This window comes from Bufo bufo, chromosome 1, assembly GCF_905171765.1.
Source record: "Bufo bufo chromosome 1, aBufBuf1.1, whole genome shotgun sequence".
Taxonomy (NCBI): domain Eukaryota; kingdom Metazoa; phylum Chordata; class Amphibia; order Anura; family Bufonidae; genus Bufo; species Bufo bufo.
The window spans coordinates 387930712-388074890 of record NC_053389.1 but is presented as its reverse complement, the minus strand read 5'-3'; positions in this window follow the sequence as shown (position 1 = coordinate 388074890).

Sequence of the window (144179 nt, the reverse complement as noted above, 5' to 3'; positions counted from 1 at the left end):
AACTGTGTGGTAAATATATGCAACGTGGCATTGTAAATCCTACATTTTAGCCTATAGTAGTAAAAAATATTATACATACAAAATATTGCACATACTTACATATTCTTAGGTCATTTTAGGTCACACTGCATGAAGATAATATGGACATTCTACTTATTTCTCTGAATAAAGCCTCATTCAAATTCACATGTCAGTGTTTGGTCAGTGATTTCCATCAGTGATTGTGTGCCAAAACCAGGTGCGGCTCTAAACACAGGACAGGTGCAGATCTTTACATTATACTGTTCCTAATCTATGTGTAGGTTCCCCTCCAGGTTTTTTGGCTCACAATTGTAATACCCCGGAGTGGTATTACCATTTCAGCGGAAAAAAAAGGAGACAATGCAGCAGCACTCTGCAAATCAGACAAAGTACAACAATGCTTACAAAAATTATGGTGCTAATACTACGCTTATTTATAAAAGCGAGATGATTACCATTTCAGCACTCTGCTACTGTCTCTAATGGTTAACATAAATGTCATCTGTGTATTTATTTCCTTAACATTGTGCATTCATACCACTGTTATGAAACCAGTATGTTCATGTAATGTGCATGGTTCACCAACAGATGGCAGCGTGTATGGCAGAGCTATTCATTCTCCCCCCTTTGGACAGAGGTGGGCGAATCCTGCTTCCTACCAGAAGGAGGGGTGGCAGTTCTAGTTGATTCCAGTTTAGACTCGATATTAGACCTGAGAAGCCCTGAAAGAAGTAGCAGCAAGGGGGAAGTGTTCTCCGCCTGCATCAGAAGTCTCTCCAAAGAGAAGTAACTCATAGAGCCCCCTGATTCCTTGCTAATTTACTTACTGAGTATCAGGAGGCGGACAACAGCCAAAGGCACCCCAATACAAGAATACCAGACCCAAGCAGAGTTTCGCACAGCAGAGAGAAAGAGAGCAAAGTTATTAAGCGTGCCTGTCAGCCCAGCAGAGAAAGAGAGAAAGCACAGTTACCAAGTTTGCCTTCCAGTTTATGCCAAAACCTGCTGGAACCAATAGAAAGCCTCAATGTAAGAAAAGCCTGAATATTGTCTGTAATCAAGGTTACCCAAGTAAAGCTGCTGTTAAACTTTATCAAGGTCTGGACTCAAGTTATTCTTCATCTATTTAACTCAACTATTTCCCTTTATGTGCTTCGGAGCCTAATCCTAGGGTCCCACTGTATCCAGGTAGGAGCACCGTGACACATACAGTATAGGCTCAGCATACCACTCGGCATTCCACTAAACCTGGGATGCGATAGGTCCCTGGGGGGCGGCTCATTGCACAATCACTGACCAAAACACTGACATGTCACTATGGCCTTGTTCACATTTCCAGTTTTCACTGACTTGTGCATTAATTTAATGGTCCATTCATATGTCTGTAGTGTATTGCGGATCCGCAATACACCCGGCCGGCACCCCATAGAACTGCCTATTCTTGTCCGAACAATTGCGGAATGGGTGCGGACACAATCTACGGACGTGTGAATGGACTCTTAGGCTGCGTTCACACGGGCGAGATTTCCGCACGGGTGCAATGCGGTAGGTGAACGTATTGCACCCGCACTGAATCCCGACCCATTCATTTCAATGGGGCTGTTCAGATGAGTGGTGATTTTCACGCATAACTTGTGCGTTGCGTGAAAATCGCAGCATGCTCTATATTCTGCGTTTTTCACGCAACGCAGGCCCCATAGAAGTGAAAGGGGTTGCGTGAAAATCGCAAGCATCCGCAAGCAAGTGCGGATGCGGTGCGATTTTCATGCACGGTTGCTAGGAGACGATCGGGATGGAGACCCGATCATTATTATTTCCCCTTATAACATGGTTATAAGGGAAAATAATAGCATTCTGAATACAGAATGCATAGTAAGCTAGCGCTGGAGGGGTTAAAAAAATAAATAAAGAATTTAACTCACCTTAATCCACTTGATCGCGTAGCCCGGCATCTCCTTCTGTCTCCTTTGCTGAACAGGACCTGTGGTGAGCATTAATTACAGGTAAAGGACCTTTGGTGACGTCACTCCGGTCATCGCATGATCCATCACATGATTTTTTACCATGGTGATAGATCATGTGATGACCGGAATGACGTCACCAAAGGTCCTTTACCTGTAATGAATGCTCACCACAGGTCCTGTTCAGCAAAGGAGACAGAAAGAGATGCCGGGCTACGCGATCAAGTGGACTAAGGTGAGTTAAATTATTTTATTAATTTTTTTTAACCCCTCCAGCGCTAGTTTACTATGCATTCTGTATTCAGAATGCTATTATTTTCCCTTATAACTATGTTATAAGGGGAAATAATACAATCTGCAGAACACCGATCCCAAGCCCGAACTTCTGTGAAGAAGTTCGGGTTTGGGTACCAAAGATGCGCGATTTTTCTCACGCGAGTGCAAAACGCATTACAATGTTTTGCACTCGCGCAGAAAAATCGCGGGTGTTCCTGCAACACACAAGCACATTTTCCCGCAACGCCCGTGTGAACCCAGCCTTAATGTGTCTGTGCACATATCAGTATTTTTTACTGACAGTGAAACAGTAAAAACATCACGGAGACGTGTACTACTTTGGTATGTGATGCGGACCAAACATGCCCATTGAAGTCTATGGGTCCCTGAATATCAGGATACAACACGAATGGAATCCATGTTGCATCAGTGTTGCGTCTGTTTTTCACTGAAAACTTATAGTAGATGCTTTGAAAATTAATTTTCAGCTGAGCAGCACGGATGTGAAACTGACTCGGAAATGTAAATGAGGCCAAAGGCTCAACTTAACATTGCGATTAATTCACGTTCTCTCCAGGAAAAAAAATTCCTAATGACATAGATTATGCTCCATCATCAAATCACCTCAAGATAGGATTCCATGGATTATCAATGTTGTTGAGGTCCCAGAATGCTCCACTTAAGAAAGGAGGGTATAAAAGGGAAAATGTCTATGGTAGCTGTCATCACCGCTGAGGAAGGGGCTTGATCCCCGAAACGCGTCCGGTTTGGTTCATGACAGCAAAGGACTTTTCACTGGAATTTTTAGGTGCCATTACTAAAAGACACCGCACCCCTCGGACCCCCAGCGAGTGACTTCTAGTGCGGATACAAGTATAGGGTCCGGATCTTAGACCCAACGCACTCACCAGTCTCGCAACAGCTGCGTGCATCACGTGGGACGCAGTCAGGTCACGTGGGACGCCGCGTCTTAGACCTGAGACCACACGGGACGCCGTGTGAGTCCAAGTGGCTGGAGCAAGATCACGGGGACGCAGGAGGGGTAATGTACTTTGCCCTATGGGGCTTATGTGAAGTTTTCTGACAAGACTATATGGACATTTATATTTGATCTGTACGCTATATTGGTCGAACATATGCGGTCACAGACTTGACCTATACTGTGTGCTGACATCGCAGCCTTATGCAAATTGAATCTGCATATCTGGTGGATTTATGCGGTCATAGACCTGACCTGAATTGCTTGCGGACACTGCAGCCATATACGAATTTTGTCCTATATTAGACTGTGTGGACATTTCATTGTGTGGACATTTCATTACTAATATCCTGCCTTTTGATGTTCTCTGATAATTGAGTGCCCTCCAGTTATTATATTATAGGATTCTATGTTAGTTTAAAGAATCTTCAGAAAAAAACATAATATACCTCCATTTCACCAATGAAGGGGTTCTCTCATCTCAGCCATTCATGGAAAGAGAACTTTGTTTTTACCGTAGCCTCAATTGATTTCTGTGGTGCCCTGGAGCAAGGGGTACTTTGAAGTTTGGACATTTATGGACATTTGCCTGTTTCCCCTATGCAAAGTATAAATTATTACTTTATTTCACTTGAAAAGGTTGCACTGTTTGGGGGCGTGGCCAACTGCCGGCATGAGCGCATGCACTTGAAGGCTGCTCTGTTCCCCGCACAGAATCCTGCAATATGCTGGCATACTGGCCACCCCCAACATCGAGTGGCAAGTGCACAAAAGGAGGAAAAGACCTGGTTGGCGATGGGCCCCAGCAAGGCACAGTCAGCGGCTGAAAAGATAAAAGAATATGTGAGGCAAGAGGCTCAAAATGGCGCCGCCGCTCCTGCCACACCGCGGGCGGCAATCACGCGAGGTCAAGCAGCGCAAGGTACGGGGGAGCCTGACATAACCTTAAAAACTGTTTCTGACCAGCAGGGCCGTTTCTTGGACCGGGCGGGCCAGGCGGCCGCCCAGGGCGCTGTCAGAAGGGGGGTGCCGGCAGGGCACAGCAGGAGATGAGCGCTGCGCTTCCATTGTGGAAGCGCTCACTCATCTCAAAAGTCATCTCATCTGTATCGCCGTCCTCAGGACGGCGAAACAAATGTCTGTGCTGCGGCAGGGCAGGGAGAGGTGTGTCCCCTCCCTGTTCCTCTGATAGGCTGCCGGCCTAGTGCTGGCAGCCTATCAGAGGCCGGTGCAGGCGGCGCAATGACGTCATCGTGCCGCCTGAGCCAGCGAGGGACACAGGCCGGAAGAGGCCTGCATCGCATCCTGGGGGAGGTAAGTATAAGTTAATTTTTTTTTATATGTAAAAATTACAATACTGGCACATAAAGGGGGCTGCTGGCACAGACATAAGGGGGGCTTCTGGGACATAAGGGGGACTGCTGGCACATAAGGGGGGCTACTGGCACATAAGGGGGGCTACTGGCACATAAGGGGGGCTGCTGGCACATAAGGGGGGCTGCTGGCACATAAGGGGGGCTACTGGCACATAAGGGGGGCTACTGGCACATAAGGGGGCTACTTGCACATAAAGGGGGCTGCTGGCACAGATATAAGGGGGCTGCTGGCACATAAGGGGGGCTGCTGGAAGAAAGACGAGACAGAAGGGATATGATAGAAACTTTTAAATACATAAAGGGAATCAATAAGGTAAAAGAGGAGAGAATATTTAAAAGAAGAAAAACTGCTACAAGAGGACATAGTTTTAAATTAGAGGGGCAAAGGTTTAAAAGTAATATCAGGAAGTATTACTTTACTGAGAGAGTAGTGGATGCATGGAATAGCCTTCCTGCAGAAGTGGTAGCTGCAAATACAGTGAAGGAGTTTAAGCATGCATGGGATAGGCATAAGGCCATCCTTCATATAAGATAGGGCCAGGGGCTATTCATAGTATTCAGTATATTGGGCAGACTAGATCAGCCAAATGGTTCTTATCTGCCGACACATTCTATGTTTCTATGTTTCTATGCTGGCACATAAAGGGGGCTACTGGCACATAAGGGGGGCTACTGGCACATAAGGGGGGCTGCTGGCACATAAGGGGGGCTGCTTGCACATAAGGGGGGCTACTGGCACATAAGGGGGGGCTACTGGCACATAAGGGGGGCTACTTGCACATAACGGGGGCTGCTGGCACAGACGTAAGGGGGGCTGCTGGCACAGACATAAGGGGGGCTGCTGGCACAGACATAAGGGGGGATGCTGGCACAGACATAAGGGGGGCTGCTGGCACATAAGGGGGGCTGCTGGCACATAAGGGGGGCTACTGGCACATAAGGGGGCTACTGGCACATAAGGGGGGCTACTGGCACATAAGGGATAAGGGGGCTACTGGCACATAAGGGGGGCCACTGGCACATGATAGGAGGCTACTGGCACATAAGGGGGGCTACTGGCACTTGATAGGGGGGCTACTGGCACTTTATAGAGGGGCTACTGGCACATGATAGGGCGGCTACTGGCACATGATAGGGGGGCACTCTGGCTACTGGCACATGATGGTGGGGGGGCTCTTATTACTGGCACATGATTGGGGGGCATCTATGGGGGCTCTTATTACTGGCACATGATTGGGGGCACATCTTACTGGCACATGACTAGGGGCATCTATGGGGACACATCTTACTGGCACATGATTGGGGGGCATCTATTGGGGCACTTATTTCTGGCACATTATTGGGTGGCACTATAGGGGCATCTACTGAGGATAAAAAGAAGGGGTATTTTATATGGGGGGCTCTGTATAGGGGAATTTTATACTGGGACACATTATGGTGGGTACTATGGGGAAGGGGGAGAGGAGCACTATGGGGTCATCTACGGGGGCACTGAGAAGGGGTATTTTATATTGGCACATTATGGGAACATTAGCTCAACTGGGGGCATTACAAGGGGGTATGTTTTGCACATTATAAGGAGAATTATTTCTACTGGGGGGCATTATGGTGGGCTTTATTACTCCCCCATGATATGACCCCCTAGTAGCAGCACCAGCCTCTCCCTGCTCTGCTATCCCTCTGCCCTTTCTCCAAATCCTTATTATGAAATATTTCTCATTAGGATAAAGCACAACATCAGCTCCACCGAGCCCCCCAGCCAAAGTGTTGAAGTGGTGTCCGAGATCCCCATGGCCAAGCCAAGTAATTGTAAGTTTTCATGTGGAGTATGTTTATATTATACACATATAGCCTACACTGTGCCACACAATATACAGTATACCTCTACACTGTGTAGGGGTTATGCTGTTTATTGTACAGCATGGCACAGAGGTTATATTGTCCGGCATGGTGTAACCTCCATACATTTTATGTTCAGTATACAGTAATCCGCCTTGCCATCTATGCTTTGAATCTGGTTTTATATGCTACTTGGTTTTTGTACATTTACTTGGGCGTGCTAGTGGAGACCTGCTGTGATTGGGTTTTAGTTAGTTATTAAATGCTAACATGACAGTTTTTTGGTTTTGCACATTATTGATGATTGTATTTCATGACTACTCTTCTAAGGGTATTGCCTTCCTTTATACTGCAGTTCTCCTGTACCACTCTGCCTGCGACTTTTAGCAGTTTAAGCAGTAATTCATGATTTTCTTTTACTCTCAATAAATCTTGTGTTAAAGGGAATCTGTCACCGGGATTTTGTGTATAGAGCTGAGGACATGGGTTGCTAGATGGCCGCTAGCACATCCGCAATACCCAGTCCCCAAAGCTCGGTGCGCTTTTATTGTGTAAAATAAAACTATTTGATACATATGCAAATTAACCTGAGATGAGTCCTGTCCCTGAGATGAGTCAGGGACAGCTCTATACACAAAATCCCAGTGACAGGTTCCCTTTAAGCATAAAAAATATATATATATATGGTGAGACGGTTGCAAGTACTCTTCTGATATGATTTCATCGAGCAGTTTTGACTGGGAAGGGGGGGGGGGGTTTGACACTCGCCCTGAGAGAAATTTTACCTAGAAACTGCACTGCTGACCAGCTCCTGACAGCAATTTCCACTTGTCAGACCTCACTCACCTGCAAAATCTAGGAAGTGAAGGTGGATCTGGGCCTGCTGAGGCAAGATGTGCAGCAGCTCAGGGAGCGGGTGCGTCACACAGAAGACGGGGTCTCGGCCTTAGAAAACCTCACTAGACCACTTGTTGGCAGAGTGCATGATGTGGAAAGGTCTGTGAGCCTATGGCAACAAAAGTGTGATGACCTTGAGAACAGGGCCAGACGCAATAATGTCAGAATCCTTGGACTACCAGAGAGAGTGGAGGGCTCGGATCCGTCCACATTCCTGGAACTTTGGTTTAAGGCGCAGTTTCCTGAAGCGCCATTTTCTGTCGCCTACGCTGTTGAAAGAGCACATCGGGTTCCTGCCAGGCCTCACCCTCCAGGGGCTTCCCCAAGACCCCTTTTGGCGCGAATGCTTAATTGGAGCGATAGAGATCTTATCCTGAGTCAAGCAAGAAACAAGCGTGACATCAAGAATGAAAATACAAATATATCGCTATTTCCCGATTTTTCAGCTGAGCTGCAAAAGAAGAGGGCCACCTTAATTTCAGTCAAGTGACGACTACGCGATTTAAACTTACAATACTCCATGGCTTATCCGGCGCATCCTCGGGTGATAGATGGCGAAAAGACCGTCTTCTTCGTTGACCAAAAGGAAGCGGAGGAATGGATTTCCAAGAGACCAAGTCGCTCAAGACCTCATTGACGCTACCGCCTTCGCAGAGGTCGCAAGTATTATGTTCACACTGTTACAGTCACCTGCTAGGTGCGTTCCATTGACTCTGAACATCACTGTCCGGGACTCAGGGCAATCCCTCACCCTGCACCAGTGGAACGTATGAGATCATAGTACTCCACTCTGATGTATCAGAGGGGCAGCTACTTTCCCCTTTTTTCCTTTTTCTATTATGCCACGTTATTTTATTGTTACGGGGACCAAGCAGATACCTGCATCGGTTTAACATCATATTGCACTATGCAGGTCAGTAGTGAAGCTTCTATTTTATTCGTCAAAAAGTGACAGGTACCACGCCCCTTTTATTGCTTACCAAAACCCATCTCGCCCATTTCGTCCACCCCTACGCCTCCCCCCTCCCAAATCTGAATAATGCATGCCTGGACATGTCTAGAGACCGCGTTATATTATAATGGTAGATAGCGAACTCCACCCCAGACCAAATCTTTTATGATTATGTGTTTATTAAAACATTATGAATTTGTCAATTTCTCACCTACACCTCAATCTTTTATGAATTTATTAATATATTATGAATTTGTCAATCTCTCAGTTGTGCCCCATATGTATTTATTAAATTTCCCACCTACACCTCAATCTTTTATGAATGTATTAATATATTATGACTCTCATACCACGTACAGCCCCCCATACAGCAGCAAAGGGGGTGAAAACGTGTCTGGGCATGTCTAAAAATGTCTAAAAAGCACAATTTAGAATAGATACGTGCCTGGACATGTCTGGAGACCACATTATATTATTATGGTAGATGTGTGCCTGGGCATGTTTAGAGCCCCGCACAGCGAGCCCCTTATTGATAGTAAGCGAATTGAGCAAAAACAAAAAACGCAGAGTTTTAAAAACTTTATTGAGCAGATAAACAACGTGCAGAAAAGTTGCAATGTTACAACACATACATAAATAGAAAAATACAACGAGCAGAAAAGAGGCAATGTTACAACACATATATAAATACAAAAATGCGTCTAGCTGGGTTACAATATACATTACATTAATAATATCTACACATAATCCGTATTCACAAGCTTAACCAAGAAGATTGTAACATTGGCGATGTCCTTCTTTTAGGTAACAGACTACCCTGTCTTATACCCATAGGTCTGGAGGGGGTGGTCAGGAGAGCGCGATTAGGAGCAACACTTACAGACGACTCATTCAAGTTAGTTTTTAAACCGTCCAGAATCTCTCTAGTAGATGAATTACCCACAACAGTAGACGGCATATTTATGTCCGCCATGGCATGCATAAATGCAACCCAGCCTGGTGGGTTTTTGTTTTTTGGCAGTTTGTGGTTTTGCGTCGCATTGCGCATAAGATCTATCATGTTAGAACCAGGAATAACATCACCCTTATAAATAAATTCACCTTTATCATTCCACGTTGTAACACTGGCATTCTGCTTCAGCCTTCTTAACAAAAGTTCAGCATTTTTCTTAAAATGGGGATTGACATGTGTTACAATTTCAAGGACAGAATCGTATTTATCAGCGGGTGTATTTGGCAGATGTTGATGACCTGGATCAGATTGGTTAACAAGGTTTAAAGTCGCTAGCTCTTTAGTCTCCTGTTTGGCAAGAACGAAGTATCTTTGCATTATATCGGTGTATCTTTTAATTTTCACATCATCCGGCAGGCCAGAGCTGTGTAAAATACCGTTAATTTCATCATCCATGTGTTGTATCACGCTCTGCCTTACAGCGGTCGGTGTTGTAAAGACATGACTCAACCTCTTGAGCTCGTGTTTTGGAACCAAATACATTTTCTCCGCATGATCGATTATTTGTTAAAAAACAAACTCGTTATTAACTGAATTGCAAACCCCAATAGAAGTCCTATGAAACCACCTGTCTGATTCACTAAGCGCTTCTTTTTCTTTATGGGGATTGTTTTATCACACAGCCTCCTTATAGCCTTACGCCACTTCTTTAGTATCTTTTTCTGACGTTCCTTTAGCGGAATTCATCCTTTTAGGATGTTTAAGGCGATCTCACCTATTAAATCATTGCTCACATGGCGCAAAATAGATTTTCTGACAGATGGTGTCGCTTTTACAAGTGTTTTTAAGAGAGCCCAATTACGGCGTAATCTCTCCGACATCTTATCACTGCTGTGTAAATGGCCTAGAATGCGCGTAACCTTCTAAATCTCACTTTTTAAAACTATTTCTCTTCTGGATATACACAGCCGGCAATGCGGGCGGTAAGAACCCCGACCTTAAACGAAGTTGCTCTGGTGTAGTAGCCCTTAAATCTACTAGCAGGTGGCCATAAGGATCCTGCGTAGCGTCCTCAAAAGCATCCAAGAAGAAATGTGTTTTCCCAGGATACATTTGTCTCGCTAATGTTAGAATTTGCAATTGATCACGAGGATTATTAAAGAGAACCATGTACTTGGTGTTTAAATTTATCGTTCTACTCTTTTTACCCTGACAAAATATGTTCTGCACCAGATACAATATACTTAGATTTCTATGATGCACGTACTTGGTGAATGCCTTTTCAAGCTCGCTGTTTTCACTAGCGGAATCCATAAGATCATCAACAATAGTCAAATTTACCTTGTCGGGTGGGAATAACTCATCATCTACAAACGTATGCAGCATGCCTTCAATAAACCTGATGTGTGGAAAGCATAGAGAAAGTTCGTCATAAAGTTTTTGCCAACAAGCATAAAACCAAACAATATTATCGGGTTTGTGTGATATATGTGTGTCAGTATTTTCTAACAGTTTTCTTACAAAATAACTCTTTCCAGAGTTGGAGGGTCCTGCTAAAATGCATGAAAAATGGTGTTGTAGGCGTGTGTCCATGGCATTAAAATCCGAACGCTCTCGTTGTAAAATCGCGTGATGGCGGCCTTTCAAAAATAGGATCCAGGACCTTCTTAAAAACGAATTCACCTGAAAAAAGAATGGTGTAACAGTGTCATAACGTTATTAGAACCCGAGAGGTAGCGTGGTAAAATCATCTTGCAGACGCCTTTTTGTGTATACACACCTCTGCGTTTAGCGCAATGGCCTTGTTTCAATCTGCCACAACTGCTTATTTCTAACAAAACCTGGCTGCTCCACAGATAAAAATTTCTGACATTCAAGATCGCTGTTTAGGATGTAATCCAGAACTAAATTCTTTAGACTGTCAAAATTAATATCCCTAGCATTAGCAACATTTAGTGTGATCCCCTTAACCTTTAACTGTCTTACCAGTATTCAGTTTGTATCCGTAGGATTTTGGACCCGTAAATTCTGCTATGTGTGTGTTATCTGGTATTTCGCTGGTTAGCTCGCCCAAATAATCGCCTAAAGGGGGGAGCCAATCACCTTCACGATGAACAAAAATGACAGAATCCGTGTCGTGATAAAGACACCTTTCCTGCAGTTTTTGCTTATCAGAATATGTACACCAGCTCGGATAGCCCGATGCCTCCTGATTTTCCCTGAGATGAAGCTCAATGTATGGTGCAAACAGTTTGTCCGTCGTCTCGGGAAAATGCCACACCTCATAGACCTCTGCGAGCCTGTATCCATTTTCCAAAGCGAGCTCTAACTCTATAGTACACCATGTACCTCTCAGAGAACGTTGTTCATCGCTATGCGTACAGACACCCGTCAAGGAGTTTGCGGCGAATGTGCAGCAAAGGGGGAACATTAATTTATTGTTCATTTTCACCGGCAGGACCTGGAAAAACAAATCTCTCGATGGATAAACCGTAACCCTGGCAATGCCAAAGTAATTTTTTATGTAACCAAAATTGTCATAAATGATGTTGGGTTGTCCTACCGGATATGTTTTTGTTTTGTTGACAAAGGGATACAGACTCGTGAAATCGTAGTAGTGTATAGCTTCCCCTTCAGCCTGTTTGTGATAGAGCTTTATGGCGTTAGTCCTACCGCCATAAAGAGCATCACGAGGATCTAACGGTGTTGGGAACCGCATGTTAAGGAGGTATGCTTGAAGTCTAGAATCTTTCTTTACCATTTTATGCCACTCATGTTCCCAAAGCACACGCACTACATAGCCACAACTCTGTAGAAAACATTTTTTAATGAAGAATGCGTGGTACAACTGTCCATAGCTGGTGTTTGTAACACCATTGGTGTCATTTTCGTTATAGCAGACGGGGCAGCCGTCGTAAAAGCACCCCTGAAATTCATACGCTATGTGGTCCCCATTAACTCTGGCATATCCATCTAGAAAATATCTGCCTACTTGTTTTTCACCTCCTCTCAATGCATGCTGAATGTCAACGTTTTCAGTGTGTGCAACATACATGAGCCACTGAATAGCCGGTGATAAGTAACGCTTTTTAGTTTTGTGGTAGTTGTCGGCTGGAAAAATGGCTATGGTATTTTTGGGGAGGAACTTAAACCTGTACATAGCCATACATACAGATGGCAGGGTGATAAGCTGAAAAGGATCGATGCTCTGGATAGCTACAACATCTGTCTTTTGTCATTCACAGTATTTTGTCATCTTTTTTCTAGTCTTCTCCATCACGCGCTCTCTGTAATGCTCACAGTCCTGTCTCAAACATTGACGTCCTGCATACAGTATGATTTTAACTCAGCCTTAAAATCAAAAGTAGTGCATTTCTGCGTCTCATACCACTCCAAGAAATCCTTCTTATCACTAGGCATCATATATTCAACCCCGTAATACTCAACAGACGGTAAGGGCCCCACAAAGTTTTGATTTTCCTCAGTGTTGAAGAAATGGGGAAAATGACCCTTTGAACCCAAGAATCCTAACGCGGCTGGTAAGAGACTTAATCTCATTGGTAGGAAGTTAACGGAATCTATGAACCTTAATTTTAAGTCAGGCAGCGTCACACACAAGAGTCGCCCACCTTGAGTAATCATTTTTATGCGCAGCTTTTCCTTAATCAACTCCTTAACAATAAAGTACCCGTCGTACCTGCCGGCATTATGAGCTATCAAAGTGTACCCTGCAAATTTACCACTGGTAAAGAAGCTAACAAACTCCTGCGTACAAGTGTTACCCACAAACTCCCAGGAATTAGCACCGTACAACGACGTGGCATAAATGTAATTGGGCACGTGCATCCCCGTCTCCTGCATGCATTCAAAGTCATAGAAAACATATATATACGACTCTTTCTTTACTTTGTATGGTTGCATATAGCAAAGATAATCATCGAACTCATACATGAGACCCCCACAAATGCTGCATCGCAAACCGTTACACTTGTGCTCTTCCTCTCTATTGTACACAAAACGACAACAACGATCACAAAACGTTTTTTATGCCTACAAAACTCAGGCTTATCTCTAGCCAACAGGTTGTGGTGATCTAAACACGCGACCGAACGACAAAAAGCACGACAAGTGGGACATCGCGGTTGTTGGTCAACACACTCAACACAATCGTCTCTTTGACAAGCCCTACAGAAATATTGATACGAGTGGTTGTCTTTGTGGTGATACACTGAACTACACTTTTCACAGAAGTATGCCTCACCGATAAACCCCTTCACATTTTTGATACCATAGTAATGCCCGTCATGATACAGAATATACACAGTTTTTTTCCGTAGACTTTTTCCCAGTTTCAAAATAGCACCAATCACCACTGCTGTGGTACAAGACCTTAATGACAATGTCAAGGTGGCTCTCAAAATCCACAAAATACTAAAGAAGAGGCGTAAGGCTATAAGGAGGCTGTGTGATAAAACAATACCCATAAAGAAAAAGAAGCGCTTAGTGAATCAGACAGGTGGTTTCAAAGGACCGCTATTGGGGTTTGCAATTCCGTTAATAACGAGTTTGCTTTTTAACAAATAATGGATCATGGGGAGAAAATGTACTTGGTTCCAAAACACGAGCTCAAGAGGTTGAGTCATGTCTTTACAACACCGACCGGTGTAAGGCAGAGCGTGATACAACGCTTGGATGATGAAATTAACAGTATTTTACACAGCTCTGGCCTGCCGGATGATGTGAAAATTAAAAGATACACCGATATAATGCAAAGATACTTGGTTCTTGCCAAACAGGAGACTAAAGAGCTAGCAACTTTAAACCTTGTTAACCAATCTGATCCAGGTCATCAACAACTGCCAAATACAACCGCTAATAAATACGATTCTGTCCTTGAAATTGTAACACATGTCAATCCCCATTTTAAGAAAAATGCTGAACTTTTGTTAAGAAGGCTGAAGCAGAATGCCAGTGTTACAACGTGGAATGATAAAGGTGAATTTATTTATAAGGGTGATGTTATTCCTGGTTCTAACATGATAGATCTTATGCGCAATGCGACGCAAAACCACAGACTGCCAAAAAACAAAAACCCACCAGGCTGGGTTGCATTTATGCATGCTATGGCGGACATAAATATGCCGTCTACTGTTGTGGGTAAATCATCTACTAGAGAGATTCTGGACGGTTTAAAAACGAACTTGAATGAGTTGTCTGTGTCGCTCCTAATCGCGCTCTCCTGACCACCCCCTCCACACCTATGGGTATAAGACAGGATAGTCTGTTACCTAAAAGAAGGACATCGCCAATGTTACAATCTTCTTGGTTAAAGGGGTTCTGCACTTTCGTTTAACTGATGATTTATCCTCTGGATAGATCATCAGCACCTGACCGGTGGGGGTCCGACACCCGGGACCCCCGCCGATCAGCTGTTTGAGAAGGCAGCGGCGCTCCAGCAGCGCCGCGGCCTTCTCACTGTTTACCGCTGGCCCAGTGACGTCACGACTAGTATCAACTAGCGTGGGCGCGGCTAAGCTCTGTTCACTTGAATGGAGCTTAGCCGCGCCCACGCTAGTTGATACTAGTCGTGACGTCAGTGGGCCGACGGGCCGGCGGTAAACAGTGAGAAGGTTGTGGCGCTGCTGGAGCGCCGCTGCCTTCTCAAACAGCTGATCGGCGGGGGTCCCGGGTGTCGGACCCCCGCCGATCAGAAGCTGATGATCTATCCAGAGGATAGATCATCAGTTAAATGAAAGTGCAGAACCCCTTTAAGCTTGTGAATACTGATTATGTGTAGATATTATTAATGTAATGTATATTGTAACCCAGCTAGACGCATTTTTGTATTTATATATGTGTTGTAACATTGCCTCTTTTCTGCTCGTTGTATTTTTGTATTTATATATGTGTTGTAACATTCCCGCTTTTCTTCACGTTGTTTATCTGCTCAATAAAGTTTTTAAAACTCAGCGTTTTTTGTTTTTGCTCAATTCGCTTACTATCAATAAGGGGCTCGCTGTGCGGGGCTCTAGACATGCCAGGCACGCATCTACCATAATAATATAATGTGGTCTCCAGACATGTCCAGGCACGTATCTATTATAGGTTGTGCTTTTTAGACATTTTTAGACATGCCCAGACACGTTTTCACCCCCTATGCTGCTGTATGGGGGGCTGTACGTGGTATGAGAGTCATAATATATTAATACATTCTTAAAAGATTGAGGTGTAGGTGGGAAATTTAATAAATACATATGGGGCACAACTGAGAGATTGACAAATTCATAATATATTAATAAATTCATAAAAGATTGAGGTGTAGGTGAGAAATTGACAAATTCATAATGTTTTAATAAACACATAATTATAAAAGATTTGGTCTGGGGTGGAGTTCGCTATCTACCTTTATAATATAACGCGGTCTCTAGACATGTCCAGGCATGCATTATTCAGATTTGGGAGGGGGGAGGGGTAGGGGTGGAGGTGGGGGGACTTGTCAAGAGGACGAAAGGGGCGTGTTGACGAGAGGGGTTTTGGTAAACAATAAAAGGGGCGTGGTACCTGTCACTTTTTGACGAATAATATAGAAGCTTCACTACTCAGGTCTCCGGTAACTTAGCCACACTACAGGATAACAGTGATGTAATCATTTACAGGTTCACTCAATTGTCTGTTAAACTACAGTTAAGTTGTATACAGTTTATTCTGTTAAAGGCATGGTACACTGTTCATAGTATTCTAGTGCAGAGGGCATATGCGAGAAGGTTCAAGAGAGAGGGTTTTTATCCCTCTGAAGCTGGGGAGCTGATTCATTCGGAGAAGGAGTTGTTGGGTTATAGATGGCAGATTTGAATGTTGTGTCCTGGAATGTAAGCGGACTGGGCAGCCCAAGGAAAATAATTGCTGTATTCTCCCATTCACGCTAGTACAATCCCCATATCCTGGGACTGCAGGAGATCCACCTTACACCAGAGACAGGGAATAGAATTAGGAAGCCATTCTAGAGGAGTGGCTATACTTGTTCATAAGAACATTAGATGGGAGGTACAGCAATCAGTGATAGATCCAGAGGGGCAATATATTTTTGTGTATGCATTGATCAACTGCACTCCCTATGTAGTGGTCAATATATACAACCCCCCCCCCCCCCCCCCCACCCCCTGCTACTATGACCATATTCCAGGCGGTGATGGGCTTTGTTGCGCAGTATCTTAATGCTAAACTGCTCTGCATGGGAGACTTTAATTTAGTGATGCACGAAGATATGGATAGATTTCATTCGGTGGGGGGAGGAGACGGTCGTTCTCAACATGTCACTACCCTCTCTAGAGTGGTTGAGGAATTGGGATGGCTAGATATGTGGATACTTAAACATCCGCTTCAGAGGGAGTACTCCTGCTTTACTCCTGCCAGGGGTGCCTTGACCAGGATTGATTACCTCCTCTGCAACGCCGCAGTATACACAGATCTCGAAGATATAGTGTATGGATCGCAGGGACCCTCGAACCATGCTCCAGTCTTTGCTCAACTTAGACTTCATGACGTTGTCAAGCAGAGTATCAAAATGCGCATTCATCCATTCTGGTTGTCCCTTATGACCATGAATTACAGAATCCCTGACCAGCTTCAGTTATTTCTGGAGGTGCAGGATGAGATGACGGATGATTTGCTACTCTGGGAGACGATGAAGGCCTACTTGATGCGGTGTCTCAAATCATCTATCTCCTATATCAAGAGAGACTCAATGCGCAAAGAACTGGAATTACATACTAATTGTAAGGAGGAAGAGAGCTCATTTAGGTCTGATCCCTCTGAGGCGAATAGACAAGAATGGATGCTCAAAGGCAGGCTTTATATGATGTACCTCAGGGAAAAGAGCGAGCGCAAATTATTATTTTTAAAGCGGTAATTCTTTGAGAAGGGCAATCAGGCGGGTATATTGCTTGCTCATATTGTACGTAGTAACAGCATGTCCCCTCCTCCCCTTCCTCCCCGGTCATCCAAATAAAGAACTCTGAGGGCTCGGTGGTTGAATCAGTGGAGGGTATATTACAATGTTTCAAGGGGTTCTACCAAGACCTATATAAGTCCGCAGTTCAATACACAGCACAGGAGTTAGGGGACTATCTAATGGAGGTAGCGCATCCCCAGCTTAATGAAGAGGACAGGAACCTATTAGAAGCCGACATTTCACTAGAAGAAATACAAATGGCAATAAAGGAGCTGCATGCTGGTAAAGCCCAGACGGTATTCCAGTAGAAGTGTATTCTAAATATGTTGATGTACTAGGGCCCCAACTTCTCAAATTATATCTAGCTACTCAGCAACGACATCAGTTGTCAGAATCCATGTATGATGCTACTATAGTGGTGATCCTGAAGCCAGATAAAAACCCATTGGAGTGCGGGTCGTATCGACCAATCTCGCTTCTGAACTTAGATTATAAAATACTAACGAGGCTACTGGCTACCAGATTAAACCAGGTAATTGCCACTATAGTACATAAAGATCAGTCGGGATTTATACCGGGTAGATCGACATCTGATAATATTAGAAGAGCGCAGGCCATCGAGCAGATAGGAATGGCAGGGGATAAGCATTGGGCCCTGGCATCGCTGGATACAGCCAAGGCTTTTGACTCAGTGGAGTGGATGTATTTATTAGAGGTGTTGCAGGACTTTGGTTTTGGCCCTAAGTTTATCAAATGGATAGAGATACTATATCAACTTCCCAAGGCAAACATATTAGTAAATGGGTCTCAGTCAGATTCTTTCAGGCTCCACAGATGCACTAGGCAAGGGTGACCCCTTATTCGCAGTGGCGATAGAACATCTCTCCCTTAGGATAAGGCAGGATCAGCTTTTTATAGGTGTTAGCATGGGGGATAGAGTAGATAAAGTGGGATTATATGCAGACGATCTCCTTCTTTTTATGGATGAGCCTGAGACTACGCTTCATAGAGCGATTAAAATAATAGTAAAATTTGGGGAGTACTCGGGCTTGCACATAAACTGGACGAAATCTGCAATTGTGCCACTATGGGCATATACGTGGCCCTCACAATACTGTAATTTACCGGTTGTGGATCGCTTCAAATACTTAAGAATTGTGATCACCAAGGATCCCCAATTGTCGTACTCCCTAAATATAGCACCCCTTGAATCCCTGTTTATTGATAAATTCAGAACGTGGAGGTCTCTACCGTTATCAATCATGGGGAGACTGAAACTGGTCAAAAGGATTCTTTTGCCTAAGGGTCTATATCTACTGGCACATGCATGCACACCGGTACCGCAGGGATTCTTTGGTCGCATCCATGCATTGGTGGCTAGCTTTATCTGGGGAGGAGCTAGAAGGAAACTCTCCCTTAATGTTCTGCAGAGATCTAAGCTAGAGGGGGGCGCTGCCCTGCCCGATTTTTTCTTATACTATCTGGCTGGCCAGCTGAAATTCTTATCTTCTTGGATCTCAGCATTAGAATTACCAAATGCAGAATATTATCTTAGGGAATACTTACACATGTCCTCCCTGTGGCCATTACTGGAAGACTCACGGCTTGTCCCCACACGTCACTACATAAACTAGCTCATCGGGTGTGGAGTGCTGCTAAGATGCAATAATTTAGAGATCTCCCAGATGATATTCCAATATGGGATAATCCCATGTTTGCTCATCTCAGAGAACTGGAAGGAAGGAATTTGTGGAAATCTCATTGTGTCCTTATCCTGCGACACCTATATGTTGAGGGCACTTTGCGCTCCTTTTCTCAGATGCAGGAGAAATTCGAGCTACCTCGTAACTTTAGATATTTGCAACTGAGACACGTGTTAAAGGCCCAGTTTGGGGAGAGAGGGCAAAACATCTCAAAATACCCTTTAATAGGTATACTGAGGTCGCAGGGCCCGAGGGGTATAATTTGCTTTATACACACCTGCTCAGTAATCGCAGGATGTTGAATTCTCTAGCCATCGAGGGAAATTGAAAAATCTCAATACTGTCTCTGACGGCTGATGATTGGAATGAAGCCTTCATGGCTCAGTTGAAGGTCTCTCCATCAATTAACAATAGATTGATTCAGCTGTTTATTCTGCACAGAAGTTATCTTACGCCCACTAGCTTACACAAAATGGGTAGACTACCACACAATAGATGCCACAGATGTTTAGAGGATAATACTGATTTTTGGCATCTGATGTGGGATTGCACTTACTTGAGAGGCTTCTGGAGAGAAGTTATGGAGGTATTGACAACTATGGTTCCCTCTGTAGTATCGCTTTGCCCTAAAGTTTGTGTTCTGGGTAAATTAGATGAGGATATATGGGGGCATTATAACAGGGTGTTCCTGAGTGAGACTCTATTCTTTGCTAGAAAAGCCATTGCCTTGAGGTGGATGGCCAATAGAGCACCCACACTAAGTCAGTGGAAATCACTGGTCAATCATGCTGTGAGTATGGAAAAGATTGAATTTATCCACAGAAAATGCCCACAAAAGTTTCACAGGGTGTGGGGAGAGTGGTGCTCATCTTCTCTAACTTTGCATAATGCATGCATGTATTCTGTGGCCGATATTGCTCATACGTCTGCTGTATAATAATGTGCGGCTCTCGGGTTCTGGATTATTGCTTTATCATACCTGCTACTTCTATCTGATTAAGAATGGATTTTTCTTACACCTGCTATAAGATCCTCAGGATCTCTAATGCTATCAGTGTATCCCCTGCATGGGATGTATCCCTGCTATGCTCTATTGTAACATGCCTTATTTGTTAAACTTCAATAAAACGAGTTAAAAAAAAAAAAAAAAGGTTGCACTGTTTAACCCCTTCAGGACCCTGACATTTTTCACTTTAAGGACCAGGCAATTTTTTGCAAATCTGACAGGTGATAACTTTAAAACGCTTTTACTTATCTAAGCCATTCTGAGAATGTTTTCTCATCTCATATTGTACTTCATGGCAGTGGTAAAATTGAGTCAAAATATTTAATTTTTATTAAAAAAAAAAAATTTACTGAAATTTTTAAAAATTCTCAATTTTCAAGATTTCAATTTGTCTGCTTTTGAAACAGATAGTGATACCTCCTAAAATTGTTATTATTTTACATTTACATTTTGAAAATTACATTTTCTTTTTTGGGACATTAGAAGGTTTAGAATTTTAGAAGCAAATCTTAAAAATTTTCAGAAAATTTACAAAACCCAGGACCAGTTCAGGTCGGAAGTCATTTTGTGGGGCTTATATAATATAAACCACCCATAAATGGCCCCATTTTAAAAACTACACTCCTCAAGGTATTTAAAACTGATTTTACAAACTTTTTAAACCCTTTAGGTGTTACACAAGAATTAAAGGAAAATGGAGATGAAATCTCAGAATTTCACTTTTTTGGCAGATTTTCCATTTTAATCCATTTTTTCCAGTAACAAAGCAAGGGTTAATAGCCAAACAAAACTCAATATTTATTACCCTGATTCTGTAGTTTACAGAAATACCCTATATGTGGTTGTAAACTGCTGTATGGGCACATGGCAGGGCGCAGAAGGAAAGGAACGCCATATGGTATTTGGAAGGCAGATTTTCACTGGGATAATTTTAAGTTGCCATGTCACATTTGAAGAACTCTGATGCACCCCTAGAGTAGAAACTCCAAAAAAGTGACCCTATTTACAAAACTACACCCCTCAAGGTATTCAAAACTGATACTTATTTTACAAACTTTCTTAACCCTTTAGGTGTTTCACAAGAATTAATAGAAAATGTAGATGAAATTTCTGAATTTCACTTTTGTGGCAGATTTTCTATTTTAATAAAAAAATTTCCGCTAACAAAGCAAGGGTTAACAGCCAAACAAAACTCAATATTTATTACCCTGATTCTGTAGTTTACAGAAACATCCCATATGTGGTCATAAACTGCTGTACGGGCACACGGCAGTGCGCAGAAGGAAAGGAGCGCCATATGGTTTTTGGCAGGCAGATTTCACTGTGATAATTTTAAGTTGCCATGTCACATTTGAAGACACCCGGATGCACCCCTAGAGTAGAAACTCCAAAAAAGTTACCCCATTTTGGAAACTATGGGATAAGGTTGCAATTTTGTTGGTACTATTTTAGGGTAAATATGATTTTTGTTTGCTCTATATTACACTTTTTGTGAGGCAAGGTAACAAAAAATAGCTGTTTTGACACTGTTTTTATTTTTTGTTTTTTACAATGTTCATCTGACAGGTTAGATCATGTGCTATTAGGGCAGGTTGTTATGGATGCGACAATACCAAATATAGCTACTTTTTTTGTTTGTTTCAGTTTTATGTAATAAAGCATTTTTGAAAAAATATATTTTTTAGTGTCTCCATATTCTGAAAGCCATCGTTTATTTATATTTTTTGGGTGACTGTCTTGTGTAGGGGCTCATTTTTTTCCATTTGAGATAACGGTTTGATTGGTACTATTTTAGGGTGCATATGACTTTTTCATCGCTTGGCATTACACTTTTTGTGATGTAAGGTGACAAAAAAAAATGGCTATTTTGACACCGTTTTTTTTTTACCGTGTTCACCTGAAGGGTTAGTTCAAGTAATATTTTTATACAGCAGGTTGTTACAGATGCGGAAATACCTTATATGTATACTTTTTTATCTATTTAAGTTTTACACAATAAAAGCATTTTTGAAACAAAATAAAATCATGTTTTAGTGTCTCCATATTCTGAAAGTCATATTTTTTTTTGCCCAATTGTCTTAAGTAGGGTCTAATTTTTTTGCAGGATGAGATAACGATTTGATTGGTATGATTTTGGGGTGCTTATGACTTTTTGATCGCTTGGTATTACATTTTTTGTGGTGTAAGGTGTCAAAAAATGGCTTTTTTTACACAGGTTTTTTTTTATGGTGTTCACGGATGCGTCGATACCTAATATATATACTTTTTTTTATTTCTTTTTTGCACAATAACAGCATTTTTTAAACAAATAAAATCATGTTTTAGTGTCTTTTTATTCTGAGAGCGATAGTTTTTTTATTTTTTGCCCGATTGTTTTATGTAGGGGCTCATTTTTTGCGGAATGAGATGACTGTTTGTTACTATTTTGGGGGGCATACACCTTTTTGATCGCTTGGTGTTGCACTTTTTGTGATGTAAGGTGACAAAAAACTATTGTTTTAGCACAGTTTTTATTTTATTTTTTCGACAGCGTTTAGTTGAGGGTGTGGATCATATGATATTTTTGTAGAGCCGGTCATTATGGACACAGCAATACCCAATATGTCTGGTTTTCTTTTTTTCTATTTTTTTTTTACAATTTTATGTTTTACTTTGGGAATTTATTTTTTTTACTTGAATTTTTTTTTAAATTATTATGAAAAACACTTTTTTAACTTTTTATTTTTGTTTGACTCCGGGACTTCAACTTCTGGGGTCTGATCCCCTAAGCAATGCATTACAATACAACCTGTATTGTAATGCATTGGCTGTCAGCCCCAGCTAAAGGGCTGGATCTCACAGGCTTCCGTAGAAGCAAGCCCCGATGCCTATGGAAGGCATCGGGCTGCCTTTTCTGCCATTGGGTCACCTCCACTGCGACTGCAGGGTCCGTGCCGCTGAACGAGCGGGCGCAGCTCCTTCACCCGCCCGGTCAGCCCGCTGTACATGTACGACGCTGGTCCTTAAGTCACGTCCACCAGCGCCGTACATGTACGGCGCGGGTACTTAAGGGGTTAATACTGTGTAACTGCATTTTATATGTTGTGATATATATCATGTTCATTTATACTGTATTTGTTATGCTCTGTGGAAAGGGTTAATGAATACTGAGAGACTTTTAGGACTTTGAATGAGAAGCTGGTAATTTTGCACTACTACCATAAGATTTAACCGCCTCCGGACCGCCCAACGCAGGATCGCGTTCCGGAGGCGGCAGCCCTGCGCACAGTCACTCATATATGCGTCATCTCGCGAGACTCGAGATTTCCTGTGAACGCGCGCACACAGGCGCGCACGTTCACAGGATCAGAAGGTAAGCGAGTGGATCTCCAGCCTGCCAGCGGCGATCGTTCGCTGGCAGGCTGGAGATGCGATTTTTTAACCCCTAACAGGTATATTAGACGCTGTTTTGATAACAGCGTCTAATATACCTGCTACCTGGTCCTCTGGTGGTCCTTTTTGTTTGGATTGACCACCAGAGGACACAGGTAGCTCAGTAATATGTAGCACCAAACACCACTACACTACACCCCCCCTGTCACTTATTAACCCCTTATTAACCCCTGATCACCCCATATAGACCCTCTGATCACCCCCCTGTCATTGATCACCCCCCTTTCATTGATCACCCCCTTGTAAGGCTCCATTCAGACGTCCATATGATTTTTACGGATCCACTGATACATGGATCGGATCCGCAAAACACATACGGACGTCTGAATGGAGCCTTACAGGGGGGTGATCAATGACAGGGGGTGATCACCCCATATAGACTCCTTGATCACCCCCCTGTCATTGATCACCCCCCTGTCATTGATTACCCCCCTGTAAGGCTCCATTCAGACGTCTGTATGTTTTTTACGGATCCACGGATACATGGATCGGATCCGCAAAACACATACAGACGTCTGAATGGAGCCTTACAGGGGGGTGATCACCCCATATAGACTCCCTGATCACCCCCCTGTCATTGATCACCCCCCTGTCATTGATCACCCCCCTGTAAGGCTGCATTCAGATGTCCGTATGTTTTTTACGGATCCACGGATACATGGATCGGATCCGCAAAACACATACGGACATCTGAATGGAGCCTTACAGGGGGGTGATCACCCCATATAGACTCCCTGATCACCCCCCTGTCATTGATCACCCCCCTGTAAGGCTGCATTCAGATGTCCGTATGTTTTTTACGGATCCACGGATACATGAATCGGATCCGCAAAACACATACGGACATCTGAATGGAGCCTTATAGGGGTGTGATCAATGAAAGGGGGGTGATCACCCCATATAGACTCCCTGATCACCCCCCTGTCATTGATCACCCCCCTGTCCTTGATCACCCCCCTGTAAGGCTCCATTCAGATGTCCGTATGTTTTTTACGGATCCACGGATACATGGATCGGATCCGCAAAACACATACGGACATCTGAATGGAGCCTTATAGGGGGGTGATCAATGACAGGGGGGTGATCACCCCATATAGACTCCTTGATCACCCCCCTGTCATTGATCACCCCCCTGTAAGGCTCCATTGAGACATTTTTTTGGCCCAAGTTAGCGGAAATATTATTTTTTTTTCTTACAAAGTCTCATATTCCACTAACTTGTGTCAAAAAATAAAATCTCACATGAACTCACCATACCCCTCACGGAATCCAAATGCGTAAAAAATTTTCTTCTCACGCTTTAGGGCCCCTAGAATGCCAGGGCAGTATAAATACCCCACATGTGACCCCATTTCAGAAAGAAGACACCCCAAGGTATTCTGTGAGGGGCATATAGAGTCCATGAAAGATTGAAATTTTTGTCCCAAGTTAGCGGAAAGGGAGACTTTGTGAGAAAAAAATATATATATATCAATTTCCGCTAACTTGTGCCAAAAAAAAATAAAAAAATGAACTCGCCATGCCCCTCATTGAATACCTTGGGGTGTCTTCTTTCCAAAATGGGGTCACATGTGGGGTATTTATACTGCCCTGGCATTTTAGGGGCCCCAAAGCGTGAGAAGAAGTCTGGGATCCAAATGTCTAAAAATGCCCTCATAAAAGGAATGTGGGCCCCTTTGGGCATCTAGGCTGCAAAAAAGTGTCACACATCTGGTATCGCCGTACTCAGGAGAAGTTGGGCAATGTGTTTTGGGGTGTCATTTTACATATACCCATGCTGGGTGAGATAAATATCTTGGTCAAATGCCAACTTTGTATAAAAAATTGGAAAAGTTGTCTTTTGCCGAGATATTTCTCTCACCCAGCATGAGTATATGTAAAAATACATCCCAAAACACATTGCCCAACTTCTCCTGAATACGGCGATACCACATGTGTGACACTTTTTTGCAGCCTAGGTGCGCAAAGGGGCCCAAATTCCAAAGAGCACCTTTAGGATTTCACAGGTCATTTACCTACTTACCACACATTAGGGCCCCTAGAATGCCAGGGCAGTATAACTACCCCACAAGTGACCCCATTTTGGAAAGAAGACACCCCAAGGTATTCCGTGAGGGGCATGGCGAGTTCCTAGAATTTTTTATTTTTTGTCACAAGTTAGCGGAAAATGATGATTTATTTATTTTATTTTTTTCTTACAAAGTCTCATATTCCACTAACTTGTGACAAAAAATAAAAACTTCCATGAACTCACTATGCCCATCACGAAATACCTTGGGGTGTCTTCTTTCCAAAATGGGGTCACTTGTGGGGTAGTTATACTGCCCTGGCTTTTTAGGGGCCCGAATGCGTGAGAAGAGGTTTGAAATCAAAATCTGTAAAAAATGGCCGGTGAAATCCGAAAGGTGCTCTTTGGAATGTGGGCCCCTTTGCCCACCTAGGCTGCAAAAAAGTGTCACATATCTAGTATCACCGTACTCAGGAGAAGTTGGGCAATGTGTTTTGGGGTGTCTTTTTACATATACCCATGCTGGGTGAGAGAAATATCTTGGCAAAAGACAACTTTTCCCATTTTTTTATACAAAGTTGGCATTTGACCGAGATATTTATCTCACCCAGCATGGGTATATGTAAAATGACACCCCAAAACACATTGCCCAACTTCTCCTGAGTACGGAAATACCAGATGTGTGACACTTTTTTGCAGCCTAGGTGGGCAAAGGGGCCCACATTCCAAAGAGCACCTTTCGGATTTCACCTGCCATTTTTTACAGATTTTGATTTCAAACTACTTTGCACGCATTTGGGCCCCTAAAATGCCAGGGCAGTATAACTACCCCACAAGTGACCCCATTTTGGAAAGAAGACACCCCAAGGTATTTCGTGATGGGCATAGTGAGTTCATGGAAGTTTTTATTTTTTGTCACAAGTTAGTGGAATATGAGACTTTGTAAGAAAAAAAAAAATAATAAAGTCATCATTTTCCGCTAACTTGTGACAAAAAATAAAAAGTTCTATGAACTCACTATGCCCATCAGCGAATACCTTAGGGTGTCTACTTTCCGAAATGGGGTCATTTGTGGGGTGTTTGTACTGTCTGGGCATTGTAGAACCTCAGGAAACATGACAGGTGCTCAGAAAGTCAGAGCTGCTTCAAAAAGCGGAAATTCACATTTTTGTACCATAGTTTGTAAACGCTCTAACTTTTACCCAAACCATTATTTTTTTTACCCAAACATTATTTTTTTTTTATCAAAGACATGTAGAACAATAAATTTAGAGAAAAATTTATATATGGATGTCGTTTTTTTTTGCAAAATTTTACAACTGAAAGTGAAAAATGGCATTTTTTTTGCAAAAAAATTGTTAAATTTCGATTAATAACAAAAAAAGTAAAAATGTCAGCAGCAATGAAATACCACCAAATGAAAGCTCTATTAGTGAGAAGAAAAGGAGGTAAAATTAATTTGGGTGGTAAGTTGCATGACCGAGCAATAAACGGTGAAAGTAGTGTACAGGGAGTGCAGAATTATTAGGCAAGTTGTATTTTTGAGGATTAATTTTATTATTGAACGACAACCATGTTCTCAATGAACCCAAAAAACTCATTAATATCAAAGCTGAATATTTTTGGAAGTAGTTTTTAGTTTGTTTTTAGTTTTAGCTATTTTAGGGGGATATCTGTGTGTGCAGGTGACTATTACTGTGCATAATTATTAGGCAAATTAACAAAAAACAAATATATACCCATTTCAATTATTTCTTTTTACCAGTGAAACCAATATAACATCTCAACATTCACAAATATACATTTCTGACATTCAAAAACAAATCAGTGACCAATATAGCCACCTTTCTTTGCAAGGACACTCAAAAGCCTGCCATCCATGGATTCTGTTAGTGTTTTGATCTGTTCACCATCAACATTGCGTGCAGCAGCAACCACAGCCTCCCAGACACTGTTCATAGAGGTGTACTGTTTTCCCTCCTTGTAAATCTCACATTTGATGATGGACCACAGGTTCTCAATGGGGTTCAGATCAGGTGAACAAGGAGGCCATGTCATTAGATTTTCTTCTTTTATACCCTTTCTTGCCAGCCACGCTGTGGAGTACTTGGACGCGTGTGATGGAGCATTGTCCTGCATGAAAATCAGGTTTTTCTTGAAGGATGCAGACTTCTTCCTGTACCACTGCTTGAAGAAGGTGTCTTCCAGAAACTGGCAGTAGGACTGGGAGTTGAGCTTGACTCCATCCTCAACCCGAAAAGGCCCCACAAGCTCATCTTTGATGATACCAGCCCAAACCAGTACTCCACCTCCACCTTGCTGGCGTCTGAGTCGGACTGGAGCTCTCTGCCCTTTACCAATCCAGCCACGGGCCCATCCATCTGGCCCATCAAGACTCACTCTCATTTCATCAGTCCATAAAACCTTAGAAAAATCAGTCTTGAGATATTTCTTGGCCCAATCTTGACGTTTCAGCTTGTGTGTCTTGTTCAGTGGTGGTCGTCTTTCAGTCTTTCTTACCTTGGCCATGTCTCTGAGTATTGCACACCTTGTGCTTTTGGGCACTCCAGTGATGTTGCAGCTCTGAAATATGGCCAAACTGGTGGCAAGTGGCATCTTGGCAGCTGCACGCTTGACTTTTCTCAGTTCATGGGCAGTTATTTTGCGCCTTGGTTTTTCCACACGCTTCTTGCGACCCTGTTGACTATTTTGAATGAAACGCTTGATTGTTCGATGATCACGCTTCAGAAGCTTTGCAATTTTAAGAGTGCTGCATCCCTCTGCAAGATATCTCACTATTTTTGACTTTTCTGAGCCTGTCAAGTCCTTCTTTTGACCCATTTTGCCAAAGGAAAGGAAGTTGCCTAATAATTATGCACACCTAATATAGGGTGTTGATGTCATTAGACCACACCCCTTCTCATTACAGAGATGCACATCACCTAATATGCTTAATTGGTAGTAGGCTTTCGAGCCTATACAGCTTGGAGTAAGACAACATGCATAAAGAGGATGATGTGGTCAAAATACTCATTTGCCAAAAGTGGCCTGGTCATTAAGGGTGTTTAAGCTAGGGGGGCTGAGGTGGTTAAAGAAGAGCATGTTTTTGGAGCGAAAAAAGCCAGACTTGTTTACCACCAAAGCCAGACCGACTGTTTGGTTTTAGCTATGTTGTCTGGAAACTTGTTTTTGTCTGTGAAAAAAAAAATAGAGTGTTCCAACTCCCCTGCAGCCTGAGAATCATCCGTGAATGTCAGAGTGAGTGCAGTTGGGGAAAATTAACCTAAATAAGCACTCTTTGGGACCACAATCTGCCTTACAGAGCAACATACTTCTCTATGCTAAGCTGTCACAGCGACTCTTATAGGGCCAGACACCTATAAAGTAGCGGTTGCCCATTGCAACGCAATGCAAAAAGTGTGTAAAACCATATTTAATCTGCATTATATTGAAAGACTGTCATTGCCATGTCTGAACAAGGGGATAGTGAGCAGCCTGTTCTCAGCAGGTTCCCTGCAGCAGCTGTAGTATTTCCGGCACTGCACCAGCCGCCGTAGCACCAAGCATCATGCCCTTAATAATGCCTTATTTTCTAGGAGCCCCCTGGTTCCCACGATATGCTGGGGAAGCTCATGCTTTAAGGGAATTTAAAGAAAAAATGTTGCCGATATTCAGATTGTACCCTGTGTCAGCAGAACAGCAAATGCAAATCCTCATTGCACAATTGGAAGGAGCCACCCTCAGAGAAGTGAAATCCTGGCCAAGTTCAGAGAGAAGAATAGTGGAGCATATATTTGAACGACTCTACACCACTTTTGAACCCAGGACTGTGTAAGAGGTCAAGATGAGATTCTTCAGCAAGAGACAGCAGCCTGGTGAGTCACTCAGAGACTTTGCATTATCTTTACAGGAAGCCCTGTGAGCTGTTATACAGGTAGACCCCCATGAAGCAGAGGAGCAAGATAAACCACTGAGAGAACAATTCATTGAAGGTGTTAGGACAGAAACGTTAAAGAGCCAGTTAAAGATGTTAGCTGCCCAGCACCCAAGTTCTACCTTCCTAGAGTTCAAAGAGTTAGCTATCAGTATTCTGGGGAAAGACCCACAACCACAGCCTGCTAGGCCTGCTGAAATGTCTGTGAATAAGTCAGCTATACAGGGCTTTTTTTCTCAGAGAAAAGGTGGTGGAACTCACCCCCCCCCCCTCCCCTGACCACGCCCCTACCCACCCCTAGGACCGCCCCCTAAAACCGCCCTTTAGAGAACAGGGATGCAAGTAAAATTTGGGGGGGCTATAAAAGTCCAGCTCAGCAAAGAAACCCCCCAGATGGGGATGGCACTGTTAATGGGGGATCTGGGGATGGCACTGTTATGGGGTGGAGGATCTGTGGATGGCACTGTTATGGGGGATCTGTGGATGGCATCCACAGATCCCCCATCCTATAACAGTGCCATCCACAGACCCCCCCACCCCATAACAGTGCCATCCACAGACCCCCCCTTAACAGTGCCATCCACAGACCCCTCTCCATCCTATAACAGTGCCATCCACAGACCCCCCCCACCCCATAACAGTGCTATCCACAGACTCCCCCCCTTAACAGTGCCATCCACAGACCCCCCCACCCCATAACAGTGCCATCCACAGACCCCCCCACCCCATAACAGTGCCATCCACAGACCCCCCCCCTTAACAGTGCCATCCACAGACCCCCCTTAACAGTGCCATCCACAGACCCCCCCCACCCCATAACAGTGCCATCAGACCCCCCCCCACCCCATAACAGTTCCGCCAGAAAAAAGCCCTGCAGCTATATCTCCAAAATGTCACCCTATAGTCAGTCAGGAAGCCCAAGTTCCAGTTGCTGATGCAGTTGCTGCTCTTACAGATCAAGTCAACTTCCTAACCAAAAGTCTGGAGAAAGTATGCCGAAAACTGGAACAGTGAGAGAAACCCTTATTGCTGGAGGATGAGACACTGTTACCAAGGAAACATTTCCCTCCTAACGGTAAAGAGATGTATCCCAGAAACTCTGGTAGAATCCCCACAGACCGCTTTAACAAGCAAAAGCCACCCATTTGTAGATACTGTCACAAGCCAGGCCATACAGAAATAATTTTCTGGCAGTTATGTTGGATCCCGTCCAGAAGTGAATTTCCGAATCAATGGGGTTCCCTTTGTTGCTTTATTGGACATTGGGTCTGAAGTCGCAACTATCCAACAGACTGCATTTGAGAAATACTAGGACCACAACCAGATGACACAGCCACCAGAATCCTGGCTGAGCTTTATAGCCAGCAACGGCAAACCCGTGCTAGTGCATGGGTACTGGGAGCCAACTCTTCAAGTGGGAGGAACCACACTACACTAACAAGGTATCATTGTTGTGCAAAACAGGGAAGACAACAATCCTCCAGTACTCCTAGAAATGAATGTCCTTAGGAACTGTTATACTGAAATGCTTGAAGCTTTACACAAGTCCATGCTTACCGCTTCACCAGCCTCCAAAAAGGTGATACAACAGACCATCCGTGTATTAAGTGCACAACAGAAATTTGCTAACGAGAAAGGAAAGATTTGCTGTGCTCGCATCAAAGGTAACCAACCAGTGATCCTGAAACCCAATACTGAAACACTCCTATGGTGCCGAGACGCTCCCAGAATCCAAGGTCAAGACTACCAAGCCCTAGTAGAACCTATCAACCTAGAAGACCATCCTCTAGTCTGAGCTGAAAGAAGCCTAGTGACCGTTTCTCAAGGTAAAGTGCCAATTCGTCTCCTGAACTTAAGCAGTAGCAGTATAACCTTGACCAAGCACTACCTTGTTGCTCAGTTGTTACAAGTCACTTTTCAAGATTAGTTTAGTGCTCTCATTAAGAGAAACAAAATAAGAGTATTGCAGGTTTGATACCTTTTAATGGCTAACAAAACTAGAAGTAATGATGTTACATAGCGAGCTTTCGAGACATCACCAGTCCCTTCATCAGGCATACTACAAGAATACATGAAGAAACAGCAATATATATACAATAAGAACAGAGACATGGGGGAATGAATGGACATTTAAAAAAAAACAGAACAACATATATAAATGAGAGAATGAGTCCTTAATTATCTTACAGATAAGGGGTGTGAAAGTTTTATGGTCTCTAAATTGATGTTATCTCAGAGACCTGGTGCCCCGACTATGTCTATAGAAGACTCTTTAGATCTTGTAGTGTGTCATAAATCCTGGGGACAAATTCAGTCCAGTATTCAAAGTGTCAAGCAGTGTTATAAATTTGTATTCCCAAATTCTTCTAGCTCTTTGGGATTTGAAGTTACCTTTTAATATGAGAACTTTCATGTGTTCTTCATTGTGTCCTGGGCTACAGAAATGCTGAGCCACAGGAAAGTGTAGCTTCTTCTCTTTAATTGTGTGGCGGTGGGACCTCATCCTTGCATTGAGTCTCTGTCCTGTTTCTCCAATGTAGAAGCCTCCAACAGGACATTTAGTGCAGAGAATCAGATAAACAACATTAGATGTAGAACATGTGAATGTCCCAGGGATCTTATAGTCCTGCTGTGCGTTGGGGATCCGGATCTTATCTGTTGTCATTATATGGGAACAGGTTTAGCATCTTCTTATATTACAGGGATGGGTTCCTTTTTCTGTGGTACATGGCCTTGAACGTGATCTGATCAGAATGTTCCTTAGATTTGGAGGTTGTCGGTAAGCTAGTAAGGGGGGATCTGGGAAGATTGTTTTTAGTCGTTCATCCTTACGTAGGACATGATGTAATTTTTTGGCAGTTTTCCTCAGTACCTCTAGTTGTGGGTTGTAGGTCACAACCAGAGGTACGCGCTGGTTCTGTTTCTTTTCATAGTAGGATGTGTGTCCAGCCCACTTCTCCACAGAGGGGGACAGAATAGAACAGGAATGTTCCACTCTGAAGTGCCATAACATTAAGACTATCTCTGCCAATGAGGCTGCCACCTGCTGGTAACCAGGCTAATTACATGAACCATTACATTTAACATAGTTTTATAGTAGCTTTAGTGTACAAAAAACAGAAGCTACCATCCGCCGAAGATTTTATTGGGTTGGAATGAGATCAGATATTGAAAATTGGTTTTGAAAATGTTCTACTTGTGCCATTGGAAGAAATGAGAGACATGACCAAAGAGCACCATTGCATCCCATTGTAAGTCGAACACCTCTAGAAATAGTGGCCATTGGTCACGTAAAGCTAGTACCAAGTCACTCAGGATATATTTACGCCATGACAATAATTGATCACTACACTAAATTTGTAGTAGCTGTACCTGTTAAAGACTTGACAGCGAAAACCGCTGAAAACGTTTTCTGGAAGAATTTCCTGTTGCCCTATGGATGCCATGAAAAGATTCTTACAAATCAAGGATCTGCCTTTAAATCCCAACTCTTCCATGAACTATGTTCACTTCACAATTGTCAGAAGATGAGAACAACAGCTTACCATCCTCAAGGTAACGGACTTTGCGAGAAAATGAACCAAACCTTGTCTTAAATGTTGAGAGCTGTACCATCTGCTAAAAAAACTGATTGGCCAACTATACTACCTCAACTGATGTATCTTTACAACAATACCATCCATTGTTCTACTGGATACACCCCATATTAGCTTATGTTTGGCCGTCAAGGCAGATTACCTGCAGATCTTACCTTGGATGTACAAGTTCCAGATTCCATCAATCTTTTACCATAAACAGATTGGGTGTCAAAAACGCCTAGCTGATGCCCAAGATATTGTCCAGATCCACACCGAATGTACGCCAAAAGCAACAGAAAGACTATGATCAGTCTGCAAAAGCGGAACCTTTAAAAATTGATAACCATGTGTGGCTGAAAAATAATCATCGCACTAGTAAGCTGGATAGTAAATGGTAAAGAGAACCCTACATCATCACAGCTATTCCCGATCCTGAGACTGATATCTACGAAATCACTAAAGAAAACAGAGTACCACAAATAGCGCAACCGTCTCAAGTTGTGCTTGAAAGAAATTGTCCAAAAAGAAACTCCTTCCACAGAGCAATTGTCTGAAAAGTCACCTGATCCAGAGAAACCAACACAGTCTATTGGAAAATTACTATTAGACTCAGATCCCCTTCAGTGGTTCCTTACACCATGGCTTAACTTTGTTGTTCCCGCCAAGACTAATACCGCCCTACTTCAGCCAGAAGAACTACCTTGTGAAGGATCCTCAGAAGCTCAAGATGTACCAAGTTACCTTGAACCAAGGCCTATACAGCCACTTCAGAGATCCGATCAGACCACTAAATGTCAGCCACCTGCCCATTATAGGGAGTTCCAGCAGCTGCAGCCGAGGAGGAGACTTTCAGCTCTTCCAGTTCAACTGTGATTGCATTCGTACATCATTTTGAGCTACTTTCACGGTCCCTCCCATGACAGAGGTGAGAAGATCGTATAGACTTGCTGCACGTGAAGCTATTTGACAGGTCTCTCTGTTTTCCTCTTCGTATGTTGTTGTTTGGCAGGATCTCACCTCCCCTCAAGTTGTGCTTGTTATCAGTGATGAGGCCCTATTTAGATCCGCCTCACACTGCTGACCATTCGGTTGATATTTCCTCTGGGAATTGCTAGAGCTTGTTTGTCTTGGATCTCCTGCTTCTCCATTCATCTCAAAGCTAAGTACAAGTTGCCTGTTCTATTTGTTGTTCTCTGGTGTGTTTTGGATCTAGGCCTCAGGGAGACGTGGGTTTCTTCATCTGGGAAGGAACAAGCTGTCTCGTCTCCTGCTACCTATTCTAGGGCTCGTCAGTCTTAGCAGGGCATAGGTATACGGCGTATGAGCATTTCCACCATCAGGATCTGCTCAAACTAGCAGGAGTTAAGGAAAGGTCTAGGGATTACTAGGAGGTCACCATCCCTCTTCCTTAGCTTTTGAGGCATAGACTGTTGTCTATTTCTTTTGTGTGTATCTGGTGTTTTCCTCTTCCCCATTAACCGTGACAGCTACAGAGACAGAGTAAGAGACTCATTGTCTTGATTATTTGCCTTGCTCTAAGGACTCTCTAAAGACTCCTTTGCCCTTATATTTCAACGTTCAAGTCATGTGCCCGGAGATAGACTTTCACGTACTAAAGCATTCCGTGATGTTCTGCAACTATCATGGTTCATGTCCAGGGAACGGACTCATACCCTGTGACCCTCCTGAGAAGTTTTATTTTTGTTTACATTATGGACTAAAAACCGACCAAAAGGAGTGGGTCAATATAGTACAAAAAACACTAATGGTACCAAAGTAATCCAAAATAGCATAATTTTATTCGAAAATCACAAAAACGCACATGATTGACACAAGTCACACAAAGACATTTAACACAGGTCACAATACATATTAAAAACCAAGAGGACCGATGGTGAACTGCTGGTATATATTATAATAAAGTGCATGTGCAATAATCTTGATTGGTCGTCAGTAGAGAGGTATATTAGACCTGACCGCTATGGCTCCAAAATTGCATCAAACAACCCATATGCATATATTGTACAACAGATACCAATTTTGGGGGTGATAATACACACCACAAAGGCTAACTGAGGCAATATGGTGACTACAATTTGAATAGGCACATAGAAAATTCTGACCAAGCAACTAAGTATACCACGCAGCAACACCACCGGTCCGCTCCCCAACGCACGTTTCGCGTTCAGCTTTTTCAAGGGGTACTACTCTACATTATGGACTATCCTGGTCTTTACTGTTCGCTGTGCCATGTCAGTGCCCTCAGATCCCCAGTTACAAGAGAAACTACGGCCCTTGTCACTCATTCTATATTGTGATGCTTCTGATGTATATGCCCAACCCAATTCTCTTATAGCCAAAGAAGAGAGAACACAAGAATGGGGTACTGGTACTGTGTATATGCATGTATGTTCTTTTTATATTTTTCAGATGATGTATCATCGTGGCAAGAGTGCATCGAGGACGACTTACATTAAAGCAGGGGGGATGCAGTGTCCTGAAACACACTGCTTAATACTGTGTTTGTGTTTCATGTAATGAGTTCCAATAAAGTTGCATAGGGAGGGGGAGGTTCTAACAAGCCTCCCAGGCATGACTCTGCCCTGCACATGTAACACCCCAGAGTTGTGTTACTACATGCCTCTACCCTGCTACTATCTTCTAAGTGCCTCTTATAATGTCACCTGATGTCATTTATATTATATCCTCCAGAAATGTGCATAAAACTATGTTAAATGTAATGGTTCATGTAATTAGCCTGGTTACCAGCAGGTGGCAGCCTCATTGGCATGAGATAGTCTTAATGTTATGGCACTTCAGAGTGGAACATTCCTGTTCTATTCTCTCCCCCTCTGTGGAGAAGTGGGCTGGACACACATCCTGCAGCATGGGTGGAGAAGGAAGTTAGAGGCAGTGCCAGCCACCCCCTGCTAGGAAGATAGTCTTTAGGAGAACCCCTTCTTAGAGAAGACAGCAAGAACATAGGCTCGGCTGAGACATGTCCATATATATACCCAGTCTGAGCACCTTCAGCTCTGCTGGATGAAGAGAGCAGAAACTACAGCCAAACTCCAGAATTCCAGGAAGAAAGCATCCCCTGAGAATCCATCTGTGAGATAAGTCCAGAGTCCTAGGAGAAGCCTATTCCTCCTCAGCTAGTCTGTCCCCACACAGCAGAAGTTACAGATAAGTGCAGAAGCTAATCCTGCCACAGTTCCAGAGCTACCAAGCAGATGTTTATCCTGCAAGCTACACATTTAAAGCAGAAGTATTCATTCCTGCCAATCATTGCCAAAACCTGCTGGGACCAAGAGACCAAAGCTGTATACTGTTAAGATGCAAGTTATTTCAAGTTAAGCAAGATTTGAACTTCATCTAAAGGTCTGGACATCATTTATTCTGCAACGTTCCTCTATGACTCCTACCTTCACTACACTCAAATTTATTGCAAGTGAGCCAGGAGCTAGGAGTTCGGCCGTACCCAAGTAGGAGACACCGTGAGACAACTACCACAAAACTACAGAGACATTATAGGCCATTACGCCACTCTGGCATTCCTAATCTGGGACGTGCGTTATAACACCTTTGAAGGGCCCTGGGATAGTACCCTGCGCACGCTGCAATTGGCGCCATGACAAATACAGAATATTATCCACCCATACCTGGCCACTGCACACACAGTACAGAGGAGAAGGAGAAGAAGGTCAGTGTGTTTGATGTCTGACCTCAGCAGCCATTTTGGAGAGTTATCAAAACTCCATAGTTAGTTCCATGAACCAGCCCATAGAAGGGAAAGATTACAGAGGAACCAGGAAACTCAGAGAGGGAGTGAGAATATTGGCAAAGGAAGGTAACTGTTGTTTTTCAGGCTCTAGTCTCCTTTGCATTAGGTGGAAAGATTCTAAGCTAGCCACCATAATCAAGGACAGAAAGGCCATCTGTCAGCATATAGTATTCCTAGAGAGGATACAGAAGTATATCATTATACAGTACAGCAGACATAGTACATCACTCCAATCTGGAGAAATAACGGAGAAAGATTGATTGTCATAGAAAACTGCTCCTTATGCAACTTCTGGGAATTAATCCGAATCACCGTAAAAGTTGCCTTGCTGTAAATTACTTTTGCATACATTGATGACTTTTGGATCAACTTCAGTAAAGTACTGGAAGTTAGTTAAGAAACTTGGTCTCCTTATGCTACATCATCTCCTAATTGCACCTTACAGTTCTGGCCTCACGAACACAGGGGCACAGCCACCAAAGCACCCTAAGCATACCAATTACCATGAAGACTTATAAAGAAAAAGAAGGTGGTGGAGCGCCAAGAAAAAATACAGGAAAGCAGGCAGTTAGAAGCTAGAACAACCAAAAGTCTGGCTGTATATTATCAGGATAGGGACAATGAACTCCCGGGATGTGGGGTTAGCGGGTTGTTAAAAGCCCACTATAAGGTGATGGACACCCAATACCCAAGTAGTCCCAGAGGGTGGATACACAACTGAGTTTGTTTTAGGAAGTTATGCAGATAAATGAGAATAAAAATTAAAATCACTAACAGTGAAATCAAAAAGTATCCAGAGAATTTGATCACATTAGGATATATACACACACTGTGTGTTACTCACTTCTCCAGGTATGGTGGCACAAGATAAGCTCAAGACACTTGACGCCAAACCCTCCACCGCTGAGGTTGCATGTAGAATGGTAAACTCCTTGGTGTCCTCCAAAAAGATGACCCGGTGGACTCTCAGTACAAAGCGAGGTAGTTCTTTATTAGGATGAGCTCAACACGTTTCGGGGTATTAGTCACCCCTTCATCAGGAGCAAGACATAGCAATAAACAATTAAACATTACAAGGGTATATATACACTTACCCACATTAGAGGAGGAATGGTGCCACATGGTAGAACGCATACTTCCGGTCATGTGACTTCCGGAACCGGAAGTGCGTTTCCATTTTGGAACATATATAAGATGAAAGCTATATGTGGCAAGGTTCTGAATATGAGGAAGAAGAGAAATGGGACTAAACTGTGGACAAAAGATAAAATTGAAAGAAGGGGGGTTAGCCTGAAATTGGAATAGGATCCTTAAGGTGTGGGTGGCGTAATGAACGGTATCTTCCGGTCACGTGACCGGAAGTTCGGGTATGCGTTCCATCCCCTGATGATTGCTCCATAGACAAAATGAGCCATTATAACTAATAGTAGGTATTTGAGAATATATTTATAATAAAGTATGGTAATATTTAAGTATTTTTAGTAATTTTATTTTATCCATACACACTACAGTGGGGAATGATCAGGTGCATTGAATTTCAACTACCCCAGAATATAAGCTACTGCCAGACAAAAGCTTTCTCCTCTCTCCCCACTGAGAACATGTACACACTCGGCCAAGCAGTGTATGTCATAAAGATGTTCGTCATATGGAATGTCTATGTGTAGTAACTAGAGATGAGCGAATCGAAGCTGACATAGTGGAATTCGATCAGAATTTCAGGAAAAATTTGATTCAGCAACGAATCGCAATTTTATCTAAAATAGCCACACATGTGAGAACATGGGGCAAGGAACTCTCGGAAGGCGGGATCACCCAGATTGACATGCATGCAGCCAATCAGCAGCCAGCCAGCCCTGTGATGTCACAGCCCTATAAATACGGCAGCCATTTTAGATACTGCCATTTTCCAATCATTCTGAGTGCAGGGACAGACGTGAGAAGGCACTAGGAAAAACCCTATTGCGAACAAAGAAACGGAAAAAACGATTTATAAGTGGAGGGAAAGGATAGGGAGGAATTATTTCACAGCATCTTAGTGCAGGGAGAGACATCAGAAGGTGCTAGGGACAGTGCTAGAAAAGCGATACAAGTGACGGGATGCAGGGAAAGATTATTTGGGGATCCAAATATCCATTATACAGCTCTGTCATTCCGTCAATTTGTTCTTGGGGTGCAAGTGCTATGTTGAAAAGACTTTAGTGGCTTATATCTGTTGAAAAAGAAAAATATATTCTCATTTAACTTCTGCAGTTATATGTGTTGAAAATATACAGAAAGAAAAAATGCACACTTCACTGGTGCAGTTATTTGTGGCAAAAGCGTTTAGTGGTCTATTTCAGTACAGAAAGAAAAATATATATGCACTTCACTGGTGCACTAATTTGTGGCAAAAGGGTTTAGTGGCCTATTTCAGTACAGAAAGAAAAATATATATGCACTTCACTGGTGCATTTATTTCTGCTAGAAGCGTTTACTGGTCTATTTCAGTACAAAAAGAAAAAAATATTCTCAGTTCACTTCTGCAGTTATATGTGTTGAAAGCATTTAGTGCCCTATTTCAGTACAGAAAGAAAAATATATACGCACTTCACTGTTGCAGTTATTTGTGGCGAAAGCGTTTAGTGGCCTATTTCAGTACAAAAAGAAAAATATATTCTCAGTTCACGTCGGAGGTTATATGCTGCTGCTGCTGCTACTACTGCCATCTCCACACTATGTCACCTTGCCATTCTTTGGTATCCTGATGCTGCTGCTGCTACTGCTATCTCCACACTATGTCACCTTGCCACTCTGTGGTATCCTGATCCTGCTGCTGCTACTGCCATCTCCACACTATGTCACCTTGCCACTCTGTGGTATCCTGATGCTGCTGCTACTGCCATCTCCACACTATGTCACCTTGCCACTCTGTGGTATACTCCTGATGCTGTCGCCAACTGCAGCCTCGGTCATTGTCCCACTCTGTGGCCGCCTCCTGATGCTGCTGCTGCCGCCACCTCCACACTCTGTCATTGGGCCACTCTGTGGTCTCCTCATGCTGCCACCAACTCCAGACTGTGTCATTGTGCCACTCTGTGGCCTCCTTCTGATGATGATGCTGCTGCTGCCTCCACCTCCACACTCTGTCATTGGGCCACTCTGTGGTCTCCTCATGCTGCTGCCAACTCCAGACTCTGTCATTGTGCCACTCTGTGGCCTCCTCCGGATGCTGCTGCTACCGCTACCTCCACACTCTGTCATTGGGCCGCTCTGTGGTCTCCTCATGCTGCCGCCACCTCCACACTCTGTCATTGTGCCACTCTGTGGTCTCCTATTGCTGCTGCAATCTCCAGAGTCAGTCATTGTGCCACTCAGTGGCCTCCTCATACTGCTGCCACCTCCAGACTTGGTCATTGTGTCACTCGGTGGCCTCCTCCTGATGATGCTGCTGCTGCCACCTCCACACTCTATAATTGCGCCACTCTGTGGTCTCCTCATGCTGCTGCCAACTCCAGACTCTGTCATTGTACCACTCAGTGGACTCCTCATACTGTTGCTAACTCCAGACTCGGTCATTGTGCCACTCAGTGGCCTCATCATACTACTGCCAACTCCAGGCTCTGTCAGTGTGCCACTCAGTGGCCTCCTCATACTGCTGACACCTCAACACTTTGTCTTGGTGCCACTCTGTTGCCTCCCCATCTGCTGCCACCTCCACAATCTCTCGTCTGGCCTCCTCATGCTGCTGATACCTCCACACTTTGTCTTTGTGCCACTCTGTGGCCTCCTCATGCTGCTGCCACCTCCACAATCTTTTGTCATCGTGCCACTCTGTGGCCTCTTGATGCTGCCGCCACCTCGTGACTGTGTCATTGGGCCACTCTATAGTCTCCTAATGCTGCTTCCACCTCACCACTATGTCATAGGTCCACTCTGTGGACATCTCATGCTGTTACCACACTCCCCACTTCATGACTTGGCCACTATTTTGTCTTTCGGCCATGCTGACATCATCATTTATTTAGCCTTTCTTCTAACTTATCAGAAGGGGAAATGAGACACACAACGGATCCTGTCTGTGTAGCAGCTGTAAGGCCTGTATGGTCCCATCAGAATTGGCTTATGATTTGGTAGCCAAAAGCAGGAGTGAGTACAAAACACAGAAGACATGCAAATCATCTCTGTTTTAGATCCACTCCTGTTTTTTTTTGGCATTGGCAATACTGATGGATTTTTGAGCAAATGCTGACCGAGTGAAGGCATATGCTCCACAGAAAGGATCCGTTTTTTGTGGGTTATTATTCTGATGGATCAGAGGAAGGGCAAATTAATCAGTGACGTCAACACAAACTTACTGCTGACACCCTCTGCACTCTGTCCGGCTCTACTTGTATACGCGTTTAATAGAACATGTTCTGTAGACATCTATGTGGAATCATCTGGTAATGGTGTAAAAGGAGTGTGCTTCTTCTTGGCCCTAACATCGACCTGTAAGGCTGAGTTCATACTTGAGTTATTTGGTCAGTTTTGGCCCCGTGACTGCCCTAATAAGTGAAGTGTGCAGTGATTCTAAGAGTGACGCCTGCCATCTGCATGTCATACGGACTCGCAGTATTATTTCACTACCAAAGCAGAGTCCCTATGTGTGTTACTACAACGCACAGTGTTCTACAGCCAGGAGCCAGGAAATAGCCGTTTTTTTTTAACGTAATTCGCCCCGAATATATTCGGATCAAACCAAATTTTTCCCGAAAAATTCTGCAAACCGGCGAATCAGATTTTTTAAAAATTCGCTCATCTCTGGGGGTACTACAATATGTATATACCTTCCATTTGGTATGTATTTTATTGTTTTCTTCTGCACATAGTTCCCAGCAAAGTTTGGCAAGGAACATGGCTAACTACTCTGTTCCTCCCCTCTTGTTAGGAGTAGGCTGCTCTTGCTTCCTGCCAAGAGGGGGAGTTCCTGTCAAGAACTAGAAGGGAGAGGAAGCAAATTACAATTCTCCTGTTCGTGATACAGGTTCTCCAGAGAGAACTACTCCAGTTTTCCTCAAGTATATTAAGACTCTAAAAAACCATGAGACTCTAGACAGCACAGTGAATTGCTACCACCAGCAATGAAGACACTGCTGTAAGGTGAGGGATTACAGTCAAGACACCTATCACCAGACTACTACTAGGCCAGTATCACGTAAGTGATGAATTTCCAGCAACCAACTTTCCACCATATCCTTACTGGTGCCAACAAAAATTACACTTAAAGGGGTTCTGCACTTTCATTTAACTGATGATCTATCCTCTGGATAGATCATCAGCTTCTGATCGACGGGGGTCCGACACCCGGGACCCACACCGATCAGCTGTTTCAGAAGGCAGCGGCGCTACAGCAGCGCCGCGGCCTTCTCACTGTTTACCGCTGGCCCACTGACGTCACGACTAGTATCAACTAGCGTGGGCGCGGCTAGGCTCCATTCAAGTGAACAGAGCTTAGCCGCGCCCACGCTAGTTGATACTAGTCGTGATGTCACTGGGCCAGCGGTAAACAGTGAGAAGGCCGTGGCGCTGCTGGAGCGCCGCTGCCTTCTCAAACAGCTGATCAGCGGGGGTCCCAGGTGTCGGACCCCCGCCGGTCAGGTGCTGATGATCTATCCAGAGGATAGATCATCAGTTAAATGAAAGTGCAGAACCGCTTTAAAGTCTGCTGCTACTGAATGTATTTAAAGATTCTATGTTGCACTTAGTAAAAAAGACTTTGTTACATTTGCTTGTTGCCTCATTCTTCAGTTCTACATTTGAACTGCGCTGATCCCCAGGGAGCGATGACCTGAGGAAGTATACTATGGCACAACACTGCAACAAGGCCATTACCACTACCATGCTCTTCTACACCAGCTCCTCAGGGGTCATGGCATCTATATTGATAGAATCCATATAAATCAATTCTGAATTCTGGTTCCTTGTTCATATACATGTTTCTCTTGAATACATGCCAATAGTTATCTCTTGAAAAGTGATTGATAAAGACAAATATTCTACAGATCTATAAGGAATATAGAAAATCAATTAAATCTGAATTGTTAATGAAAGCAATATACTCTCAATCTTGGACAAAATCTCCATGAACCATTCAATTTCAGCAGTGCTTTACAGGATTCCATGGTCTATTTCATTTGTCAATACCATTATCTTGCAGGTTGTGGAGAGCACATATTTTGTTGGCCATGCCCTCTACGTGTGACCTTTATAAAAGCTCTTTGTTTAGCAGTTCTTGCAATTATCATTAGTCTTTGTGTTGATCCCATTAAGCCATGAATGGACAAACCTATTAGGCTATTTTACTTTTTTTTTTTAAGTTTTAAAAAGTGTAAAGATTGAAATTCACGGCTCAGCTCTCTCATTTTGCTGCAGCTGAAACGTACAATACTTACTAAGTGCTGTTCATATTGGGAAAAACAAGCTTTTATGATATTGACAGCTCTCGGCTATTGGTTTGAAGAATAAAACAATCAAGATGTTGCAATCAGGCAATATTATAGAGAGAAGAGGAGAAAACTCAATTGCAGATGGACATTTTTAAAATCTTTCCACCTTTAATGCTTTAGTTTAAGGGATCATTTTATAAATTACAGTAATTCTGTGTATTGACTCACAATCCACCTGTTTTGTTGATAATGTATTTTCAGTCATGTACTGCCACAGCACTTAGAGTTCTCATAGATACACATTGTCGCTTGTCCATTGAGAAAATGACCTAAATGACAGAATGTACTTTACTCCAGCAACAGGAAAGGGCAGGTTGTTTAAAGGAACCTAATGCAAGCTGATCATTGAGATAAGACAGGGAAAAAAGCTTCTGCAACACACAAAGGTATCCGAGGTTAGTGAAAAGTATACTGCTGAGTGCGCCAGTCAGTGACTTTAAGCAAACAGAGTGTTTAACCCAACACCTGGCACTTGCTTGCATGTCCGCAGCAGAGTTTTGCCTGCCACCAGAAGGTCTGTGCAGAACATCCATCTATCCTTAATTAGACAGCTGGCACTATGCCAGCATCATCCACACTCCACTGCGCAGAATGGCTATCTGCGTCTCAAAAGAGAAGAAAGCCAGGTTTCTGTACACCTGCCAGATCTCCCCACTCTGCCAACCCCCAGTTCATATGCCTAGGCCAGAAGCAGAATTAGCTTTCATGTGAATGAACCTAGGAAATACGCATTGCAAGGCAGTAATGTCCAATCATTTAACAGAGAAGTGGGGAGAGGACCACAGCATTTTACAATATGCAAAATATTACATTGATTTATGGTAGATATACCAGAAGGCTCCACAGCAATATTCATCCTGATCCCCTGCTTTATTCCACCCAGAGAGTTTGCTTTACTATGTGAGTACATATAAATAATATGAAGGAGTTGTTTCAGACAGGAGTGCTAGACACACTTTGCTTTCCAGATTACACTGGAACAAGTCATCAAGTCAGATGGCAGACATTAGGCACAGGTTTGTCAAACTCTAGGCATAATCTATTGTCATATTTACCCACCTAACATTTTCGTTTTTCATTTCCTGCCTTCCCAGAGCCTTAACTTTTATTTCCACAGCCGCATGAGGGCTCATTTTTTGCGGGACAATTTGTACTTTCTAATGGCAACATTCAATATTCCATCCGATGTAGTGGGAAGTTGGAAAATAATTCTAAATGTGGTAGTACTGGAAAAAAAAAGTGATTCTGTCACAGTGATTTATATTGTTTTTCTTGTGTTTTAATTCAGAAAAAATAAGAACTTTGGAAAAAAAATATTCTTTGCATTGTCATATTCTGATGCCGATTACTTTTTTTTTTGTTTAATCTATGGAGCTGTGAGACGGCTCATTTTTTGCAGGGCATTCTGTAATATTTATTGATCATATTTATTTTTTTATATTTTTTAAAACTTGGTTTTCCTTTTTTTAATTCACATAAAGTTCCCTTAGGGGTCTTCGGGGGATTATGTGACTAAATAACCCTACCACAGTTTTTTTCAGTTTTTGCAGATGACACTAAAGTAATTAACACGGAAGAGGTCAGTATACTGCTACAGATCGATTATGGATAGATTGGAGGCTTGGGCAGAGAAGTGGCAGATAAGGTTTAACACTGACAAATGTAAGGTTATGACATGGGAAGGAATAATGCAAGTCACCCGTACATACTAAATGGTAAAACCAGTGTCGAACTGGGGTACTTAGGGCCCACCAGTGTAACTGATTCTGGGGGCCCACCTAAGAGCCCCTGCACACTAACATTTTTTTTCCATGTCTGTACCGTTCACTTCACCTCAATGGGGCCTGAAAGAAAAAAAAGACTCCGTGTGCATTCCGTGTCTGTATGTCCACATGGCCATTCTACAAAATGATAGAACATGTCCTATTATTGTCAGCATTAGAGACAAGGATAGGACTGTTCAATTAGAGGCCGGCTGTTCTGTTCCACATAATGTGGAATGCACACACCCAGTATCCATGTTTTGCAGATCTGCAATTTGCAGACTGCAAAACATCCAACGGTCATGTTCATGAGCCCTTACAGTAATAACAGAAATATTAAAGATGAAGTATGATGGCAGACATTCACAGCAAAATTTACAAACATACATGTGGCAGAATTTACACATATATGGATATCTTGCACTTAAGTCAGTAAGAATCACTCATTGGACACATGTGGCACACAAGAAACTTATACATGGCTCACATGCCACTGATGCATATGTCACATACTGCACATACACCACTGATACATAGATCCTATATAGCACACACCAATCACCCATAGGAAACATGCAATGTACACACCAATATATGTATGCCTAACACTATTAAGTAGCACACTTAAAGGGGTTAAAGGGGTTGTCTCACTTCAGCAATTGACATTTATAATGTAGAGAAAGTTAATACAAGGCACTTACTAATGCACTGTGATTGTCCATATTGACTCTTTTCCATCACATTATACACAGCACATATCCATGGTTTTGACCACTCTGCAATCCAGCAGTGGTGGCCGTGCTTGCACACTATAGATAAACGTTTTGGCCTATGCGCACTTCCAGCCTTTCCCTATAGCGTGTAAGCACGGCCACCACTGCTGGATTACACTGTGGTAATAACCACAGATACGTGCTGTGTATAATGTGATGGAAAGGAGGCAATATGGAGTATCACAATACATTAGCAAGTGACTTGTATTAACTGCATGATACATTTACTGAAGTGTGACAAACCCTTTAACCCCTTTAAGCAAAAATGTCTGGCATTAAATTTACCAAATCTTAACCTCCTCATATTGTACATAATCTACATTATAATTAAAAGGGTTTGTAGCTGGCCAGCTAAGACCTGTCCTAGGTTGTCACTTTTCAGATGCCAGTAGTTATGGTTATGGTCAGTGCTCCTACATTAGAGTAATAAGAGAAGAAAAGATACACTGTGCCCTGTTTATGGGAAAGGCCAGAGTTGCTCCTACCAGTATTCAGACAATACCAAGACTTGAACTGACAGCAGCTGTTGTTTCAGCATCAGTAAGCAAGTTTCTGAAAGAAGAATTGGAATTAAAAAATGATGAAGACAAACTAGTAAGAAGAGTGCTGTTACAAATAGGAAACTCAAAACTTGACAAAAAAGGAAAACGTCTCACTACTCCACTCAAGTTGGAACGTCCTATACAGAAGTTAGTTGTTCTACTTGAGAGTGATAAAAGACACTTGAGAGTTGAGAACCTGATGGAAAATTCCCTAAATTTATTTTTAAGTCCTACCACTAAGAACATAGAATTATAGGTAATTTTGGTGGGAGTGTAGCTGGCCAGCTAAGACCTGTCCTAGGTTGCTAATATGGCTTCTATGTCTATATAGCTAGACCTGCCAATAACCTTAATACAGTTTACATGTTTATATGTTAAAGACAAAAGCAGAGTTATTTACTGTGACTTCATGTTTTGGATGTCATGTAATAGTTATATATTGTGTTCACAGAAGCAGAAAAGATAATATGCATTTAAGATTCATTATATGAATGTAAGGTAAGCTCAATGACACAGCAGACACAACAGAAAGCATAGAGTTAAACTGTTGTTACTGCCCAGGAGTCTTGACCAATCATAGCCAGCCTCACACTGAGCAGGATTCTTGACCAATCACAGCCAGCCACATATTCAGCCTGTGTGGGAAATCCCCTAACTAGAATCCTTATTCACCAGAGAGAGGAGCTGAACAGACACACAGTTCCAGTCAAAGTTCAGTTTTATGGGAACAAGAGGCCAAAATAGTTCCACCGAACTACAAACAAACTGCAAATTACGAACTGCTCCTGCCAGATTAAATTGCATAAAGCAATCTGCAAACTGCAAACCAAGTAGAGCAAGTAGAACTATATAGGTGATAAAGATCAGATTGCTGGGGTCTGACTGCTGGAACACCCACTGATGATGAAAAAAGGGGTCTTGAGACATTCAATTACATTATCTATGTACACAAGGGTCTTAAGTTCCCTTGATCATGGGGGTCCCAGCAGTCAGACCCCTATCAATCAGATACTTATCATCTGTTGTATCATAACTGTTGGACCTTTTCACATTCCTTATCCTTAAAGGTTTTCTTTGGGTGTAAAAAATAAAAATAAAATTAAAATAAAACATCTGGCCCAAAATATGTGTTAAACTAAAATAGAAATGCTTCCCTGTTAAAGGACCTATGTTCACTTTTCTAGTTATCCTCTATCCACACGATCAGGATAACTAAGTGATCTGTGGGGGTCTGAACCCCAACTGATCCCCCTTCTTGATTGAGTGGCAGGTCGAGCATATGCGCTGCCTCTCCATCCATTCTTTATGGGGTCGCTGGAGATGGCAGTACAGTACTGGCTATTTTCAGTGGTCCCAAAGAGAATAAATGGAGCAGCAGGGCATATGTATTCACTTTAGAAAAAAGACAACTGAGGTGAGATCTAATAACTATGTATAAATATATCAGGGGTCAGTACAGAGATCTATCCCATCATCTATTTATCCCCAGGACTGTGACGAGGGGACATCCTCTGCGTCTGGAGGAAAGAAGGTTTGTACACAAACATAGAAGAGGATTCTTTACAGTAAGAGCAGTGAGACTATGGAACTCTCTGCCTGAGGAGGTGGTGATGGTGAGTTCACTAAAAGAGTTCAAGAGGGGCCTGTATGTATTTCTGGAGTGTAATAATATTACAGGCTATAGCTACTAGAGATGTGTCGTTGATCCAGGGAGTTATTCTGATTGTCTGATTGGAGTTGGGAAGAAATGTTTTCCCCCAAAATGAAGAGAATTGGCTTCTACCTCCACATTAGCGCACAAGTATGCCATCCAACGCCCCCTGTCAATAACATTTGTATATAACTAGAAGAAAAGGAAAGACCCCCGGATATCCCAGAAACATAAGGAGGACAGTGCCTACACAGTATAAATGTGCTGGGATATCCGAAAAGAGGTAACTCGGTACAAGCTCCGAGTACAATAACAAAGGAAAGAGGAAAGAAGCTCAAAGTACCAAAATAGCAATTAAATTAATATTTTATTAAATAGAAGGCATGATTAAAAACACACATACAATTGATGCCAAGGACAGGGTAGGGGGAACAGGGAAGGAGAAAACAAGCGCCACCCTGGATGAACACACTGGTCACACAGTACATACAGCAATAATGGTAGGGTCATGAGAGAAATATGTATAAAAGGAAAGGTACAATGACCAACTCATGGATCTGGTATAACAAGGTATATGTTAGGTGGTGTAAGGTAAGTAAAGATCAGTGAGGAAACCAACCATGGCTGTAGTGCATAGTATGCTGACCAGAATGATAATGCAAAAATTGTATAGGATCAGCAAAACAATGAATAGAAGCCAAGTGAGAAATCTCAACATCGGCAGCACAAAGCCATGGGAGGGAGACAAAGATCAGAAGCTTACCTAAGGTGGACCAAGTGTGAACAAAAGAACCAGGATGGCGCTACCCCAACGCGCGTTTCGGCGTGCCTTCGTCAGTGGGTATAACTAGTTTCTGACTGACATGAAACAAGAAGTCAATTCTCTATGTATATCTTATATACAGGGTGGGCCATTTATATGGATACACCTTAATAAAATGGGAATGGTTGGTGATATTAACTTCCTGTTTGTGGCACATTAGTATATGTGAGGGGGGAAACTTTTCAAGATGGGTGGTGACCATGGCGGCCATTTTGAATTCGGCCATTTTGAATCCAACTTTTGTTTTTTCAATAGGAAGAGGGTCATGTGACACATCAAACTTATTGGGAATTTCACAAGAAAAACAATGGTGTGCTTGGTTTTAATGTAACTTTATTCTTTCATGAGTTATTTACAAATTTCTGACCACTTATAAAATGTGTTCAATGTGCTGCCCATTGTGTTGGATTGTCAATGCAACCCTCTTCTCCCACTCTTCACACACTGATAGTAACACCGCAGGAGAAATGCTAGCACACGCTTGCAGTATCCGTAGTTTCAGGTGCTGCACATCTCGTATCATCTGAAGGCAATCGTCTATGCTGTGAAGATACGAGATGTGCAGCACCTGAAACTACGGATACTGGAAGCCTGTGCTAGCATTTCTTCTGCGGTGTTGCTATCAGTGTGTGAAGAGTGGGAGAAGAGGGTTGCATTGACAATCCAACACAATGGGCAGCACATTGAACACTTTTATAAGTGGTCAGAAACTTGTAAATAACTCATGAAAGAATAAAGTTACGTTAAAACCAAGCACACCATTGTTTTTCTTGTGAAATTCCCAATAAGTTTGATGTGTCACATGACCCTCTTCCTATTGAAAAAACAAAAGTTGGATTCAAAATGTCCGACTTCAAAATGGCCGCCATGGTCACCACCCATCTTGAAAAGTTTCCCCCCTCACATATACTAATGTGCCACAAACAGGAAGTTAATATCACCAACCATTCCCATTTTATTAAGGTGTATCCATATAAATGGCCCACCCTGTATTTATATCTTATATATTTTTTATATTTTATATGGGAACCACATTTTGTGGATGGGTGCCTCTCGGTTGTTTTACGTACTCTAGGTCTCTCCTCACCATGAGGCCTCCCTCTACCTATCATATAAGGGATATATGGAGTCAATACCCTTTGATTCGCAGAATAGAGTTGATGTTTTAAGCTATAAATGGAGTTCCTTTGTGATGGTTGAAAAACTGTTCATAGAGAATCATATTGGGATCATTTAAGCAACATTGAGAGAAAAAACGCAATTTGCAAAAAAAAAAAATGCATCAGAAACGCATTGAAAACGCGTATGCGTTTTTTAATGTATTTTTGAAGAATTTTGTGACCCAATTCATGTTATGCATAAATACATATGGTTTCTTTTAATCTATCACTTTGCAGGTGGATTTGAATGTATAATGTAGTAATACAAGATGGTAGACATACTCCATTTCAGATTTTGAAACCAACATACATTTCGGGTTTTGAAAATAGCCCAAATTTAATATAAAAAGGAGGGATGATCATTATGGCAGGTTACCACTGAGGTAGGGGCCAGGAGTGGTTCCCGAAACGCGTATGGTCGAGACCTGCCTACCCAAGAAGGACTTTTATGAAATGTAATCCTTTACTGGACTGTTTCTCATTTCCCCTTTTTGGCTAGCCAAACGAATACTCTACTTGGAAGGATCCAATCTGTGCCGATCTCATTTGGAAGCATCCGCCCTCAAGCTTACGTCACATGACACAGCATATGATACACCACAGGTCCTACGATTGTTGAGCACACGGACACACTTTCTTACCTGCTCCGCTTGTTGGGAAAAGAAACGAGTACGACAATCGTCTGGAGAGGTAATCGTCGTATTGGCAGACCAGGCCTAGTGGGACGCCACAGAGAGCCGGACTCTACACGGTACCACGTTGTGTCATATAACTAACATTTATATCAGTATACTAACACATGCTGTGGCTGAGATTTCACAAGCTGGTCAAATCATATTTCTGGTCCTCTGAAGAAATTTCATTACTTTGCCTTTAAAGGGGATATATCCTTGACAGGGGGCCACATGTGTCACTGAGGACTATATTATGATTTTATGATATTAAGTATACAAAAGACAGTTCTACCTAAAGCAAGACATTATATCTGCCATCATATACTGTATATACCTGAATGTGCCTGCAGTAACATTATTTCCATTTTAAGTGTTTTGAAATTGCATTGATTGCCTCCGGTTTCTTTCGTTTTAATTGGTTTATGTGTTTTAGAATTTTTAAATAAATTGATACTTTACCTTGAAATCTAAATGTGAGTGCTCGGTCCATATTACTGGCTGTTTTGATACATGCAAATATTACCTGCTCACACAGCGGCAGGCAACAGCAAAATGCTACAAGATAACTGATTATAAGGGTCCCTGCAGCGACTTTGACAAGGTAGGTCCCAGTGAAAAGAGGATACTGGCTTTCCTGCCTCTGTATCTATAAGTCATCTCAGCCACCTGATGCTTCTATAATAATAAACTAGGTAGTCTAGGTAGGTAGTCTGTTAACCTACCCAATTTTTATATGAACGGGATGTATGCTGCCTATCTATATGAAGTGCAGTCAGTCTACTGTGTCATGTGTACTTGTGCAGTAGGGGTGGGGGCTAGGGGCCCACCTTGCTTCGGGGCCCACTGGGGGATTTACCTGTTGCCTGGCTGCTGGTTCTCGCTGCCTACAGGCACTGTGTTGCGGCAGTGGTGGTGGCTATGTGGCACTGCATAGAATTAGAGTAGTGAGCCACTCCAAAGAGGCCACCTTGACAAGGGAATTGGGCCTATGCATTATGATCAAAACATATACAATTTTCCTCATGTACAGTTTATAAATTATGCTGAGTGAGACACATTAGATGAATCTGTGATATGTGGATGTGCAATTCACAATTGTTATACAATACATGTTTTTTTTTTCTATAAGGAAAGGGTGCCAACATTTTCAAACACTTGAATTAATTTTATGTAAATTACACAGGGGGAGATTTATCACATATTTATGATCTCCCTTGCTCTGTCAGGAAGATGTGCCTAATTTATGATGCTCGGAGCTGGTGCATATTTTTGTCATCCTGTGCGCTAGAAAACTGGTGCAAATAAAGAAAAATGTATTAGGCCCTCTGGCCCGCAACCTCCCTGCCATTGCCATAGAGAAGCACACTTCCTTTCTATGGAGAAGCACACTTCCCTTCTATGGAGAAGCATACTTCTCTTCTATGGAGAAGCACACTTCCTTTCTATGGAGAAGCACACTTCCTTTCTATGGAGAAGCACACTTCCTTTCTATGGAGAAGCACACTTCCTTTCTATGGAGAAGCACACTTCCTTTCTAAGAAAAAGCACACTTCCTTTCTATGGAGAAGCACAGTTCCCTTGATGGTGGGTCAACATGCAGTTTTGTACGACATAATATTTTCCCTTTTGAGGTCTCTTTTATGGCCAGAATTCTCAGGACACTGACCATATATTTGCCCCTCTCAACATTATTGACACTAACGATATTTTATGGAGGCCTCTTATAGTTCTGTCTATACATGTTACATCATTACATCAGAAAACACTGGTGTCTTCTTGACTTCCACAGTTCAACCTCATTTATTACATTGGACATTTATTGTGCATCAGTTCATAAATTAAATTATACAAGTTAGCCTTATATAAATTGCTAAATCAACTGAAATGAAAAAAAATAATAACATTTGTAGTGATAACTTATAGTGTACAATACTAACAAGAATTTTAATGAGTATTAATATAAGGTTGACTTGCTGGTGGCATGAAATGAATGTATTCGCTCCCAATCACAATAAAATCCGCAAGCAGTTTATTGTAACTTGAAAGCACATGGCGTACCTCTAATATGTCTGAATTCATTTCCACCTTAAAAGGCATCATCTCACCAGCTTGTAGCAGTGATTCCCTCTTGTATTCATTGACTACAAGGTACATTTATCACTTGCCAAAAAAAGCTTTTTAGAGTCAAAATTGAGTTTTTCGTTTAAAGGCTGAGTATTGTAGCTGATGATGTAGCACCATCTAGTGGCCTCTATGAGGTTTTTATAAAGATATCTGAACAATTCTGGAGCTTTATAATTTATTTTCCGCTCAACATTTTGAAGATCTCAGCACATTATCTAGGAATGAAACTTTCTTCTTTACATACAGAGGCTGAACATGTCCTGTAAGGCTTGTAGAGTGAAAAAAAACATGCACAAAGTGCATACCAGTCAAACACAATCTCTGTGACAGTTGCAGTTGTTGTGTTAAAAGAAAAGTCATCAGTGTCTAACCCCAGGCAATCATTACCCAACTTCTCCATATGAGTGGAAATGATTCACTTCATGAACCTGTCATCAGTTTTGTGGCTCAGGCATGGCTCGATTTGTGAAATCATGGTTCAGGAAGCATGAAATAATGACAGGTTGACCATTACATAAAGTGTACCTCAGCAGATCAAGCCAAAATCTGCTGCTGTATAAACCACCTAAAATGGGCTGGTTTTTGAGGCATCTTTGCTGCCAGCATCTCAGTGGGCTGGCAAGGGTTGAAAGGTGAGGGTCACAAAAACTGATGGAAATAACTGACCAAATAACTGAATTGTGAACTCAGCCTTACAGGTCAATGTTAGCGTCAGGTCTAATTTATCTGCATTGGGCTGAACTGTGCAGTGGCCCAAAAAATCAAGTAGTGGCCCCATGAAAGTGGGGAGGGTGTCAGCAGTAAAGCTGTGTTCACATCACTGTTTATTTTTACGTTCTTCTGATCCGTTAGAAGAACAGCCCCCAAAAAAGCGGATTCTGTAGTTTGAGTATCCACCTTCACACTACAGTATTTAGTCAGCATTTGATCAGTATTTGTAAGGCAAAAACAAAAGTGGGTCCAAAACAGAGATAACTTGATGGAAATATTTGCATGCCTTCTTTGTTTTGGACCCACTCCTGCTTTTTTCTTCCAAATCATAATCAAATTCTGATGCAAAATTCTGACCATGTGATATAGCTCTTCTTGATGCTCAAACGACTGCACCAGACGGATCAGAAGAACGGAAGAATAAACAGTGATGTGAACACGGCCAAACAGGGAAACTAGTGTCCCTAGAATAGAGTGATGGGGGGTGGCAACAGCATGATGAGTCACAATAGTGACCCCAAAACAGAGTGGGGAGGGTGGCAACAGCATGAAGAGTCAGAATAGTGGCCCAGAAACAGAGTGGGAGGGTGGCAACAGCATGAATAGTCACAAAAGTGCCTCCAGGACACAGTAGCAGGGAGTGGGAGGGTGGCAACAGAATGTAGAGTCACAATATAGTGGCCCTGGAACAGAGTGAGGAGGCGGGACAACAGCAGTGGCAGTAACAGTACAAGATGGCGGCAGATCACAGTAGGAGCAGATGGCAGTAGGCATGTGGCAGCATCAGAATAGTGGCAGCAGCACATGGCCAAAAGTAACGGGCCATTTGTCATAATGCTATGGTGTGGCAGCACACCACAGTCAGAACATTACTGCCAGAATGATCTACAGTCATGGCCAAAAGTTTTGACAATTAGATAAATATTGGAAATTGGAAAAGTTGCTGCTTAAGTTTTTATAATAGCAATTTGCATATACTCCAGAATGTTATGAAGAGTGATCAGATGAATTGCATAGTCCTTCTTTGCCATGAAAATTAACTTAATCCCAAAAAAACCTTTCCACTGCATTTCATTGCTGTCATTAAAGGATCGGCTGAGATCATTTCAGTAATCGTCTTGTTAACTCAGGTGAGAATGTTGACGAGCACAAGGCTGGAGACCATTATGTCAGGCTGATTGGGTTAAAATGGCAGACTTGACATGTTAAAAGGAGGGTGATGCTTGAAATCATTGTTCTTCCATTGTTAACCATGGTGACCTGCAAAGAAACACATGTGCAGCACGCCAGACCTGCAGGGTATTGAGAAGTGAGGTCACGGTTATGGGCAATCGAGGGCTACTCATTGTATTGGAGAACCCTGGGCAGGCATGACGCAGTGAAGGAGAGGTAGACACAAGTTCCTCTGGGGCACACTCCGTATGTAGGGACCAGGCCTGATGGTGGATGAGGTGCCCTGGATGTTACAGGTATTTTGATTGCCTGAAGCAAGGTCCCTTTTGGAATCGTGACGCCAGTGCCTGTAACGGTGGCACACCGATTTATAGTAGTAATAAGCGAGGTACACAGGTGGTATAGTGAACCAAACGTTGCTTTACTTAAACAGTCCAACTTTGTACATCAAGATGGTAATGCAGTCCCTTTTATCAAGTGCTTCACAAGCAGGCTTCAATACAAATACTGGCAGGTATAATTCTGTGCAAGATACTCAGAGGGTAATCCACAACACACTCAGAATCAGGTTGTACCTTTCCTCAGAAATAGTGTACGCTGTTCTTTAGAACTCCTGTCTGGTTTCTATCCCAAGGCTCGGATGCCTAAATGCTGGCTTAAATCCTTGGTAAAATATATCTTCCTCCCGTATGGATTCTTGCTCTCACTCTATAGTTCCTCTGCCCATTAGCTTACTTATCTGAGCTGATGACACTGTCTCTGCTTGACTTGAGGGTAACTGCAGGTTTTCTCCCAGGAGGTTCTGTCCTACAACTGGGGTATCTCAACTGAGCTAATCCTAGCCTCAGGAGCTTCAGGTAGACGAAGTGACTCCTCTAGTCCCCTGGAATGCACTACCACTCCCCTGTCTGGGCCTACCTATATATATCCAGGGCTCTCTGGCTCCCTCTAACGTCTGGGAGGCTAAACTGCACCCTGACAGGCCTGACACCCAGTTAACACAGGGAAATGCATACACATGACATTAAATGCAATAAGGCACATTAACCCTTGTGTAGTGCCCACCTTTACCTAGTGGGACACTACATACCACCACGCTATAACGTTGCCCGTCCTCGGCGCAACATGGAGGGGCTCTGCCCGGCTGGATACTGCAGCCTGAAAGACAAAATAGAGAACAGGCATACACAGCAATTATCACAGTAACAATATAAAGATTAACAAACAGTGTCACTGAAAGGAATGGTGAAAAGGGGCGTCGTTCTCTTCTCTCAGGATAATGTAAGGGAACAGGGGCGCTGACCTGGTGCAGCGTATCAACAATACCAGGATAGTCCATTATAAACTTTGAATGCAAATTGTCCATAATAATGCGAACAACCATAAGTCCTTGGAGGCTCACAGGATCACATGAGTCCGTACCCAGGCTTGCAAAGGATTAAACAGGGGTTTCCCGTGAGGGGCTACCTGGGCCCATAATGTAGTCCCCAAACCTCACAAGTGGGTGTCCCCTGGTAGAACGGGTGGACCTCCTTAGTGGCAGGGATTCTTCCTGCCTGGACTCAGGAAGGTCAGGGGAGCTCACCGCCTCTGGAGCCACTTCAGGAGCTCTCTGGGGTAAGATGTCCTGATACGGAGGACTAACAGGAACAGGAGCAGGAACCAGTAAATTCAACCAAGGTGTGAGGGCCCAGTGGAGCGGCTCTTTATCATGGATCAAGTTCTCCACAGCCTGCATAGGGTCCATAGGTGGAGCCGGCAACTCTTCCTCAGAAGGCTCAGGCTCCATTTCCTCTGCCGCTGGTTCTCCTTCTATACAAGGCTTGAGGCGGTTCCTGTGAACGACTTGGGGACCTTTTCCTTCTCTGGAGACCTGGTAAATGTGGGCCGCAGCATTGGGTATGGCAGTAATAACGTAGGGAATCCTTTCCCATTTGCTGTCCAACTTGCTGGTCCGGTGGTTGTTTTTTAACCACACCTTGTCTCCAAGAGCCAGGGGTTCCGCATGGGTAGTCTGGTCCAGGGGCGTACCTAGAGTATTTGGCACCCGGGGCGAACCCTTTGTTTGGCAATCCCCCCCCCCCAAGAAAGTTAAGAAAACATGCACAAACTTTTTTCAATGTTTTCAATAATATTTATTACCTTAATTACACCCCATCCCTTAATTACACCCCCCCTTAATTACACACTCCCCCCCTTAATTACACCCCCTCCCTCGACACCTTAATTACAAACCCCTCCCTTAATTACACACACACATCCCTTAATTACACCTTAATTACACCCCCCCCCCTTAATTACAAACCCCCACTTAATTACACACACACACACCCCTTAATTACACAATTATTTACTCACATTTTGATGATGCCTCAGGCTCCGTCCGACCGCTGGTAATGGATCCTTCCGCTTCTTTAAAAGATCCGTGAAGGCGGCGCGGCGTCAGCGTCGTGACGTCATGTTGCGCGCCGCCGCAATAATCCTTCCACAGAAGCCGGCGCCTGGCGGAGTCGCGTCACGGTGCAGCAGTGGATGGAGGGGTGACTCCGTCATGGCACCCCCCTTGTGAGTGGCACCCGGGGCGGGCCGCCCCCCCCTTGGTACGCCACTGGTCTGGTCATAGTCTTTTTGCTGGCGTTCCCGGACATTTTCCATGCGTTCTTGCACGATCTCTTTGGCATTAAGAAGACGCCTTTGGTGCTCCACTACCCAATCAGTCCTGGGCAGTGGGTTGATCACATCCGGCACTTTTACCCCCAGGGAGTGATCCGCAGGTAATCTCCCTTGTCGCCCAAACATCAGATAGAACGGGGTGTAACCCGTGGAACAATGGATGGTGTTGTTATAGGTATACATAAGCTGTGGCAACAGAGTAGGCCAATCACCCCTCGTCTCAGGGGGTACTGCTCTCAGCATTTCAATGAGAGTCTTATTCATTTTTTCACAGAGTCCGTTACCTTGCGGATGATAGGCGGTGGTCCGGACTTTCTGGCAGTTGTGCAGCAGGCACATCTTATGGAACAGCTGCGACTCAAACGCGGACCCTTGGTCGGTGAGGATCCTTTCTGGGCAGCCGTAGGGCAGCAGGAAATGCTTCCAGAACGCCTCTGCTGTAGTCTTAGCTGTCAGGTCTTTCACAGGCACTGCTACGACAAACTTAGTGAAGTGATCAATTATAGTCATGGCATACGTATACCCAGAGCGACTCGGTTCCAACTTCACATGATCAATAGCGACTAGTTCTAAAGAAGCTGTACTTACAATAGGATGGAGAGGCGCCCTCTGGTCATGGCGCTCAGTTCGCCCCACAGCGCAGGCAGTGCATTCTCGGCACCATTTCTCGATATCTTCTCTCATCCCAATCCAATAGAACCTTCTACGTGGTGGCCTCAGTCTTTTGCACACCGAAGTGTCCGGACTGGTTGTGGTACATATCCAGTACCAGGCTGGCATCCCGACGTGGCAGGAGAATTTGGTAAACTCTATCACAGGACACTGGATCCAGACTCCTTCTGAGCAACAGGCCTCTTTGAAGGAATAGTTGGTGGCGATGTCTCCACAGTCTCACTAGTTCTGGGTCTGCACTCTTCCTGCGGATTCTCTCAGGGATTTTCCCACTGGTAAGGAAGTCGAGCAGTTCACCGAGGACTCTACTTTCGGACTGGAGCTTAATCCATCTTTCTTGATCGCCTCTGGACTCAGGATCATCTGATGAGGGAGGATCAGCAGCAGGGAGATTTTCAGTACGGATATTATCCTGCTGGGCAAATTTATTGTAGAACGCGGGCATTTCCACTTCTTCCCAGGCATCTTTCGGTTCATCTGGGGCCTCTGTAGTGGGAAGCCGCGACAGAGCATCGGCATTATCATTGGAGCGGCCTGCCCGGTATTTCACAGCAAAGTCATAGTTGGCAAGGCGGGAGGCCCATCTTTGCTCCAGTGCCCCTAATTTGGCTGTATTCAGATGTGCCAGGGGATTATTGTCCGTGAAGGCAACAAATGGTGTGGCAGCGAGATAGTCTTTAAACTTTTCAGTCACAGCCCACACTAAGGCAAGAAATTCCAGCTTGAAAGAACTGTAGTTCTGGTCGTTCTTTTCAGCTCCCTTCAGGGATCTGCTGGCATAGGCAATTACCCTTTCTTTGTTATCTTGCACTTGAGCCAACACGGCCCCCAGGCCTCTTTTACTGGCATCTGTGTAGAGGTGGAATTGCTTCTGATAATCTGGGTAACCCAGAACAGGGGGTTCAGTCAACTTCTTCTTCAGGAGTTTAAAGGCAATTTCTCGTTCTTGGTTCCATTCAACAGGAATAGGAGTTTTCGGGCTCTTCTTTGGATGCCCCCTCAGGAGTTCCTGGATGGGATCCGCAATTTGTGCGAAATGCGGGATGAAACGCCTGTAGTACCCTGCAAAACTGAGAAAGCTTCTCACCTCCTTCACGGTCGTAGGAGTAGGCCAGTTGCGGACAGCAGCAAGTTTATCAGGATCAGGCTGTACTCCTTCGGCACTGACAACGTGCCCAAGGTATTTGACCGCTGGTTTCAGCAGGTGGCACTTGGATGGCTTGATTTTGAGGCCATATTTAGCAAGAACTTGAAACACCTCACCCAGGTGCTTTAAATGGCCCTCATACGTCTTGGAGTATACAATGACGTCATCCAGATATAAGAGTACAGTCTCAAAATTCCTATGGCCTAAACAACGTTCCATCAGCCTCTGGAATGTTCCTGGAGCGTTACACAGTCCAAACGGCATATAATTGAATTCAAACAGGCCCATAGGTGTGGTGAAAGCAGTCTTTTCTCGATCTTCTGGGGCCATGGGTACATGCCAGTACCCACTGGTTAAGTCCAAGGTGGAGAAATAGGCTGATGACCCTAGGGCAGTCAAGGACTCTTCAATGCGTGGCAATGGATATGCATCTTTGTGGGTGATTTGATAAATTTTTCTGTAATCCACGCAGAACCTTATGCTGCCATCTTTTTTCCGGACAAGTACTAGGGGCGCAGCCCAGGGACTATGACTGTCCCGGATTATATTAGATTCCTTCATCTCTTTTATCATCTCTTTCACAGACTGATAGGTAGTAGGCAGTATGGGTCTGTGCCTCTCCTTAATGGGAGGATGAGAGCCAGTGGGTATGGTGTGTTTGATTACACTGACCTCTCCATAGTCCGTGGAGTGCTTGCTGAAAGCCTGGTGGTGCTCCTTCACCAGCTTCAGGACTCCCTCTATTTGCTCCTTTGGGGTGGATTCGTCCCCCACATGTAGTTCTTCCCACCAGGATGTTGTTGGGGTGCTGCTGCTCTTTGTGGTCTGGAACGCCTCCGTGGCAGGCAAACGGATCACATCCTGGAAAGACACCTGAAAAAGCTGAGCAACGGGGCAGTGTTTAAGGAGAGTGACGGGATGATCACCAAAGTTAATTAAACGGACAGGCACTTTACCTTGAGACACGGTCACCAGGCTCTTGGCTGTCCGTACGAAGGGATGATTTTCAAAGGGAATAGGTTCCACTAGGGCTTGATAGTCCTGGCCCTGGATCCCTAACACCACACGGCACCACAGGATGATCTGGGAATTTGGAGGCAGAATTACCGGCCGGTTATCCCGGATCCGGACAGTGCAAATTTCCCCTTTCTTGTTGGCGAACCTTTGTTGGGCACACAGCACACTGATAGTCTTTTGAATAACTCTCCTAGAAGCAGGTGAGGCTGAAGATATAGTTTGATTCAATGCTTCAAGTACTTCGGAGTAGCAACTTTTCAGGACGTTAGTCCCTAGGATCACAGGGTGTCCTCCTTTATCTCCTGCTTGCACCACAATCACACCTTGCTGTGGTAAGGTGGCTTCTCCCACCTGAAGGGTAGGTTCCCAATACCCATGCACTTTCACTGGCTTACCGTTGCTGGCAATGATATCCAGCCAGGACTCTGGTGGCAGGGTGAGAAGACTTGGATCCCAGAACTTGTCAAAGGCAGGCCGTTGAATGGTGGTGACCTGTGACCCAGTGTCCAAGAGGGCTTCAAAGGGTATCCCGTTGATACATATATTAATTTTTGGACGGGATCCTACATACTTAGGCATCCAGCTTGGATCCTTTGGACCTACTGTTCTACCTCCCGAGGGGGCGGTCCTCTGCCTCAGGGGTTGCCCGTTTAACTGCCAGCACATTGATTCAGTATGTCCATATTTCTTGCAGTGGTGGCAGACAGGCTGTTTTCTACTTCTGGGCCAGTACCTCGGTCGCCCATCAGGCTCTTTTGGGTATACGTCTCCATATGCAGGTGGGAGCCTTGGAGGAAAAGGACCTTTGTCTTCCAGTAACAATGGTCTCTCCCACTCCTCTATTTTCTTGTACACCTTCTCTAGACTTAGAGTAAGATGGTTCACTTGCTCCATGAGGGCTGCCACTACATCTGTGACTGGAGCTTGGGTGGCCTGACTGACCCCTGCAGACCCCACATTCACAGTCTTTGGCTGACAAGCCTGGGGTTCATAGGAGGCTGCTGGCCCGGGAGCAGGGTTCTGGCCTAATATACTGATTGCCAATTCCTTAAAGTCCAGAAATGCACAGTGGGGGTGTTGGGCTGACAACATGCGTAGCTGGCCCTTTAAGTGCTCAGTACCTATGCCCGCAATGAATTGCTCCCTAAGAGTCCGGTCCTGGTCAGCTTCTTTGGGATCCACTTGGACTACAGCTCTCAGTGTCTCTTGTAAGGACAGGGCAAAATCGCGGAGCGACTCTCCAGGCTGCTGTTTTCTGCTGAAGAAACGCATTTTAACTTCTGACACCGTTCTGGCCTCAAATGTGGTGCCCAAGCGATCAAAAATCTGTTCCAGGCTACGCTTCTCAGAGCGGGGCCACGACATGACTTCCCTGCGGGCGGCCCCTTCTAACTGAGCTAAAAGGATCTCCATTTGCTGTTCGGCAGTTATGGGATAAAGCCGGAACAAGGCCAGTATCTGTTCCCTAAAGTCCTTTAACTTGTGGGCTTCCCCTGAATAACGTGGGAACCAGGGGGCCCCAAAATAGTACGGCATAGTTAGCGGCATCAGGCTTGGCGGTGCCGCGGCGGCAGGGGCCCTAGGGTCGGCTGTTGGTACTTCAGAAGACACGACTGGGGCCACCTGTCCGATTTCCTCAGGTGTGGAGATAGCGTTGCTAGGGGGGTATGGCCCTTTAAATGTAGCAGAGCGGACCAGAGCGGCAATGAAATTTTTTTTTTAAGAAAAGTCTTTGGTTACTAACGGGGCTCCCTCCGGTGCCCTGGCAGGGGTCGGGAAGGTTTCGGTAAGGTGATCGGAGGAGCCGGCACAAGTTTTAAGTCCGTACTTACTCCGGTGATGCTCGCTCCAAGTCTCGCGAGATGCGTGGCTACGGGTGTTGAGCGTCCTGCGTACAGCGTCAGCAGGTGGGCGCGGCCTCTCGTAGCTCCGGGACTCAGGTAGGCGGCACTTTTTCCTCCAGACAGGGCGGCGTTCTTCCTCCTTGCTGGCTGGGTGATGACTCCGCCTGGTTCTTTTCGCGCCAAAGTCCTCTTTTTCGCGCCAAACGGTTCCACAAGGCGCACTTATAATCCACCTCAGGTTAAGTGGGCAAAATCGCTGTCTATTCACTGACAGCAAGAGGTGGCTCAAATAAGCAGGAAACAGTCCAGAAAATATTATCTTCACACCGCTAATTTTTACAGTTCTTTGGCCCAGCAATTTTTAATAAAGCAATAGGGCTTGGTCACTTTAAGGCAATAGTAGCACACAGTTCTTGTATCCGCAATGGCGCAGGAATGTTCGTTATCCTGTTCTTGACGCCAATTTATGCAGCACGCCAGACCTGCAGGGTATTGCGAAGTGAGGTCACGGTTATGGGCAATCGAGGGCTACTCATTGTATTGGAGAACCCTGGGCAGGCATGACGCAGTGAAGGAGAGGTAGACGCAAGTTCCTCTGGGGCACACTCCGTATGTAGGGACCAGGCCTGATGGTGGATGAGGTGCCCTGGATGTTACAGGTATTTTGAGTGCCTGAAGCAAGGTCCCTTTTGGAATCGTGACGCCAGTGCCTGTAACGGTGGCACACCGATTTATAGTAGTAATAAGCGAGGTACACAGGTGGTATAGTGAACCAAACGTTGCTTTACTTAAACAGTCCAACTTTGTACATCAAGATGGTAATGCAGTCCCTTTTATCAAGTGCTTCACAAGCAGGCTTCAATACAAATACTGGCAGGTATAATTCTGTGCAAGATACTCAGAGGGTAATCCACAACACACTCAGAATCAGGTTGTACCTTTCCTCAGAAATAGTGTACGCTGTTCTTTAGAACTCCTGTCTGGTTTCTATCCCAAGGCTCGGATGCCTAAATGCTGGCTTAAATCCTTGGTAAAATATATCTTCCTCCCGTATGGATTCTTGCTCTCACTCTATAGTTCCTCTGCCCATTAGCTTACTTATCTGAGCTGATGACACTGTCTCTGCTTGACTTGAGGGTAACTGCAGGTTTTCTCCCAGGAGGTTCTGTCCTACAACTGGGGTATCTCAACTGAGCTAATCCTAGCCTCAGGAGCTTCAGGTAGACGAAGTGACTCCTCTAGTCCCCTGGAATGCACTACCACTCCCCTGTCTGGGCCTACCTATATATATCCAGGGCTCTCTGGCTCCCTCTAACGTCTGGGAGGCTAAACTGCACCCTGACAGGCCTGACACCCAGTTAACACAGGGAAATGCATACACATGACATTAAATGCAATAAGGCACATTAACCCTTGTGTAGTGCCCACCTTTACCTAGTGCAGGGGTCTGCAACCTTTAAGACATAAAGAGCCACTTGGACCCGTTTCCGAAGGAAAAAAAAAACTGGGAGCCGCAAAACCATTGCGACATTTAAAACAAATATAACACTGCATATATTGTTTCTTACCTTAATGCTATATACAGGATCGTGCAGTCAGCTGTCAATCTGAAGAAAAAAAGGACTTTTTCACTTAACAATGTAAAATATATTTTTGCAAATTAATAGCTAATTAAAATATTTAATTTACCTTTACCAGACCACCCCCAATCATGTGCCAGTAATACCAGACCCCCCAATCATGTGCCAGTAATACCAGACCCCCTCCAATCATGTGCCAGTAATACCAGACCCCCCTCCAATCATGTGCCAGTAATACCAGACCCCCCTCCAATCATGTGCCAGTAATACCAGACCCCCCTCCAATCATGTGCCAGTAATACCAGACCCCCCAATCATGTGCCAGTAATACAAGACCCCCAATCATGTGCCAGTAATACCGGACCCCCCTCCAATCATGTTCCAGTAATACCAGACCCCCCCAATCATGTGCCAGTAATACCAGACCCCCCTCCAATCATGTGCCAGTAATACCAGACCCCCCTCCAATCATGTGCCAGTAATACCAGACCCCCCTCCAATCATGTGCCAGTAATACCAGACCCCCCAATCATGTGCCAGTAATACCAGACCCCCCTCCAATCATGTGCCAGTAATACCAGACCCCCTCCAATCATGTGCCAGTAATACCAGATCCCCCTCCAATCATGTGCCAGTAATACCAAACCCCCTCCAATCATGTGCCAGTAATACCAAACCCCCCTCCAATCATGTGCCAGTAATACCAGACCCCCCTCCAATCATGTGCCAGTAATACCAGACCCCCCTCCAATCATGTGCCAGTAATACCAGACCCCCCTCCAATCATGTGCCAGTAATACCAGACCCCCCTCCAATCATGTGCCAGTAATACCAGACCTCCCCAATCATGTGCCAGTAGTAATACCAGACCCCCCCCAATCATGTGCCAGTAGTAATACCAGACCCCCCCCCAATCATGTGCCAGTAGTAATACCAGACCCCCCCAATCATGTGCCAGTAATTCCAGGGGCCCCCCCAAATTCCCCAATCATGTGCCAGTATAATACCATTATGTGCCAGACTGCCAGTTAAAAAAATAAATAATTAACACTTATACTTACCTCTTTGGAGCGATGCGATGCAGGCCTCTTCCGGCCTGTGTCCCGACTCCAACGCTGTACGGCTCAGGTGGCGCGATGAAGTCATTGCGCCGCCTACGCCGACCTCTGATAGGCTGCCGCCCTAGTAGTGCCGGCAGCCTATCAGAGGAACAGGAAAGGGACACACCTCCCTGCCCTGCTCATCCGCACAGCCTTCTGTTTGTATCGCTGTCCTGAGGACGGCGATGCAAACAGATCACTATGGAGATGAGCGCTTCGCTTCCACAATGGAAGCGCTCATCTCAGTGCCTGCCCAGCCGCCGCCGCACACACACTGCTCATGCCGCACACACACTGCTCATGCCCATGCCGGAGCCGCGGCAAAGGTTCAAAAGAGCCGCATGCGGCTCCAGAGCCGCGGGTTGCTGACCACTGACCTAGTGGGACACTACACATGCAGCCATCATTGCGTTGTATAAAAATGGCTTCACAGGCAAGGATATTGTGGCTACTAAGATTGCACCTCAATCAACAATTTATAGGATCATCAAGAACTTCAAGGAAAGAGGTTCAATTTTTGTTAAGAAGGCTTCAGGGCGTCCAAGAAAGTCCAGCAAGCACCAAGATCGTCTCCTAAAGAGGATTCAGCTGCGGGATCGGAGTGCCACCAGTGCAGAGCTTGCTCAGGAATGGCAGCAGGCAGGTGTGAGCGCATCTGCACGCACAGTGAGGCGAAGATTTTTGGAAGATGGCCTGGTGTCAAGAAGGCCAGCAAAGAAGCCACTTCTCTCCAAAAAAACATCAGGGACAGATTGATCTTCGGCAGAAAGTATGGTGAATGGACTGCTGAGGACTGGGGCAAAGTCATATTCTCCGATTAAGCCTCTTTCCGATTTTTTGGGGCATCTGGAAAAAGGCTTGTCCGGAGAAGAAAAGGTGAGCGCTACCATCAGTCCTGTGTCATGCCAACAGTAAAGCATCCTGAAACCATTCATGTGTGGGGTTGCTTCTCATCCAAGGGAGTGGGCTCACTCACAATTTTGCCCAAAAACACAGCCATGAATAAAGAATGGTACTGTCGTCGCAAATTCTACGACACAACTTCTTCTTTTGTGTGGCTCCAAATCAGTTAGAATTATAAGTATGAGCTCATACAGCTTTCTCAATGAGACCAATGCAGGCTGGTATCATGGAAAATATCTCTCTTTATTACAGTTACATACACTTATATAGGCAACATGAGGTAGACAAAAGGGTGGTCCTAGATGAAAGTTTATTGGCTCTGTGACAAAAAGGGAGTAGTTTACTAACTTTATTCCTGAGTTGATTGGCACATTTGAAACTAGCAACTTAACTCCTCCTTTCTTTCACTAATGATCTTAGAACAAAGAAAATGTACATGAGGCTCCTAATTGAGTTTTTGCCATCTAGTGGAGACAAATGTGTACTACAGGAGAAATCAAATCTTGTCTCTCACAAATCCCTCCTTTTTGCGGTAAATAGATACAAGATGAATAAGCAATGTGAGGTACTCTCCCAAGGCCCTAAACGGCGAAGAGCTGGACTTTCCTTATTGCTTCACCAGGTCCCCCCAACTCCCTTTCGGGTTTGCCTTCATCTGGTTCTATTTATTCCGCAACTATCAACAAGATTTCATTTGTTTTAGGACGGAATCGCGTTCCTCAAAGAGGTTCTCCAAATAATCTTTAGGTTTGTCAGTTTCACAATGCATGTACATGGTTGTTGCAGGTGTGGTTGAATTGAACATTTTAAAAACAATTTTTCTAAAACAAGGAATCACACAACACCCTATTAATGCCAATACCACAAGTACTACCACCAGTGTCATTAACATATTGGCTAACACATTAGACCAGTTCCCAAACCACTGTTCTAGCCATGAATTAATTGGGTTGTTGATTCCAGAGTTTTCCTCTAGTTCATTCGATAAAGAAGTCAGTCCATTCAAAGCCTTTGTGATGCTTCCGTCAGGGGCAGTGTTGTTCGGAATGAAGGTGCAGCAGGAACTTCCGATCATCTTGCAGACGCCTCCTTTTTCCGCTAGGATCATGTCGAGGGCCAGTCGATTCTGTAACGCCATCACCGATGAAGAGCTCAGTTGTTCCGATATTCCTTTTACTGCATCTCGGGTATAATTTACGAATCTCTGTTGATTATAATACAAATAGTTAATCCATCCTACATTTTTATTTACGCCAATTATGGGAAGTATTGATTCGAAACCAGCAGCTATCTGGTTTCTAGCCTTGAATTCATCAGGAACTCCTCTAGGGACTCCTATAGCATCTATGTATACATGAGAATCAAAAGATGTAGGGAGTGACCTCTTTAGCCGTGACCGGACATTGGTTTGCTTACTGACTTGATCCCACTCAAGAGTCGAAAATAGAACAAATGGCATCAGCACCTTAATCAAGGTACATTGGCCAATCCATTCCATTCGTATCCTGGGTCGGAGCTTCAGGTCTCCACACAACCACCAGATATCCGCATGTTGATAACCTTGGTGGACAAACCATTTGTCAGGGTAAGCATCAGAGTCACCACTTGTCTCATTTAGATAGATGTTATAGGAACAATATCCTGGGGGGAAAACACCAATGTCTTTGCCTGTATGGTTACGATTGAAACAGGTATAATTTCCAGGGTATGGCGTTATACCAAAACCCATATGATCTTTATCATGAACAATAGGATAGAGTAATTCTAATGTCCTGCAGCGGGAGGTGTCATTACTGGGAATGGTTTCAGTGTACATCTTAAGGATGCACTTGAAACCCTCAGGATCGGTAACCTCACTCAAAGGGAAAGGTACCGTACCCAAATGAGGTCGAGCTGCAGCACATGCTATGCAATTGGATCGCTTCTGGGAAAGAACCGTATAGCGGATCCATTCTAGCCATACATTTGTGTCTGAAAACCCTGTCTCTAAGGCCATTTTGTCAATCATGGGTGAAGCTGTAGGAGATGTAATTGCATTCTGATTCCCTTGTATTAATATTGTTCTAAATATGGAATTTGGGACTTGATCTGACTGTGCATTTTCCCCTGTACAATATAAAATGAACAGTAAGACATGAAAAGATATTACGGCCCTTGCAGTCATTCCAGCACTTGAGGTTCTGGTACTTTTTTGCAGTGTGATGCGTGGACCCAATTAGGCTTTCCTTCCAACTTGACAGCAGTGGCGGTGGTTAACAGTACTTGATGTGGACCCTCAAATCGTGGTTCTAGAACTTTCCGCACGTGTCGTTTCACCACTACCCAATCTCCTGGTTGTAGAGAATGAGTTGCCTCTATGCTGTCTGGATCTGGAAGAGAAGCAAAAACTTGGGAATACACATTAGACAGTCTGTTTGTAAGACAGATAACGTACTTTGAAAGACTATTATGCTGCATCTGGAGTTGTTGTGGAAAATAGAGTCCTAGTCTAGGGGCATTCCCAAAGAGTACTTCATATGGACTCAGGCCTGTCTTCCGGTTAGGTGTATACCGGATGGAGAAAAGTGCCAAAGGGAGACACTCTGTCCATGGCTTATTCAGTTCAGCCAAGGCCTTCTGTATTTTTGATTTAATTGTGCCGTTGAGTCGCTCTACTCTACCGCTGCTTTGTGGGTGATACGCAGTATGGAAGGCTTGTTCAATACCCAGGGCTCCCATAATTTCACGCATGACCTCCCCTGTAAAGTGAGAACCTCGGTCACTCTCAATTGTCTCTGGGACCCCATACCGGCAAACTATCTCATTCAGAAGTTTCTTGGCTGTGTTTTGTGCAGTGGCTTTGGCCACAGGATAGGCCTCTGGCCACCCTGAAAACAGATCTACACATACCAAGACGTATTCTAGGGTCCCCACTTTGGGTAGTTGGATGTAATCTATTTGCAGTCTTTGGAAGGGGAAATCGGGCCTGGGAGTGTGCCTCAAAGGTGTTTTTACTGTCCTTCCTATGTTGTGATGTGCACAAATCATACAAGCCTGAGTGAATTTGGCTGCAGTTACACTGAATCCTGGGGCATACCAGTGACTATTAACAAGAGCAGTCATGGCAGTTTTGGACAGGTGAGTATTCCCATGAGTGGCCTGGGCTGTGACTGGGAACAAGGCACGGGGCAAACACAGCTTTCCTCTAAGTTGCCATGTTCCTTTTGGGGTCATCACAGCTCCCTTCTCTATCCATACTGCCTTTTTCCTCTTTGGTTGCTTGAGACTATAAGGTTTAAAATGTTTCATAGTTGACTGGCAGGGAAATTTGCTCTTGTACTGCTGCTATCCCTACAGGATCATCTCTGGGTTTCTGTGCAGCAGCTTTTGCTGCCAGATCAGCTCGATGATTTCCTCGAGCTTCAAGAGTTTTTCCTGACGAATGGCCTTTAATTTTCATAATGGCCACCCTCGTTGGCAACAGCAGAGCGTCCATTAGGGCTTTCACCCCTTTGCCATTTTTAATTGGCTTGCCATTTGCTGTAAGGAAGTCTCTAGCCTTCCAAATTGGACCATAATCATGGGTGATCCCAAAAGCATACCTGGAATCTGTATAGATGTTTGCAGTTTTTCCCTCCGCATACCTGCAGGCCTCTTCCAAAGCTTTAAGTTCAGCTTCTTGTGCAGACATGTGAGAGGGCAGTGATTCCGCTTTGATCGTATAGTGCTGAGTGACAACAGCATACCCAGTATAAAACTTCCCTTGGACACCATACCGCGATCCATCCACAAAGAGCTCTAAATCTGGGTTTTCTAAGGGAGTATCTACCACGTGATCAAACCCTACTGTCTCTTGGGACATTAATTGGAGACAGTCGTGTTTATCTTCAGGTCAGGAAGATATTCGGCTAGATGACTCATACTACTACTCCCTCCCTCCTCCAGAGGCAGCAGAGTAGCTGGATTCAAAGTTGTGCACCTTTTGATGGTGACATTTGGTGGCATAAGTAGTGCACATTCTAGTCTAAGGTGTCTGGCGGTGGACAGGTATTTAGGCTGTACTTGTGTGAGAATGGCCGAGATGTCATGAGGGACAAAAACAGTGATTGGATAATTGAGCACAATCTCAGAGCTTTTGTCAAGCATGAGTTGTACAGCCACTACCGCACGGACACAAGATGGTGCTCCTCTAGCCACTGGATCAAGTCTGGCAGAGTAATACGCCACTGGATGCTGTTGGCCAGCCCTAGCTTGTGTGAGAACAGCTGAAGCGTGGCCAAGACATTCAGTGCAATAAAGTCTGAAATCTTTATTGTAGTCCGGTAGACCCAATGCTGGTGTGGAACTGATGACTAACTTTAATGTATGAAAGTTCTCCACGGCCTTATCTGTCAATGAAAAAGGAAGAGAGGTGAGACAATCATACAAGGCTTGCAGAAGAGCAGAGGCATTTCTGATCCAAGGCCTACAGTACGAGACTAGACCCAAATAAATTCTCAGAGCCCCCACAGTAGTAGGCAAAGGAATTTGTTCAACTGCAGTTATACGGTCTGGGGTGAGATGTCTAATCCCAGCAGATATACAGTGCCCTAGAAAGGTGACAGTGGTACTACAAAATTGAAGCTTCTTGTTGGAAGCTTTACAGCCATTTGCAGCCAGGAAGGTGAGAAGAGACACTGAAGTTTGTTTACACACCTCCTCTCCCGGGCAGCAAAGAAGTAAGTCATCTATATATTGGAGTAAGACAACTCCTTCAGATGGAATGGGCCAATCTGCTGAAACCTGGGCTAAGGCAGTACTGTACATACTGGGGGAATTATGGGCACCTTGTGGTAAGACCCTCCAGGTGTATTGCTTCCTGTCATGTGTGAAAGCAAAAAGATATCTGCAATCTGGATGTAACGGAACTGAGAAAAATGCATTTGCAAGATCCACCACAGTGAAATGGGTAGCACTGTGGGGAATCTGTGCCAACAATGTATGTGGGTTTGGTACCACAGGGGTATTAAAAACTGTAGCCTCATTAACAGCCCTAAGATCATGTACCATTCTATACTGCACTGGCTGACCTTTTTCCCCCCTTTTCTTAATGGGGTACAAGGGAGTGTTACATGGAGAGGTGGTTTCAATTAGTACCCCATTACTGACAAAATCATGTACTATTTTGGTGATGGCATCCGTTTGTTGTATACTGAGGGGATACTGTGCCTTCCGAGGTAAAGGAGCATCAGGTTGACGTTCTATCATCATTGGAGGGACAGATAAACGGCCAACATCTGTAGGTCCGGAGGCCCACAGATGTGCAGGTAATTGTTGCAGCAGAAGGGACACGCCCTCTTCAGAGAGTGTAGACACGTACATGTGGAATGGATTATAATCACAGGCTGCTAGGAGACATATATCCTCTTCTCCTAGTTTGCCTTGTAACTTCACAGTACAATCAGGAAGATATGTTATCTGCGCATATAATCTCTGCAACAAATCTGCTCCTAGCAAATTAACAGGGGCGGTGTCACTGACTAAGAGGCGACTTAGCATTTGTTGGTTTGGGGCAAATGCAATTTGTATTGGCTTTGTGAGAGGAGTAGGAACCTCATTACCATCTACTCCTACACATGGAATACTATCCTTAGACATGAGGGATCTTTTTACGTGTTTGCTGTGAATAACAGTTTTGGCTGCTCCAGTGTCAATCAAAAAGGGGATGGGCTCCCCCCCATTGATTGCCAAGGAGACAACTGGGGCAGGCCCTAAGGTTTAAATTTTTAATAGGGGCACAGCATTTGACTCTGGATTGCCAACTCCCTATGGGCGTCGCATTTAAGGGGGCTGAACTCTCTCCTCCTCTTCCTCCTCCCATGGGTTAGGAGTTTGGCAATCCCGCATAAAGTGCCCCACCTTGCCACAGTTATAACATCTTAAGAGATACCATGGGTTCCTTCCCCCTTTTTGGGGAAAGTGCTGGTATGCGGCCTTTGCTACTTGTAACAAAATGGAGGGCTGTATAGTTCTCCATTCAGGCCTAGCTGATACCAGACCCTTGCGAATGCTTTCCCTAAGACCATCCACAAAAGCAGCACTCAAAATTCTCTCATGCATGTCTGAAGTATACTCAAAGCCCAAATCCACCCATCTTTGCTGGAGTCTAGTGTAAAATTTCTCCACACTTTCCGTTTTATCCTGATGCATATCAGACAATGTAACAGACTGATCACCTAATCGTTTTCTCCCCCATTCCGTGAGTTTTACTATGTATCGCTCACCGGACAACAAAGTAGTATCTTCTCCCTCATAACATCCCACTGCAGAGGCTATAATCTGAGAGAAGGAGTCACCAGCTTTACACTGGACTAAATCTTCTAAATCCCTCCAGCAACATGAGAAAGCTTTCCGTATCTTCGCTAACTCTCTACAGAACGGCATGGGTAAGTCCTCTGGATTGGGGATTCTACTCATCATGGCCAGCATCTCACTAGGGGACCAAGGGCGATACACAGGCTCATCAGGGATGTCATTTGGACCTCTGAGAGGGGCAGCTCCAGGGTTTAGATACCTGGGCGTACGATAGAATAGATTAGGTCGAGGTGGATTTGGCGTAGATGATATAACAGGGGAAACTGGGTGCATCAGATTTCGCATATCCAACAATGATGCTGGATACCCCATACTTTCCTGTGATAGATATCCACTCAAGTCTGAAGCCGGACTTAAAGTGGGTGCATTCCTAGATTGAGTAGACTGGTCTGGAATATTTCTAGTAGGCATCATAGGGGCAATCACTGCAGGTACATTTTTAACTGATGGGACATAAAATTGGGAAGGGTTATTGGCAGACATCACTGGATATAATCCAGTGTTGGGAACTATGATAGGAATTGTGTCCTGTCTTTGAGATCCACACATAACACACATGTTATTCGTCTCAGCATTCCTGTGCCTGCACACACACCCCCATCCCCCATAAGGAGGCGGTTGATGTTCTATGGAAAGAGTTTTGGGGGAGGGGGAAGGGATAGAGGGAGCAGAAGGCACAGTGGGTGGTGCTGATAAGCACATTCCAGCACATGGTGTAGAGGAGGGGCTGACACAAGAAGCAATAGTATTGTCTGTTGGACCACAAGACCCAGGATTACTTGCAACAGATGTGGTGGGGGAAGGGATGCCACATGGCAAACTGTCCTGTTCTTTGTTCCTTACCACACCCAAATCCTCCATTTTACTATACCAATATTGTCCATTCTTCTACAATCTCTCTTGGTGAAGACCCCTAGTCAATTCACCGGGATACAAAATCTTAATAACTTCCAATTGCCTATGACAATTGGTGTTAACCCTTTCCTCAAAATTCTCGTCAGAATCTTGGCTGGGATCCAATTCTACGTCACAGGATATCCGACTCAGCTGTCTAACAACTTCCGTTTAGTTTCAGCATGTTCCACCACACAAAGAAGGAATATTTCAACAGGTTCTTTCTAACGGACAGATCAGCTATAATTTGAACCTTTATATCGCGATAACACCAATTCAACTCTTGAGAAAACACTAGGGCAAAAGATTCAGAGGAGGTTGTAAGAATAAAAGCTTCTTACCTTGCTGCAGCTTATGCCTCGTCTGATGGTTTTACGCAAGTCCTCTCCTGGCGTTTGAATCGGAAGTTACGCAAGCTGTCCGCCCCACGGTGCGCGCCAATTTGTCGTCGCAAATTCTACGACACAACTTCTTCTTTTGTGTGGCTCCAAATCAGTTAGAATTATAAGTATGAGCTCATACAGCTTTCTCAATGAGACCAATGCAGGCTGGTATCATGGAAAATATCTCTCTTTATTACAGTTACATACACTTATATAGGCAACATGAGGTAGACAAAAGGGTGGTCCTAGATGAAAGTTTATTGGCTCTGTGACAAAAAGGGAGTAGTTTACTAACTTTATTCCTGAGTTGATTGGCACATTTGAAACTAGCAACTTAACTCCTCCTTTCTTTCACTAATGATCTTAGAACAAAGAAAATGTACATGAGGCTCCTAATTGAGTTTTTTGCCATCTAGTGGAGACAAATGTGTACTACAGGAGAAATCAAATCTTGTCTCTCACAGTACCAAAACACCCTCCAACAGCAACTTCTTCCAACAATCTAACAACAGTTTGGTGAAGAACAATGCATTTTCCAGCACGATGGAGCACCGTGCCATAAGGCAAAAGTGATAACTAAGTGGCTCGGGGACCAAAACGTTGACATTTTGGGTCCATGGCCTGGAAACTCCCCAGATCTTAATCCCATTGAGAACTTGTGGTCAATCCTCAAGAGGCGGGTGGACAAACAAAAACCTACTAATTCTGACAAACTCCAAGAAGTGATTATGAAAGAATGGGTTGCTATCAGTCAGGAATTGGCCCAGAAGTTGATTGAGAGCATGCCCAGTCGAATTGCAGAGGTCCTGAAAAAGAAGGGCCAACACTGCAAATACTGACTCTTTGCATAAATAAGATACTTTATCCAGCTCACCTTCCTGGTCACGTACATTCACCCGACTCTTGGAACCTGTGAGGTGTGTCCCCTTTGCAATCAGCAAAAAACTTAGAAAGAAAATGGTTCCGGATACAAATGAAGATCCTTTTTAAAACTCCTTCTTTATTCAATATTCATTTACAGCAGACAGCCACTTGGTACACATGACAAGTTGACGCGTTTCGGGTACTAGACCCTTAATCGTAACAGTACGAAAACATAAGAATTTAAATGGATATTAAGCCCATCCCTCCAGCCATCTGAGGAGGAGAGCACCTTTTCATTGGTTGTTTCACTGTGGTGAACACCCATCATCCACACTGCTAATCACAGAGTAGATGTCCTTCACATTGTGCTGAAGCTCTCAAACCCATTAGCCCCCTGTGGGTTGTGCCTAGTTGGAATTGACTAGATTATGGAAAGGAGAAAAACTGCACAATGTGAATAATATACTAAAATAAAAACAAATGATAACATTACTAGAATGACCGTATTCATACCGATGGATTCTCAACATAGGGATCTATTATTCGCCTCTAGGAAACTATATATGCGCATACAGATAATAATAAACATAAAAATGATAAAGAAATATTTTTTTTATTTTTCCTATTTCCTTTCAGCAATTTTGTTAATAGATGTACATTAGGTCCCTTTTTAAGTTTAGTACAGCCGGGACTCGAGTATTAAGTCTAAATATCCAGAATGCCTCCCGCAAAAGGAGTTTTTTACGATGGTCTCCACCTCTTAGGGGTGCAATTACTTTTTCAATTGCATATGCCTTGAAGCTTTTAACTTTGCGGGAGTGCATCTGCACAAAGTGCCTTGATGCATTGGAGATATTCAATGCGTTTGGATTACTGATATAATTCAGATGTTCCAACAGACGATTTTTTAATTTTCGCACTGTACTCCCCACATACAGCAGGTCACATTCAGTGCAGCAGATGATATAAACCACTCCTGTAGTGTTACAATTGATATAACTTTTAACTGGAAAAATACAGGAGTGATCAGAATTCTCAAAGGATTGTAAGGGAGTCACATAGCTGCAGGTTTTGCATGGATTGTCCCCGCACCTGGTGAAACCCTTATAACTGAGCCAGTTTTGCTTTTTGTTTGTATGTCGACTATTAGAAGTGAAGAGAGATGGGGACAGAGAGCAGGACAGGGTTGCAGCCCTCCTAGGAACTATTCTGCAGCCATATTTCAATGCATTATAGAGGATGTCATCATCATACAGTATCGGCAAGCATCCTTTGACCACAGAACAGATTTTATTAAATTCCTTACTGTATTTGATGGATAAAGTCGGAACTCCGTCCTGGTCTCCGTCCCCATGTACCCCCACCTTCCTTCCTGGATTTTAAATTTGCTCTCTTCCTTTCCAGGTACAAAGAGCATATCAAATCTGTTTTTCTGCAGCGCAATTTTCCTACCCCTCAACAACATCCAGTCAGGGTAGTTTCTCACTTTTAACCTCCTATCTACTATACTGAATTCCTCTTCTAGGTACATTGGTAAACTGCAATTTCTCGCAGCCCGGATATATTCTCCTACCGGGATCGCTTTTATAGTGTGTAAAGGATGGTGGCTTCTGGCGTTCAGAATAGAATACATCGCCTGCCCAAATCATGAGCAGGTCATCGATGTAACTGCCGTACCAGACCAATCCAGACAAAAATGGATTATTCACACTGTAGACATATTTGTCTTCCCAGTATGCCATGGTCATATTTGCCATTGAGGGCGAAAATTTCGCCCCCATTGACACTCCACATATTTGTAAGTAGTAGGTTTTATCAAACATAAAATAATTATGGGTTAACAAAAAATTCGCAACCTCACATGCATAGTCTATAAATCCAGAACTGAATCCCGTATGTCTATGGAGATTACACTCCATGGCTAGCAAGGCGAATCTGTGAGGAATAGAGGGGTATAAAGCTATTACATCCGCCGCAATCCATTTATAGTTAGATTCCCATTTGAGACTGTACATAGCTCTTAACACATCAGCTGTATCCTTTAAGAAGCCTGGTGTGCGCCTGACTAACGGCTGCAAAAGATTATCCAACCAGTTGCCCAGGCGCTCAGTAAGGGACCACATCCCCGATACTATGGGGCGCAAGGGGGGGAAGGGTGGACGCCCTTATGTATCTTGGGCAGGGCATGCATTATGGGAGTCACAGGCGCATCAACACACAAATACCTGAACTCGGTCTCATTGAATATACCCGAGTCCCGGCCTTTATCTATTAATATCATATACTCGATTTCATACTCCTTAAGTGGATTCCTGGTTAGTATTTTGTATATTGATGCGTCTGATAACATGTCCTGCATTTGATTGTTATATGTCCTGCTGTCCAGGACAACCACCGCCCCCCCCCCCCCCTTGTCGGCCATTTTTATTACAATTTCATCATTTTCTTGCAATACCGTGAAGGCCTGGATTTGAGAGCGGGTTAAATTGTCAGAACATCTAGCATCATTTCTCTCTGATTCTAATCTTCCCAGCTCCTTTTCCAGTACCTCTTGGAATGTATTCATGCTATCCGTACGTGACATGACTGGGTAAAATTGGGGGTTGCGGGTATGCAATTTCTTACCCGGTTTGGCTATTTCCATGATTCCCTGCTCCTGCTGGAGCCCCGCAAGACAACACAGTGACACCTGCTCATTGAACAGTAAATCTTTGTATATATTTTCATCCTGGGTAAATGGCTGTGTCAGCGGGGGATCAGCAGGGACGGGGATATCATGGAAGTGTCGGGAGACTGTTAAATTGCGCACAAACTTATTAATATCTAGTATTGTAGAAAACATATCAAAATGTGTAGATGGCGCAAAATTTAGCCCCAATGACAAAACATATTCCTGTTCCTTGCTTAGTACAATACTAGACAAATTCAAAACGTTTAAATAATCATGAGTTATTTGTGTTTTGTTTGAAGTCGGGTTGTTCTCAGATGTTGCTGCCTGGTGTTTCCGTCCGGCTCTGGTTCTGCGTTTTTTGTGACACACACCGGATTTCTTTTATCCTTATCTGATTTATGTTTCTTTTAATATGATGTTTTATTCTCTCCGGTGTCAAATGATGAGAGGGGGACGGACGCATCAGACTCAATGTCCAATGTCCTGGTTGTATTTGAATAGTCCGATATATCAGTGTCCGAAGAAAAGCTAACTCGGGATACTCTTTTTTGCAATTTTCCTTTTTTCTGATTTTTCAGGATCGATTTGGGCGTGGAATGTAAATTATCCCGTCTCCCCCATTCATAGACCTGATTAAACATGTAATCATGGAGATCCCGTTGGTATTTGTTATGCTTGTATTCCATGATGGAATTTTCTAGCTGATTTATGGATGCTTTCATCTGTTCTTCCATAGTAATAAAGTCTGCATTTGTGTTATATTCTGACAAGGATTCCTTACAGGATTGTATATCCACTTCCAAGCCCAATAACTTTTCATTTTCATATTTAATGATCAATTTCATTAGTTTTAATGAACAGTCCGACAAAATGACATTCCATTTAGAGACAAAATCCTCAGAAAAAATGTCGGTGGGAATTTTTTTAATTCTTAGCCCACGTGGGATCATGCACTTTTCTGTGTATTTTGTAAGAGTAGTACAGTCCCACCAGACACGGGTTTCCTGTGACAGGAGTTTTTCCAAGTCATTCAACTTGCTTTTTAAATCCAATTCTTTGGAACCAATCAAATCCTTTGCAGAGAAAACTGAATCTACTTTAGACTGTCGGTCAGGCATGGCAGACCCTCACGGTATTGCAAGAAAATTATGAAATTGTAATAAAAATGCCCGACAAGGGGGGGGCGGTGGTTGTCCTGGACAGCAGGACATATAACAATCAAATGCAGGACATGTTATCAGACGCATCAACATACAAAATACTAACCAGGAATCCACTTAAGGAGTATGAAATCGAGTATATGATATTAATAGATAAAGGCCGGGACTCGGGTATATTCAATGAGACCGAGTTCAGATATTTGTGTGTTGATGCGCCTGTGACTCCCATAATGCATGCCCTGCCCAAGATACATAAGGGCGTCCACCCCCCCCCCTTGCGCCCCATAGTATCGGGGATGTGGTCCCTTACTGAGCGCCTGGGCAACTGGTTGGATAATCTTTTGCAGCCGTTAGTCAGGCGCACACCAGGCTTTTTAAAGGATACAGCTGATGTATTAAGAGCTATGTACAGTCTCAAATGGGAATCTAACTATAAATGGATTGCGGCGGATGTAATAGCTTTATACCCCTCTATTCCTCACAGATTCGCCTTGCTAGCCATGGAGTGTCATCTCCATAGACATACGGGATTCAGTTCTGGATTTATAGACTATGCATATGAGGTTGCGAATTTTTTGCTAACCCATAATTATTTTATGTTTGATAATGCCTACTACTTACAAATATGTGGAGTGTCAATGGGGGCGAAATGGGCCCTCAATGGCAAATCTGACCATGGCATACTGGGAAGACAAATATGTCTACAGTGTGAACAATCCATTTTTGTCTGGATTGGTCTGGTACGGCAGATACATCGATGACCTGCTCATGATTTGGGCAGGCGATGTATCTGCCGTCCCGGACCTTCAAACTTATTTGAATGCCAATGATTATAATTTGCGTTTCACGTGCGTGGTAGGTGAATCCAGCATTGACTTCCTGGATTTGACACTCCATGGCTACCCAAATGAGACTGTGCATACTTGAACATATAGGAAAAAAGTGGCAGGGAATTCTATCCTGAACGCCAGAAGCCACCATCCTTTACATACCATAAAAGCGATCCCTGTAGGAGAATATATTCGGGCTGCGAGAAATTGCAGTTTACCAATGTACCTAGAAGAGGAATTCAGTATAGTGGACAGGAGGCTAAAAGTGAGAAATTACCCTGACTGGATGTTGATTAGGGGTAGGAAAATTGCGCTGCAGAAAAACAGATTTGATATGCTCTTTGCACCTGGAAAGGAAGGGAGCAAATTCAAAAATCCAGGAAGGAAGGTGGGGGTACATGGGGACGGAGACCAGGACGGAGTTCCGACTTTATCCATCAAATACAGTAAGGAATATAATAAAATCTGTTCTGTGGTCAAAGGATGCTTGCCGATACTGTATGATGATGACATCCTCTATAATGCATTGAAATATGGCTGCAGAATAGTTCCTAGGAGGGCTGCAACCCTGTCCTGCTCTCTGTCCCCATCTCTCTTCACTTCTAATAGTCGACATACAAACAAAAAGCAAAACTGGCTCAGTTATAAGGGTTTCACCAGGTGCGGGGGCAATCCATGCAAAACCTGCAGCTATGTGACTCCCCTACAATCCTTTGAGAATTCTGATCACTCCTGTAGTTTTCCAGTTAAAAGTTATATCAATTGTAACACTACAGGAGTGGTTTATATCATCTGCTGCACTGAATGTGACCTGCTGTATGTGGGGAGTACAGTGCGAAAATAAAAAAATCGGCTATTGGAACATCTGAATTATATCAGTAATCCAATAGCATTGAATGTCTTCAATGCCGCAAGACACTTTGTGCAGATGCACTCCCGCAAAGTTAAAAGATTCAAGGCATATGCAATTGAAAAAGTAATTGCACCCCTAAGAGGTGGAGACCATCATAAAAAACTCCTTTTGCGGGAGGCATTCTGGATATTTAGACTTAATACTCGAGTCCCGGCTGGACTAAACTTAAAAAGGGAGCTAATGTACATCTATTAACAAAATTGCTGAAAGGAAATAGGAAAAATAAAACTTATTTCTTTATCATTTTTATGTTTATTATTATCTGTATGCGCATATATAGTTTCCTAGAGGCGAATAATAGATCCCTATGTTGAGAATCCATCGGTATGAATACGGCCATTCTAGTAATGTTATCATTTGTTTTTATATTAGTATATCATTCACATTGTGCGGTTTTTCTCCTTTCCATAATCTAGTCAATTCCAACTAGGCACAACCCACAGGGGGTTAATGGGTTTGAGAGCTTCAGCACAATGTGAAGGACATCTACTCTGTGATTAGCAGTGTGGATGATGGGTGTTCACCACAGTGAAACAACCAATGAAAAGGTGCTCTCCTCCTCAGATGGCTGGAGGGATGGGCTTAATATCCAGTTAAATTCTTGTGTTTTACTGTGTTGTACTGTTACGACTAAGGGTCTAGTACCCGAAACGCGTCAACTTGTCATGTGTACCAAGTGGCTGTCTACTGTAAACGAATATTGAATAAAGAAGGAGTTTTAAAGAGGATCTTCTTTGCATAAATGTCATGTAATTGTCGAAAAAAGCCTTTCAAACGTATGAAGTGCGTGCAATTATATTTCACTACATCACAGAAACAACTGAAACAAAGATCTAAAAGCAGTTTAGCAGCAAGCTTTGTGAAAACTAATATTTGTGTCATTCTCAAAACTTTTGGCCACGACTGTAGTCTGTTGCATCAGGCACCGATGTCTGAAAATCCTGTTTAATCCAGGCCTGATTCATTTTTATAAAGGTTAGTCTATCAACATTTTGTACTGAAAGGCGCGTTCTCTTTGGAGTAATTATGCCACCCGCCGCACTAAACACTAAATCTGATGTCACACTACTGGCCGGGCATGGAAGTTTGCCCAGGGCAAACTCAGCCATTTGCGGCCACAATTGAAGTTTGGCTGCCAAGTAGTTCAGGGGATCTGGGGTGACAGCATACCTCCCAACTTTTGAAAATCGCAAAGAGAGACAATATGTGCAGCACGGATCTTGGCAGGTTTTTTCATACTAGGCCATGCCTCGAACTCCTCCCAAAGCATAATTACTGACTCTGTTACAACTGCAGCAGTTGGGGATTGGTTAGGTGAGTGTAAGTTCCTTTATTTTTTTACAGCATGTGGAGCCCCTGGGACACTTTTTTTTTTTCTTGCACTTCAATATCCATTTAAATATTAGCACAAAAATCATCGAATTATAGAGATCTTAAGGTCCAAATAATGAAGTTATGGTCAAATATACAGGTAGAAATCATACAGATAGTTTAGTAAGGAGCAATTTAGTGAATTTATTAATGCACATTTATGCATTCATTCCCCAAGTCAAAAAGAGGGACATTTAAGGATCAAAGAGGGACAGACGGACTTGGGCCAAACAGGGCCGGTTCTCTGTGAAATGGGGCCCTGGGGCGAAAAACAATAAGGCCCCCCCCCTCCCCATGACACTTGATGACTTTTACAGAAGAAACTGTATATTGTGTGGCACAGTGGATGCTATATGTGTAAAACATAAACATATTTCATATGAAAACTTACAGTTACTTGGCTTGACCCTTGGGGATCTCGGACACCACTTCAACGGTAGAGCTGATGTTGTGTTTTATCCTAATGAGAAAGATTCATAATAAGGATTTGGAGAATGGGCAGAGGGATAGCAGAGCAGGGAGAGGCTGGTGCTGCTACTAGGGGGTCATACCATGGGGGAGTAATAAAGCCCACCATAATGCCCCCCCCCCCAGTAGAAATAATTCTCCTTATAATCTGACAGTGTAAAAAATACCCCCTTGTAATGCCCCCAGTTGAGCTAATGTCCCAATAGTGCCCCCATAATGTGCCAGTATAAAATACCCCTATATAGTGCCCCCAGTAAATGCCCCATAGTGCTCCTCTCCCCCCTCCTTCCTAGTGCCCCCCATAATGTACCAGTATAAAATGCCCCATATATAGTGCCCCAGTAGATGCCCTCAGTGTCCCCCATAATTTGTAAGTATAAAATACCCCTCCTCAGTGCCCCTGTAGATGACCCCATAGTACTCCTCTCCCACCTTCCCCATAGTACCCACCATAATGTGTTCCAGTATAAAATGCCCCTATACAGAGCCCCCATATAAAATAGCTGTTCTTTGTGGCCTCAGTAGATGCCCCTATAGTGCCCACCAATAATGTGCCAGTAAGAAGTGCCCCCAATGTGCCAGTAATAAGTGCCCCCATAGATGTCCCCCCAATAATGTTCCAGTAAAATGTGCCCTCATAGATGCCCCCAATAATGTGCCAGTAATAAGAGCCCCCACCATGATGTGTCAGTAACAAGAGCCCCCCCATATTATGTGCCCGTAGCCAGAGGACCCCCCATCATGTGCCAGTAGCCAGAGAGCCCCCTATATCATGTGCCAGTAGCCAGAGCCCCCCCTATATCATGTACCAGTAACCAGAGCCTCCCCTATATCATGTGCCAGTAGCCAGAGCCCCCCCTATATCATGTGCCAGTAGCCAGAGCCCCCCCTATCATGTGCCAGTAGCCAGAGCCCCCCCTATCATGTGCCAGTAGCCAGAGCCCCCCTATCATGTGCCAGTAGCCAGAGCCCTCCCCCTATCATGTGCCAGTAGCCTGAGCCACCCCCCATCATGTGCCAGTAGCCATAGGCCCCCCTATCCTGTGCCAGTAGCCTGAGCCCCTCCATCAACATGTGCCAGTAGCCATAGCCCCCCTATCATGTTCCAGTAGCCATAGGGCCCCCCCTATAATGTGCCAGTAGCCATAGCCCCCCTATCATGTTCCAGTAGCCATAGGGCCCCCCTATAATGTGCCAGTAGCCATAGGGCCCCCCCGATCATGTCCTAGTAGCCATAGGCCCCCCCGATCATGCGCCAGTAGCCAGAGCCCCCCATCATGTGCCAGTAGCCACCAGTATTGAGAAAAAAAAAAAACACTTATACTTACCTCCTTGGCAGCGACGCGATGCAGGCCTCTTCCGGCCTGTGTCCCGCGCTGTACGGCTCAGGGCTCAGGCGGCGTGATGACGTCATCGCGCCGCCTGCTCCGGCCTCTGATAGGCTGCCGGCCTAGTGCCTGCAGCCTATCAGAGGAAGGGGAAGGGACACACCTCTCCCTCCCCTGCCCTGCTGCACTGCCATCTGTATCGCTGTCCTGAGGACGGCGATACAGATGACTGGAGATGAGCGCTTCCACAATGGAAACACTCATCTCCGTGTGACACTGACTGTCCTGCCTATAGTTAGTTGCGGGCCGGCGCGGGGGGGCCCCTAAGGACTCGGGGGCAATTGCCCCCCTTGCCTCTATGGAAGCGCTGGCCCTGGAGCCAAAAAGAGGGACTGTCCCTCCAAAAGAGGGACACTTAGGAGGCGTGTGACAGTGTGCAGTTCACCACCTGTTGGTTCAGGTTCTGCTACATGTCCTGCTGCTACTGGCAGTGTCGGACTAGGGGACCTCTCCAACCCTCTCCCCTCCCCTTTTATCTAAATCCCCCATACTTCCCCAAAGAACCACACATAACACCTTCATGTTGGGTGGTGATCGGACACTGTGTGGCAGGCGCAGCACTATGAAGTGTCTTTTGCGCTGTGGCATTAGAAGAATTTTGATATCTCTAACTTTTTAGTCCAACCAGACTGTTTGTTACTCTGTAATTCTTATAGCGCCTTTCTATGGAAACAGTAGGTTTAAAGAGAACACCAAATGCTTGAAATAACTTCTTTATTAACTTCAACTTTTCTTCATATATAACACTACCGCCTCCGCAGCAGATAGTCCATATACAAAACACATGTTGAATAAAGTATCACAAAATGGCGGTATGCATAAGATGGTGGTTCAACTGTTCAATCTTGTCATTCAACATAAAATGGTGGATATATTTCTCTCTTAAGTATCTGTACTCTCACTTTAAGTTATTTAAGCACTTTATGATCTCTCTGAGAGGTATATCTGAGGTTTAATCAATAGTTCTACTTGCTCTACTTGGTTTGCAGTTTTCTCTATACAATTGATTTGAGCAGTTTGCAATTTTGGTCGTAATTTGTAGTTCGTAATTTGCAATTTGTAGTTTGTTTGGTGGAACTGTAAAATACACATATAAGGGCTCTTTCACACTTGCGATTTTGTTTTCCGGCATAGAGTTCCGTCGTCGGGGCTCTATGCCGGAAAAATCCTGATCAGGATTATCCCCATGCATTCTGAATGGAGAGAAATCCGTTCAGGATGCATCAGGATGTCTTCAGTTCAGGACCGGAAAGTTTTTTGGCCAGAGAAAATACCGCAGCATGCTGCGCTTTTTGCTCCGGTCAAAAATCCTGAACACTTGCCGCATCGACGGATCCGGAATAATAGCCCATTGAAATGTATTATTCCGGATCCGTCCTAACATCTTCAGTTGTTACGACGCAACAACGGATCCGGAAGTTGCGTCTGCGTCAGGAAGTAGGAAGGACTTGGCTGGCGCGAAAAGAGAATGATCCGGAAATCCTGAAGCCAACATCAACGTTTTTTTTCCCGGATCCGTCGTACAGATCCGGCCCCATACCGGATCCGTGCGACGGATCCGTAAAAAAAACTTTGATGTTGGCTTCAGGATTTCCGGATCAGTCTCTTACCAAAAAAGCCGGAAAGACGCATCCGGAAAGAAAAAATTATGCGTTCTTTACGCGTTTTTCCGGATCCGGCGTGTAATTCCGGCAAATGGAGTACACGACGGATCCGGACAATGCAAGTGTGAAAGAGCCCTAACTAGTTCAGTATACAGTTCTAATCACAATACTAACGATAGGAACATTAGACAGTTGTTCTAAATACCTATTTTGGCCTCTTGTTCCCATAAAACTCAACTCTGACTGGAACTGTGTGTCTGTTCAGCTCCTCTCCTCTCGTGTAATGATTCTAGCAGGGGATTTCTGTAACAGATCCCCATGTTTAAAGTTAAAGATTTTTTTTAGCCAGGACCTTGGATACCTACTTTTAACAATGGAGCAGACATCTATGTGTATCAGGTACATAATTGTAGACATACTTCCAGACAGTCAGTCTACTCTAACCTCAAGACTGACCTACTTAATTACAATACACAAGATAAAACTCTGGTCTATTGTCTGGGTAAAGACACAGTGTCTACTTGTAAGCTATGTGACCAAGCCCCTGTTTGTGCGTGTGTTATCTGTTACTGTATATTGATTGGTTGCTGTAGTTTGTGTTCCTGCATAAAAGCCTGAGCTGTGGCCATCAATAAAGAGACTTCTTCACCCTCAATCTAGAGTCTTGTCTCTTATTGGGGGTAACAAATATACAGCTATCACACTAGCGCTTGGAAGAGCTTCTTCCCTTGGATCACTACTGGATGCTGAGCAGACTCCTCAACAATTGGGAAAAGGACACCCTCCAGCGGTGGCAACCCCTCTACGCTCCGTGGGTAACCGCTACAATTTCCCACACAGGCTGAGTGTGAGGCTGGCTGTAATTGGTCAAGACTCCTGCTCAGTGTGAGGCTGGCTATGATTGTTCAAGACTCCTGGGCAGTAACAACAGTTTAACTGTTTAACAGCTTTCTGTTGTGTCTGCTGTGTCATTGAGCTTACATACATTCATATAATGAATCTTAAAGGCATATTATCTTTTCTGTTTCTGTGAACACAATATATAGCTGTTACATGACATCCAAAACATGAAGTCATAGTAAATAACTCTGCTTTTGTCTTTAACATATAAACATGTGAACTGTATTAAGGTTATTGGCAGGTCTAGCTGTGTACACATATAAGCCATATTAGCAACATAGGATAGGTCTTAGCTGGCCAGCTACACACTGCTTTCTTTATTCGTTCATTCGTAACATCATAAACCACGAGCTTTAAAACTGCTCCAAACCACTGACACATGGCACGGTATGCTGTCCGCTGGTCTCCCAGTGGGCTTGTCCGCCCTTTAAACTTCACCATGTATTCTGACTGTCTCCAAACCGCCACGGAGGAGCCCGCTACCCTACACTGGACTCCGACCACCACCCAACAAAAACATTGCTTGTTCCACCCCGTCCTGCAACCCGGAGAGAAAAATATCTAGACCAATATCTGAGAGGTGTACTCTGTCTGGCCGCATCAATCCCCGATTGTCGCCTTCCAGTTGGCGATGGCAAACTACTATGCCGCCCCGTGATCTAATAAAATGAGAAATATGGGAATTGACAGTCCTGTGGCACTTTTCCATAGCCTCCGAATCCCTTGCACCATGCCAAACCACGCGGGGAATGATCTCGGACCATACCAGCACCATTTCAGGAAAAAAGGAGGACAACAACATAACGTCAGCTTCAGAAAGGCCCGCCCTGGCCACCTCGGTCGCCGCATCGATGCAGAACGAATGTGTTCCGAAATCTCGCGGGTCAAAACCGACGGCTGATAGACAATGCTTGAAAATAGCAGTGAATTAAAATTTCATGAGAGGGGAGCAGTCTTGGTGAACCAAAAAACTATTGCTGCCGGGACGCACAGCGTTATAGTCCTTCACTAATCAGACTGGGCAAGTAGGACCCGGGATCGGGGGAAGCGGAATCCACGCTCCCCTGCCGAACGTGTCCGTCTTGGAGCGCCGAATCCTGACTCGTACTGCCCCGTTGCCGGTCGATACATCATTGTAGAGGAGGACTCTTCGCTTATGGCGCGAAGGAGGAAGTAGCTCTCCTATGCGGAGGGCAACGAAAAAGGCGAGGCTGAAGCTGACTGATAAAAGGTGGGCCTCGAAAGGGGACCCGCAAACTGAAGGACATGACGCAACCACGCTGGAAAGCAACTGATACGAAATTGGGTGTCGGCATTCCAAGCGGACGACTTTTTTCCACCAACCCCACAACTCCTGTGTAATCAAAAAATGCTTCATGACTTTGCGCCAACCAAGAAGACAAAAATAAAAGGCAACCCCGGACATACACTGTTGAGCAACCGTTGCCGAGATCCCTAAAGCCTGCAAGCGCAGTAAGAGCTCTACCTTAATTTCTTGCATCATCCTGAGTCCCTTCCCGAGTCCCGGAAGCTACTAGCCATGCACCCCAGGCCTTACCATGCTCTCTCCAAGTTGGCAGGGTAAGTGAAGAAGAGATCAAGGACAGTAACTGATGTCCACCAGCCCCCAGAGGTGCGGTGGGCATGGATCGCCATCCTGATCTGCTCCAGGAAGGAGGGCCTGAAACTCCTGCCAATGGAAACGAGAAAGAGCATCAGCAATAAGGTTAGAAGAGCCGGGAACATGGCAAGACCTGAAGAAGATGTTAAATTTGAGACATCGCAACACTAAATGCCGCAAAAGGCTGAGGACTGGTAAGGACGATAAAGACAGGCTATTAATGCAGTGAACCACACTCAAATTATCTGTCCAGAAGCATATATGACGATTAGAAAACTGGGAACCCCAGACCTCCACAGCCACTATAATAGGAAAAAGTTCTAATAGCGTTAAATTCCTGCAAAGACCAGAAGATGACCAAGACTCAGGCCACCGAGATGCACACCAGGAGGTACCAAACACGGCACCAAAACCACAAGAACCCGAGGCGTCTGTGAACAAGAAAAGATCTGAATTGGTCGACACGAGGGACAACAAACACATGTGACCATTGTAGGAGGATAAAAATTCCTGCCATACTTGGAAATCCGCCTTCATTGATTTTGTCACACTGATATGGTGGCATGGGGACTTAACACCCCGGGTGGCAAGCGACAGACGACGAGAAAAAACCCTGCCCATTGGCATAACCCTGCAGGCGAAAACCAATAAACCCAACATTGACTGCATTTATGCAGCGTAACATTCGTAAATGCAAGGAAACTTTTGATCATGTCAAACAAATTCGATAATTTATCCCCAACTGAAAAACCATAATAACCATATCAATCTCAATACCCAAGAAATAAAGGCAAGTTACGGGACCCTCCGTCTTATCATGGGAGACCGGAATGCCGAAGCGTTCAATGAGATGGATAAAAGTATTCAGGATATAGCGACATGCGTCGCCTGAATTTGGAGCAACAAACAAAAAATTGTCCAAATAATGAATAACGGAACCAGTTTCATAACGGACAACCCACTCAAGGAAAGTACTAAACATTTCAAAATAATAGTAGGATATGGAGCAACCCATGGGGAGGCAAGTATCGTAGAAATAAAGGCCGTCAACATAGCAACGCAACAAGTGATAACAGTCCGGGTGAACCGGAAGAAGGCGAAAGGCAGACTCAATATTAGATTTTTTTGCCAAAAGGGCCCCCCGACCAGCCTTCCTGACCAGTGAAACTGCCCTATCGAAGGAAACATAGGACACCGAAGCGTCCTCCGCAGGGATGGCATCGTTCACCGAGGTCCCCTTCGGATGGGAGAGGTGATGGATCAAACAAAACTTACCCGGAGAAACCCGAAGGTTCAGAAATGGAGGGGAATTAAAGGGGCCCTCTATCCTACCCATGGAAACCTCTTTAAACATTTTATCCCGGAGAGCATCTGGATGCTCCCGGGCTGACTTAAGGTTATGTGAAAAAACTGGAAGCCTGCTCAAAACAAAGGGGATAAAAAACCCGAACGTGAAACCGAAACAAAGCTGGGCAGCGTCCGCTTTATTGGGGTAGAGGTCTAGCCAGGGGGACATCGTGATTACGGTCACTGGGGTCTTTGGGGTCACCGAGCGTGGGTGGCTTCTGGGCTTTGGTCAGGTGGCGGGTGCAATGGATGGATGTGTGGAGACCTCCACAAGCTGAGCACTCGTGCTTGTACTTGCAAAGGCCTGCGAACCGAACAACCAACAAGCTCCCGTGCACCGGACGGCCACTGGTCCCGGCGCCGAGGAGATCCCGGGACCAGAGGCCGCCCCGGGAAAGGGCGACCTCTGTGATAACATAAGACAGAGCCAAACGTCGGTGGCCTTAATCCCCCACCCAATACCAGGTTGAAAGGATAACCGACGCCGCGACTCGTCATCGTACCTCCACGATGTGGAGCCACCATGAGCCTTATAGGCACTGCATATAATGTCCTGATAAATGAATAGTACCTAACAATGCTCTGGATGCTGCTGACCCATTACACATCCTAATACTGAGAAAGCATGTAACCAATTATTCATGGACCTAGCGATACGGGGAAGACGTTCATACGTTTTTTCGGACAGCCGTCGTTTCTTGACTACTGTGTGTTTGTCTATCGTTACTAGGGACTAAATATCACCGTATAGAATCGCCAATATTTTTTCCTTGACTTCTTCTGCCAAATGAGCCCCCAGTGTGCTGACACCGCAGAAGAAAGATTCCTTGTGCAACCTGGCTAAAACTGGAGGGGGTTTCTGCAAAGGGGTGGGGAAGCGAGGTGGAGGAGGAGCAGACTGCAATTTTTCTAGAACAGCCTTAAGGGCCGTAACCACTTCAGAACCCTGGCCACCCACCTCCCACACCCCCGTATGCTGAAACTCACCAGACGATGCAGGTCCTGGCGTCACAGGAGGAATCGCGGCTGTGCTTGTCGATGGAATCGGCGCTGGTACCGAATACAGACATACCGAAGGAGAAACCAGGCTAGAGGCCCTCGAAGAGCGGGCAGGCTCTCGTCTCTTGTGTCTTGCTTGTGATACTGAACCAGACTCCACAGATACGCCAGATGAGACATCCGAGTACGTCTTCTCCTGGAATCCCCTGAACGGCGTCGGAACTGGCGTTTGCGAGAAACATGACATGCCCGACACCTGTACTCCACAGATAATGAGGAAGGCGATCGGCGTCTGCGAGGAACAGCGGCTGTTGGGGAGGGGGACCAGGATTTGAAGGGGCATCCTGAAGGGGAGCGCAGGGTTCTGCTGCAGAGAAGGGCTCTATGGTGCCTCCCCACCATTATTATCTGGAGGTAGGGGTGCAGTGCACCCCTACCCACCATTATTATCTAGTGGTAGGGGTGCAGGGGGCTCAGAAATGGTGTAGGACAATGGTGGTGGAGTGGGGGGCCGCTCAGCAGCCGAGGAGGAGCTGGCTTGAGCGCCCATGTTCAGTCCCGCTCCAAGTTCCCGCGCGCATAAGGGCTGTTGGGAAGTGTAACTTAAAACGAGAGGAAAGGGCGGGGCTACAAAAGAGAGCCGCACAGGCCGCTCCCTCCTACCACCAGGGCTATGTATGGGGCCGAGACCTGAATGGAGAAGAAGACCGAGAGCTACTCAGGTGGGGGGACGTGCGGCACGGCGACCACACACCCCTCACGCAGCTGGCAGTGCTGCCGCAACACTCCGTGCCGCCAGAGGCAGAAACGGAGTCAAGCTGGGAGGTGGGAGCTGAGAGGGGAGCAAAATGTCGGCAATTAAAGCCGACAACCAACCCACCCCCTCAGATGCAAGACGCGCCAGAAGATCTGCCCTGATGTAAGACCGTTAACCGGGGAGGGACCCTCAGGATACAGCAAAGTCACAGACGAGTAAAGCGACAACACACAGCTTTGTGCAAAAACAGAAACTGTAATAAAACAGTAATATAAACATAACAATATAAAGGTGCACAGAATATCTTATACCCCGGGCCCACAGTCACTGTCCCTCTCCGGTTGGACAGACCTATCGCGGTGGCGCGCACAGCAGAGCCTGCAAGTCAATACTGTGCCGCAGAACAATTCTGTAAAGCCTGCCAAACATGCAAGTCCTAACTAACTAAATAATCGCAGGCATAGACTTAGTCATCAGGTGCCACAAATATAATGCGATGAGTAAACGGATTTACTGACCTGCGTCCGTTCTGTGTCAGAGGATGCCTCTTAATCGAGATGGCCACCAGTCCCTTATCACACACACGGCCTTGCTTGGTAAATAGTCTTCTGTCCAAACGCTGTAGCAGTCCTCCTGGAACAATCCCTCTTCCTAAGGGCCGGAACTAGGTGAGGGACAATGACTAGCCCCCCACCACTGCGTCCCCGATTGTAACACCCCAGAGTTGTGTTATGAAACTCTTCTACCCTGCTACAATCTGTTAAGAGCTTTCACTTTGTCATCTGATGTAATTTTACATTATATCTTCACAGATGTGCATAAAACCTTGTTAAATCTAATAATTGCTGTAATTTCCATGTGTTAGTAAGGACTTATGTTCAGTTTAGTATTTCTAAGCTGGAATAGTTCATTCCAGCTTAGCTCCCCCTCTGTGAGCAGAGTGGGCTGTGTCCACATCCTGCAGCAAGGGAAGGGAAGGAAGTTAGAAGTAGTGTAGCCCACCCCCTGTTATGGGTAGGGTGTGCATGCAGGAGCTCCCTGAGATAGAGAGGAAAGCTAGGATCTTGTCTCGGCTGAGACATTGATCAAATCCCCAACCTGAGACCTGCAGCCTCAGCTGGATGAAGCAAGCAGACAAACTCCAGGTCTAGGAAGAAAGCATCCCTGAGAAGATAACTATGAGTCTAGTTCCAGAGACCCAGGAGAAGCCCTATTCCTCCTCAGCTAGTCAGTTCCCATACAAAGCAGAAGATAGAAAGTGCAGAAGCCAAATTCCTGCCACAGTATAGAGCTACAAAGCAGACGTCCTTTCCTGCAAGCTCCAGGTTGATAGAGCAGAAGATAAATTCCTGCCAACCATTGCCAATACCTGCTGGGACCTAAGACTAAAGCTGTACCTTGCTTGGATGAAAGTTACACTCAGTAAAGACAAGTATGAACTTTACCAGAGGTCTGGGTCTCAATTTCTGCTGCAAATTCCTCTATTACTCCTACTAGCACAACACTCAATTTATTGCTAGTGAGCCAGGATCCAGGAGTCCAGCCGTACCCAGGTAGGAGACACCGTTGACACAATTACCACTACCATACAGAGACATTACACCACTCTGGCATTCCTAAACTGGGACATGCGTTGTAACACCTTTAAAGGGCCCTGTGACAGTACCCTGTACATGCTGCAATTGGTGTCACAAACAAAACTATAGACTATTATACCCGTATCCTGACCCACTGCATAATTTGGCGTCAGTGTACCCGTACCACGTTCCTGCTCATTGCACGACTACTCCAGGACACTCGGACACCAGGATGGAACCGAATTCTGTCTCACACATCCGGTCCTTTCACCATGTCAGCTCTCACTTCCTGGTTCTTCTTTCAGCAACAGCAGCATAAGTCATCCTCTACTTTGCCTATTTAAATCCAGAAGTCACTTAGCTGTAACAGAGAAACAGCTGCCATCTGTATCCAAAATGCAAAATGACAATCTCAAAGTTTAACTATGCACCATGCACCAGCATTATACAGAAAGAGCTGTTCCACAGTCTCACACTGAGGGAGTCATCCGCGGACATCCTGGCCGAGAAGAGCTGCTGCTGCTGGTGAGTACAACCTGCCCACAACGTTTCTCCAGCCAAGAGACCAGCCGGAAGGAGAAAGGGGGTTAAATAACCTAAAGGGCGGAGCTAAATCACCCTGAAACCAGGAGGATGCAGAGGCAGCTAAATTTTACCCCTACCCTGCCAACTCCACAACACAAGTACAGGAAAGCATAAAGGGGGGGGGGGAGAAAGGTAAAATAGACCCCCTCCTGCCCCCCCTTCACATAACAGGAATTGGGGGGAGGGAAGAGGTTAAACTGAGAGGCAAAGGGAGCTATCCCATCCAATGAGGGTATAAGGAGGGGAGAGGCAAACCAAAACCCAGCAGGGGGGGCAAACGGAGGAATCCACCCTAGGGCTGCAGCTAACGATCATTTGAATAACAATAATTTTATCGATTAATCGGGGAATAAACACCAACATGTAAAAAAAAAGGAGTTTATATGATTTTACTTGAAAAATTATGTTCAAAGGCCATATTAATACAAATTGTGGATGGCACTGTTATGGGGGATCTGTGGATGACACTGTTATGGGGATCTGTGGATGACGCACTGTTATGGGGGATGTGTGAATGACACTGTTATGGGGGGATCTGTGGATGGCACTGTTATGGGGGATCTGTGGATGGCACTGTTATGGGGGATCTGTGGATGGCACTGTTATGGGGGATCTGTGGATGACACTGTTATGGGGGATCTGTGGATGACAGTGTTATGGGGGAATCTGTGGATGAAACTGTTATGGGGGATCTGTGGATAGCACTGTTATGGGGGTGGATCTGTGGATGACACTGTTATGGGGAGGGGGGTCTGTGCACTGCTATGGGGAGGGGGATCTGTGGATGGCACTGTTATGGAGGGGATCTGTGGGTGGCACTGTTATGGGGAGGGGGATCTGTGCACTGTTATGGGCAGGGGGATCTGTGGATGGCACTGTTATGGGGAGGGGGATCTGTGGATGGCACTGTTATGGGAGGGGGATCTGTGGACGGCACTGTTATGGGGAGGGGGATCTGTGGACGGCACGGTTATGGGGAGGGGGGATCTGTGCACTGTTATGGGGAGGGGGATCTGTGGATGGCACTGTTATGGGGAGGGGATCTGTGGATGGCACCATTATGGTAAGGGGGATCTGTGCACTGTTATGGGGAGGGGGATCGGTGGATGACACTGTTGTGGTTCTGGAGTGGCCTAGCCAGTCTCCAGACCTAAATCCAATAGAACATCTTTGGAGGGAGCTGAAACTCTGTTTCTCAGTGACAGCCCCGAAACCTGACAGATCTAGAGGAGATCTGTGTGGAGGAGTGGGCCAAAATCCCTGTTACAGTATGTGCAAACCTGGTAAACTACTGGAAACGTTTGACCTCTGTAATTGCAAACAAAGGCTTCTGTACCAAATATTAACACTGATTTTCACAGGTGTTCAAATACTTATGTTCAACAATGCAAGACAAATAAATTCTTTAAAAATCATACAATGTGATTTCCTGAATTTTTTTTATTTTATTCTGTCTGTCAGTATGGGAATGCACCTACAATGTGAATTTCAGACCTAAGTGGGAGAACTTGCAAAATCGCAGGGTGTTCAAATACTTCTGTTCCTCACTGTAGATAGGCAGCGTACAGCATCTCAACCACACTGTATGTATATAAAAAAATTGGTTAGATTATTTAACAGTTTATAATTATTATAGATGCATCTGGCGGCTGAGATGACTTTTAGGCACAGCAGCAGGCCAGCCAGTATCCTTCTTTTCTAGGAACCCACCTTCTTGAAGTCGCTGCAAGGACCCCTGTAATTAATCACCTTGTAACATCTTGCTGCTGTGTGAACAGGTAATATTTGCATGTATCTGTGTAGTGGGCCCCTAGAATTAATTTTACTGGTGGTCCCTACGCACCTCAGTCTGACACTGGAGAGGACTACAATAGACAGCATGTCCATTCTGTTGTCATAGGATATCGGCACACAATTTAGAGAGGGAGTATAAGAGGAGACTACAACTTCCAAGATTTCTCAGGCTCACCAATTCTCCACTGCTGAAAGGTGACGTAATCACAGGTCCTTCAGCTCTTGCACTATAACAGATTATAGTGCTCGCCCTGTGGCGCCCCCACCCCCTTCCCTCTTGAAAATCCCAGACATTTTTGGTTATTTATAAAGTCCGACTGGACAATTTTTTTTAGATCACAGAAAGAGGACATATTTGGAAAAAAGAGGACATATGGTCACTCTAAAGACTGTTCTGGAGGAGGCTATGGCACCTGTGGGGCACTGCAGCTGTCACTTATGGCACAAATAGTGGAAACTTATAAAGGGCTTTGGCTGTGCTTTATAGGACATTTATTTGCTATGGGCTAACTGTGACTAACATCTGTAGGGGGGTGGCTGGTGCTTGTGGAGGAATGATGAAACAATGGCAAGTTATGGAGGTAGTGGATGAAATGTTTTGGGGCTTTGACTGGCACTAATATAGCACTGTCAATGTCTGTCTCTAATGGTAGCACTGTGTTAATGTGTTAGACGGGTATTGTGGCTAGCACCTATGGGGGCACCATGGTTGTCACCTTTGGCATCAGTGTAAATAGCTCCTATGTTACCAATATTGCTGGGAGTTGTCATGGCAGCATGGATTTCAGTTGTGGAGACTCAGTAGCTGGCAGTTTGGGGGTACAGTGGTTTTCAATTATGGGGGTATAGTGGCTGGCCATTGTGGGGGCACAATAGCTGGCAGTTGCAGGCATTTGGGCTATCACCCTTGGCATCACTGTGGGGTGAAAGCAGTTTTGACCTATGGGGTCAAAACTGCTGGGATTTCTTGGGAAACTATTGATGCCAGTTACGGAGACAGCAGATGAAACTTATGGGGGCACTGACTGGCACTTATATGGTGTTGTCGGTCACTATCTCTAATGGGGACACTGTGGATAGCACAAGGGTCCAGAATTCTAGGATCTGTAGGGGTAGTGTGACTGGCAACAACTATGGTTGGCAGTTATGAGGGCAATCCCAGACTCTTGAGTAAATGTATGAGGGCTCAGTCTGGCACTTATGGTAAAGGGGCACAATTAGGGCACTGGGACTGCGACTTGTGGTTTTATTGGTGTACTGTGATGATACAGAAATGTGAAAAATCTGTTCCAACGTACATCTTAAGGCTTCATTTACCAAGGACTGTCCTTGTTGCCCCTAGCAACCAATCAGAGCTCAGCTTCCATTTCTTTAATTGCTCTGGAAAAATGAAAGATGCTCCTGATTGGTTGCTGTGGGCAATGAAGTCAGTCTTACTGGTAGATAGCGTTGATAAATAAGAACCCATTCCTTAAGGGGGAGGTGCGCCTATGTTATTATTTATTATATGTAATGCAAAAATATTATATATGATATGCATTTATATATTTAGGCCAGGCTGTGTTCCAATTTAGACACAAAATGGGACATACGTCTAAATTTGCAACTTTCCGACACCATAACCCTGGCGTAGAAGATTGATCCATTCGCCCCACAGCATTCACCTGAACAGTCGTTGACCCACCGCTTGGCAATTTTCAATGGTCCTATAGTGGTGAATGGAGAGGTGGCCGTGCTTCTGCTGCTTGTTCTCCATTCACTGCTATAGGACTTCCGAAAACAGCTCACTATTTTTGGAACTCCCATAGCAATGAATGGAGAGGATGCTGCACATGCGCAATGTGCTCTTCATTTACTTCAGACTCCTGTTCTGGAGATATGAGCGGGTCCCAGAGGTGGGACCGCCACCTATAGGACATTTATGGCACATCCTATCGATATGTACTGTATATGTCCCAGATGGGAATACCCCTTTAACCTTCTTCCTGAGAACATCAGGCATACACCCCTGAAACCAAAGAACGCAAATTAAAGAAACAAAATAAAGACACAGAACAGAATAATTGGGGGATAAATGGCCAAATTGTTTATTTAAAATATTAAAAATGGCAAACCCCTGACTCACGGAGAGTCACCCTCCAGCACTCAGGAGAGGAAAACCCCCTGTGGAGGAAACCTCTTGGGAACCATGGCTGGAGGGCTGCCCTTCCCTTGAACTTAGAGGGTAATGCCACTATGTGACTGCCACATAAATATTAGGGGAGGGGGTGCAGCAGCCGGGCTGATCTGGTTGGCTAGGCGGATGTCTCTCTTCTCCCATTGGGTGATGGGCTTCCTGCTAGAACCTCCAAATTTCTTTAAGGTGTGGTGGACTGCGGTACTAAAGCTCAAGGTCCTCAGGCCATCAAATACAGCACCAAATATGACCGCTCGCCTACTTTTTACAAGGGTTTTTTTCTTATGACACATGTGCTTATGATGTCACAGGTGTCTATGACTAATGTTTGTGGCAGTGTTCCATAGGGTTTACCCTTTAGTGACTGACAATGTGCTTTACTGCAGAGGCCATTAACCCCTTCCTGACCGCACTGTGTCAATATACTCCAGTTTGGATAACCGCCATATATTAATGGTCCCTGGACAATCACAGGGTTTCCTGCTTCTGTGGAGCAGGTTTGTTCTGTAACTGACAGCCACGGTTACAAATGCCGAAACATAGCACCTGGACCAGTAACTCTAAACCCTTCTCTTCCCTCCTCCCAATTGTCATCGTCCCCTCAACTGACTTTTGCTGTCTTCTCTCTTTGACTGATCCTAGACATCTGATTGGCTCCGTTCAAACCCCTTGTAGGAAGGAAAAAGGGGCCGTCATTGATGGTTGGTATGTGTCACCAAGGTTCCTGGCCTCGGTGAGGTAAGAGCTGGTTTTTCTCAAGTGTCAGTATTGCAGATTGCAGTCTGACACTTCAGCTGTTTAGTATTACTGTAAAGCTGATCTGGGATGGCTTTTACTGGGAGTAGCCAAAGTGCTGGGTGGGTGGCTACTCCCCATGTTCCAGGCCGGGTCTTGGCATGCTTAAAAAGCAGTCAGCACTATCAGGTGGTGTGGATTTTACCTCCATCTGACAGTAAAGCTGTGGAGCCTCTGTGCTGAAGGCTGAAGACTGCAAACAGGCATGCAGGCCGTCTGGAAGACTGCCAGTGAACTTTTCTGTTGCTGAGCATTCAGCCAGGTGTGAACTGACACCTAGGATTCCAGGTGAACACTGTTTTGTTTTGCTGTGTATGAACAAGCACCAAGACAGTTGAATGTTTTGCTATTGTTGAATGTTGAATGTTTTGCTGAGTGTGAATAAAACACAGAATTTTGATTTACAATCTGGTTACTTGCCTCTATACTGTATCCGCTAACCTGTCTACCAGAGCAAATCCCCAAACCCTTTACACATCGGACACAAGAAGACAGGTAACAGAGGACAGACATATTATGTCCTCTGATATCACATAATAACAGCCTGGACATTGCTGGGAGTTGAAGTCCTCTCCTCTTATACCCCCTCCCTGAAATATCCACTGATCAGGGGCGTAACTACCATAGCAGCAGACCAGGCAACTGCTATTGGGCCCAGGGCAAGAGGGGGCCCAGTCTTAGTTGGGATTATCTCCTCTTCTACCGGAGAAAACTTATTCAGTACTCTACCCTCTAAAGCAGGGGTACTCAACTAGTTTTATTAAAGGTCCACATACCTGGGTCTGCAGTCAGGTGAAGGTCCGAGCTGAACGCCAACAGTAAAGATGCCATGCGATCATGTGATCCATGCGCTTGGGGCGCTCTGAAGTTATAGTGGAGCTCCCCGGGTAAGTCCCAGAATTAGTAATGGCCACATTAGTGGCCAGTAAGAATAATGCCCCCAGTAAGAATAATGTCCCCATTAGTGCCCCCAGTAAGAGTAATGCCACCATTAGTGTCCCCCTTCTCTGCTTTTGCAAAAAAATAAATAATAATAATTAGCATTCACCTGGCTGCGGTGAACATTCGCTGCTGACTACAAGCTCAGGACCGGTGTTCCAACGTGATGACGTCTTGTAGGTCCTGTCCTGAGCTTCTAGTCAGCAGGGAGTGTTCTCCACAGCGTCAGCAAATGGAGGTGGAGGTACCGTATTTTTATTTATTTTTTTACTAGCACAAGTAGCGGTGGAGGTAAAGGCTGTACTAATGGGCGTTCCATGATGGAAGCGCTCATTAGTAAGAGTACTTTCACACTTGCAGCAGGACGGATCCGACAGGCTGCACACCCTGTCAGATCCATCTTGCCACTACTTCGCCGTGCCGCTGCTCTGTGCCCATCGACTATAATGGGGATGGGGGCAGAGCTACGGCGCAGCACGGTGAGAGGCCGCCAGACTAAAAGTACTACATGTCCGACTTTTTCGTCTGGCGGCCTCACGCCGTGCACTGCCATGCTGCGCTGTAGCTCCACTCCCGCTATAGTCAATGGGGAGTGGCAGTCCGGCGAAATAGTGGCAGGACGGATCTGACAGGGTGAACAGCCTGTAGGATCCGTCCTGCCGCAAGTGTGAAAGTCGCCTAACAGTCCTTACAGGAAAATTCTGGCACCGGCAAGGGAACTAAAATACCAGCCTTGCTGGTGAACTACTGGCCGGGTGGCAACCCAAGCCACAGAACAGACATATGATAGTTTTGTTCCGCATCCAATTCCCATTATTGGGGGATTAGATGCGGACCCCTTAATTACAATGGGGCCACAAGAGATGCAGACAGCACACTGTGTGCTGTCTGCATCTTTTTCCGCTCCATTGAAACTAAGGGGTCCGCATCCAATGCCCCAATAATGGGAATTGGATGCGGAACAAAACTATCATGGTTTGATGGGGCTTTATCACTTTATTTAATCAGGTTACCTTTAATTTTAAAGAAGATGGCCCAGGAGAGATGGGAACACGACACTGACTGGAGTCCTTTCCTGCAGTCAGTGACGTGTTCCCGCCTCTCTGTAGCCCTCTCCACGCCCCCCTTCCTCCCCAAATGTGACTTTATTTCATTGGTGGCAGTGGTTATGTCCCTCCTCTCTCCAGCAGCACGTAAGTGTCCTTTGGAGCTTGAAGCTCCCTTACGTGCTGCCTAGGGTGGCCACTGGCTTCACCCTAGAAAGCCGGATCGGCCCAAACCACACCCACAACGGCCCAAACCACTCCCACAATGACCCAAACCACAAAGCCACGCCCCCATGCCAGTGAAGCCAAGCCCCCACCATCAGCTGGGGAAAAAAACACGGGGGAGGAGAGGAAAGAACTTTCTGAATGGAAGGTAAGCTGGGGGCAGCCGGGGTGCTTCTCTTCCCCTCAGTCAGCCACAGGGAGGCCTAAAACTGGACGTCTGGCCACCAACTGCTGCCGCTGCTGCAGGGGAGGAGGGACCTGTGAGCGCACTGAGGGAGAAAGCTCCCTCCACGTGCAGGTGCCGGATAAAAGCGCTGGTGCCTGCATGTGGAGTGAGCCGTCTCTCTCACTGCGCCCCTGGGAAGGAGGAAGTGCGCCGGTAAACTCCTCCTCCTGCACGGTACAGTGTGCAGGAGGAGGAGCGCTCTGAAGGATGGCCGGGGTCCGGACAACTGGCGGCCGCGGTCCGTATTTGGACCGCGGTCCGCCAGTTGAGTACCCCTGCTCTAAAGGAACAACTTTTAGCAAATGAAGCAGTGGAAAAATGGCCCAAGGGTCTTTGAAAAGGGTTTAGGCGGAAACCCTTCTGTCCTATTGTCACGGATGGTGTTGCCGAAAGCTGGAACTTATAAATAAACATCCGACTGGCTTGATCCCAAACTAAAAAGCATATGGGTAAGCCCTATAAAACCCCTAGAGCTCTCTCTGACTGCTATGCCCATGCAAAGATCTTTATGGTAGACGATTGCATGCCCTCGTACCTTATACTATGTGACACCTGAAAACCCTATAATAGTGAGGGGACACGACCACCGGCTCCCTGCACTTAATACGGACGGAGTCAGGGTCAACTACAATCAAGCCAGCAAGAAACACAAATAAAGGAAACAGACTTATCTGAGGAATCAGGAGAAGCAGCCTCCAGCAGTGAACACAATCCAGGAAGAAGTATAAACCGCAAAGTGAGGCAGTATGGGAGGGAATATAAAGGGAGACAATCAGTGCAAATAGGTGACAGCTGGAAGAAGGAAAGGAGATGAGAAAGTGAAACCAAAACAAAGAACATCATACAACAGGTAGAGAAGAACGTCTGCCAGACCTTCTCACAGAGCTGGCGGTGACAGTACCCCTCCCTCTACGGGTGGACTCCGGACACTCAGAGCCCACCTTCTCAGGATGAGACCTATGGAAAGCCCTGATGAGACGAGTGGCCTTAATGTCCGCCATTGGGACCCACATCCTCTCCTCAGGACCATAACCCTCCCAATGAACGAGGTACTGGAGAGAACCGCGGATAATGCGAGAATCCACAATCCTAGAGACCTGAAATTCAAGATTACGATCAACAACAATCAGAGGAGGAGGCAAAGAGGAGGGTACAGTGGGTTGGACATAAGGTTTTAATAGGGACCTGTGAAAAACATTATGGATCTTCCAAGTCTGAGGAAGATCAAGACGGAAGGCAACGGTATTGATGACAGACAAGATCTTGTAAGGCCCAATAAACCTAGGACCCAACTTCCAGGAGGGAACCTTCAGTTTGATATTCTTTGTAGACAACCACAACAAATCCCCCACATTCAGGTCCAGGCCAGGCACTCGTCTCTTATCCGCCACACGCTTATATCTCTCACTCATCCTCTTCAGATTACCCTGAATCTTTTGCCAAATAAATGACAAAGACGAGGAAAATCTCTCCTCATCAGGTAAACCAGAAGACCCCTCTCCAGAGAATGTCCCAAACTGCGGATGAAACCCATATGCACCAAAAAATGGTGACTTATCAGAGGACTCCTGGCGACGGTTATTTAAAGCAAACTCAGCAAGGGACAAAAAAGAACACCAATCCTTCTGATTCTCCGCCACAAAACAGCGCAGATATGTCTCCAGATTCTGATTGACGCGTTCGGTCTGACCATTCGACTGCGGGTGAAAAGCAGAACAGAACGACAACCGAAGCGAGAACAGAAGGCCTTCCAGAATCTGGAAACAAATTGCGTGCTCCTATCAGAAACGATGTCTGAAGGAATGCCATGCAATTTAACAATGTGATCAACAAACGTTTGCGCCAGCGTCTTAGCATTGGGTAACCCAGGAAAGGGAATGAAATGCGCCATTTTTCTAAAACGGTCCACTACTACCAGAATCACAGTCTTCTCCGAGGAACGAGGCAGGTCCGTAATGAAGTCCATGCACAGATGCGTCCAAGGACGGGAAGGAATGGGTAACGGGAGGAGAGAACCCGATGGCCGTGAATGAGGGATCTTGGCACGAGCAGAGGTCTCGCAGGCTGCCACAAAACCCTCCACCGTCTTACGAAGAGCCGGCCACCAGAATCTCCGAGCAACGAGATCCACTGTGGCTCTGCTCCCCGGGTGCCCAGCAAGGACAGTATCGTAGTGCTCCTTTAATACCTTGTGTCGTAAAGCGAGAGGCACAAACAACCTCCCAGGGGGACGCAGATCAGGAGCCTCTCCCTGGGCTGCCTGAACCTCTGCCTCCAAATCAGGATAAAGAGCAGAGACGACCACCCCTTCAGCCAAAATGGGACCCGGGTCTTCAAAGTTCCCCCCTCCCGAAAAACAACGTGACAGGGCATCTGCCTTCACATTTTTAACCCCAGAGCGGAACATAACAACAAAATTAAATCTAGAAAAGAACAAAGACCATCTGGCCTGTCTCAGGTTCAGACGCTTGGCCGATTCCAAGTAGGCCAGATTCTTATGGTCTGTAAACACGGTAATAGGGTGTCTGGCTCCCTCTAACCAATGGCGCCATTCCTCAAAAGCTAATTTGATGGCCAACAACTCCCTATCTCCCACATCGTAATTTCTCTCTGCAGAGGAGAGTTTCCTTGAGAAAAAGGCACACGGTCGCCATTTGGCAGGAGAGGGACCTTGAGATAAGACCGCACCCACACCCACCTCAGAAGCGTCCACCTCAACAATAAAAGGTAGAGAGACATTATGTTGTACCAAAATGGGAGCGGAAGCAAAACTCTCCTTGATACTAGAAAAGGCTTTAAGCGCATCTACTGACCACAAAGAAAAATCTACCCCCTTTTTAGGCATATCAGTGAGTGGCTTAACAACAGAGGAATAATTCAAAATGAACTTTCTGTAATAATTGGCAAAACCCAAAAACTGCATCAGCGCCTTCTGATTCTCAGGAAGCTCCCAAACAAGCACAGCGCGGACCTTCTCAGGGTCCATGCGAAAACCAGTAGCGGAGAGAAGAAAACCAAGAAATTGAATCTTCGGAACCGCAAACACACATTTTTCCAGTTTAACGTACAATTTATTATCCCGCAGAATCAGCAAGACCTGACGTAGGTGGTCTCGATGAGTACTGAAATCAGGAGAAAAAATCAAAATGTCATCCAGATACACTAGTACAAATTTCCCCATTAAATGATGAAAAATGCTGTTCACAAAATGTTGGAAGACGGTCGGAGCATTCATCAAACCAAAGGGCATAACCAAATTCTCGAAATAACTCTCAGGGGTATTGAAGGCCTTCTTACATTCGTCCCCTTCCCTGACCCTGACTAGGTTGTATGCCCCTCTTAAATCCATCTTAGAAAAAACCTTAGCCCCAACAATCTGGTTAAACAGGTCCGGGATCAGAGGAAGCGGATAAGGGTCACGAATCGTGATACGGTTCAGCTCCCTGAAATCCAGACAAGGTCTTAAAGAACCATCTTTTTTCTTAACAAAAAAAAAACAGCGGCAACAGGTGACTTCGAGGGTCGGATGTGTCCCTTTCTCAGGCTCTCAGAGATATAAGTACGCATAGCGACTCTTTCAGGTTGGGAGAAATTGTATAAATGTGATTTTGGCAGTTTGGCGCCTGGGAGGAGATTAATAGGGCAGTTGTACTCCCGATGCGGGGGCAACTCATGGACACCACTCTCGGAAAACACATCCGAAAATTCAGAGAGAAAAGATGGCACAGTATTGGTAGAAATCTCTGAAAGAGACGCCGTGAGGCAATTCTCTCTGCAAAACTCACTCCAACCATTTATTTGCCTTGCTTGCCAATCAATGGTGGGGTTATGTTTAGTGAGCCAGGGTAGCCCCAACACTAGAGAAGTAGGTAATCCGCTTAAGACGAAACATGACATATCCTCAACATGAGCGTCACCCACAGTCAAACGGATATTGTGAACTATGCCCTTTAACGATCTTTGAGAAAGTGGAGCGGAATCGATAGCAAAAACAGGTATATCCTTTTCCTGGTGCATACCTGGAAACCATGCGTTATTGCAAATTGATTATCAATGAGATTGACAGCTGCTCCACTATCTACAAAAATCTCACAAACAATGTTCTTGCTGTCTAGCGCCACCCTGGCGCTAGACAGCAACGGGAACTACAAGTAAATGGCAAACGGGAACTACAAGTAAATGGCAAACCTTCAATTTCCGCATCAACCTTGCCAATAGTAGCAAATGGAAAGTTTTTAGAGGGTTTTTTCCTTTTGGTTTTTCTTTTATTACCCTCAGAAAACTCCATGAATCTCCTAGAGGAGCAAACATTAGCCAAATGATTTATACCCCCACAACAGAAACAAACCCTCCTCTGAGAGCTGAATCCTCTACTATCAGAGGCAAGCAAAGCCAGCTGCCTGGCGTCCTCCTCAGAGGGGATTGAGAGAGACTGAGACCCCTGCGCACTGAATGAGACAGCCCCACTGTCCTTGGACTGAATATGACAAGAAGGAGTAGTCTCCTCTCTCTCTCTAAGACGCCTGTCAATGCGAACAGCTAGAGACATGGCTGACTCTAACGATGCTGGTCTCTCATGAAAAGCAAATGCATCTTTCAATCTTTCCGAAAGACCATGGTAAAAATTGACTTCGGAGTGCAGCATCATTCCAACCAGTATCAGCTGCCCATCTCCAAAATTCTGAACAATATATCTCTGCGGACTCTTTACCCTGGCATAAAAGACGCAGTTTAGATTCAGCCAGAGCAATACGATCCGGGTCATCATATATCTGTCCCAGGGCTACAAAAAATTCATCCACCGATCGGAGGGGCCGTGCCCCGACCGGCAGCGAAAAGGCCCAAGACTGAGCGTTATCCCTGAGCAGCGAGATGATGATCTCCACCCTCTGCTCCTCATCACCAGAGGAATGGGGAAGTAGGCGAAAATGGAGTTTGCAAGACTCTCTAAAGCGAACAAAATTCTCACTAGCCCCGGAGAACGTATCCGGAAGCAAGATCTTAGGCTCGGAACAAACTCCATGAACGCAAGCAGAACCGGTCACCTGAAACTGAGACACAGTTTTACGGAGATCTGCTACCTCCAGTGAAAGACCTTGCATGCGGTCAATCAAGGCTGAAACCGGATCCATGCTTAAGACGGTTATGGCGGTTTCCAATGTCACGGATGGTGTTGCCAAAAGCTGGAACTTATAAATAAACATCCGACTGGCTTGATCCCAAACTAAAAAGCATATGGGTGAGCCCTATAAAACCCCTAGAGCTCTCCCTGACTGCTATGCCCATGCAAAGATCTTTATGTTAGACGATTGCATGCCCTCGTACCTTATACTATGTGACACCTGAAAACCCTATAATAGTGAGGGGACACGACCACCGGCTCCCTGCACTTAATACGGACGGAGTCAGAGTCACCTACAATCAAGCCAGCAAGAAACACAAATAAATGAAACAGACTTATCTGAGGAATCAGGAGAAGCAGCCTCCAGCAGTGAACACAATCCAGGAAGAAGTATAAACCGCAAAGTGAGGCAGTATGGGAGGGAATATAAAGGGAGACAATCAGTGCAAATAGGTGACAGCTGGGAGAAGGAAAGGAGATGAGAAAGTGAAACCAAAACAAAGAACATCATACAACAGGTAGAGAAGAACGTCTGCCAGAACTTCTCACAGAGCTGGCGGTGACACCTATGTGGGGGGGCCTGGTTTGATCCTTGCTTTGGATCCCTTACTTCTCTATGTACGCCACTGCCACTGATGTCCCAACAGTTTTTCCTTATTTTTTTTAATAGGTTTTCTTCAAGGCATCCGTTGGACGGTCGTCTAGATGATTCCTCAGGTCATACCATTTTATCTGAATCCAGGTAAGTAATAATTATTGTTCATATCATTGCAATATGAAAATAGGGGGGATATCACACCGTGGCTCCCCTATTTGCATATGCAAATTTGGTTCACCCCATTATATTAGCCTGAGGAAAAGACCGGCACTTCACTCCTTGTTCGTTATAATGTTGCTTCATTGAAAGCATAGAAGAGACACAGCGCGCAAGCGACACGTGTTTCGGCTCGAATGCGAGCCTTTGTCAAGCATTGACAAAGGCTCGCATTCGAGCCAAAACACATGTCGCTTGTGCGCTGTGTCTCTTCTATGCTTTCAATAAAGCAACATTAAAATGAACAAGGAGTGAAGTGCCGGTCTTTTCCTTTGAATATTGAAGCCCTGGACGCGAACACCACGATACATGAGGAGGAGTGCCGACTGTTTGCATTTTTGTATTATATTAGCCTGGATATACTTAGAGTTGTAGTCTTCTGATCATAGACCTCCTCCCTGAAACGTCCTCTTATATTCCATAATAATGACCTGGGTGTGCTGGGAGTTATAGTCCTCTCCTCTGTAATGTCTCCTGATGCTGGTATATAAATTATGCTTTTCTTTCTGTGTGTTTTATCGTCACCCACTGAAAGCAGTCACCCGAACCTATCATATAATGTACTCACTACATGTAGGGTTGCCACGTTAACCAGCAGATTACCGGTAATGCCGGCTAGGCCAGTGGTTTACCATTCAGGTGGCAACCCTAGTGGGGGTCCGTCATCCCATCGAATAGCTGTTTTCAGCAGCCTGAAATCAAAACAGACGGAAGCAAAAGGCTCCATCCACTGTCCAGTGGCCTTAAACTTGCTAGAATGCAGTAGCTTGTAGAGGGGTGGCCTGACAAGAGATCCACGTGCTCTGCCACAGCTTGGTACGGTGAGTTGTCAGAAACTGCAACCGAAATTTGTAACTATAGCGCCATGTACCTCAGTGAAAGACTGACACAATCAAGCTGTTTACCTGATAGACTGTTCAGTTGCCCATAGTAAACGCTAATCTTATAATAACAATATACCCATTAGGCTTTGTGCCCAATGGTGACTGTAACCACTAAACACTGCGCCTCCTGCTTGAGTAAAATCAGGATGCAAGTGTACGTCGCACGGCTGCGGCGTCCAAAAGTGGGGTCTCAGGATAGTGTCAAAGGTCACATAAAACTGAATGGTCCATGCTGTTTGTTCATTTACATGGTGCAGTCTGGAAGGGGTTAAATAAGAGCCACTGGTCCAGGTGCTACACAGAAGCAGGAAACCCTGTGATTGTCCGGGGACCATTAATATACGGCAGGTATACAAACTGAAGTATATTGTCATGCCCCGCTCTGACGATGTGCGGAGGTCGGCCAGGATAGCAGCACGAGTTTAGTGTTTGTTTTGGAGCCGTGCTGGATCCGCCTCTCATCAGGTGCACTGGGTGGGGTCGTTAGTTTAAATAGCACACCATCTCAGTGCTCTGAGCGGATTATAGGAATCACTTTGGTCTTGGAAGCTAGGAAGGACGGTTGTCTGTTCCAGCTCAGAAAGATAAGTGTGGTTTCAAGTTTGGTTGTTTTGTGTCATCTCTCCCATCCAGGTTCTGTGCGAGCAGGCTGCTCCTATTTCCCCTCTTCACCATCTCAGGGAATTTAGGGTGTTTCAGCCCAGACACGGGGACACATCATACCTACCACCAAGGTCTGCATGTGGGCTGAGCAGTGCAGGGAAAGAGGTCAGGGATTAGCTAGGAGGTGACCCTTCCCCTGTCTCTCACCCAGAGCCTGGTTAGTGGTTTACCTGTGAGTCTGAGTGCACGTCCGCCGTGACATTATAATCCGCCCTACTGTGACTGCCATTACTCAGCGGCTTTTTGATGGCGTCAATTGATGCACTGGTTGACCGCTTGCAGGGGCTATCCCTGGAGGTTGTGGAGCTGCGTGGTTCTGTCACACTGTGTCAGAATGCCCTGGCAGCTGGTGCAGGTCAAATTTGTGTGGAGCCTAAAGTGGCTCTTCCTGATCGATTTTCAGGGGGTACGGATGACTTTATCCGTTTTAGAGAATCCTGCAAATTGTACTTTCGGCTGTGTCCATCGTCGTCAGGTGATGAGAGTCAGAGGATAGGTATAGTTATTTCTCTGCTTAAAGGTGGACGCACAATCCTGGGCCTTTTCTCTGCCACCTGGTTCTCGGGCCCTCCGGTCGGTGGAGGAATTTTTTAAGGCTCTGGGATTAATCTACGATGACCCAGATAGGCTCTCGATGGCAGAGTCGAGATTACGTAATTTGTTTCAGGGGGAACATACTGCAGAGGCTTACTGTGTTGAGTTTAGGAGGTAAGCTACTGAATCAGAGTGGAATGATCCCGCGTTACGTAGTCAGTTTTGTCAGGGGTTATCTGAAAGATTGAAGGATGCCCTTGCTTTTCATGAATAGAAGACAGTGGGGTTGAGTGGAGACGCTAAAAAGGACCACAGAGAGGCGCCAAGATCCCTAGTATTTAGGGTTATGATGTATATAACCGAAGAAAATAGAAACTTGAGTTATTAGATGCACATAAATGGGGTGGCGATATTTTCACACTCACCGATTGTTATGATTCTCACGGTCAATTCGTGTATGGTATGCAGTTAAGCAGATATGGTATAAGGTAAATGTAAAGTATTATACAAATATAAAATCAAGATATGAAATCAAATCAAAATTTCAGTGACTCACTTCACCCAGGAGGGTAATGTGGGATAAAGCACAAGACACCCACATCACACCTCCTGCGCCTGGATCGCCAGTAGAGTCTCACGGATGAACAATGATCACTCAGGAATTCTTGTTCATTCTTTAAGTTCTTTTATTCCAAAGCCAGGGTGGGGGAGTGAGCAGCTCGACGCGTTTCGGGGCCTCTTAATGGGTCCCCTTCATCAGGAGCATGTACAATCATAATACAGTGTAATGGGGTTTAAATAACAAGTGAAAACACAAAAAGACCGCCAAAAACGGCTTACAATTTCGTCACTTCCGGTACTGCATGCGCTCCAGGGTGGAACGCACCGGAAGTGACGTCATATTTGTATCTAGAAAATCGGCTATACTAACAATAAATATTAAGCATTTACAAAAGCCTCACAGTACGGGGGTATGGTGAGGTACTGTAAGGTAGGTTGGGGGCACGTACCAGGCTTATTAGGGAACGATCGTGTCCCTGTCTCTGTTGCGCTCACAGTGGAACGCATCCTCCACTTCCGGTGCGTTCCACCGTGGAGCGCACCCGAAACCGGAAGTGCCTCTCTAGACGGGGGTAGCTATTCTGCTAGCCGAAGAGCATACAGAACAAGAAAAAGGGGGATGAAGGTGCCTAGATCGTAGGTTTACTCTAGTAGGGATCTGGATACTGTGGGAAAATATAAAAATATATGTCTAAAGATTTGTTACAACGGTATATTTAAACTAAAGGTGAAAAGAGGTCACATGACCGGCTCCTTAATCACATGATCGGAGGTTACATTTCTGCAGTCTTAATGTTATTAACAGAACTGATGTTGACAAGATAATAAAAGAAAATAATATTACAGTTATTAACAGAACTGATGTTGACAAGATAATAAAAGAGAATAATATTAGTAATACTGATATTTGACAGCATTGATCACAGTACCATATAATAATAATTTAGTAAAAGAGAAGATAATAATGCATAATAAATAGGAAATAAATAAAAAATAAAAAAAATGTTTTTATATAAAATATAAAAAAATAAAATAAAATAAGAAAAATATTGATAATCAGTTAATAGTATTGAATGGAGTAAAATTGGATAATAAATGTGGATAATAAATGTATAGATAGTAAAAGGTAAATTAAAAAATTACGATAATATATAATAAATATACTATAATATGATAAAAATGCATGAATGGATGTATATAAGATTTCCATATAATAGAAAAAATTAGAAAAAATTGTTCCCTGAACGGTAGATGCTACGTGGCAAAATATAAAGTATGGCAACGGTACATTTTTAGTAATTGGAATATTCTAAGCTTTCATTTAGGCCGAAAGGGGATAGGGTATTTAGTGTAAAGATCCAATACATCTTTTTTCGGCATAGCTGTTGATATGATGAAGTAATGGTTTCTAACGGAGTTCCAGTTCCAGTTATGGAACCCTCATGTCGTTCAGAAAAATGGCGTGATACGCTGTGTGTCGGGACTTTTTCGTTTAATATTCGATCTGTGTTCACACATTCTTTCCCTAAGTGTTTGGGTAGTTCTACCAACATATTTTAAACCGCAGGGACATCTAAGGAGATATATAACATTTCTTGTCCCACAGTTTAGATCTTGTTTTATTGTCCAGGGGCCCAAAGGACCTCCTGTTTCGATGGCCCTAGTATCATGTGTGATCATCGCACAGCATTTGCATTTTTTGGTGCCACATTTAAAACAACCTTTTCTTATTGGCTGTGGGAAAATGGTTCTCGTGGGGGCTTGAAGTTTGGGACAGGACGGGGCGATGATGTTTTTGATGGTTTGTGCCCTTCTAAATGTTATGGACGGTAATTGGGGTAGTATGTTTTTGAGGATAGGGTCTTTTAGCAGGATGTTCCAGTGCTTAATCACTACCTTTCTAATGTTCTGGTGGTCTCTATTATACCTAGTAATGAGGTTGTATTGGTATCCTTTTGGGTCAGTAGTTTTTTGGGGGGGTGGTTTCAATGCTTCTCTTTGGTCTATTTTTAGAACCCTCTGAGTGGATGCTTTAATTAAACTTTTCGGGTATCCCTTTTCCAAGAAGCGATCCTTTAGAATTCCCAGTTGAGTTTTGAGGGTCTTTTCATTGGAACAATTTCTCCGGATTCTTTTCATTTGCCCGTACGGTATGTTTCTTTTCCATTTCGTGTAGTGGCAGCTGGAGTATTCTAGATAGCTGTTGGAATCCACTTTCTTAAAATGGGTACTAGTGGTAATCTTGTTTGTGATGATTTCGATATGTAGATCTAAAAACGTTGATTTCTTGGAGTCAAAATCATGTGTGAATTGAAGACCCCAGTCATTATGGTTTAGCATTAGTAAAAAAGATGTGAGTTCTTCGGTACTGCCACCCCAGATGAAGATGATATCATCGATATATCGACGGTAGAGGTGTATATCTTTATGGTGTTGGAGACCTAGAGACTCTTCGAAAAGGCCTACGAACAAATTGGCATATGAGGGTGCAAATTTTGTACCCATAGCGGTACCCCTTGTTTGAATATAAAAGGTGTCATTAAAAGTGAAGAAATTATGTTCTAAAATAAATTGAGTTTAAAATGAAATCTTTCTGGGGGGGGGGGGGCATCTCTTGATCCAGCTCAAGGAAATGTTTAATTGCGTGTATTCCTAAGTCATGTCGGATATTACTGTAAAGGGATGCTACGTCAAGTGTGACCCAAATGTAGTGGTCCTTCCAAACTATATTGTTGAGGGTGTTTATGAGGTCTGCGGAGTCTCTTAGATAGGAGGGGAGTTTTTGTACGTATTTTTGTAGGAAAGTGTCGACATATGCTGAAAGGTTGGATGTAAGGGAGTTTATACCAGAAATGATCGGTCTGCCCGGTGGGTTGGTGAGGGTTTTATTTATTTTGGGCAGGAAGTAAAAACGAGCGGTGGTGGGGTGATTTGGGGTGAGGAATATTTTTTCTTTTTTGGTTAAAATGTTTTGATTAAAACCAGAATCTACAAGTTCAAATAGTGCTTTCTTAAAAATGGCCGTTGGATCATCTACAAGGACTTTATAGTAGGTTCGATCGGACAAAATACTATTTGATTCCTGTATGTAATTATTGAGGTCCATGATTACGACCCCCCCTCCCTTGTCAGCATTTTTTATTACAATGTCCTTGTTTTTCTTGAGTTCTGTCAATGCTCTTTTTTCTCGGGTGCTGAGATTATTTGGGATGGTGGAGGTTTGGGATTCTTGTGGGGTTTTTAGGTCATTTAAAACTATATTGAGAAAACTCTCTAGATGCGGGCCTCTACTGTGTAGGGGATAGAAAGAAGATTAATTTTTTAGGCCTGATGGAATGAAGGTGTTTATTGGATCTTCGTTATGGGTAGATGGTGACGAGTCTTCTATAGTAGGGGGGGGGCAGGGTGAGTGCACTGCTGTTATCGGTGATAGCTATTGGTGATGGGTTTTCCTGTGCTTTATCCCACATTACCCTCCTAGGTGAAGTGAGTCACTGAAATTTTGATTTGATTTCATATCTTGATTTTATATTTGTATAATACTTTACATTTACCTTATACCATATCTGCTTAACTGCATACCATACACGAATTGACCGTGAGAATCATAACAATCGGTGAGTGTGAAAATATCGCCACCCCATTTATGTGTATCTAATAACTCAAGTTTCTATTTTCTTCGGTTATATACATCATAACCCTAAATACTAGGGATCTTGGCGCCTCTCTGTGGTCCTTTTTAGCGTCTCCACGCAACCCCACTGTCTTCTTCCTAATCACCCACCTTGAGGGCATCAGGGTGGGTCGAGACCACTGGCAGCCTGCCCTTCTGTGTTCCACCATCGTTCTTAATAACTTTCCAATATATATATACGTATATCAGTTCCAAAAACTCAGGTACAAATATACCATACATATTTTTTGCCCTACCTTTGGCGCCCTGCGAAGTTATCCCTGGACCATCGTTTTGAAAGGCCCAGTGACTAACCCTCTTTTTTCTTCCCCTGTCTCTGACTTTTCATGAATACCCAGACTCTTTGGAGAATGCCATGTCTTTAGCAGTACGGCTAGATAGACGTATCAGAGAGAGGTATAGGACCCCCTCCGCACAAGGTATCCCTTCTGTGAGTGGTTTCGTCTCTACTGCCTCCCCGGGTGATGTTACAGGTAACTCTGGGGTAGCGGAGGAACCCATGCAGTTGGGTCAGGTTTCTTGCCATTCTGATAGTAGAGACTTTAGGAAAGTGCACAAACTATGTTACTATTGTGGAAAGAGGGGTCATTTTATTTTTGCTTGTCCTTATGTTAAACCACAGGTGGAAGAGAAAAAGAAAAAAGAAAAAAAAACTTCCCTGACACTTGGTAGTATGAATGGTGTGGTGGAGCAGGCAGGTATGCAAGCTCCCTGCAGTTCCCGTTTTCTCCTTCCAGCTATGGTGGCGCTTGAGTCAAAAAATGTTTTTGTTGAAGTATTCCTTGATTGTGGTGCTGGGGTAAACCTAATTGACTTACTTTTCCTTCAAAACCTAGGACTAAGTACTTGCACTTTAGAGAACGAGATTCGTGTTTTTGCAATTGATTCTTCCCCTCTTTCTCAAAGGAGCCTTACTCACATTGTTCATGGTATTCACTTAAGGGTGGGTGATTCACATGTTGAAATTATTTCTTGTTTTGTCATGAAGGATTTGCCAGCTCCTATAGTTTTGGGGTTGCCATGGTTGACTAGACATAACCCAATTATAGACTGGCAAGCGAGACAAATCATTGGTTGGAGTGAGTTTTGTTCGGATAATTGTCTTGGCACATCTATCTCTGGTGTGTCCATTACGGCTTTACCTCAGTATCTCTCAGATTTTGCGGATGTCTTTTCGGAGGGTGGGGCTCAGGAATTGCCCCCTCATCGAGACTATGATTGTCCAGTTAATCTCATTCCGGGGGCTAAGTTGCCAAAGTCTCGGCTTTACAACCTCTCTCAACCCGAAAGAGAGGTCATGCGAAAGTATGTCGCCGAGAGTTTGGCAAAGGGTCATATTAGACCATCTAAGCCTACAATCTGATCAGAATCAAGGAGGGGAATGAGTGGAAAATGGCCTTCAATATGCACGAGGGTCATTTTGAGAACCTGGTTATGCCTTTTGGGTTGACGAACGCGCCAGCAGTATTTCAGCGATTCGTCAATGACATTTTTCATCATTTGGTGGGGAGGTTCGTAGTAGTTTACCTGGATGACATTTTAATTTATTCTCCTGATCTGAAGACCCATCAGGATCATGTGAGACAGGTTTTGACGATCCTTCGGGAGAATAAATTATATGCCAAATTGGAGAAATGTTTGTTTGCGGTGCAAGAGCTTCCGTTCTTGGGATACCTGCTTTCTGATTCTGGTTTTCGTATGGACCCCGAAAAGGTCCGGGCAGTTCTGGAGTGGGACCGACCAGAGAATCAGAAAGCTTTGATGCGGTTCTTGGGGTTTACGAATTATTATAGAAAATTTATTTCGAATTATTCTACCATAGTAAAACCTCTCACTGATATGAACAAGAAGGGCGCCGACGTCTCTGTCTGGTCGGATGAGGCATTGCAGGCCTTTTCGGCTATTAAGGAGCGTTTTGCTTCTGCTCCCACTCTGGTGCAGCCGGATGTGTCTCAGCCATTCGTAGTGGAGGTTGATGCATCAGAGGTGGGGGTTGGAGCGGTGCTGTCACAGGGTTCATCTCCTGGCAAGTGGGTCCCGTGTGCCTTTTTCTCCAAGAAGCTCTCGGTCGCCGAGAGGAATTATGATGTTGGAGATAGAGAGTTGTTGGCTATCAAGTTGGCCTTTGAGGAATGGCGTCACTGGTTGGAGGGGGCGTCTCACCCCGTTACGGTATATACAGACCATAAGAATTTGGCTTACCTGCAATCTGCCAAGCGTCTGAACCCTAGGCAGGCCAGATGATCACTGTTTTTTACCAGGTTCAATTTTGTGGTTACCTTTCGCCCAGGGGTCAAGAACATCAAGGCAGATACCTTGTCTTGCAGCTTTCCTGGGGGAGGTGATTCAGAGGATCCTGCGCCGATTTTAGCGGATGGGGTGGTGGTCTCCGCTCTGTACCCTGAATTGGAGATGGAGGTGTTGGGGGCCCGGGAGGGGGCTCCTGGTTCTTGTCCCCCAGGGAGGTTGTGAGGTTCCTGAGGGCCTGCGATACAAGGTGTTCAAGGAACATCACGATACTGTCCTCGCTGGACATCCCGGTGGTAAGTCCACCTGTGATCTAGTATCCCGGAGGTTCTGGTGGCCAGGGTTATGTAAGAGCATTGAGAATTACGTGACAGGGGGGGGGCGGAGCCTGACCGCGATAGATGGTGGAAGCTTGAGAGCAGAGCTCCCGCCACCAAACCTCTACTAAGCCTCTTTATCTGCACACTAACACATCGGAATGGTGAAAATACAGCCGAAGAATTCTCTGGACTACGCGGCACCTACCTTGGAGGGCTCACATCAGAGCATGGAGAAGTTTGTGAGCCATCAGTCCCAGCAGCAGACCGGGCGAGCTTCTAAGATGGCGCCCCAGCTGAACGAAGCGTCGCTTCCTCGCCCTGACTCTCCGGTCTCAGGCGCCGTTGATGCAAGGGAACTCTTACACCCTGAGGTGAGCGATCCGGCAACCCTTACCAAGAGCTACCTGGATGAGGCTTTGTCTAGGGCTCTGGCCCCTATAGCTGCTGACCTGACGGTCATCAAGACGGAGGTCCGCCATATTGGTGACAGAGTGGAGACCCTGGAACAAAATCAGGATGCATTGCTAACTTTTAATGCTGCAGTTAGGGTCACTCTAGACTCCCACCGCACGGCAATAAATAACTCCCTTCTGCTCCTAGAAGATCAGGAGAACAGGAGTCGAAGGAAAAACCTGAGAATCAGGAACCTTTCAGAATCTGCAGACACAGAAGATTTATTTAAAGTCATGGGGTCCCTTTTTGAGCTTCTGCTCGGCTCTGACAGGGCTAACAATGTGGTAGTGGAGAGAGTCCATAGGGCCATGCGCGCGAAACCTTCACCCTCTGAAAACCCCAGAGACGTTATTTGTGGGCTGCTTAGCTTCAGAGATACTGAGGCTATCTTACAGAGAGCCAGATCGATGGGAGAAATACAGCTTATGGGCTCAAAAATCCAGATTTATCAGGACATTGCCTCCTCTACTTTGCAGAAAAGGCGGCAGTTGAAACCTCTCACTGACATTCTGCGCTCCTCTAAAATCGCTTACCGCTGGCTATTTCCCTTTGGCCTCCTCATCACTCATGGGAATAAGCGATTTACGATTCGCACACCAGAGGACCTCCGACAGATTTGGGAGCCACTTAACCTGGAGCCTATGGCCCTGTCCTCATGGTTGCCGATTCCACTAGAGGAAGATTTACCACCGCTGCTGATCCCGTCGAAATGGTCCACGGTTAAAAAGCAGAAGACCAGAAGAAATGGAGGCCCCTCAAGGATGGACGCTAATGATTGATTTAGCTCTGAATCATCTTTTGTTTTTTCACTTTATTGAATATGGCACTTTGCCCCCCCTTTTTCTCCCTCTCCTTACCTTTCCCCATACTCCTTTCCTCTTGGCACCCTGCAGCTTCGGTCTTTTTGTAATCCATCTGGATCTGCAATCTAAGTGTTCTGGTACTATGCTTGTTCACTGTTCCAATGATGTTGTTCGTTCATTTGCCTACCTTTATGTTACAGGCTTAGGTCACACGAGGCTTGGGCAGATCAGGCTATCATATATGGTCGTTCACCCCAACCCATATATTTGTGCGTATACTCGGGATGCGCATAAATGGAGCCTAAGTTCCAGTAGGCTCCTTTTGATTGTTGTTTGTATTTTTTGTTGGATCATAGAGCAAACATCAGACAGCCTGCTATTTAGTTTAAATGTCACAGATGGCTGACCTAAAACTTAATGTGACCACCTTCAATGTCAATGGGGGTAATAATCCTATCAAGAGAAGCCGCATCTTTCAGTTGCTGAGGGCGAATAAGACACAGATAGCTATGTTGCAGGAGACGCATTTTAAAAAGGGTCGGGTCCCCAATCTGGCACGCTCCTCTTTTCAGCATTGGTATCATGCATGTAATTCTTCTGTGGCTACTAGAGGGGTTAGCATTGGAATACATAAAAGTGTCCCCCTTTGTGTAGCAGCGGAGATAGCAGACCCAGAAGGCAGATTTCTACTCTTAAAAGGTACCTTGGGGGGCGTTGAGGTTACCCTATGTAACTTATATGCTCCTAATAACCATACTTCTAAATGGCTATCCAAGATTTTACATAAAATCTCCATTTTTGCCTCCGGTCTGTTAATAGTAGGCGGTGATTTGAATTTAACGTTGAACCCCCTTTTGGACACCTCTACTCGCAAATCTGCGGTCTCTGCTGGTGTGCTGAAGGGGATTCTCAATAAGCTTAGGAATATGGGTTTGTGTGATGTGTGGAGAACCATGAATGCCGATAAAAGAGATTATTCCTACTACTCACACCCCCATAAATCCTTTCAGCGCCTGGATTACTTATTTGTCTCTGACAGGTTACTGCCTCAGATCAGAGGTACTACAATTCATAATATCACAATTTCGGATCATGCTCCGGTCTCTTTTTCATTTATAGTCCCTTGGGTATCTGGCAGGGAGTGGGTTTGGTCCCTGAATCCTACACTTCTGAACTCTCAGGCGGACACTGACTCGTTTGAGGGGAAGCTGACAGACTATTTCTCTATTAATGCCCAAGCTGGGACGTCTCCAGCTTCCGTCTGGGAGGCCCATAAAGCCGTTGTGCGTGGAGAATTTATAGCATTAGGTTTTTTTCTAAAGAAGAAGCGTGACGGACGCCTAAATTCTCTACTTTCTGAGATCTCATCTCTTGAACAAGCACATAAAAGATCTATGTCAGAAATTGATTTAGACGCTCTGTCAGCTCTACGGAAGGAGCTGAAGGACCTTTTGAATGGTAAAGCTGCAAAGGCTTATCTCAAAATTCGACACCGGCAATATGCTCATGGGAATAGAGGTAATAGATTACTGTCAGCCCAAATCAAACAGAGAAGTGATGAATCCTACATTGCTAAAATGAGCAGTGACAAGAATAAGACAGTTTCAGACACCCCGGGTATAGCCAAAATTTTTACCTCCTACTACTCTGCCCTATATAATCTACGTGGGAAAGAATCCCCTGATGCTATCCAGGACAGGAACACCCTCACCAATTCTTTCCTTTCCTCGCTTAATTTACCAAGATTGTCAGCAGCAGACAGCGAAACCCTGACCTCCCCCACATCCCTTTCAGAGGTTCAAAAAATTCTCTCCTCCACTCCCTCGGGAAAAAGCCCCGGCCCTGACGGCCTTCCAATTACGTACTATAAGAAATTTTTCCGAGTACTTGGCCCCCACCTGGTGTCTTATTTTAACTCTATGTTAGATGGTGCTCCTCCTGCAAAGCAGGCTCTAGAGGCTCACATTGTGGTCCTACCAAAACCTAATAAAGACCCAGTAATCCCTTCTAGTTACAGGCCTATATCCCTCTTAAATGCCGACATAAAATTATGGGCCAAACTGTTGGCCTACAGAATAGCCCCCTTTTTAAAGACCCTTATTTCCTCTGACCAGTCTGGCTTCGTAGAGGGGCGTGAGTGCAGGGACAGCACATTTAGAGTTCAGATGCTAATCCAACATGCTCTGCGATCTAAGAGTAGTCTGACTTTATTAAGTACTGATGCCGAAAAGGCCTTTGATAGAGTGGACTGGGGTTTTATGGAGGCTACTCTTATCAGATTTGGTTTCCATCCTAAATTTGTGTGTGCTGTGCTGTCCTTGTACTCAGCTCCTCATGCCCGTGTAAGGGTCAATGGTGTTCTGTCCCCCTATTTCGACATTTCTAATGGCACTCGACAGGGGTGCCCATTGTCCCCATCCCTCTTCATTCTCTGCCTGGAAACCCTTATTCAGAAAATTAAGCAGAGTAACATCATCAAAGGGTTTAAAGTCGGCTCCACTTGTCATTCTGTGGCGGCCTTCGCAGATGACATGCTGCTAACTATGTCGGACCCGGTCACTGCTTTTCCTGAGGTTTTGAAATTGTTGGATGAATTTGGACATCTTTCTAATTTCAAAATCAATTTAGCCAAATGCTCAGCCTTAGGCATTAATCTCCCTCGGAAGACTATGTCTGGCCTATCTAACTCTTATCCCTTTCATTGGTATACATCTCACATTAAATATCTAGGTGTCAATTTAACGCCCTCCCCCAGTCAGCTGTTCCACTCAAACTATTTGCCCTTGTTGTCAGATATTAAGGCACAATTAGAGAACCTCAAAATTCCCTTCCTGTCCTGGATAGGTAGGAAAAACCTTTTGAAGACGTATGTCCTCCCTAAACTATTAAACCTCTTCCAAACCCTTCCAATCTCCCTCCCTACTTCCTACCTTTCTCAGGTCCAGAAACTTTTTTCTACCTTTGTGTGGAAGAAATCGAAGCCGAGACTGTCTTATAGCCGTCTGTCCCAACCTATTGCCAGAGGGGGGTTTGGCCTTCCAGACATTAGAAGTTATTACTTGGCCAACCTGATTAGACTTCATTCAGAAATTCTTAACCCTCATTCCCCCAAGCTAGGCTGTCAAATAGCCAATATATCATGGGACCCTGGGAGCTGGCTAGACTTTGGGAGACCTCGCCCTCAATAGTTGGGGACGACAACCTAATTAACCCCTCATTTACTGGGATTTGTAGGGAATGGAAGAAATTCGCATCTCTATTGTCGCTTCCAAAGGGCCTGCCCCCTTTCACACCTATCCGCCTACTCCCATACCACCTGAATCCGGGTTATGCTGATGTTTTTAACTTATGGTCTGGGTTTGGAAACGTTGCTGTAGGAGATGTGCTGAAAGGCGATAAAGTTCCGGACTTAGAGTCATTGAAAAAGTCTTACAAGACGTGCAACTGGTCTTATTTGCATTATCTCCATTTCAGGAAAATTTGCGCAGCCTATTTAAACATCGCCTTTAAGGAGTATATTCCCTCTTGGTATGATGTCATTCTTCAGTCCCCTAGCCCTAGAAGTAAACTGCTTTCTAGTATATATAACAAAACCCTGGATCTGAGGGACTTGGGAAGGCCTCATTACATTACCCAGTGGGAATCCGAACTTAATACGCAGTTCTCAGATGGCGATGTAGTGAGGATACTAAACCACTCTCATGGTTTCTCCCGCTGCATATCCATACAAGAGAATGCTTTTAAGATAGTTACAAGATGGTACCGCACACCAGATTTATTAAGCAGAATGTTCCCTGAGGTATCTGAGAATTGTTGGAGGTGCTTAGCAAGGAAAGGCACAGCTTTGCATGTTTAGTGGTCCTGCCCGGGCATCTGCCCTTTTTGGGATGGAGTGGCTAGTGAAATAAGGAAAATATGCCCGGCCAATACGACCCTAACACCTACAGCTGTTCTCCTAAATTTGCCAGATCTCCATTGCCCCCTTCGTAAACACTCCTTACTATCTCACCTTATTGCAGCAGCGAAACTACTAATTCCATTAAAATGGCTTTCGGTTCAGCCCCCTACTGTGCAGATGTGGAAGGAGAAAGTGCACAAGATTTGTAGATTTGAGGAATTGTCTAGTTGGGAGGCGCTGTCCCATGATAAATACTTGACAACATGGGCAAAATGGCTAGAAAAATCCTAGGGGTATTTGTTCAGAATCTTTCAGATTTTTTGGGAAGGCGTGGTCACCTTTTTCCCTTCTAGTTGTCTACATTAATGTCACGTTTTCATCTGTGGTATATTATGTAATGCATTTCATAAGGGCTTTGTAATGTTGAGTTTATTGGATATGCTATGCTTTATGATCCTGGGACATGTTGTCCCTTATTGTTTATGAGTGTATACTTTGATTTATTATGCTTAATAAACAGAAATTTGAAAGAAAGAAAATTACGTGACAGCTTGTGAAACCTGCGCTCGGTCAAAGGTTGCTCATACTCGACCGGCTGGTTCACTTCTTCCATTGTCTATTCCGTCTCGTCCTTGGACGCATTTGTCTATGGACTTTATTACGGATCTGCCGAGTTCCTCCGGGAGAACAGTGATTTTGGTGGTAGTTGACCGTTTCAGTAAAATGGCTCACTTTATACCACTAACTAGTCTGCCTAACGCTAAGACTCTTGCGCAGATTTTTGTGGATAATATTGTGAAATTGCATGGTATTCCTTCGGATGTGGTCTCTGATAGGGGCACGCAGTTTGTCTCCAGGTTTTGGAGGGCGTTCTGCTCTCGGCTTGGCATTCAATTTTCATTCTCTTCGGCTTTTCATCCGCAGTCGAATGGTCAGACGGAGCGTACTAACCAAAACCTGGAGACCTACTTGAGGTGTTTTGTGGCTGAGAATCAGGAGGACTGGTCCTCATTCTTGTCCTTAGCAGAATTTGCGTTGAATAACTGTAGGCAGGATTCCACGGGTAAGTCGCCATTTTTTGGCGCATACGGTTTCCATCCTCAGTTTGGTACCTTTTCTGGGACTAGTTCCTCTGGGATGCCAGAGGAGGAGAGATTCTCTTCTGCCTTATCCTCCATCTGGCGGAGGATTCAAGGGAATTTGGAGAAGATGGGTGAGAGGTATAAACAAATGGCTGACAAGAGACGTGTGACTGGTCCGGACCTGTGTGTGGGTGATCTGGTGTGGTTGTCCACTAAGAATATCAAATTGAGAGTGCCATCTTGGAAACTGGGTCCAAGATTTATTGGTCCGTATAAAATTTCTGCGATGATCAATCCTGTAGCGTTTCGGCTGGATCTTCCGCAGACTTGGAGGATCCATGATGTGTTCCACAGGTCTTTACTAAAAGAATACGTGAGACCGGTGGAACCATCCCCATTGCCTCCTCCTCCTGTTCTAGTCGAGGGAAACTTGGAGTTTGAGATCTCCAGGATTCTCGACTCTAGAGTTCTTCGGGGTTCCCTTCAGTACCTGGTGCACTGGAGGGGATACGGCCCTGAGGAGAGGATGTGGGTTCCGGCGCTGGATGTCAACGCCAGCCGACTGGTGAGGGCTTTTCATAGGTCCCATCCGGATAAGGTTGGTCCGGGGTGTCCGGAGGTAACCCGTAGAAGGGGGGGTACTGTCATGCCCCGCTCTGACGATGTGCGGAGGTCGGCCAGGATAGCAGCACGAGTTTAGTGTTTGTTTTGGAGCCGTGCTGGATCCGCCTCTCATCAGGTGCACTGGGTGGGGTCGTTAGTTTAAATAGCACACCATCCCAGTGCTCTGAGCGGATTATAGGAATCACTTTGGTCTTGGAAGCTAGGAAGGAAGGTTGTCTGTTCCAGCTCAGAAAGATAAGTGTGGTTTCAAGTTTGGTTGTTTTGTGTCATCTCTCCCATCCAGGTTCTGTGCGAGCAGGCTGCTCCTATTTCCCTTCTTCACCATCTCAGAGAATTTAGGGTGTTTCAGCCCAGGCAAGGGGACACATCATACCTACCACCAAGGTCTGCATGTGGGCTGAGCAGTGTCTCTCGCCCAGAGCCTGGTTGGTGGTTTACCTGTGAGTCTGAGTGCACGTCCGCCGTGACATATATTGACAAAGTGATGTCAGTAAAGGGTTAATGGTCTCTGCCGTAAGGCACATTGACAGTCACTAAAGCATAGGCGTCGCTACAGGGGGGCAAGGGGCAATTTCCCCCCTAGGTTATTCCTTCCTCCCCCACGTGCCCCCCCACCTCGCACTCTTGGCTACTGAGACTGTACTTTGTGGAAGACAGGGTGGTGCTTAACCGGCCACAAAGTCCAATCTCAGTAGCCAAGAGTCTGGTCAACAGAATCCTCACCCTGATCCTCCTTCCTCTGACCATGGAGAGTCTTGGGAAACAAGTGATACCACACTCGGATATTCCGAGGAGCTCTATTCATCGCCATTCCCTTATTTGGGCCAACTTGCCAACCTCGCTTGAAGAGGGACATGAGGAGATCTTGTGCGCTGATTCCCAAACTCTTGAGCATCCACAGTCACAAGAAGATGACGGTGGGGAATGGCAATTAGTGTCTCAAGAGGTTGATGATGAGGATGTTGTCAGTTGTCAATAAGTGAGGTTCTTGTTAGATCAACAAGTCAGGAGGATGACCAGAGTGAGGAAGTGGGAGAGGAGGTGGTGGACGATGAAATCACTGACCCAACCTGGGAAGGTGGCAAGCCGAGCGAGGACAGAAGTACAGAGGGGGAGGGATCCGAAGCACCACAACAGGCTGGAAGAGTCAGTGCAGTGGCAAAATGGAGAAGGCGGGCGACACCAAACAGGCCCGCAACTGTTCCCGGAGCACCCCCTTGCGGCAATCTCCCTTGCCAAGAGGTAGGTGTTCCGCAGTCTGGCGCTATTTTGAGGAAAGTGCGGATGATAAAAGAATTGTAATTTGCAACCTGTGCCGTACCAAAACGAGCAGGGGCGTGAACACTAGCAACCTCACCACCACCAGCATGATCCACCATATGGCATCAAACCACCCTAATAGGTGGGCTGAACGTCTGGGTCCACAATCGGTGTCTGCGGGTCACACCACTGCCTCCTCTTCCCCTGTGTTACGTGCTAGCCAATCCCCTGTCCAATCCCCTGTCCTCCCGCCCTGCACCTGGACCTTCGCAAGCACCATCAGCTAGCACATCCACTTCTGTGTCCCAGCACAGCGTACAGAGGTCCATACCCCAGGCCTTTGAACGAAAGAGCAAATACCCAGCCACCCACCTACAAGCCATAGCACTAAATGCGCACCTTTCCAAATTGCTGGCCCTGGAAATGTTGCCATTTAGGCTTGTGGGCACTGAGGCTTTCTGCAGCCTGATGGCAGCGGCCGTCCCTCGTTACCCAGTGCCCAGCCGCCACTATTTTTCCCGTTGTGCTGTCCCCGCCTTAGACCAGCATGTGTCCCGTAACATCACCTGTGCCCTGACCAACGCAGTTATTGGGAAGGTCCACTTAACGACTGACACATGGACAAGTGCTTATGGCCAGGGACGCTACATATCCCTGACGGCACACTGGGTGAACGTTGTGGAGGCCGGGAGCGAGTCATACCCTGGGATGGCACAGGTGCTACCGATGCAACGGATTTCGGGTCCTACTTTCATCAGGATTTCCGCCACCACCTACATTAGTGGCTGCAACCCCCCCTTCTCCTCCTCCTCCTACACTTCCACCTCTGAATTCTCATCTTGCAGCACCAGTCAGCCATCAGTCAATAGCTGGAAGAAGTTTAGCACTGCAGTGGGGAAGCGGCAACAGGCCGTGCTGAAACTAATTTGCTTAGGTGACAAACAGCACAGCGCCGCAGAGCTTTGGCAGGGTATAAGGGACAAGACTAAGCTGTGGCTCTCACCACTCAACCTACAACCAGGCATGGTTTTGTCTGATAAGCGGCTTTGGAGCTCGGCAAGCTCACACACATACCATGCCTAGCCCACGTGTTCAACTTAGTGGTTCAGCAGTTTCTCAAAACCTACCCCAATTTGCATGAGCTATTAGTGAAGGCGCGCCGTGTGTGTGTGCCCATTTCCAAAAGTCATCTACACCTGCCGCCGGTCTGGCAACGCTGCAGAAGCGCTTGCAATTGCCAGCTCACCAACTGTTGTGCGACATGAGCATGCACTGGAACTCCACATTCCATATGTTGAGCAGCAGAGGGCAGTAGTGGAATACCAGCTGCAACATGTTCGTCGCCTTTCCAGTCAGCTTCTGCTCTTCACAAGCAACGAGTGGGCATGGATGTCTTACCTCTGTGAGGTTTTACACAACTTTGAGGAATCAACACAGATGGTGAGTGGCGATGTCGCTATTTTCATCGTAACTTCTGTGTCTACTGAAACGCTCGCTGCTCACAATGAAGGCGGGCGCTTTGCATGTGGAAGAGGTGGAAATGGGGGTAGACAGTACACAGGGTGGTAGCCAGACCACCCTCAGTTCGTCTTCTCAGTGCGAATTGGATGATGATGAGGAGAAGGAGCAGGAGACGGTTGCCTCTGCTACAGAGGGTAGTACCCATAGCAGGTTTATTCCATCTGTTCAGCGTGGATGGGCCGAAGAGGATGAGGAGATTGAGTCATTCTCCTGATGAGGACAGTGAAGCTTTGTCTGTTGGGACTCTGCTGGCACACATGGCTGACTTTATGTTATGCTGCCTTTCCGGTGACCCTCGCGTTATACGCATTTTGGCCGTAGACGGGTTCCTCACCCGTACGCCGATCACGTGCCTAAACCCTGGCTTTCCCTAAGATGAGCCCTATGTAGTGAACGGGGCGGTGGGATCACTAGTCCGCACCACTGACACTAAGAGGAAAACACCAAGGAGAGGATAGACAATACAGACAAACATATAATCCCAGGTGGGCAACAACAGCAGACCACCAAGGCCCAACAGGGATCCGGAGGGTAACGTTCTGGAACAACAACCAGGGAACACAGCTACACAGCTCCAGTGGGTCAGTATAGAAGTCCAGGCAGGAAGCTCTATATCTGGCAACCAGAGAAGTGAGAGATGGGAACATAAGGAGGTTGGGATTGCTAGACAAGAAACAGCTGAGGAGGAGAAGCTACGGATCGCTGAGTGAGCCAAAAAGGATTGCAAGGCAAACCCAGAAAGCTACCATTAATAAACAGCACTGTCTTTAGACATAGAGCGCGCAGCCACCCGCTGCGACTTCCTGACCCCGGGTATAACGGAGTCAGGCGTGGCTCTTGACACCCTCGTGACACTGGTACAGCTTTTTTGTAATGATGGCTTGGTTGGGCAGAAACCATAATTTCCCTCAAATGTTCAGATATGGAAAGGGAGAGGTTATAGTACCGGCAACTTGGCCAGGTGCACATTCAGCTTCTGCGCTGTTGGATGACTGCACGCATACTGTTGTCTCTTTGCAATTACCTTGGTGATCGATTGCTGGTCAAACATGTGACGAGGAATAGGAGGAGCATCAGGAGCAAAAGACAAAGGGAAGGAACAACAGGTTCCTTTTGCTGAGGTTGAGGAACCCTGACTGCTGGAGATGGTATGCGAGCCACTGGGAGATGCAGCGGTTGGTACATTAGGCTGTACCACTATATTAGTGCTACAGTTTTCCCAGGCCACTTTATGGTCACACTCTAAGTGTTGACGCAAGGCCATGGTGCCAACATTAGTACCCTGACCGCGCTTTACCTTCAGCCCACATATTCTGCATACTTCCACGCTAATGTTCTCCAGTGACTTGATAAAAAATTTGTACACTGCCGAGTATGGCATTTTACCTCACACTCGGTACTGACTGCCTGCTGCTGTTTTTATGAACCCGTGCACTGCTAGTTTTTTCCTGACAGGTAGGCTCCTGAGTACCAGACAGTCTACCTTAGGCGCATTTGACTGCAGATTTCCCACGGATTCCACCCTGCTGGTTCATCGGCACGCTGCCACCCTCACCCCTGATGATAATGCCCCCTCTTCAACCATCTAGGGTTGTTTCGATACCAAAATTTTGATTCGATTTCGATGCCATAAAAAAGTATTGCGATACTCGATACCATTCGATACCACGCAGTTCTAGTTTTTAAATGCTGCGCTCCACTCCACTGCTAATTAGCAAATAGTAGTCCGGCCGGCCTACATTGCTATCCTTGGTTCTATAACCAATTAGACACAGTATCCATAACTGTGTGCATTATCCGTTTGTGGTACTGCCATCAAAGCATCTGTCAGTCTGAGGGCACATGTGATGCCCAATGCGCTAATCCTACAGTTGTTTGATACATCAAGTCTCCCGCTGTATCACATGGTTGGTTCGACAACCTAACTCAGCTGGCAATAACACTCCCTGTCATTGACCAACATACACGTTTACCAGTGGAGTGGTGACTGTGTTTTTAACACCCCTTTATTTTTGGTTTGTTTAAAGCGAACCTGTCACCATGATTTTGCGCATAGAGCTGGGGACATGGGCTGCTAGATGGCCACTAGCACATCTGCAGTACCCAGGTCCCACAGCTCTCCGCGCTTTTATTGTGTTAAAAAACAGTTTTGAGTGATATGCAAATTACGTGATATGAGTCCTGTAGCCGGAGATGAGTCAAGCCGGAAAGGAGCCCGCGTCCTCCGATTCTCCTCCTTGCCGGCTGACGTCACAGAGCTGGAGCGCCGAAATCTCGCGATGCGCGAGCTAGCGCATGCGTAGTTCGTTCCCTGTGCTGATGCCAGCACAGGGAATGAACATGATGCCGACACTGCGCATGCGCTAGCTCGCGCATCGCGAGATTTCAGCGCTCCAGCTCTGTGACGTCAGCCGGCAAGGAGGAGAATCGGAGGACGCGGGGCGGTGCTGGGCTCCTTTCCGGCTACAGGACTCATATCACGTAATTTGCATATCACTCAAAACTGTTTTTTAACACAATAAAAGCGCGGAGAGCTGTGGGACCTGGGTACTGCAGATGTGCTAGTGGCCATCTAGCAGCCAATGTCCCCAGCTCTATGCCAAAATCATGGTGGCAGGTTCGCTTTAAGAGTAATTCAAATATACACCAAGCACATCGTTAGTGTTTAGTTTTTAGTCTTTAATATTAAAAGTGAAGTATTAATTTTCACCTGGGTCAAGATAGGTTCTATTGCCTGTTCAGGCATTTGTAAATAAACTGGTTAAATAACCTTACCCAGGTTAGGTCCTAAACATGAAAGCGTTCACTGCATAGGAGATTTTTTAAATATTTTAATAGTTTGGACTTTTTGGACGTGGCGATATGTAATATGTTTATTTATTTATAGTTTATATATTTTATATGTAAAATTGGGAAAGGGGATGATTTATACTTAATATTTTGGTGTGTGTTTTTTTTTTACTTTTTTTTTTTTACTTTTTATTTAATCCACTATTTACCCCCTTGGGGGCTAGAACCTGGGATCTTTTAATCCCTTGTTCTATTCACCCTAATAGAGCTCTATTAGGGTGAATAGTATCTTACACTCTACCTGCTGCCCTGTGCATAGTGCACGCAGCAGCAGAGATGTTACCATGGCAGCCAGGGCTTCAGTAGCATCCTGGTTGCCATGGTAACAGTTTGGAGCCCCAGGATTACACTGCTGGGGCTCCGATCAGAAGCTGCCACTGCCACCAATGAGGAGGAGGGGAGGGGACCCTGTGGCCACTGCCACCAATGATTTTAATACTGTGATACTGTGATTTTAACCCCTTAAGGACTCAGCCCTATTTCACCTTAAGGACTTGGCCATTTTTTGCAAATCTGAACAGTGTCACTTTAAGTGCTGATAACTTTAAAACGCTTTGACTTATCCAGGCCATTCTGAGATAGTTTTTTTCGTCACATATTGTACTTCATGACACTGGTAAAATGAAGTAAAAATTTTTATTTTTTTTTGCATAAGAAAAACCTAATTTACCAAAAATTGGAAAAAATTTGCAAATTTGCAAGTTTCAGTTTCTCTACTTCTGTAATACATAGTAATACCCCCAAAAATTGTGATGACTTTACATTCCCCATATGTCTACTTCATGTTTGAATTATTTTGGGAATGATATTTTATTTTTTGGGGTTGTTACAAGGCTTAGACGTTTAGAAGCAAATCTTGAAATTTTTCAGAAATTTACAAAACCCAATTTTTAGGGACCACTACAGCTCTGAAGTCACTTTGCGAGGTTTACATAATAGAAACCACCCAAAAATGACCCCATTCTATAAACTACACCCCTCAAGGTATTCAAAACAGATTTTACAAACTTCGTTAACCCTTTAGGTGTTGCACAAGAGTTATTGGCAAATGGGGATGAAATTTGAGAATTTAATTTAATTTTTTTGCCTAATTTTCCATTTTAACCCATTTTTTCCACTAACAAAGCAAGGTTTAACAGCCAAACAAGACTGTGGGCCAGATTTATCATTAGCTCAAGTCAGAATAATGGAGTGAAAAAGTCGCAAAAAATGCGCAAACGCTAAAACTGCGCACAAATTTGCAACTTTTTTCTGCTGTTCACTATGCTCGCCAGTTTTCTGAAAGTGGGCGTGTTTTCTTATGTAAATTAATCTCTAGACAGATTTACTATTGGGACTATTTAAAAAGTCGCAAAAAAGTCGCAAAAAAATGCGCAATTTCACTCCAGTGAGGACCATGCTTTTAATACAACATGCAACTTTTTCGTAAAGATGTGCGACTTTTTCGTAAAGATGTGCGACTTTTGTAAAGCTGCATACTGACGGATAAACTACTACCGTCAAACCACATTTATTACAGTCTTAAAGGGCCGATCATAAATCTGACTTGGCTAAAACTGTATGTACTATATGTGAAAGTGGAGTGAGCTGTCAGAGCTGTCAGAGTAATGATAAATCTGGCCCCGTATCTTTATTTCCTTGACTCTGCCGTTCACAGAAACACCACATATATGTCCGTAAACTACTGTACGGCCACACAGCGGGGCGTAGAGTGAAAGGTGCGCCGTTTGGTTTTTAGAAGGCAGATTTTGCTGGACTGGTTTTTTGACACCATGTCCCATTTGAAGCCCCCCTGATGCACCCCTAGAGTAGAAACTCCATAAAAGTGACCCCATCTAAGAAACTACACCCCTCAAGGTATTCAAAACTGATTTTACAAACCTTGTTTAGGTGTTGCACAAGATTTAATGGAAAATAAAGATACAATTTCAAAATTTCACTTTTTTGGCAGATTTTCCATTTTAATATTTTTTTTTCAGTTACAAAGCAAAGGTTAACAGCCAAACAAAACTCATTATTTATGGCCCTGATTCTGTAGTTTACAGAAACACCCCATATGTGGTCGTAAACTGCTGTACGGGCACACCGCAGGGCGCAGAAGGAAAGGAATGCCATACGGTTTTTGGAAGGCAGATTTTGCTGGACTGTTTTTTTTGACACCATGTCCCATTTGAAGCCCCCCTGATGCACCCCTAGAGTAGAAACTCCCAAAAAGTGACCCCATTTTAGAAACTACGGGATAGGGTGGCAGTTTTGTTGGTACTAGTTTAGGGTACATATGATTTTTGGTTGCTCTATATTACACTTTTTGTGCGGCAAGGTAACAAGAAATAGATTTTTTGGCACCGTTTTTTTTGTTTGTTATTTACAACATTCATCTGACAGGTTAGATCATGTGGTAATTTTATAGAGCAGGTTGTCACGGACGCGGCGATACCTAATATGTATACAATTTTTTTTTATTTATGTAAGTTTTACACAATAATTTCATTTTTAAAACAAAAAAAAGTTTTTGTGTCTCCATAGTCTAAGAGCCATAGTTTTTTCAGTTTTTGGGCGATTATCTTAAGTAGGGTCTCATTTTTTGCGGGATGAGATGACGGTTTGATTGGCACTATTTTGGGGTGCATATGACTTTTTGATCGCTTTCTATTACACTTTTTGTGACGTAAGATGACAAAAAATTGCTTTTTTTACGATGGTCATCTGAGGGGTTAGCTCGTGTGATATCTTTATAGAGCCAGTCGATACGGATGCGGCAATACCTAATATGTATATAGTTTTTTATTTATGTAAGTTTTACACAATGATTTAAAAAAAAATCATGTTTTAGTGTTTCCATAGTCTAAGAGCCATAGTTTTTTCAGCTTTTGGGCGATTATCTTGGTAGGGTATGATTTTTGCAGGATGAGATGACGGTTTGATTGTTACAATTTTGGCATACATGCAACTTTTTTGATCATTTTTATTACCTTTTTTGGGAAGTAAGGTGGGCGAAATTTCAATTTCATCATAGTTTTTTATTTTTTATTTTTATGGCGTTCACCGTTCGGGTAAAGTAACATGACCGTTTTATAGATCAGGTCGTTACGGACGCGGCGATACCAAACATGTGTAGGGAATTTTATTTTTTTCATTTTTAATCAGTGATATATGTGTTTTTTGATTTTTACATTTTTTTCACTTTTTTTTAGACCCAGACCCACTTGGTTCTTGAAGATCCAGTGGGTCTGATGTCTGTATAATACAGTAGAGTACACTATATATTGTTTTGTACTGTATTTTACTTACACTTTGTCTAAACAGATCTATGCTTTTAGCACAGATCTGTTCAGCACCATGGACAGCAGGATGCCTGAGAAGGCGTCCTGTTGTCATGGGAACCTTTCCCGTCTGCTCAGTTGTGGCCACAACTGCGCAGACGGGGAAGGGTAAGGACTGGGGCTCCCTCCCTCTGTCACCCCATCCTGTCGGGGGGCTGCAAAGGCACAGCAGGCCCCCGATGGGAGAGGGAGGGAGCTCCCGAATGTTAACCTGTTAAACGGCTGACATCGCATCACAGATGTCAGCCGTTTATACCAGGGTGTCAGCAATGTGCTGACACCCTGGTATACCCACTAGACGCCAACGATTATTCAAGGGGAGGCGGGCGGGGGATCGCGATCCCGCCTGCCGCACCGCCCGCCTCCCGCACCGCCAGCACCGCCTTCAACACTCCCCCTGCACCTCCCGCCGCCATATCATCATTCAGGGGTGCAGGGGGGGTGACACATATATAATTTAGGCATATAAAAGTTTCTGATCCCCGCGGTCAGGGACCGCGGAGATCAGAAACTGCAGAAAGCGCAGAAAACCACAGGTCTGAATTGACCTGCGGTTTGTTGCGATCGCCGATATGGGGGGGTCACGGGACCCCCCCGCGCATTTAGCCGAGGTGCCTGCTCAATGATTTGAGCAGGCACCTTGTTCCGATCACCGCCGGCCGAGCGGCAGTGATCGGAACAACACATGACGTACCGGTACGTCATGGGTCCTTAAGGACTCTGGAAACATGCCGTACCGGTACGTCATGCGTCCCTAAGGGGTTAATACCGGGGTGGGAGGGGAGGGCGCACTGCACCACCAATGATTTTAATACTGGGGAGGGTGCGCCACCAATGATAATTAACGTTTAATACAAATACAGCCGGTGGCAGAAACACATTGCCGGCACCCGACCTCTGACAGGGAACTGCGATCAGCGGCAGTTAACCCCTCAGGTGCAGCACCTGAGGGGTTAATTTCCGCGGACGCAGCGCCCTGTCAGAGGTTGGGTGCCGGCAATGTGTTTCTGCCGCCGGCTGTATTTGTATTAAACGTGCAGTACGATCCATGTTCTCTGATACTGGGCTGTGCAGTAGCACAGCCTAGTATCGATGAAAGGCAAATCCCGGTATCATATCGATACCGGGACAAAAGTATCGAATGGGTATTGAAAATTCGATACCCGAAACAACCCTACTACCATCTATTCATCACTTATGTCACCCTCACCAGTCCCATGGCCGTGTCCCTGACCGTATGCAACATATGCTCCCACCCAACTGTCATCATTATTAGTTGCACGCCTAAGGGATGACGCAGCAGACCTCTCCTCCAAGTCTGCACTAGCCTGAAGCTGCTGACTTCCCTCAGTAAGCTCGTCCTTTCTGAAAAGCGAAGTAGAGATGGCAGCATGCATTACTTTCCAAGCAGAAGTAATGCATGCTGCCGTTGGATGGCACGACCGTTGGATGACAGTAGCAGCTCCAGCCAGTTAATGCGGCTGCTGCTACCACCATTGCTTCTTCTGCTACTACTTGTGCCAGCTACAGCAACATTTTTGCCACTGCCTGTTCCTTTTGAGGGCCCAAGCAACTGTCTGTTGCCCATAGTGTACAGTAACAATCAGTAATGTAACTATGTAACTAAGTATGAATGGCGCAGCAGATGAACTAGATAAATGTGCCTATATTAGACCACCTGTTGACAATGAGTCTGATGTACAGTAAGTCTTTGTATAACAGAACAGATTAAGTATTAATGGCGCAGTAAGTATAGTAGATGAGCATGCCTATATATTAGACTGCCAGTTGACAATGAGTCTGATGCACAGTAATTCTATGAATAACAGAACAGATTAAGTATGAATGGCGCAGCAGATGAACTATAAAAACGCGCCTATATATTAGACCACCTGTTAATAGTCTGATGCACAGTAAACAGAACAGTAAATAAACAAGAAAAAACAAATAGAAGAAGCACACATGGCACTCTAATCAGCAGAGTAGAATACACTGCTGTTGTGTTTACAATATACCCAGCTATGAATTACCCAGTACAAGCTCAAAAAGCCATAAATAACCTACATAGAAAAATAAGCCAATACTGTACCCATAAAATATAATAAATATAAGTCTTTATTATGACACATAATTCAAAATAAAATTACATGATGCAAGGATAGGTGACAGAAGAGATGCCATCCTTGGGCCACAAAATGTCTAGTGGGAATTATTCATAGAATGGCTGGACCACATCCTCTAAACAAACAAATTACATATGCAATAGCTAGGTAGGTAACATCAATAATCATAACCCACTCATTTTCATATGTGGCTAGAGATGGCGCCTACCCCGACACGCCTTTCGGCGTGCCTTTATAGTAAGATATCAAAGGTTTTGATCAGTGGGGGTCCAAGCACTGGGACCCATGATAATCATTAAAATAAGGAGTTAGAAGTGCTCAGTTAGGTGCTGTTTCTTCTTGATGCTGAAAATTAAAACGGCTTTTACAAACTTTCTATAGAGGCCATTTTCAGTAACAAGGAGATCTAGCTCTCAGCTGAGCGCATCTAACCCCTCGATTTAGTGATCGGCAGTGATCTGAGCACCCAGAACCCCACCAATGAAAACCTTTAATACGTCACTCTGACATAACAGAAGTTTTTACAAAGTGCAGTAACTCTTTAAGGCAACATGTAACTTGTTGATCTAAATCCCTGCTCTGTCTATGATCAGAAGTCCAGGGGGCCGCCCAGACAGGCTTGATTGACATCCTTAAAGGACAGGGAGCGTCCTCATAAGACTTTGTAGTACTAAATTAGAATTTCAATAGGTTATAAAAATGAATGGTCACATACTACCAAACATTGCCCCAGGCCCTGTGGGGAACCCAGCTGTGAATTTGCATTGAATTGTACATAATTAGTAAGAGTTATAAAACCACTGATCATAGCAGGATGTAAAAGTACTCATAAATTAATTAGATATGTATAATCTGCAGGGACTTCTCAATATTAAATCGCTGTTTAGGAGTTGGCCGGTTTATAAATCTGCTTGGGAAAAGGTACATGTGCAGAACAGTGTAAGTCCCCTTTCACACAGGCGAGTATTCCGCGCGGATGCGATGCGTGAGGTGAACGCATTGCACCCGCACTAAATACCAACCCATTCATTTCTATGGGGCTGTTCACATGAGCGGTGATTTTCACGCATCACTTGTGCATTGCGTGAAAATCGCAGCATGCTCTATATTCTGCGTTTTTCACACAACGCAGGCCCCATAGAAGTGAATGGGGTTGCGTGAAAATCGCAAGCATCCGCAAGCAAGTGTGGATGCGGTGCGATTTTCACGCACGGTTGCTAGGAGACGATCGGGATGGAGACCCGATCATTATTATTTTCCCTTATAACATGGTTATAAGGGAAAATAATAGCATTCTGAATACAGAATGCATAGTAAAACAGCGCTGGAGGGGTTAAAAAAAACAAAAAAACATTTAACTCACCTTAGTCCACTTGATCGCGTAGCCGGCATCTCCTTCTGTCTCCTTTGTTGAATAGGACCTGTGGTGAGCATTAATTACAGGAACAGGACCTTTGATGACGTCACTCCGGTCATCACATGGTACGTCACATGATCTTTTACCATGGTGATGGATCATGTGATGACCGGAGTGACGTCATCAAAGGTCCTGTTGCTGTAATTAATGCTCACCACAGGTCCTATTCAACAAAGGAGACAGAAGGAGATGCCGGGCCGCGATCAAGTGGAATAAGGTGAGTTAAATTTTTTTTACATTTTTTTTAACCCCTCCAGCGCTGTTTTACTATGCATTCTGTATTCAGAATGCTATTATTTTCCCTTATAACCATGTTATAAGGGAAAATAATACAATCTACAGAACACCGATCCCAAGCCCGAATTTCTGTGAAGAAGTTCGGGTTTGGGTACCAAACATGCGCGATTTTTCTCATGCGAGTGCAAAACGCATTACGATGTTTTGCACTCACGCTGAAAAATCGCGGGTGTTCCCGCAACGCACCCGCACATTTTCCCGCAACGCCCGTGTGAAAGAGGCCTTCGGATATGTTCAGATGCAGTGCATCTTACATGGGGACTTTTTGCAGATAGAAGGATCTGAAAACAAATTCAATTGCTGTAAAATCCTTATGTTTTTTTTTTGTTGTTGTTGTTTTTTTGCCGCATTTGAATCTTCCTGGTATGAAAGCATGCACAAAACCATGGATAATGTGGTAACATGGTCAAAATCTACAAAACCTTTACCAACCTATATGTGATCATCATGATGGTCATGTCAACATCAAGCGAATGATTCTGTGATGTGTATTTAAATGTACCAATCGAAAATCCAGCTCCAAAAAAACATCTTTGATCACCAGAGGAGTACATAGAGATGTAAGGGTCTCATAGCAAGGATCAAACCAGGCCCCCACACAGGACAGAAGGGTTCCTGCCTAAACCCTTTTCAATGACCCTTGGACCATTTTTCCACTGCCTCATTTGCTAAAAGTTGTTCCTTTAGAGCAGAGATGCCCAACCTGTGGCCCTCCAAGCTGTTGCAAAACTACTACTCACAGCATGCCTGGACAACCTACAGCTAATAGGGCAGAGTTGTAGTTTTGCAACAGCTGGAGGGCCGCAGGTTGAGCATCCCTGCTTTAGAGTCCTGAGCAAGTTTTTACCTCCAGTAGAAGAAGAGATAATCCCAAGTAAAACTGGGCCCCTCTTGCTCTGGGCCCCATAGTAGTCGCATGATCTGCCGCTATGGTAGTTATGCCCCTGGTGATCACACGAGAACTACCACACAATCGAATGTAGCCAATTGTGTGGTAGAATTAGCAGGAGCAAAATCTCAAATGTACATGAACATGAAGGTACCTATGGGATCACCATTAGGAGGGCAGATGGGATGAGATGAAGCTCATAAACTGGGTATTTAAACCATTAGGCACTGCAATAAATGTTGATCAAGAAGCTGGCAAAGGGAGGAGTCACCTCCTAATTAGAGCTGTCCAGTATTAAAGGGGTTGTCTCATTGTGACTGATGCCCTGTCGACAGGTTACAGGATAAATGATCACGGTTGGTTGACCACCAGAATGGTGGCCCATGCTCCCTATGTGAATGGAGTGGCAGACACATATGCATGTCTGCCACTCAATTCGACTCTATGGAACTACCAGAGATGTCCAAGCACTCAGCTGTCTCCGGCAGAGCACCTGCATGACCACCACTTTATTCAAATGAGGTAGTCCAAGCCCCATTCTCCTGTGGATAGGAGATAAGTTCTTGTAATGGTACAACCCTTTTAATTCCTGTTACGAATGAGCACCACCACACCATTCTCATAAGGGGTTCTATGACCTCCATTTTCATGATTGCTGGGAGGCCCAGCGGTTGGAAACCCGCCAATCAGACACTTCTCCCTTATCCTGTGGATCGGGAAAAGTAGTGTTGATGGGAAAACTCCTTTAAGGTCAAAATTGGCTTGATCCTTGAAGACTATGACTTTTTTTTATTATTTCACTCATTTTGGGATAAAATCATTTTTTTAAATGATCTTTATAGAGATGAGTGAATTATTCAAATATTCGATTTGGCTGCTTTGCTGAATTTTACAAAAAAAAATTCTCCATGACTAATTACTTATTGTAGTAGTGGGTGCCATGACAGCCACTCCCCGTCATTGTACCCCTCAGATGACGCATTCATACATGATGTGATATAAATGTGATATAAATAACAGAGTGTACAATTAAAAATAAAATCATAGTAGTGGATTGTAGTGGCTCACTCCTTAGTAGTTACAGGGTGGTGCTGCAAGCTCATATAGAGGGAATCACCCCACCCTCTGTTAAAAAGTAAATGTAACAATGGAAAATTGGGCGAGCACTCATACACTTGGCAACCAAATTGACATATGCAGAAAATATTTATTGTTAAATCCCCATAAAATTCAAGTAATAAAAATAATAAAAACTGTGTATTATAGCAATGACATACAAAAACTAAAATCACATAAACTATAGTAGATATAATAGTGCAGTGTACTCAAGTTGTGCGTAGTAGGTGTTTCTGGGTGTAGTAGTGCAATATACACTAACCTGGTACAGCCGACTCTCTGCAAGGGCAGGTATAGGATTAGAAATAGTTCGTGACGCCAGTGCCAAGTAAACGGTGGCACGCCGTTTGCGGAAAGCAGAAATAAATTGAGGAAGCGTGGAGTTAAAACAGAACTTCAACTTTAGTAGTTTCAAGCAGAGACAATTTTGGAAACGCAGTTCCTCAGCATACAGTCGATTTTGTAATTCGGTCGATGCAGGCAATTCAGTACAGCAGGGTAATTACAGAGTGTTGAACACAGGACTTGCAGCAAAGGAGCTTGCACTCTAACTCTGTCTGATCCTGGAATGTAGCAATTCTTCACCAAGGCCCATTAACCTAAGTCTGGCTTTATATCCTTGATTATGGCTTAAATAAGTACCTCCTCTGTTTCTCTCAGTACCTCTGGCTCCTCTGATCTTTGCCTCTGTCTCTCTTAGCTTCTGAATGGTTCCTCAGGCTCTTAGGCTAAGATATTCCTGCTTCTGCATGTGGGAATTCAGGAGGGAATCTTCTCCTGAACAGCAGGCTTCAGGCCTGGACTTGTCTCAGACATTGTCTAAACTCCAACTGTAGATTACAGACACTAGACTCCGTCTGCCTTGCACTTCCCTGACTGGCCTTATATAAACTAGGGCTCCCTAGCTCCCTCTATGGACTAGAAGTAGGAATGACACCCCTAGCAGGCCTGTACATGCAAGTTTCAATGACAGGGAAATACACACATTACATTACATTTTATAAAACTGACATACAACAACTCCCCATAATTAGGAGGGACGCCAGCACACCAAATGACACTTTGGTAGTGACGGGTATTACAACTCCCGTACACTACATACCCCACTGCTTTAAGCTGAGTACGACCTCGTACTCCATCATGGGTCGCCCAACTGGAATCTCTACCTGAAACAGAAAATAGAGACATGCAGGCATACATATATGCGATTCATCTGCATTTACATCAGGTCCAATTGACAAAGGTGCAGGGTAGTGACAAGGGGCGTCGTTCTCTTCTCTCAGGATAGTGAATGGAACGGGGGCGCTGACCTGGCGCAGCGTAACATTATAACCAGGATAGTCCATGACAATGAATAGTAGAAAACGGTATAAAAGTTCTTGGAGGCTCAAATAACAAACATGAGTCCGTACCCAGGTTATTTCTTATCAAATCACAGAGGCTCTCATGCGGTGGAGTCCATCTCTGGGCACAATACTTTTAAAAGAGTAAGAATCTCAGAGGCTCAGGTCCTTTTGAGTCTGTCTCCGGGCACGGTTCCTTAGTATCAGGTTGCACAATAAAATGACAGCAAGAAAAGTGCTGTAAAACCCCTGATCAACCTGAAAAGGGGGTGAAGGGTAAAAGGTGCAACAAAGGAACAGGCACAACTTGGTGTGGGGTACAAAAGCAGGCAGGGGGTCCTGGAAAACAAGCCTGGCCTTGCTGACTTTGTAATTTCAGTGGTCAACACCTACCACTGAGCCGTGGACAAACTGGCAGCCGCAACAAAGGACCAGCAACATAGGACTCCTGTCCTGGAAGGGTTAACATGAAACTTCAGAAGAAATAAATCAAAGGCCTAGCAGGCTGATTCACAGTGGCACATCATAACCACTTGGCTCTGCTGGCAAGTATCGTCTGTAGTATTCCTCTACAGGAGGGTGTGCCCACATAACTGTATCAGGGGGCAGCTGTAGGGTAAAGGGGCCCCTAATAGGTATTGGCCCCATAGGCCTAGGGGTGAACCCTCTGATGGACCGTGCCGGCCCTGGCATGATCACTGCAGGGTGTGACGTGCTTGGCACCGCCGCAGCAAGCGGTCCGGGGCTCTGGGTGCAGCAATTTACGGCAATCGCGGGTCCGGTCTGGGGCACTGACGGAACGGTGGCAACAGAAGGCGGTCGGCGGGTGGTGACAGGCACCCTTACCTCATCCCTCCTCGGCGGCGTCTGGATCCTGGCGGTGTATGTCTTGCGCAACTCCCGCAACTTCTCCTCCAGCCGGACGATCTGCTCACCGATGCTCTCTGTGTCGGAGTCGCTGTCCTCTGCTGGCGCCGCCGGCGCAGGTACAGTTACCGATGGTGCGGACTCGGCCTTTGCAGGTACTGGCGATGCGTCTGGTCTCTGTCCCATCCGGATGTTCTGAAAGGTAGCACTAAGTCCTTTTAACTGTTCCAGCTCAGATATTGTCTTCTCCCGACGAGGCAGCTCGGGGGAAGGATAGGGGCTCACCCATTTCTCCAACACGGTTGGCTGCCAGAAGACATTTGGCCCAATGAAGGAGCTCCGCTCCTGAAAGGCGTGATGGGCCGGCTCTGGAGAGCGTTCCGGTTCTCGCTCGCAGCCAGAGTAGTCTTCTCCTTCTTCTGCCTCCCAATCCTCAGGTCCTCGCTTCGGACGGGTCACAGCAGTCGCATAGGGGCCTCGCAGGCTCTCGGCAGGGGTGTACTCCACTTCCTCTCCCTCGCGGAGGCTGTGCTGGTACGAAGGGAGGTAGTCTCTTTTGACAGACCTTCGATTGACATAGAGGTCTCTGCCAGTTAGATAGTCCTGAATAAACCCGTAGCCACGGGATTTGTCAAACGACAGCACCACTCCCTTTCTCCTTTCCAGGCGGGGTTGGGTGTGCGTATGTTTCTCATGTATGGTCTTGGTCAGTTCCTCATAGACGATTTTAGTCTTTGTGTTCCGCTTGATAGCGGCCTCTCGGATCTCCGCCATCAGGGAAGACCATTTGAAAGATGGCTGGAAAAAGTCCCTCCACGAGCCATAGTAGGGCTCGGGTTCTTTCTCCCTTGTGCGGCAGGCGGGTTGCTCCGGTCCCGGAGCGTAGGCCGGTGGAGCCTCCTCTGGCTCTACACCGACGTCAGTCATCTTTTTAATTTCAGGTACGGACGCTGCAGCAACTCTCTGCTCACAATCCAACATGCTCGATCCTACTGAGGAGAGCGATAGGGTCGCGTCAATTAGAGTAGCCAGCTCCTCCCATTGCACTGGGGAGCCGCCCCCCAGGTATTCCAGTATATGGAGGGCGGTGTCCAGGCTGGCAGACATGCAAATGTCCAGATAAGCCGTGGCGCCTGCCCTTGACCTTCTTCCCGCTTTTTCCTCAGAAAGGCGCCAACTTTTCCCGCCTTTTCGGGATGAAGGTGACGCAGCAGTAAATTCAGCAAGCTCAGCGGCCATCTTTAGGTACAAACGCTGTCTATTCACTGACAGCAAGCAGGAATGTTTAAAGTCCACAAAACCACACTCCAATGCGGCGATTTTCTTCCTCTGGGTAGCGCAACACTGCACAGCGCTTTTTAGAGGTTTTTGGTACACTTTGGGTATAATTTTCAGTCCACAAAGTCCACGTGAATAAAACAGGAAAATTGTCACTTTGGTCACAGGGCAACGGTATAAGGCACAAAGTTCACGCTTCTTGCACTAGAAAGCGTGCGTATCCTGTTCGTGACAGCCAAAAGAGAGGTGCAGTGTACTCAAGTTGTGCGTAGTAGGTGTTTCTGGGTGTAGTAGTGCAATATACACTAACCTGGTACAGCTGACTCTCTGCAAGGGCAGGTATAGGATTAGAAATAGTTCGTGACGCCAGTGCCAAGTAAACGGTGGCACGCCGTTTGCGGAAAGCAGAAATAAATTGAGGAAGCGTGGAGTTAAAACAGAACTTCAACTTTAGTAGTTTCAAGCAGAGACAAGGCCCATTAACCTAAGTCTGGCTTTATATCCTTGATTATGGCTTAAATAAGTACCTCCTCTGTTTCTCTCAGTACCTCTGGCTCCTCTGATCTTTGCCTCTGTCTCTCTTAGCTTCTGAATGGTTCCTCAGGCTCTTAGGCTAAGATATTCCTGCTTCTGCATGTGGGAATTCAGGAGGGAATCTTCTCCTGAACAGCAGGCTTCAGGCCTGGACTTGTCTCAGACATTGTCTAATCTCCAACTGTAGATTACAGACACTAGACTCCGTCTGCCTTGTACTTCCCTGACTGGCCTTATATAAACTAGGGCTCCCTAGCTCCCTCTATGGACTAGAAGTAGGAATGACACCCCTAGCAGGCCTGTACATGCAAGTTTCAATGACAGGGAAATACACACATTACATTACATTTTATAAAACTGACATACAACAACTCCCCATAATTAGGAGGGACGCCAGCACACCAAATGACACTTTGGTAGTGACGGGTATTACAACTCCCGTACACTACAATAGTATAGTCGATATTGTATTGAATGCTAAAATATATGATAATAAAATATTCGATACTAGTCTATAGTCGATAAATTCACTGATATAAATCACACACCAAAAACTTCAAGTATTGTCCAGGTCTTATATATGCTGTTATTGTGAAGGGGGAGGTAATTCCTCTGTGAATCTATCTCAGATTGGGAAAATGAGTGTCACTTTAAATATTGTAGGCGTATTTCCCCTGGGAACGTAGTGTATTCATAAAATGTCCACAGGAATCCTGATAATGTTGGAATAAAAAGTCTCTTATGGTATTTCCTTTTAAAGTCGAGGTAAACTTTAAATCGGTATTTGGCTTACCGTCTGGTGTCTGCTGTCTCCCTGTTGCTTGAGTGGAGCTTTAAATATTTGCCGGCTTATTTGATCGCTCCTTCCAACAAGCTGGTTCAAATTTCGCGGGAGTTCCAAAGATCGCGGGAGTTGACACTCTGTTCTGCAATTTCCTTCGGTACAGCTTTTCGACGATAAAAGTAGTTGTTCCTTTACTGTAAAAAATTTTTCTTTCTCTGTATGGCCATACAGTTTTATCGGAGGCTTCTCAATACAGGTACATCACTTGTTTCACCATAGGCGTTTCGGGTAGATTCGCTCTCCCTTCCTCAGTGGTCAAGTGTCTGCCTGCCTGGCCTCCATTTTTATCCATTCCTTAATTACTTCCCAACTCTCAAACACCTGCTGTTCATGCTGTTCCCAATTGGTCAGGAAATCCTCCCACATAATCAGGGGATAATTCTATACAGCATTGAAATTTATTTATTTTTTTTAATTTTTTTTCTCTACTTGCAGTTTCCATGCGTTTTTTTGGGGACACATGCGTTTAAAAATAAAATCACTTACCTGATCCATCTTGCCTGAAGATCTGGCATAAAATCGTGCACGACCTGTGGTGACATCATAAATCGCCGCGCAAGAGATTTTGTGCGAGATCTTTAAGCAAGATGGTGGCTGGCGGCCTGTTGCGAGCAAATGGATCAGGTAAGTATGTTTTTGGTTTTTTTTTGCGCTATTTCAGGTTAAATTGATTCGCTACCATGAAGCATGAGGAAATTCGGCTTTGCAGAAAATCCAATTTACCGGTATCCTTGTACTTCGATTCACTCAACACTAGATCTTTCATTAAAATTTTTCAATAGTTTTGTTCTACAGCCTTCAGTTTGACTATATCTGTAGACTGCCTCACTTTGTTTTACAATTAGGCTACTTTCACACTTGCAGCAGAGTGATCCGGCAAGCAGTTCCGCCGCAAAACGTATGCCAACTGATGGCATTTGTAAGACTGATCAGGATCCTGATCAGTCTTAAAAATGCCTGATCAGTCAGAAAAATGCATTTATTTTTTTCACTTTTTTTTGCATTCAGTCAAGTCTTCCGTTTTTTTTGGCCCGAGATAAAACCGTAGCATGCTGCGGTTTTATCTTTTGCCTGATCAGTCAAAATGACTGAACTGAAGACATCCTGATTCATCCTGAACGGATTGCTCTCCATTCAGAATGCATGGGGATATACTTGATCAGTTCTTTTCCAGCATTGAGCCCTTTTGACGGAACTCAGTGCCGGAAAAGAAAAACGCTAGTGTGAAAGTACCCTTAATCCATTAGATAGCAGCTCATGTGTAGTCCTTACCTCTTAATTCCTGACAGCTCATAGACACTAATTATACTTAAATTGTTATCATTTTCACAGAGTAAATGTTAAACAGAAAGCAAGAAGGCCTATAGATATACTGAAACTGTGGGCTGTAGAATAAAAACTGTTTTAATTAAAGAGCATTTGAAAAAAATATGATTTATAGCCCAAACTAAGTAAAATGCCATGATTTAAAAAAAAAGCCTTTAATGAATTAATATTATATAAATATCGAAACTTTATTTTCATACAGACACCGCCTTGTCTGTTAATGGATCAATACCAAGAGGAAGATGTAATCATACTGAAAATGTGAATGCACATATTGATCTGTAATGCTGTTAGACTTTAATGCTGAGAATACTGGATTGTAGGCAAATTGCTTGCATTTGAAAACATAACATTTTCCAATACAATTTGGCGGTAAGCAGTGATTAAGTGAATATCGTTGCCTGTCTCATTAGTCTGTCTGGGTCAATAGAGTCTTTCACAAGCTGCTCTCTAATTTTTCCATTGAAAATATGATCAAATGATGAAAGAATGCAATTATCCTGAGTTTCCTCTTGTATCACTAGTTCGCACATACAGTAAGTGCACACAAGTGATACTGGATGATTTAGGGTACTTTCACACTAGCGGCAGAGGATTCCGGCAGGCAGTTCCGTCACCGGAACTGCCTGCCTGATCCGGCAATCCGGACGTAAATGGATGCATTAAAATACCGGATCCGTCTCTCCTGTGTTTACCGGATCCGGTATTTTATTTTATTTTTTTATTTTTAACGGTCTGTGCATGCGCAGATCGGAAAACCAGATCCGTTTTTCCGGAACACTTGGTACCGGATCCGGCATAAATACATTCCGGCAAGTGTTCAGGATTTTAGGCTGGAGAGAAAACTGCAGCATGCTGCGGTACCTTGCAGCGTTTTGGTGTCCGTCTGACGAAACTGAGCCAAACGGATCCATTCTGACACACAATGTAAGTCAATGGGGACGGATCCGTTTTCTATGACACAATAGAAAATCGATCTGTCCTCCATTGACTTTCAATGGTGTTCTGAACGGATGCAGATGGTTGTATTATCTGAACGGATCAGTCTGTGCAGATCCATGACGGATCCGCACCAAACGCGAGTGTGAAAGTAGCCTAATAGGTTGTAACGGTTGTATATTGAAGAAAACATAGGATGAGCTATGGAGGCGAAGGAAAGTAAAGAAGGAAGGTTTTTCTGTGACCAGCTCTGTTCTAGAGTCTATCTGGTGAACTTTTCATTGCCGGCACTAAGAGAATATGCCTATTCTTGTCTGCTATTGCGGACAAGAATAGGACATGTTCTATTTTTTTCCAGGATCGGAATTGTGGACCCGGAAGTGCAATGGGTCCACGATTCCGTTTAGCAAAATGCAGAATGGAATTACGGATGTGTGAATGGAGCCTTATATAGTGTGGGTCTGACTTTCAAAGCAGGACTGATGTATCTGTAAAAACAACCAATTTCTATTTTATCCAGTAATCTTCGTCTAGTACTGATTGATGCAGCCTTGTCATACCAAATTGCTAGGTAGTAATCCGTAATTCTGTAATCAAGAATGCTAATAATGACTGTACAACAATGCAAAAAGACAAGCTAGGAAGCACCTATGGTGGTCTAAAGGTGTTACATAGAGCAGAATTACTTATATGTATTACCACCACTTCCAGCCTTTATTAGCCCCATAGCGCGTGGAAAGCGTTAAAAATATCATGCTCACCCTCCCCATGCTCCTCCAATTTTGAAGACTGTTAAATGGAGTCATGGTGGCGAACAAGCAGGGAGCAGATGAACATGATTCTTTAGGTGCCAGACACTATAGGGGCTAATTAAAAAGGGACAAAATCCTGGACAACCCTTTTAAGCCTTCCTTTTTTTTTCCAAAGAAACACTTTTATCAGAAAGGTCTATTTCAATTAATACTCATAAAGAAACACATTATTGGTCATTCTTTTTCATTTGAGCAGCACCATTGCATTGAAAATGAAATAGAATATATTGTCCTCTGAAGCAGTCAGCACCAATGATATGACCTGTTATATAGATAGGTAATCCATTGTCACTTTACTGCTGCTGTGAGGAGAAGGTGCTATCTGGAAAGCAATTCTCATGGTAATAGTAGGACAACGAAGAGAACAACAAACTAAAATGACAAGAAGAGATACAGAGGCAAACCTCTGCACGGATGGATCTTATGAAT